This window comes from Ambystoma mexicanum, chromosome 10 (genome assembly GCF_040938575.1).
Source record: "Ambystoma mexicanum isolate Mex_15411 chromosome 10, UKY_AmexF1_1, whole genome shotgun sequence".
Lineage (NCBI taxonomy): Eukaryota > Metazoa > Chordata > Amphibia > Caudata > Ambystomatidae > Ambystoma > Ambystoma mexicanum.
In genome coordinates, this window is record NC_090932.1 from 189788516 (window position 1) to 189932694 (window position 144179).

The following is a 144179-nucleotide window of genomic DNA, read 5'->3' on the forward strand; positions in this document are numbered from 1 at the left end:
AATGTAATGTGCCCGCTATGATTCATTGCACTGATAGTGATATTGATGCTGCTATAACCAATACGAAGTTCAAGCTAAAAGACTTGAACAACAGTAATCAAACGGTCTTTCTACAAACAGATTCACTGCAATTTCATGATAATGGTATGTATAGTATCACCAACATATCTATAAAGATGACACAATTAATTGTTCAATGATGGGCCCCACAATTGAAGCCCAATTGGGCAAGCGTGTTCATCTCTCCCTTGGCCCATCAACGCCAGTCAATCAGCTTTTGGTCGGGCGAGAAGACGTATTCATGATGAGTAACCATGCCCTAAAAAAGATAAATACTGCATCCAAATCCAATTCTGGTGTCATAGGTGGTGAAAAGTCTAAACTGGTATGGGAAATGGATCTTGTTACCAATGATTCCCCCAGTAAACCTACGGTGAGTTCCCCAAATGTAAAAAGTGCCCAAACTGCACTTAACGTTAGAATGATCATAGACATACAGGAGTTCCAGTCTAGTCTCAATGACAGAGACAAGGAAGCTTCCAACATCAAAGTATGCTCTGAGAGTATTACTCTTGATGTTCCATCATTAAGTCCCGATTTTCCTGTATTGGCAAGAATTTTGGATTTATTAGACAAGGGTATGAGCGATCCCATTATGAGATCGGAATTATGAGGGCAGCGATAGGGGAACTCACAAATAAAACCAATAGAATCGAAGGTCTTTTGTTCACATGTGACGCTGTGGCCGCCCTTTCTGAAAGGCAAACTAAAAGGAAGGTTATGGTCGATAGTGCCATTCAATTTGATGGGATTTTTGGTGTCCCTACATTGAAAAAGCGATCCTTTGCTAGCATATTGACCCCAATTGTCCACAAAACGACTTATACACAGACTGATGAAAATGTCAATGAATTACTCAAAGTGCTATCCTCTGTTCAAAAAATTTAACGTCAATTGGACCTATTGAAAACAGACTCATGTTCAGCACAACTGCTGAGTCAGGTCCCTGCTCCCGTGGAGGAGATAAGTGGCAATTTAGAAGCACTGAATAGTCCCTTCCCACTGACTGACCTGATTGATCTCTCTGAAGAATGTTTGGACAGGGGTCAATCCAATCAATTGGACCTACATAAATATGAGCCATTATCTCAACCTAAGGTAGTCCTAACCCGGAAAGAAAAAAGGCTTGCTGGGAGGGCAATGAGAAGGAGGGCTCAAGCAATTGCCTTAGCAAAGAAAGAGGCAAGGGCAGTACCATCGGCCCACTCAAAAATAACGACTGCCACCTTCGAGAATGAGGCGGTCATTGACCTCTTCCAGTTGGATGATGAATCCAAGGTCTTATTGGATCTTAACCTACCTCTCAAAAATCAAGACCAAAAAAAAATACTTAACAAGGTATAAACAAAAAAGATTGGTAGTGCTATCCCTATTGAAAAAAGGGGGAAAAAAGAATGTAAAATTGTAACACCGACAAGCCCGGTCTTTCCAGGCATCACGACTGGGGGTTTACAGTTGTCTCTCTCCCAATTCTATCCCACGTCCCACAAGCAAACTACATTTAACAAAGTAAAAACTAAGGAAAAGGAACCAAAGGCTATTAAGTCAAAGGCACAAGGTGTGGGAAGTGCCGACAATCTGACCTCTGTTGAGCCATGGATGATGGGGGTGTTGGGTAGGGATCCGTTACAATCCAATATGAATATGCATGACATACACAATCTGCCTGCTAATAACGGTGTAAGTCTACCATTATTGAATGCTGTGATACCAAAAGAAAAAGCCACTGGGTCACCCATGAAAACGGTGGCCCCTCCTATAGCCGATGTGATAAATGGTTTAAGTACTAAGCAAAAAGATGCTACCCAAGTCTTTGACATTGATCAAGATCAGACCTTTATACTGGGATGGGAAAGTGATCCTAAAATGAATGCCAAACTCAATCTGAATCGCTCCTCTCTATTAAAAGCTTTTCATACAATTCCCTGTTTAAGAACAATAGGCTCGGAAGATATCGACTGGGTAAGACTGGCTATCATTCATAACAATAGGATGACATGGGTTTTTTATTCCAGGCTGATCATGAAATTGGTCTGGGAGCAAAAAGAGAACTTTGTATATGTTGGTTTGACACCATATCTTTTACACTCTGAAGTAGAGGCAAAATGTTTCTTGGAAAAACCCATTGCCCCCCCTATAATCGTAAGTCAACATATGGAGCATTCTCAACTCCCTCAAATCAATGAAGATTTTGTTAAACAGATTCTAGCGATGGCTGCTACACTTTCTGGACACAATAACTTATGTACAGTGGTGACTGCATCTACTTCGGCAGCACCACCATAGCCTTACGCAGCATGAAAAACCTTTTGAATGTCTTTCTTGGAATAGTTGTGGACTGGCTAATTTCAACCGATGGTAGGGTACTGTTAATGTAAATGCTTACCCTGCTATCATATTATTACAAGATACCATGCATGTAATACATTTTACTGTGGAAGGATTTGAATGTTATTCACAGCCTGCATCCAGAGGGGAAAAGGGTAGGCCCTCGGGGGGCAATGGGGCTAGCATTTCTCATAAACAACGCCTGCAAATTTACAACAAAATGTATTTATAAGGATGCATCTGAAATACCCATTGAACTAACCCCTGGTTTCTTATGTGAAAATCCCTTATTAATCGTTTGCATTTATTGGAATAGGAGTACAACTACGTTCAATGAAATGACTGATACACTTGACACAATTCTGGAAGGTGCATTTACCCAACATGCACGTGTGGGTGTCGTGGTTGGGGATGATTTTAATTCTTCTTGCTTGTACAATAATATGTGTATTGGGCGGCATTTTACTACTGCTACTAATACTATAAAGAATGGTAAAAAATGGGTGGACTTCTTCCTCAACTGGGATATCCAAGTATTCCCCACTAGCAATAAGGGCCTTGCTTATACATGGTCATGAGGAGGACGGTACTCGCATATTGACCACTTTTTTAAATCCACATTAAAAAACTGGGATTTGGCGACCACCATGCAATCTCTCTAAAATTGAAAGTAGATTGCTGGTCATTTGAATCCACTCAGGCTTTAACATTGGTGGAAAATGATCGGGTAGGGCTTTCGGTCAGATGGAACCCTTCAACCTGTCATCAGTTGACAAGACGAATCATAGCTGATTCAGAAATGAATACAATTGTGACAGACTCTTATCTTGATCCGAGCAGAATAGACACATTGGTATCGGAGAGGATCGATTATCACCTCACTGAGATGGTAAAGAAAAGAAAATTAACATTGTACCTCTAATATAGAAAATTCGAATAAAGAAGAGCAAGAACTACGAGATTCGACAACTTTTTAAATTAGATCTTGAACCACTCGATTATTACTTCCTAAAAAAGAACATCCTTCATAACTATAAAACTGAGGTGAATAACCTAAAATTTTAAATCTAAATGACAATCAGAATATGATGTACCACCTACTTAAAAGTGACACACGGGAAATCTGGTCAATCCTCAGAACGATAAATGGTCCTAATGAGGGTCTAAAGGAAAATGGCATATCAGCTGATGAGTGGACTAATTTCATCAAGTCCAAATATGATCTACCGGTCCAATTTTCAAACTATGGTATTGTTTCTAGTATAGCCATACCTACTCAATCTACTTGGTGCCAGGAAGATATATCAAGGGCAATTATGAAACTAAACCCCTCGAGGGCTACTGGCCCTGATGGTATTCCTGCATGTATATTTAGATCTGACATCCATATGTGGGCAATGATTCTAAAATATAAATTTGATGCTATATTTCTTTCACAAGTTATACCTAAATCATGGTGCTCTGCGGTCCTATCTACAAAAAAGGTCGTATTGACGTACCAGCGAATTTTAGACCCATCGCCTTAACAGATGCATCCTCGAAGGTCTTCTGTCAGTTAATTCTTGAAGAATTACAAGAATACATGAAAAAGAATACAATATTGTCTAAATTTCAGACAGGCTTTAGACGCCACATGGGATGCTCTCTCAACGCTACCTTAATATCACATATTCAACTGAACACTAAGCACTATCATATGGGAGCCGTCTATATGGCAGCTCTCGATTTAAGTTCAGCGTTTGACACGGTGTTGAGAGAAGTATTATGGGCTAAGATGCTAGCAATGGGTTTTCCGGACCATCTGGTAGCGCTCATTGCCTTGTTGCATTCTGACTCTAATTATAGAGTGAGACTTAACAAGGAAGGAGCGCTTACTGACCCTATTCCTTCCACAATTGGGCTTAAACAAGGCTGTTTGCTGGCAGCAGTGCTGTTTAACTTGTATATCTGCGATGTGGAGGAATGCTGGACAAAGGAAATTATCTATCCTATCAAATTTGGTTGTCTTAAGTTGAATTACATTGGTTTTGCCGATGAACTCCTTATCTTCGATAAAACCCCGTTTGGGCTGCAGAACAAGATTAATGCATTTAGTTGCTATGCTGCAGCCCACAATTTGAGAGTAAACCATTCCAAATCCTTGATTTTGATATTTACAGATGGGAAAACAAATCATGTTCCTACAATTGGACGATTGATGGTACACAAATTGAAATAGCGTCAGAAATCAAATGCTTGGGGTACCCCCTATCTGATACCTTTTCAAAGTCCTGGGGGAAAGAAAAAATCCAAGGGAGAATTAAACCTTTAGTTTCCCAAATGAGAATAATTATGGCAAAATATTGTGGATTCTCACTTCTGCCTGTTCTTCAGTTTTATCTCTTAAAAGTTGAACCAATTATCGTCTATACACCTGACATGTGTCTATATGAGGTGGATGACATATTGGACACCCTACAAGGAGGAGTATGGAAAAAAGTACTTGGTATAGCTCCCTCTGTTCCGAACGACATTGTTCGTCATGAACTAGGCCTTTTGCCACTTTCTGCTAAACGGAATTGGCGGCTTATAAACAATTATGCGAACATTCTCGAGCCACCTTGTAATTCCCTCTATGAAGATTTGAAAGAACAGCTTAATTTAGGGTATGTGCGATCACTAACAGTTTATGCTTGAAAAATGAATGATTTAATGGCATTGTTGGGGATCCCGAAGGAAGACTTGATATTGTGTTTACCTAGTTGCAGATTGAAATTGCAATTACATTATTGGAGCTGTCAGGCGGACAGAATTGGATCATATACTTCCTATCATGAGTATGCCCAGTGTTGATGAAAATGGGGTGACAGACCAAGATATATCATGCAATTTCCATCTGCTGCTGGCCGCAATGCATATCTTCGTCATAAACTTAATCTACTTCATACCAATCAAAAGCTGCTCCAATGGGGTAAATGTGATGTAACGTTTGCTTTGGGATCATGCCGCTTTTGTAACAATCCTACGGTTTTAGAGACCCTCAAACCTTTGGTCATATATTGTGCATATTTTGAGGATTTGCGTCAATCCAGGTACGGTCACTTTATGTATTCTGGTTCAACTTTGTCTCGTGAGGCTTTATGGCAAAGATGTATGTGGGGAGATAGTGTCAAGCTTATTATTAGACTAACTTTGATTTTGGCAAAAATTTAATCTAAGTTGAATGAATTGAACCATGAGGAATCTGATATTTATTAAGTTGTTTGAGACAATATTATCTTATATTTATTTTTATGCTTACTGTTTTGTATTTGACTTTAGGAAAATTATATTTGTGTATGAAATGAATTTGAATATGTATTTCTGATACAGTTTTATGTTAACTTGTAAAGGTTTTTGTACCATATACAATAAAAAAAAAATACATCCAGGAGGTGATCCGTGACATTCCGAGGGTCCTAAACATCAGCGATGACATTCTCATTCATGCAGAAACTAAGGAAGAACACGTAAGAAGGCTTCACATGCTACTCAGCAGGCTAGAGAGTGCTGGTTTGACAATTCACAAAGAAAAATGCGAGTTTCTAAAGGAAGAGATCTCTTTTTTTGGGTACACTTTCAACAGCGCTGGCATTTCGGCAGACCCCCAAAAAGTAGCGGACATCCAGACTGCATCACCGCCCACCACACCGACGGAAGTTCGCAGTTTCCTAGGAATGGCCACCTACTGCGGAAGTTTCAACCCAAACTTAGCCACGCTATCGGAACCCCTCCGAGAACTCACGAAGCCCAGCACGAAATGGGCTTGGGGGCCCTCCTGCCAAGAAGCATTCAAACACATCAAGGCATCACTCTCGGCAGACACAACCATGGCATATTACGACCCTGCACTGGCAACCGAACTATATGTTGACGCCAGCCCCGTTGGCTTGGGAGCCATCCTCATACAAGTGGCTAACACAGGGGAGTCGATGCCAATTGCCTATGCATCCCGCGCACTGACACCGACGGAGCAAAGGTACTCTCACATCGAAAAAGAAGCGGTTGCAGTACTGTGGGGCTGCCGCCATTTTCCTCTATATCTATACGGCTGAAAATTCAAGACCTATACCGACCATAAACCACTGCTCCCGATCTTCACAGGCACTTCATCACACCCCCATGCCAGGATTGCAAAGTGGCTGTTACATCTACAACAATATGACTTAGAGCTAGCGTACCAGCCAGGCAGTGGTAACCCAGCGGATTTCCTGTCGAGACACCCAAGAGCGGCCACCCCGGAGGAAATACATGTGGCGGAAGAGACGGAGGAACACATTTGCCAGGTGATACACACCATGAAGCCAGGAGCCATCGGAACAGAAGACATTTTAGAGGCCACGCAAAGTGATCCATGTTGTGATCTGGTGAAAGACATGATCATTTCGGGGGAATGGAAATCTTTCCTATGAAACATCCACAACAGAACAGCAGTAGCCAAAGAATTCCTCACGGGGATCTTCACGGTCAGACAGGACCTATCCATCACAGAAGAGGGGCTTATCCTACGAGGGACCAGCATCATCATCCCTGCAAGCCTACAGGACAGAGTAGGAGCGCTGGCGCACAAAGGCCACCAGGGGATGGTGAGGACCAAGGCCTGGATAAGGTACCACGTCTGGTTCCCCCACATAGATGGAAAAGTTGAGCAGCTAGTCAACACCTGCCTTCCATGCCAAATAACGGGGGCGCCACCCAGTCCGGAACCCATCCTATCAGCGGAAAGAGGGTCCACTAGATGGGACGCCATCAGCATAGACTTGCAAACTACAGGAAGGCACATACCTATTGGTGGCAATCGACGACCACTCCAGGTACCCCGAGGTCGAGATCGTCAACTCCACGCCAGCGGAGGCGGTCATACCCGCAATCGAGAAAATGTTCACAACGCACGGACTTCCGAGGACGATTAGGAGTGACAACGGCCCACCGTTCCAAGGAGAGGAATTCAAAAAATACGTCACGGAACTCAACATCCGCTACCACCACATAATGCCGAGATGGCCGCAGGCCAATGGCGATGTTGAACGGATCATGCGAACAATGAACAAAGTCTTGCACCTCTCACGTGTCAATGCAAGCCCCTGGAAAGTGGACTTATACCGATTCCTAAGGAACTACAGGGTAACACCCCACAGCACTACGGGAATACCGCCGGCAGACATGATGTATGGAACGATCATCAACTCATCCATCCCACACCATCCGAGCATGAGCCCAGACACGTCTGACCACGAACGCACAGAACGAAGGAGGACCGTGGCCAATGCGCACATGAGTAATAAAAAGAAATGCTAAGAGGTCACACCACTGAGTTGGTGATCAAGTGATCATGGGGAGGAACCCATCGAAATCGAAATTGGACACCCAATACGACGCCGCCCCATGGACTGTAAGCCAGAGGCACGGCACCATGATAACAGCCAAGAGGGGACAAAGAGAAGTAACGAGAAATGCGTCTTGGTTCAATGCAGTACCAAAATATCTATGGACGGACGGAGAGCCGCAACCGGAGGAAGAAAAGGACCCGCCCATGGGCGAGAGATATGACCACACGGAAGATGAAGCGACCATGAATGACGGAATGGAGGAGCCACCGAGTGAGCCAGAGCTGGGTGAGCCGAATGATGAAGGTGAGCAACCCGATGGGAGCCAGGGGTATGCACCCAGGGGTGGACAATATAGCTTAAGAACTGCGCCCCGGCCGCCGGCCAGACTCAGAGACTATGTGTGGTAGAAGGCCCGATCGAGAGACTACCTAACTCGATGTGTAAAGCAGGTTGCCCAAGTAATGTTTGTCAGTTAATGTTTTGTTTAAAATAAAGGATGAATGTTACATCCGCCTTGCGTCCCGCTACCCGGTGGCGCAAGGAGTTCTGAATAAAGGCCCCGCCCCCGCTCCGTGTGAGCAGTTCCGGGCAAGACACCAACGCACGTGTGTCTGTGTTTTCTTTGCTCCCGTGGAGCTGCGCAGCGGGGCCTTGCTGCCCAGGGCCTGCGTCTACATCATCCCGCCGAAGCCTCGGTCGGGAGTGGACAACACAACAACACCCTTGTTTCCAGATTGGCAAACTCTGAGTCTGCCTGCCATAGCCGCTCTGCCAGACAGGTGAACCTGCCGGGCGCAGCGACCACGGTAGGCAGACCGGTCATGGAAGCACCGGTACCGTTTAGCAACAGTGTCTGTGCTTCTGTGGGGCTTACAATTTACCAGCGCCTGACTTCCCAGGCTGCCGCACACGTAATGAGCCGGTGGCACCAGGAAGTCAGGTGCTGGTAAATTATTATGGGTCTGGCAGCAACCTCCCGGTAGCACTGGCAGGGTTACCACCGGACCCGTAACAAAGCCCATTGTCATGATTTTCATTTCAGCTTGAGTCTGTATGAGATTTTTGGTAAGTTCTCATACATTTTCCTGCTTGACCTTGTAGACTTCCATTCAGAATGGGGAAAAGAAAGATACAGTCATATGGGGTAATTTTCCATGTCCTGCGGAGTGCAAAAAGTAGTGATGAAAGCACATTTTCCACTACGCAGCACTTGGGAAATTACTCCCAATGATTGCAGCTTTATTGGTAAAAGCAGGCAGACTCCAAAGGAATTGCATCGAGATCGCTCCCCCAATCGTTAATTGGAGGGATTTACACTTATACAGACACATGGTGGACAAAGACATTTTTGCCGATTTTACTACTTACTTTTACAGTAGTTGGTGGAAACAATTAAAATTACCTGGAGGTGCCCTTTTGCAAAAAAGTGCAAACAAGAGAGTTCCCTTCCATGCAATTTAGGATAGGTAAGGATTACTGCCTTACTCTTTTTCGGTTCCATGTCATTTTACCGACACCCGTTTTTACGATGGGTGATTTGCCGTGGGAGTTTTTCCGAAAAGCTTCATTGACATTTTTGTTTTATTATTTTGGGGGTTCCCCCCCATACCCCATTCCTTTAACTATTTTTTTTATTTCCCACCCCCCAAAAAATGTCGATGGAGTTTTTCAGAAAAACTCCCACAGCAAAACACTTGTCGTAGTAACAGGTGTTGGTAAAAGGATGCAATACCCTCTTTTTCATCAACATGTTTCTACATTGATGTATACATTGACAGGTGGGTTTATCATATGACTTGTATTTAAAGTGATCTGTGTAGAATGGAGTGTTATGTTAGGTATTCAAACAATACTTCAACACATATTTGTGCCAATTTACATAGGAAAATGTGGGGTCAAGTAACCAAAGTGTGTGACCCTGGGAAAATCATTTAGCTTGCTGTGCCTTCCCTGTCAAAATTAGGTGTCCATAGAAGTCATTCAGTTTGCAGTATGAGCTATTCCAAAAAAGATTAATTCATGGTTTACTAGATGGGCAGCACAGGGTACAGGACCTCCCAAGAAGACACACACACACACATCTTTCTTTGGAAAACATAAGGCTACATTTGTTGTACGAAATTGTGATATTTAATAAAAAATCAAAGTAAAGTTGTCAAACAAGAAGTCATCATGGACAACTGCATATTATAAACAATATGTGAACGTTATGTGCCAAACAATGACGTATAGGCGGATGGCAGGGTAGAAGCAACCCTCCTCTCTGCCATACCCCACAGGGAGTGATACGAAGAGGCCGGAAACCCCTCAACCTGCACTATCTGCCTCATGATCCTGCTCCCCCACCCTAGCTCTCTCTCCAGTGTGGTAGCACTCCCTTGCACCCTTGATGTAAATGTGCTGCAAAATGTAAACAAAACATAAAATGGGCTTCAAAATGTTATTTAGTAAGAAACAAAATGTCCGATTCCTTGCTTCAGTATTCTGGAGGGGGTGTGGGAGGGTCTGTTAGTTACAAGGTGGCAGAACCACAAACACCTCAGCTGTGGTCTGCTGAGACTAGACACTGTGTTCAAGGAGATATTGTTGGGCCACACTATATTAGATGGGATAAGGGCTGGGGAACTTGTTGCTCAGCCCTGGCAGAGGAGGAGGAGGAGGCATCACATTTGATTCTCACAAGTCAAGAAGACATGGTGGGGTAGGTGGAAGTGGTGGTAAATGGGAATGGCGGGAACTGATGGAAGGTGACTTGGGGTGAAAGGTGAAGGAGTGGATAGAATGAAAAGGGGACAGAAGATGGGAAAGGAAGATAGGTAGTTTGATAATGCCATCCTATCTTTCCTGCTTCTCTTTTGCTCTGTACTGTTTTTTATAGCTCAGTTATAGCATTATGTTGGGAAAGGGTACACCATTTGTGTTCTTATGGCATGATTAATTGGGATTCACCTCTCAGGCTCTTGTTCATGTATTTGCAGTAAACAGTTTTTATTTTTCAGGCAATGACAACAGTGTTCCTTATGGATATTGAGGAGCAGATGGAAGCTGGAGTAGCCAATGGAGGGTCCAAAAAGTGAGGTATGGAAGAAAGCAAAGGAGCAGATCGGGGAAGAGAGCAGAAGGAGTACTGGAGAGGACGTGATTTTGGGAAGGATGAGATGGAAGTAGAGAGCAGATTTCCCACTTGAACAAATAGAGTGATCCTGGGCAGATCACTTTATATCTGCAACGCCTGGTGAGGTGACCAGGCTGTTTAGAGCCGGAGTCATAAGCCTAAAAACTGAACTCCAATAGTAGAAAAACTTAAAAGACAACTTAGAGGCAACTTAAAAAACATGTAATATGTGTTGCACTGGTGACAGCCATTACTCCTGCCATAAGCTCCACACCCATGCCTTCCTTAACCAGGGTTATCTGTCAGCCATGCCCAGGAATCCCTTTGCCTTAAATCTCACATGAAGTGCTATCCTAACAAGCATCTTTATCAGACATTCAAGTAGTCTTGAGGGTGAATGTGTCACCCCTGGTCCTAACAACCTCGGTTTGAATTCAGGCTTCTGCACCTTTTAAAGCAGCCTAACAGACTAAACCAATTGAAGGGTGCGATTGGATTTTTCCAGATTCTGGAAGATATTTTTGCTGGGTCATGGATCTGAGAAATCTGTTTCAACAGCACCACTTTGTTTGGGGTACTCCTATATGTTAATGTTAAAGGTATTTGTACTGTGCACTGTCACCACTATGGTCCCCAGGCGCTCTGGTGGATCTGAAAATGAGGGTGTCAAGGGGGTGGGGGGTTCGGGGGCTTAGTAGGGTGTAATGGGAATAGGAAAGTGAGAGTTGTGATGTTTAGTTTGCACCATTCACTGAGCTTAACTACGGTTTTGGATCAGTGCCAGAATTCCATTGTGCTGTTGTGGCGGGTTATGTGTTGTTAGTCTGTTGTTGCAATCGACATCCAATAGAAGTTGGGCCTCCCCGATCCCAACCATGGGCCACCGAGACGAAAATGACTGGAGTCGTGCCTTAGTTACATCGACAAAACATGGGCTTTAAAACTATTCCCTACATAAATGGAAAGTTCTTTTACAAAATCAAAACTGTGTTTGTTACCGTTTTTTTATATGCAGAATGGGTGGTGTGTGAAAACATTCAACAGCGACTGTAAACAATTCTGAGCACCTGAAAATCTGGGAGTATTAGAAAACAGCGATTGAAACGTGATTGGCTTGTAACCACATTCCGTAAAAAAAAAAACACACACACACACTGGAAACCACTGGGTTATCCCATAGGAAATATGGATATCATTCCATATTGCTAGACATAATAAATCTGAAGTATGGCACACAAGATGGTGGGACCACTTGGAGGAGTGTATGTGACTGTCAGACTCCGTTCAGAAGGCGCATTTACTTCAGAGTGCTCCCTAGGTACCAGCTGCGACTGTATATTCATAATCTGCAGGTGTACTTCCCAGGGTGAGGGAAAGGGGACTGTGTCCGTGCTCGCGGGGTACGTATCACGTCCTCTTGTTATCAGGCCGCAGCGCTCTTCGCCCAGCGTCACGCACGTTCGAGATCAGAGGCAGAGATCGTCCGTAGCCCCTCCCACTTCCGCCTCTAGCGCGCGCGCGCGCGCTCTGACACCACTAAGGCCTCACTTTCTAAATCTGGCGCAGGGAAGGAAACGCGTCAGGACCCGGGGGTGGCGGGATGTGGCGGGCACCCAGCCGCAGGGCCAGAAGTCCCAGGTGGAACAAGCGGACGCGAAATAGCGCAACCACGTCACCCTTTGGCACCCAAATTAGTTTTGTGGCTTTTTGTTTGTTTTCTTTTTATTTTTGGGCCTGGAAAGAGATTTGACTTGTGCCGTGGGACAGTTTGACAGATATTTTTAATTTCTGTGATGACAGGGGATTTACAGAATGTTTATTTTTGCACCCATCACATGACGTGATGATTAGACGTATATTGATTAGACGTAAGAATGCCATTAGTTTTGTTTGAACAGGTGGGTATTGATTTTCAGACACTTCCTGGGCCATTTCATCAGCGCACTTCCATTGCCGTGTGTATGATAAAGTTGTTCCTGGGCGGGTGAGCCCATTTAAGTATATGGCAGGTGCGAAGCTTTACGTAAGGGTGATCAGAGTCCAGGGAGGTGGACACCCTCCAAACGAGGGTGAGGTGAGAGGTACACATGTAGGCTTGCACATGTCGAACTACCACACCATCAATGCAAGTATCCACTCTTTAATTATAGTGCACATTGTCTTAGTAGCACAGGGCAATGTAATGTTATGTGTGTTTCATACTCTACCATTCTAAGAACACACACTATTCACCATGCAAGACAATGTGGCACACTGTAGGAAGTACACATTTGCACCCGGAAAAGGGCGCTTAGCCAATCAGGTTGCTGGAACAGCGGGTGAGAATACACAATCCCTACCTGCTGTCCTAGCCAACTGAGGCCCTTCTCCGGCGGTGCTTATTTTTTTTTCTTTTTTTTTTTTAATGATTGTGGGGAGGCAAGAGGGGGCCCTCCCTGTTGCCTCCCTAGCCCCTCCACTTTGCAGTACTGGAGCATTACACTCCGGTCCGGAGATCCTCCTGACTGGCTGCCGCCATAGACATAGAAAAGGTATGTAGTCACTTTTCCATATGGCTGCTATCTTCAGCGTGGGTCTCCAGATGAAAAAAGTTCAATGCCATTCACACCCCCGATGAACCCTGGGGTGTGAATGGCTTTCATGCCCTGCCAGGGGGGCGGGCATGGCCTTTAATGGCCCACAGCTCAGGCATACCTTAGCTTGGCCATTAAAGGTCATGTCCGCCCTCCTGGCAGGGCATGAAAGCCATATTATAGAACGAATATTCCACCACTATGCACACCCAATAACATTACTAAGTGTAGGCCAATGCCAGAGGCAGCTTTTGATGCCATGGGTAGTGGGAGGCACCCGAGCGGTTATTTTTATTATTATAAACAGCAGCATCTTATAGGACCCACCACTCCTCAGGCTGCAGGGGCCTCTGCTAAACTAGTGAAAACCACTCTGCAGAGTCCTTATGTTCAATAATTCCCTCTCTGAAAAGGCAATCGAGCTTCTGTTTCACCTGTGCTGTTTGGTACATGGTGATGTTCCTCAATGTGCGCACAACGTGTACAGCGCCTACTCTAAGCACAATGCATTAACCTGTGCCTAAGTTTTCTTTTAAACGCCACTGGAAATTCCTATTCCTCAGGGACTTCTGATGCATTGACTTGTGTTAGTTACTAAGACCTGCTCCGGGCTGTTGGGATCAGGCTTGATTTATTGATACTTAGTCCGTCCATCCTGACACTTGTCCTCAGTGTACATGGTGATTGCTGACAAATGATCCTTAAACTGAACTAGAATATACTTGTTTATAGAATAATAGTAGTTGGTGGCATATGTCTGGCTTGAACATCTTGGCACCTTCCCTGTTGTTAAATAATGAATGCCATCCCTACTCTGTTACTATCCTATATGGTGATCCAGAGCCAGCCAAGAATTCACTCTCCATGCCATCTATCTTAACTGAACATTTCAGGGAACATATGTTGGGCTTATTCACCCGAGCATTACATACAAAGTCTTAGATGTAATCATCATCACCCCCATCATGTATGTATTTGACTTTGCTTACTTCTCTGCCTCCTTTGCAAGTGGCAGCAAAGTATCATTTTTGGTCATACTTTATACATTTCGGACAAAAGGCTGGACATGTTCTTGAATTGGCATAGTGTAAATGTTTGCTGCATCTGAAGCATTTCACTCTGGCAAAATCCACTGAAATGGGTTTACTGGCATTGCTGTTCTCTCCCCTGTTTCTGTGGCTTTCGTCTGATTTATGCACTGCAGTGGCCTGTTCACTTCTTCCTATGCATAAAGTGTTTTTTTCCTTTCATGGTCTTCTCTCAGAGTTGTGTATACTATTCTTTTTTCGGCAAGCACCATGGTCTGCTATAATGTGGGATTGGCGCACACCCACAGCCCTTCTTGGACCAATCTATTATTAATGTTGATGATGATTTGATCCCTTATCTGCTTGCCAGGCTCTATGCCCATTCCAAATGTCAGTGGCATAGCCATCATCCACATGGTGGCAATGTTTGTTGATGCTCTTCTAGCTCTAGTTTCAGGGAGTCAAAGTTGTCGTGACATTTCACTGTTTTAGTCTTGAGGTCGTTGTACTTGCCATGTTGTTTAATGATGGTCTCATAAAGAGTGCCATCTCCTGCCTCAGCATCAAGGGATGTCAGTATATCTTCTCAGGCCCCAGTAAGTTGTTACGCTCACCTGATTCCCACGGGGGCGTCGATCTGGACTGGCCCGCTGTTGCTTCCACCAGAGTAACACATAGAGCCGAGATGACAGACTGGACAGACCCACTTAGCTTCGTTTGTTGGACTCGTATGAATATCTTTCTGCAATGGAGAAAGGGAATTAACCTCCCGTAATCTGAGCGTTAACCCGCCTTCCCACTCCCCTTGTCTGCCCACAGAACACTCCTGAAGTTCTCTCTTAAACTCACCTGAAGATTTGGAAAGATGAGCTCTCCATCCTGCGTCGAGAGCAGGGGCGTGTAGACGACCAGTTACTTCATTGGCGTGGAGGAATTGGTGAGTTCCAGTATTGACTCTAAGTCCAATTGTTCGTAAGAGTTCAAAAGTCTGATCTTCACTCTGCCAGATTCCTTGCAGGTTGCAGATTTAAACCACCAGAAGAGTTCCAAGTGGCAAGTGGTAAAATCCTGGTAAGTCTATTCTGGTTCTCCCCTTTGGGGCCGGGGTACAGCGATGATGCAGAATTAACTGCGCCGACCCGAAACGAGGTGAGTACCCCCCTGTGGTAAATCAGGTAAGTCTTTGGGGTTAGGTTGTATTGTCCTTGTTTTTTCCCCTTAGGGGCCGGGGTGCGGCGGTGATGCGGTATTGACTGCGCCGACCCGAGATGAGGTGAGTACCCCCCTGTGGTAAATCAGGTAAGTCTTTGGGGGTGATTTGTATTGCCCTTGCTCACCTATCTGTTCTTGTCTCCCCCAGGTGTTGAAGAATGGCCTGGAAATGCTGGATTCCCGATGGAGTAAAGGAATGCAGCCCCGGTTGGTGAGTTCAGCGCGGCTCTGCGAGGTGCGTGGGAATGCACCTGAGAAGGCTTCTCTCTTCCAGATCGACGATGTGCTGGATCAAGGATTCAGGTAAGGGTTTTGTTCTGACCTCTTCTCCTTCTCCTTTTCTTGTTCCAGGTGTTCCAGTGCTGAAGCGGGCGTGGCTGAAGACTGGAGCTGCTGAAGACACGGTGAGCGTTACGCTGCAGCAAGCAGAATAAAGCGAAGCACGTGTGGCTGTCTGGGTGTGGCTTAAATAGCCTTGGAAGAAGTCCCAGGTAAGTATTCTTCCACAGCCCCACCCGAGAGGAAAGGAGTCCCTGAGGTAAAGTAGTCCCTTTAAGCCTCATTTGGCTTGTGGCTTCGTGCAGCATGGTCTGCATCAGGTAGGTAAGCAGCATGGTCTGCAACAGGTAAGATTTCTGTAATGAGCCTGGCGCCCATGGCGCCAGGACTGACTTTATTCTTATGAGCCTGGCGCCATAGGCGCCAGGACAGTAGCCAAAGAGCCCCTAACTGGGGGTTTTGGGCATGCTTCAAGTGGCATGATGCCTGCTTCCGGGGTTGCTGGGCCTGGTCTGGCTTTCCGGGGGCAGGCATCGTGACAGCACTCCCCCTCAAGGCCCCTCCTAAAGCTGTTCTCCCTCTCGGCCTTGGTTTGTCTGGAAATTCTTGGTGGAACCTTTTCACTAATTGAGGTGCATGCACATGGTCACTAGGCTCCCAAAATCTTTCTTGTGGACCATAACCTTTCCAATCAATGAGATAGAAGAGTTTTGATCTCACCCTTTTAGAGCCCAAAATATTCTTGACGTTGAATTCGGGTTCCCCGTCTATGAGGATAGGTTCAGGTGGGGTGGTTAGTCTAGTTCCTGGTTGCACAGGCTTTAAAAGAGACACGTGAAAAACAGGATGAACACGCATATGACCAGGCAGGTCCAACTTGACGGCCACTGGGTTAATAATAGCCTTAATAGAATAAGGTCCCAAGTACCTGGGGTTAAAAGTCTGTGTTCCCTTGAGTGGTAAGTACTTGGTGGCTAACCATACTTGGTCCCCTACTTGGTATTGCGGTGCTTCACTCCTGTGTTGATCAGCATCCTTCTTGTATTTATCCTTAGCCTTTTGTAAATGTGCAGTCGCCTCTTTAAAGGCTTGTGTGATAACAGCGTGGAGATGGTCCACCGCAGGCATCTCTAAATGCTGGGGAGAATCTAAGTCTGAGGTTCGAGGATGGTGACCATATATGGTAAAAAAAGGGCTTTGTTTAGTTCCTGAGTGTACAGAATTATTGTATGCATACTCGGCGATCCAAAGAATGTCTTTCCAATCCTCCTCAGATTGATGTAGCATACAACGTAGGTATTGCTCAAGAGTCTGTTTGGTTCTCTCTGTTTGACCGTCGGTCTGGGGATGGTGGCTGGTTGAAAGCCTAACATCAATTTGTGCCAGCTGGCAGCACTTCCTCCAAAAATGTGAAATAAATTGACTTCCCCGGTCTGAAATTAACACGGAAGGAAAGCCATGTGGACGGACAACATTTTCAAGGAACTCCTTGACCAGGATTGAAGCTGAAGGTATTCCTTTTAAAGGAATGAAATGGGCCATTTTAGAAAAAAGATCTACAATAACTAGAATGGTGTTATAACCTTTGCACAGGGGTAAATCCGTGATAAAGTCTAATGACAAGGTATGCCAAGGAGTAGGTGGTATGTCTAACGGTTGTAATAATCCAGCGGGTTTTTTCTTTACCCCTTTATTTTGAGTGCAAATGCCACAAGACATGACAAACAACTTGACATCTTTTCGCCAGGTGGGCCACCAAAACTGTTTCTTGATTTTGGATTCAGTTTTAGCAATGCCATGATGTCCTTCCATCAAGGTGTCGTGGTAATGAGAAATGACAAGTTTCTGTAGTTCCTCTAGTGGCAAAAATAGCCGGCCTTGGTAATAAGGTAGATTGTTAGTGACAGAATACTCTGGGCCTTTCCTTGCCGAGCCCTGTAAGGCATCGGAATCAAAGAGTTGATGGACCTTTTCTTGAATGTTCTCCAGAGAGTGTATGGATGTCAGACCAAGGATCCTCTGTTCAGGAATTATGGGTACAAGTTCCAAAGCTCTTTCTGTTTCTCCCATTCCTATTTGGGACAGGGCGTCAGCTTTTCCATTTTTACAACCTGGTCAATAGGTTATTACAAAATCAAACTCGGCGAAGAACAATGCCCAACGGAGTTGGCGTGAAGATTGGGCCTTGGCTACCTTTAGGTATTGTAAGTTGCGGTGATCAGTGATGACCGTAATGGTATGCCTGGCGCCCAGCAGATAGTGCCGCCAAGCCTTGAAGGCGGACTTGATGGCCAACAGTTCCTTGTTGGTTATAGCATAATTTAATTCGGGAGCCGAAAACTTTCTTGACCAAAACGCCACTGGGTGCAGCTGGTTAGTTTCGGGTTCCTTTTGGGAGAGCACTGATCCCATAGCTGAACTGGAAGCATCTGTTTCCACTATGTAGGGAAGCTCTGGGCGCGGGTGTCGTAATACAGGAGCGGACGTGAATTTCTTTTTTAACTCTTGGAAGGCGTTCTCGGCTTCTTCTGTCCATGTAAAGCGTTTATTCTTTCGCAATAGTGTTGTAATGGGATGTACAATGTGTGAGAAGTCCGGGATAAACCTGCGGTAGAAATTGGCAAAGCCGAACATGCTTTGAACTCCTTTGACTGAGCTTGGCGAAGGCCAATTAAGAATTGCATCCACCTTCCGTGTATCCATCCGGATTCCTTTCGGGGTCAGAATAAATCCAAGAAACTCTACCTCCGTAGTGTGAAAGATGCACTTTTCCAGTTTAGCGTATAACTTATACTGACGTAACTTTTCTAGGACTGCTCGGACGTGCTTTACATGATCGGATTCTGATAGGGAGTATACTAAGATATCGTCGATGTAAACGACTACACAAAGATTGATGAGCTCTCGGAAGACATCGTTCATGAAGAACTGGAAGGCTGCTGGTGCATTACACAGTCTGAAAGGCATCACCTGGTACTCAAATAATCCGTACTTGGTGCGAAAAGCAGTCTTCCATTCGTCACCCTCTTTGACGCGTACCAGATGATATGCCCCCCGAAGGTCTAGTTTTGTGTATATACAAGCGTTCTTTACCTGGTCTAGTAGTTCAGGGATCAAAGGCAATGGGTACCGATTCTTGATAGTTATCTGATTCAGCGCGCGGTAGTCAATGCATGTTCTAAGGTCGCCTTCCTTTTTTGGCACGAAGAACAAAGCGGAAGATGCAGGGGACTTGGACGGGCGGATGAAGCCATTAGCAAGATACTGGTCTAGGTACTGGCGCAAGTGGAGATTTTCAGGTTCCGTGAGGGCATAGATTCTGCTGCAAGGTGGTTGTGCTCCTGGTATGAGATCTATTTGACAATCATGCGATCTGTGCAGTGGTAAGGTGTTTGCCTGCTCCTTTTGAAAGACATCCTGAAAGTCTTGGTATTCAGCAGGTAATTGTATGGCAGCTGGGATTATTGGGGCCAGTACTGAATTTAGAGTTTTCTTTGGGTAACATGTGTTAGCACATTCTGGGAAGGTTAGTCTCTTCTCTCCCCAATCAATACAGGGATTGTGTTTTTCCAACCAAGGGATTCCCAGTATCAGTTGAAACTGTGGAGCCTTGATTAAATCAAACACCATAACCTCTCGGTGTCCATCCTGACCCAGCAAAGTCATCTCTGCAGTGGAATGAGTTACGGGCCCAGAGGCAATTTCAGTTCCATCAACAGTGGTGACGACATCGGTAGTGGTCTTTTGGGTGAGAGGTAGATTCATCCTGGAAGCCAATCCGTAGTCCAAATAGTTTACTATGGCTCCACTATCTACGTATGCCTTTACCGCGTGCATGTGTGATGGCTGCTCTGGATCTATAAGGACCATGGGTATGGTGAAATGCGAGGTCAGAGTGTCCTTCTTTAAGCTCGGCAAGCTGACCTCTATGCTTGCCGGGCGTGATCGTTTCCCAAGTCAGGTTTCAAGTGGTTTTAGTCTGCTGCTCCTATAGTTTTCTTGGGTGGTTTTACAGGGCAGTTCCGAAGGAAATGACCAGTAGCTCTGCAATACAGACATAATTGCTGTTGCCGTCTTCTTTCGCTTTCCTTCTGGGTTAAGGGTCCTCTAACCCCCCCGATTTGCATGGGTTCTGAGGCATCTACCCCCTTCGAGGGTACGTAGGTTTTAACCAAGACCTTGTTTTCAAAATTGGTTCGATCAGCCTTTCTGGTTTGAAGTCTGTGATCTAACTGCACCACAAAATCTATATATTCAGCACAGTCTAAAGGCGGGTTCACGACTTGGGCTAAAACATCCTTGAGTTCTCCCCGAAGCCCTCGATGGAATAATGTAATTTGCTTGGCTTCAGGCCATTTGGTTTCCACAACTAATCTATTGAAAGTTGCAATGTAAGATAAAAGATCCTGATTACCTTGCCGTAAGGATAAAAGTTCGTTATCCAAAGCCTGTCCTTGGGAATGTCGAGCGAACAGTCTTTCCATGCTAGTTCGAAAACCTTGGAAATCTCGAAGAATCGGGTCATCCTGATTTACTAGCGGAATGGACCAGTCCGCTGCACTGCCGCTGAGATATGACAGTACAAAAGCTACCTTGGCTTGATCGTTTGGGAAAGCTCCAGGTCTACATAAAAAGTGTAAGCGACATTGATTCATGAATATAGCAAACCTTTTAGGGTCTCCGGCAAAGCGTTCAGGCGGAGCCAAGGGAACGGCTCCAGGAAGGTTTATCTGCACCGGGTTACTCAGTGGCACCGGAGCTGGGCTGGCCCCGAGTCCAGGTAGAGGTTTTTGTCCAGCCTGGCTTTGTAATAGCTGTCTGGCCAAATCATCAGTTCGTTCTTTTGATACTATCAATTCCCTCCTGGGGGCATTGGTTTCCTGGCGGGCAGAATGCACTTCGGCCCTTAGTTCCCCTAATAATTGGGCCAACTGATCGGTTTCCGAGGTCTCCATGACGCCCAGGTGGGTATTTGTGGGTAGGCTTCGCGTTCTGTTACACTCACCTGATTCCCACGGGGGCTTCGATCTGGACTGGCCCGCTGTTGCTTCCACCAGAGTAACACGTAGAGCCGAGATGACAGACTGGACAGACCCACTTAGCTTCGTTTGTTGGACTCGTACGAATATCTATCTGCAATGGAGAAAGGGAATTAACCTCCCGTAATCTGAGCGTTAACCCGCATTCCCACTCCCCTTGTCTGCCCACAGAACACTCCTGAAGTTCTCTCTTAATCTCACCTGAAGATTTGGAAAGATGAGCTCTCCATCCTGCGTTGAGCGCAGGGGCGCGTAGACGACCAGTTACTTCACTGGCGTGGAGGAATTGGTGAGTTCCATTATTGACTCTAAGTCTAATTGTTCGTAAGAGTTCAAAAGTCTGATCTTCACTCTGCCAGATTCCTTGCAGGTTGCGGATTTAAACCACCAGAAGAGTTCCAAGTGGCAATTGGTAAAATCCTGGTAAGTCTATTCTGGTTCTCCCCTTTGGGGCCGGGGTACAGCGATGATGCAGAATTAACTGCGCCGACCCGAAATGAGGTGAGTACCTCCCTGTGGTAAATCAGGTAAGTCTTTGGGGTTAGGTTGTATTGTCCTTGTTTTTTCCCCTTAGGGGCCGGGGTGCGGCGGTGATGCAGATTTGACTGCGCCGACCCGAGATGAGGTGAGTACCCCCTGTGGTAATCAGGTAAGTCTTTGGGGGTGATTTGTATTGTCCTTTTTTTCCCCTTAGGGGCCGGGTGCGGCAGTGATGCAGAATTGACTACGCCGACCCGAGATGAGGTGAGTACCCCCCTGTGGTAAATCAGGTAAGTCTTTGGGGGTGGTTTGTATTGCCCTTGCTCACCTATCTGTTCTTGTCTCCCCCAGGTGTTGAAGAATGGCCTGAAGATGCTGGATTCGCGATGGAGTAAAGGAATGCAGCCCCGGTTGGTGAGTTCAGCGCGGCTCTGCGAGGTGCGTGGGAATGCACCTGAGAAGGCTTCTCTCTTCCAGATCGACGATGTGCTGGATCAAGGATTCAGGTAAGGGTTTTGTTCTGACCTCTTCTCCTTCTCCTTTTCTTGTTCCAGGTGTTCCAGGGCTGAAGCGGGCGTGGCTGAAGACTGGAGCTGCTGAAGACACGGTGAGCGTTACGCTGCAGCAAGCAGAATAACGCAAAGCACGTGTGGCTGTCTGGGTGTGGCTTAAATAGCCTTGGAAGAAGTCCCAGGTAAGTATTCTTCCACAGCCCCACCCGAGAGGAAAGGAGTCCCTTTAAGCCTCATTTGGCTTGTGGCTTTGTGCAGCATGGTCTGCATCAGGTAGGTAAGCAGCATGGTCTGCAACAGGTAAGATTTCTGTAATGAGCCTGGCGCCCATGGCGCCAGGACTGACTTTATTCTTATGAGCCTGGTGCCATAGGCGCCAGGACTGTAGCCAAAGAGCCCCTAACTGGGGTTTTTGGGCATGCTTTAAGTGGCATGATGCCTGCCTCCGGGGTTGCTGGGCTTGGTCTGGCTTTCCGGGGGCAGGCATCGTGACATAAGTGCAGTAGTAGTGATATTTTCTTCTGCATTTTCAGGTACCTGAACAATACTGCATCGGTGCCTCTGGGTGGCACTGCCTACAGAACTGCTGGGTGTTGGCAACCTACACTAGACAAACTAGACTACCATTCCTACAATGCTCCTGCAAGATATCCTAAAAACCTGGCAACCTAATCCAGAAACAGTTAGGGAGATTTCTCACACAAGTGCTTAATTCCCTCTTCCTTAGAGCCCTCCAGCTCTTTTGCTATATTTTGGGGCTTTGAACTTTTCATTTTCGATGTGTTTTCATTTTGTTGTTCTTTGGTTATGGAGGTTTTAAAGCAACTCCAGTGGCATCATCTTTTTCTATGTGTCACACAGCACCTTCAGTGCAGTGGCACGCAGGTGTCTTTCAGACTCCCCGAGGTTTAAATACCTTCCCTGAGAATGACTACTGTCTCCCAGGGCATTTAAAGTTAAATTGACTTTACTAGTCTCTTTAAATGTACTGCCACAGCACATCCTATCTTACTATAGAGAGCTGGAGGGGTTGCTTAGCTTCCCTTGAGTCAAAACACTCATGTAACAGTACAATGTTACCTTTTCCTATTTTAAATGGCTGGTGGAAGTGGTTTAGATCAACTACCGTGATTTTTCGCGACCGCTAACAACGGTAACTAAAAATCAGGGGTAGCCATGTTTTTCAATATGGCGCCCCAGACCTATCTGTAAAAACAGACTCCAAACCAACGAGTATTCTGCTCCTAAAGAGTCAGAAAAATAGGAAAGTACCAAGGAGAACAAATGGAGCAAAAAAATTGACCATACATTTTTTAATGAAAAAAAGGGGGAAATTGGTTAAAATGTCCAATATACAACCAGAAAAAAGTGAAAAATAATAATTCTGGACAATGCAGTAGAGATTTTTTGCATAAGTTGTTCAGAAAACATAAACAATGAAAACAAGAAATAATTAGATAAATGATTAAAACATGTTCAAACAGAGATCAATTCAAAGTATAAACAAAAGAAATCACATTAAGCATATAAATTGTAAAATTAGACTTAGTATTTTATATTTGCACAGTATTATTCAAACTGTCTTTAGTCACAGGTTCTTATCCTTTGTGTGTATTCATGATCAAAGGATCATCATGTTTGGTAAAGCTGCCACATTTTTTAATGAAAAAAGGGGGAAATTGGTTAAAATGTCCAATATACAACCAGAAAAAAGTGAAAGATAATAATTCTGGACAATGCAGTAGAGATTTTCCGCATAAGTTGTTCAGAAAACATAAACAATGAAAACAGAAATAATTAGATAAACGATTAAAACATGTTCAAACAGAGATCAATTCAAAGTATAAACAAAAGAAATCACATTAAGCATATAAATTGCAAAATTAGACTTAGTATTTCATATTTGCACAGTATTAGTCAAAGGTTCTTATCCTTTGTGTGTATACATGATCAAAGTATGATCATGTTTGGTAAAGCTGCCTACGTGCCAGTCTTGAAACTGTGGGTAAATAGTAGTGCACACAAAGACCATCAGTTCTTGCAATTTTGATATATGTGCTGTATTAGAGGCATGTTTCGGCTATTGCCATTTTTCTTGGCATTGATTGAAGAGCCTTCCTCAGGGCAAATTGGATCTAAATGGGGTCCAAAAAGACAAAGAATTGGGAGGGGTAAGGCAGGTGTGTAAAGTTTGGGGCCAATAAGTGCAAAGAATGCTATCAGCCCAATTTGTCAACAGTATTTCCTATTTCGGTTAAAACATTGTTGGATAACAGTACTGCTAATTAAGATAAAGATGAAAAGTATATGACACAGGGAAGTGCAGATATTTCAGCCTTTAAGATTTGTTGGTGGCTGGGGTGGACAGGATGTGAGGGAGGTGCCCGAAACTCCCTGTGCTTAGTCTCCTAGGAAACCTGAATGCACTCTGATGTGATTGGCTGGCTGACTGTCCGGCAAGGACAGCCACCTTGCTGGGTGAGTAACAGCCAGGCTGAATGTATGGGGGGAAAAGTGTTTAAAAGCGGGTCTCTGGGACTTGGAAAACAGAGTCGACCACTGGAACGAAAGAACCGAAGAGGAGAGGAAGGAAGAGGACTGCTGCAACTCCTGGATGACCAGTGAAGCCCTGCTGCAGGTCCGAATTGCCTGAAACTCTGACAACAGAGAAGCCCTTCAAGGTTAATTTCTTCCATTGAGTTTGGTGGGAACAACCAACTCGCAAGCCACCTGGACACCGTCCTATTCTGGGCAAATTTTCTTCAGAGTGCTGTTGAAAACCGGATAGCCAGAGTGAAGGAAAGCACGGGGACTTTAAGGCACTCACTCCTTAAACCAACATCTTGCTACAACTGTTTGCCTCTTCCCTGGGCAGTGCAGGAACCTCCCGACGTCCTCCTTGTCCCCACGAATGAAGCACAGGAACAGCAAGATCTGCTTTAACTGCCAGGAATAACTGCCTCAGCTACAGCTCTCCTCATTTAAAAAGGTACTGTGCAAACGCGGTCCGGAAATCTTTTCGGCCATCGAGAAAGTGCGTGAAACTTTCCTCAAGTATGAAGGCTTGTCCTTCCCTAACATTCGTCAAACTTTTCGCCTAACCAAATTCTTAAAAAATCTGTGGCAAAGACTTAACCGTTATATACCAGAACTGTGCTATCCAGTAAAAAAGACTCTGAACCATTGACTTTGGCCCAGGCCTGTTGAGAAGAATTGCTGGTTGTATTTAACTGAAACCCTTTGCCCTGCCTATGAATGTATTTGGGCTGTCTATTCTTATAACCTTGTCTTTTCCTCCCTTTTCTAAGTATCTGAAGTGCCATTTTGCTCCTACTTCATTTTTGAGCTAAACTTGTTCAGTTACTTACCGGTTGGATTTTTGTGATGTATTAATGTGTGATATTGAGCTGCTTATGCTAGTTTAATGTTTTATAAATTATTGAGTAAATAAATGTATATTCTTGTACTAAGAAACCTTGTGTAAGTGTGTACTTGAATCACTGTATTGGTTGGTCCTTTGTGTAACTTGTTCTACTGCTCACTTAAACTCTTGAGATAATCCTGGCTGCTCAGCCATCACTACCACTTTACTGTGCAGCATGGGCTTGTACCAAAGGTGAAATTGTGCTTACACTTGTAGTCCTAATTGCCTGTAGTGTTCCCAAAGGTTACTGCAGGTGATTCTGCCTAACCAGAAACCTTCTCTGACTTTGATTTGCATGTACACATGCTTAACACAGAAGAATGAAAGCAGAGTTCGAAATTGCTGGGAGCTATTTATCTCCTGGCTATAGCATAGGAGAACCTGGGTAGCTTGACACCACAAGCTACTAGGAGTTACCTTTGGCTCCTGGTGACTGGTGCCCTGCAACCATACCTATGTGACATTGGGTCTCATTTCAAGGTTGCCGGTCCGGAAACAAGGGTACCGGTAAGCTCACCGGCACCCTTGTTTCCGGACTGGCAACCTCCGTGTTTGCCTGTCGTAGCCACTGTGCCCGACGGGTTTGACTTGCAGGGCACAGCAGCCACGTTAAGCAAACACTTCACGGAAGCGCCAACACCTTTAGCAACTGTGCCAGCGCCTCCGTGTCCCCACTCCCATAGAGTCCGTAGGCAAACACTTCACTGAAGTGCCAGCACCGTTAGCAATGGTGCTGGCGCTTCCGTGTCCTCACTCCCATAGAGTATGGGAATGGGGACTCACATTTTGCCGGCACCTGACTTCCCAGGCCGCTGGAGTTGTAATCTCCCAGTGGCACCGGGAAGTCAGGCGCTGGTAACATTTTACGAGACCGGCGGCAACCCCCTGTTAGCACCAGCAGGGTTACCGCCAAACTTGTAATGAGGCCCATTGACTTTGTGTCTGGGAATTTGTATACAAGGTGTATTGGGAAACCTCTAGAAGCCTTTCAGAGGGTAAGCGGTTACAGTTTGCATTTCATATGAGGGTTAGATTTGTGGCCCGCAATTTGTTACCTCCTTGTTCTGCAGGAGCAGCATGAGAAAAAGAAGAAGCAATGTGGTATCTGTTGGGAAGTGGGGGACGACCTTCCAACACCCACAAGTGGTTCAGAATAAGGCATAGACCATGCAATATAATATAAGAGAGATGGGGGGAGAGAGGTGCAATGAAAGTCCTTTACAAGATAATATTATTGCATACTTAGTAGATGTAGTGCACATGTGGGAACAAACGACATCTTAGATATTAGAAGCCATATTGCAACACAAGGCATAAATTCAGCGCAGTAGCAAGCATCATAGGTCTAGGCCGCAAGCATGAGAAAAGGAATAGGTTGAATCCCAGGCACTGATGAGAATGACCAGAGCTGCAGAGATCCATAAACCCTTCATTGTCTTCAAAGTTGCAAGTATTCATGGTCTGGGAAGAATGTGCCCTTCAAGGCCACAGGAGGAGGGCTGAGCATCTTTGAACGATACAATCCCACGAGTAGGAGGGCACAGGTCTCCAACCCCCACCGGTCCCAACTCGAGTTATAGCACCCAAATGCCCTAGCCTTAAGACCTCCGAATTCCAAGGTGCCAGCCAGCTCTGGACCACGGATCATAAACTTGTTAGACCCCCGCTCGATCAAGAGAGATCAGAATGCAGGACCTCCTGCCTTCACTACTGGGTCACATGATTTGTGCTGCCAGGTACATGGAGGGATACAATTATAGCCCAGAAGGAGGGTGGGAGACCTTGGAGAGATGCCTGCCTGTCTGGTACCAAGTGAAGACTGTGAGTTAGTATCACCCCGTCCTTTTCCTCAGGCCCCTGTCTGCCCATACCCAGTGCACTGCTACATAGATAGAGATGTATCATTTATTTTGTACTTAATTGCCAATTAGCCGTCACCTCATGACCGATGATGGCTGCAGCATCACCCACGTGGAAGAAGATGGACAGAAGAGGCTGGGACCAATGGCCTGGCATCCCCCATGGGGCAGGCAGCCTATGTATAGGGTCTCGCCAATCAACCACATAGGTTTCTATCGTATATAATGATGTCACTATGATGCGATGTATCTTCCTAAAGTATTGCTCTTGCAGATTTTGGCAGAATGTTCGGCGGCAGCAGAGCTCTGTGCTGATGGACTCCTATTTTGTAGGAATAAAATACTTGTTCTCCTTTCAAGAGGTGTCTTGGGCCTTTTTCCCTAGTGGGTTGTATTTTTTCTGGTGTGAGCGTTGTGACCCCCATGGTGATCGCAGGGACCAGTCCCAAGCGCACAACCCACAGAGGTGTGCAGGAGCCGTACAGAATTCCTGTCAAGCTCTTTGTAGCGGGGCATGGGTCCTGGGAGAGTGCAGGCTGTTTTTGTGACCCTGTGGCAGAGGAGCTTGGCTGAACACACAGACCTGAGCATACCCATTGGGAGGGATAACGAGGAGCAGGAGGTGTGGGGCAGTGTTCTGTGTATGAGCGAAGGAGGAGTGTGGTAAAGCCGAGTGTGACGAGATTTATTCTTATCGTTATTTTCTGGTAATTTAAGAGGATTTTACAGAGAAAAACAGGAGTATCAGATCCTTTCTGAGTGATGGGGAGATGATGGCGCCATTTGTTTTGTGATGAGGAGATACAAAATAGGAGCTCTGTATAATTAGTGGGCGCCGTAGAAGTAGTCGTTGTTGTTTTAGCTTGTTATTTTAGTGTATTACGATTTTGCGTGTAACAGGTGGAGGCCGGAGGTGGGCCGGTGTGGGTAGCTTGTTTTAGGAGTGTGTAGTGCAACGGTGTGTGTGTGTGCACATGTGGATAGGGGAGGCGGAAGTGTTGATGGGGGAGGCGGGAATGGTGGACTGGTAGTGACTTTGGGGATAAAAGTGTGTGCAGTGCATAATTGTAAAAATTAGGATTTTGAGTGCACAAATTGTGAAGGGGGATGCCATTGAAGTAAATGTATAGTACTTTACCATTGTACAAAGACAAGATAGAGAAGTACCATAAACAGTGGGTGGTAGATACACAGGGAGGGATTCCCCGCGCCTGGCCAGAGCAGGGCACCCACAACAGAGGGATATTAGAACACATGAGCATGTTTTTAGCTGCTAAATATAAGGGTAAACAACTTCAGAAGAGAAAGGAGATATTATACCTGTGGAAAATGACAGAGAATGCAGAGGACCCGGATGGAGGAGGGGCACAAATTCCTAAAGTGTTTGCCCTAGATGCAATGTCTGTGCACAGGAGAACAAAGTGCTGCTCTCACATAGCGGGCTTTATCCGCTCACCACTCGCCCAGCTATGGGATTTACAAACCCGACATATGTGCCCGCCCCGCAACTGCCCAAACCCCCTACAGATCAACACAGAGTGGTATCCTGCCCCAGGATTGTAAGGTCCAGAAGGAGTTGGAAGAGGCAATGGAGGCTACGTGGGTAGAATTGGCTCGAATGAGGGTGACACAGGAGAGGGGAGGAAAGAAGGGAATTCGGTTGGATGAATGGAGAGCAGGAGACATTTTGTTTAGGTTAGATAGTACAGCCATAAACGATGTGCACATTGAGAAGGAGGGAGTTGATGACGGGCTAGCGGGAAGTACAGGATATGGGACAGTGAGGTCCGACAGGGACACAGACCAAGAGCTGAGGGAAGATGAATGGAATACTGCGGATGAGATTGAGGACGATGAAGGGCATGCGCAGCAGGCACCGGAGGTTAGGCTGCGGGTGGATAACTTGTGGGGATCATGGTTAAGGAATAGCTTTGGTCGAGTGGCAGTGGCAAGGAAAAAGGCAAGTGCTGAACGGAAAGAATGGAGGAGTAGAGGTACCCAGATGCCATTGTTACATAAAGGCCTAGCCTGGACGCACTATGTGCCCTGGGTGCAAATTGATAAGAATAATTTGATTAATCTGCTCCACCCCTTAATGCCGGGGCTGGTAAGTGTATCTATGCCTTTGGCTGTGGGGGATATAAAAACCTGCTTGTTGTGATTGTGGGGGAATCAGGCTAGAGACATGTGGGTTAGAGCAGGGTATACAGGAGTAAAGTAAGATGATGAAGCGCACGATTGTGCGCCCTTCAACAACATCAGGATGCAGGTGAGGGACGTGCTGTGGCAAACATATCCCAACACACCAGACCTGCAGTACACCATGGGGGACGATGAAGACCCTGCACAATATATTATTATGGTTTAGGAGATGTGGCGTGTGGAGACGGGGGACCAGTGGGACCGGTCAGTTCCTCTATTTTATTTCATTATTAAAAGTGGTTTACTCAAGGAAGCTCAGAAGGCACTTGATAAAATAGTGGGCATTGAAGCGAAAGGGTGGGCCGAGATTCAGGCCATAATCATACATCATTGTAAGAGAATCTAGGAGCGAGAAAAGGAAATGGCTCAGTGGCAGCAGGCAGAGGAAGCAAAACTAGTACAGAAAACGGTAGCAAAAATAACAGTTGAAGTGGCGGTATCATCAAGTGCGCAAACTGAGGTGGCGGAGCATACCTCGGCACCTCCAGATGTGAGAATAGCAGCATTTTGGCCAGGAGGACAAGGACAGTGGGGAGGTGGACTTCAGTACCCCTACCCAGAGTGGCAGCAAGGAGGTCAGCAAAGTGGGAGGGGCAGGTTCAGAGGGGGAAGAGGAGGATTTGGAGGTGCGGGTCCTCGGGGAGTAGGTATGGGACCCTCGCAATGCTGGTGCTGTGGGAAGTGGGGCATTTTGCAAGAGAGTGTAGGAGAAGGCAGAGGCAGGATGCAACCCTTATATCAATTATTGCCCACAGTCCCAATCACACATGCAGCTCCCAAGGCCAGCCTCCATACCCTATGAGATACATCAGACCTACACTCAACTACCACCACAACCCCCAGGTGCACAAGGGCAGAACCCTCAGATGACACAACCACTAATGCCCCAACAGAACACCATGTACGAAAGTAAACTGCCAACGAACGATGCCGTGTGAAACAGCACTGTCCTACCCTACCGAGGAGTGAGTGGAGTGGGGAACAATCCTTTCATGTTCCCCTGCACCAGCACATACCCTGAATAGGACAGCCCACAGAGAACTCTTGCGTGCCCTGTCCTCTCCATGTAAGTCCACCCTGACGAGGAACCCTTGGTGGGTGATGAGATAGGTAACAAGCAATTCATCTTCATGGTTGACACAGGTGCATCAGTGAGGGAAACTTCCCACTATTAGGTGAAATTCTTGACATGCAGGGCTTCTCTGGGGTTGTTGCCACGGTTCTCTACACAAAAGAAGTGGATATCAAAATAGGAGTAAAGTAGATACGTGAACCCCTGTTATATTCGGAGAGCACCCCTATAAATTTTTTGGTGCGGGAACAGTTAAGCAAATTGAATACAACTATCTCCTTCATAGACTAAGGAATAGTGTGTGCCACCCCCGCCATGTGGGCTTTAAGAGCAATGATCATTATATACACCTGGGGAAGAGAGGCAGTAGTTTGTGGTATTCCTGTGGACCTGGTTATGTTTGCATATGGCATAACAGTGCTTCTCGAGGCAGTGCCCCAAATTTGTATTTGTATTTATTTATTTGTATAGCGCGCCTGGCCCAAAGGCATCTGGGCGCAAATTTTCAAGTCTTTTTGGCGTGTGCCATCTGACTTCATTTTCTGGCCTGTGGTAACCCCTAAATTGGTGGCAGGGACAATACTGCCCCTGGATTTACATGGCCTGGTGGTGTCAGCTAAGAAGATTGTTATAATTGGGACTGACTCAGCAGTGTTGTGTATTAACCTTACAGTGCCTTTCAGAGCAGTAACTGATACAGACTTGTTTGAGGATTGACCAGATGATGGCGAGATTGTGCATGTGATTTCTATCCCTTGTGACATTGTGTCATGGCCACAGGCCCCAGAACACAAAAACCACACCATCTAGTGATGGGGCAATGGGTCACTTGACTCACTTATGTCCCTTTGGGACCCATAAACACAGGGGCCCTGGCTGGACTCAGTCCTGGTGCCTTTCGCACCAGGCTCATATAGAAATGTGAGCAGGAACACTTTATTTCAGTGCAGGAGTGCTTTTACTTTATTTCAGTGCAGGAGTGCTTTTATTTTACAAGAACTTTCCAGGAGCTGAAAGCCTTTATTCCAGAGAACATCCTCATGTGCTGACTCATGGGGTGTGGCTCCCTAGGCCTGGTCTTCATGTGCTGACTCATCAGGTTTGACAGTGGGGCTGTGGGAAATTATATGGACCAAGAACTGGCTACCCGGATAGGCCTTCCTCTCAGACAGAAGCAGGTTTCGAAAAACGTCACAGCAGTTGATGGATCTCAGCTTTCATCAGGCCCAGTCACGCATTATACAGAGAAGGTCACGCTTCTGTGTCAGGACGGTCACCAAGAGGACATCACCTTCAATCTCATCGGCGCTCCTCAGTTCCAAATGATATTGGGAATGCCCTGGCTGGAGACCCACAATCCCAGGATTGACTGGGGTAAACGAGTTCTGACCTTTCCCCAAGAGTGTGCCGACACCTGTTATAGCAAGGGATTTTCATTAAAAGGTCTTACCAACCCAGGTTGGTCGAAGAAAGAAACCATACTGGGCCTCACCAGTTCACTACTACCTTAATATCTGGATTACCAAGATGTCTTTCAAAAAGAGCAAGCAAACACCCTACCTCCGCACAGACCGTATGACTGCCAAATTGATCTGGTACCTGGAGCTCAAGTTCCCTGCAGACGGATCTACGCCCTAACAGAACAGGACCACCAGAATCTAAAAACCTACCTCGATCAGTATCTGGCAAATGGCTTCATTCGTCTGTCCAATTCCCCTGCATCCTTGCCCCTCTTTTTTTGTGCCTAAAAAGGAGGGAGACCTGAGAACTTGCATTGACTACATAGCACTTTACCAGATCACGGTAAAAAAACGGTACCCGTTACCGCTTATCCCCGAGCTCTTGGATCAAGTCAAAAATGCTCAGATATATACAAAACTAGACTTACGAGGGGCCTACCATCTAGTAAGAGTAAAAAAAGGAGACGAGTGGAAGACGCCTTTCACATGAAATATGGCCTTTATGAATATTAGGTTATGCCCTTTGGACCATGTAATGCCCCGGCGGCGTTCCGATTTTTCATGAATGACGTGATCCACGAACTCTTGGACGTCTGCGCTCTTGTCTATATTGATGACATTCTTATCTATTCGACCACCAAGGAGGACCACGTCACCCATGTCCGGGCAGTTTTGGAGAAACCGCAGCAACACCGGCTATTTGCCAAATTGGAGAAATGCCTCTTTCATGTGACAGTGGTAGAATTTGTCAACTTTATTCTCATACCACGGGGTGTACGCATGGACACACACAAGGTAGACGCTATCCTTAACTGGCCCTCACCGACAATCAATACCAAGGGGAGTACAGAGTGTACTCGGGTTCGCCAACTTTTATCACCAGTTCATTCCTGGGTTCTCCTAGATCGTCCACCCAATCACCTCTTTACTATGGAAAAATAAACAATTTAATTGGTCCGCAGAGGCAGAGAAAGACTTTCAGGAGCTAAAACAATCATTTACCACAGCACCAATTCTACGGCATCCTCGACCATAACTACCATACGTGGTTGAAACTGATGCTTCCAACATAACAATGCGAGCAGTCCTGTCACAACGAGACCCCAAAACAGGTCAGTTGCATCCTGTGGCATTCTGGTCTTGCTAGTTTTCAGCCCCTGAACTGAATTATGCAATCACTGACAAAAAAACTGCTAGCAATTAAGGCAGTGTTCTAAGTCGGGAGACATTATCTTCTTGGAGCTAGACATACAGTCACCGTTGTCACGGATCATCGCAATCTACAATAAGTGAAGACCGCTAAAGCGCAATCATCACGCCAACTCCACTGTGCTCTCTTCTTTGCAGGATACGACTTCGTCATCACCTATAGACCCGGAGTACACAATGGAAAAGCGGACGCCCTGTCTCGCATGAGTGAGGGAGAAGAGGGATTCACTACACCAGACCCTTGGCCATCATCCCTGAAGGACGAATTCAAGGCATGATTGCCGCAAACACCACTCTAGACAACTTAAAAATCTGACTTGCAACACTTGATGAGTCCACCAGCGCAACAGGAATGGGTGGGGAAGGGAGACCAGTATACGATCGTGGACAACCTACCATACTACCAAGGACAAATGTACATCCCGGATAAGAAATTACAGAATCAAATCATTGCAAACTATCACAATTCATTAGTAGAAGGGCATCCTGGAATAGCCAAAGCCCAATCTAAAATAAAGATAAATTACTGGTGGCCAACTTGGCGAAAGGACATTGTCCAGTTCCTCGAAACCTGTGGCACCTGTGCACAACACAAGTCCCAGAAACAAAGTCCGGCAGGTCTGCTACGTCCTTTAGAAGTACCCCCAGCACCTTGGCATACGCTATCAATGGATTTTATTACAGACCTTCCCTCCTGTAACAGATACAATATCATCTTAGTCGTTGTAGATCTGTTTTCCAAAATGGCCCACTTTATTCCCCTGAAAGGTTTCCCAACTGCTTCTACTCTGGCTACCGTGTTTTTGGAACAGATCGTCCAGCTACACGGGTTCCCATCAATATTTATATCAGACCTTGGAACTCAGTTTGTCTCTGCATTCTGGAAAAGTTGTTGTAAAATTGCCAATATCGACCTCTTGTTATCTACAAGCCATCACCCCCAAACTGACGGCCAGACCGAATGGACTAACCAGACCCTTGAGCAATACATAAAGTCTACCCTGCAACAAACCTGAGGATACCTGGAAGGACATACTTTTGTTAGCAGAATATGCATATAACAACTCCATACACACCAGTACAGGACAAGGCCCATTCTACATAGTGTATGGTCGACTTCCACGGACATCCGTTTTTGACCCACTCGAATCATTAGAAATGCCCGCTGTAACGACCTTACACAAAACCATCACCCAGGTTTTTAAGCAAGCATCAGAGCATCTTGCCAGAGCCAAAGAGAAACAGAAGCAGTTTGCGGATCGACACCGAAGCGAAGCTCCCAATTACCAAGTCAGAGACAAGGTTTGGTTAGCATCCAAAAACATTCCCCTGAAAGGACCACGGGCGTTCCGTCCCAGATATCTGGGACCCTACACTATGAAGGCTGTGATCAAGCCTGCAGCAATGACATTAGAATTACCAGGCCACATGCGGATCCACCCGGTGTTTCATGTCTCCCTCCTAAAACCATTGAGACCAGGTACGTGGATCGATACTCCACCGGATCTCTAAATAGTTGAAGGAGAACCAGAATACGAAGTTAAAAAGATCTTAGACTCTAAGATGGTCCGGTCAAAGTTATACTACCTTATAGACTGGAAAGGTTATGGACCCCAAGATCAGACCTTAGAACCCAGTGAGCATGTCCACGCCCCACGATTAATCAGGCAGTTCCACCGCAATAACCCCACTAAACCAGGGCCAGGGGGGAAACCACCCATGAGAGGGGCCTTTAGGGGGAGTGCTGTCATGGCTGCAGGCCCCAGAACACGCAAACCACACCATCAAGTGATGGAGGCAATAGGTCACTTGACTCACTTATTGTCATGATCTCTGCTTCCAAAAGGTCAGGGTTTTCCCAACTCCCTTGGAAGCAGATCCATAACCCAGGTTCCGAGTGCCAACCAGTCCCAATTGGGACCTTTTGGACCCAGTCCTGGCGCCAGTGGCACCAGGCTCATAAATATGCCCAGTCCCAGCGCTGGAAGCGCCGGGCTCATAATGCTTGGGTGGACTTACCTGCAGCAGACCATGCTGCTTACTTGCCTGCCAGTTGAGCCTCTGATCCTCTTCTGTTTGGAACTACTTTTCCTGTTGGGTGGGGCTGGAGCCACTCCCTAGGTTTAGAACACTGGAACTCTTCTGGAAGGCAGGAACTCTTTTCTTACCAGGAACTCTTTTCTTACTTAGGCGTGGCTGTGGAAGGAGACACCTAAGCACTACAGGAGGCTATTTAAACCACACCCGGTGGATGAATCTTGCTTTGCGTTATTCTGCACCCTCTGCAGCAGGACACTCATCGTGTCTTCTGCATCCAGTCCTGGGCCTAAGGAAAAAGGCTTACCATCCTGAATCCAGTCTTCAGCAACACCTATAAAGACAAGAAAGAACAGGTTAGCATTCCGGCATCTGAAAGGCAAAAGCTTACCATCCTGAATCCAGTCTTCAGCAACACCTATAAAGACAAGAAAGAACAGGTTAGCATTCCGGCATCGGAAAGGCAAAGGCTTACCTACTCTTCGTGCGCTCCGGAGGTCTTCATACTGCATTCCGGCATCTGAAAGACAAAAGGTTACCAACTCTTCGCACGCTCCGGAGGCCTTCGGCGCTGCATCCGCATCTGAAAGACAAAACAAGGTGCGTTTAAAGACATTGGGGAACTTTAATACTCACGTGCCATTACTCCTTTCCACATCTAATCCAGTGGGTATTCCGGCACCCTGCAGCCGCTCCGAACTCGTACCTGCAAAATAAAAAGATAGTTAGAGCGCATCGTGAAGCAGGCAACAAGCGCTTACTCACGTGCTTCCAGGCGCTTCTATTCATCACACGGGCTCCATCTTCAACTCACTTCAGCCCGTCATCCGCCATCGCCGGAACCCTGCAAAACAAGAGACATCATTACTAAAGACTTTAAAAAGACATTTGAATGACTCGAAACTTACCGTTCGTGCAGTAAACGACGGACAGCAGTCCTCTGAAGTCAAGAGGCCTGCGCTACCTATCCAGTGAAGAAACTGGCTACAGCACCCTGCCCCGAGGGAGATGGAGAGCTCGGCATTCACTTACCTAAGGTGAGAGCGTTAACCTTTGGGGTCTACAGGAGAGGAGAAGAGGAAAGAGATAGGGACACCCCAATAACCCCAGTTCATTAACCCCATATTTTCTATCTGCAGACATCTTACTCTACACGTCAGGCATACAGTGCACAGAGGTCCAGCCCAAAGAGCCAAATGGGTGCTACACATCACCTTTGAAGATACGGTAGTCGCCCAGTCAAGACCGGCGCCTCTGCGAGAATCAGGTGAGCGTTACAGAACGCAAAGCCTACCGCAAAACTCTCGCCCAGGCGCTATGGAAACCTCGGATACTGACCCCCTAGCCCGGTTACTTGGGGAACTAAGGGCAGAAGTGCATGCAACTCGTCAGGAAACGAATGCTCTAAGAAGGGAACTAATTATTTCCAAGGAGAGAACAGACAATCTTGCTAGACAAGTGCTACAGTCACAAGCCGGACAGACCCCGTTACCCGCATCAGGGGCAAATCTTCCTTCAACATCCTCTATGAATCCAGTGCAGATCAACCTACCTGGGAATGTACCTCTGGCTCCGCCCGAGCGATTTTCTGGTGACCCAAAGAGGTTTGCAGTATTTATCAATCAGTGCCGGTTGCACTTCTTATGCCGGCCAGCATCCTTTCCAACTGATCAAGCTAAAGTAGCTTTTGTACTTTCGTACCTTAGTGGCAATGCGGCAGACTGGTCGATCCCTCTAGTTCATCAAGATGATCCGGTTCTCCATGATTTTCAAGCCTTTCAGCTTAGTATGGAAAAACTGTTCGCAAGACATTCACAGGGACAGGCCTTGGACAATGAGCTTCTTTCGTTGCGACAGGGTAATCAAGACCTTTTGGCTTATATTGCATCTTTCAATAGACTAATAGTGGAAACTCAATGGCCTGAGGACAAAAGGATTACGCTGTTTTCTAGAGGTCTACGTGGAGAGCTCAAAGACGTTTTAGCCCAAGTAGTGAATCCCCCACAAGACTGTTCGGATTACATAGACTTGGTCGTTCAAATAGATCACAGGCTGCAGAACAGGAAGGCCGATCATTCCAAGTTTGATGCTCGAGTATTTTCCAAACCGCCAACTCCTTCCAAAGGAGTAGACTCCGGGGAATCCATGCAAATAGGGGGTCTGAAAGGTCCTCTAACACAACGGGAGCGGGAAAGGAGGAAACAGTTGCAATTATGCCTATATTGCGGAAACTCAGGGCAATTTCTTCGAGACTGTCCGGTGAAACCTGCCAAGAAGGCAGTAGGAGCTGCAGTTACCAAAGTTACAAACTCTGAGCAGGGAAACGACCTCGCCCGACAAGAATAGAGGTCCTCTTGCCGAGCGTAAAAACCAGTTCCGTGACCTCGCATTTCGTGATACCTATGGTCCTCATTAGCCCTGATAATCCGGATCGATTACATGCAATTGAAGCTTACGTCGACAGCGGTGCCATCGGCAATTATGTGGATCATGAAATGGTTTTGAGGATGAATCTAACTCTTTGTCCCAAGGCTGTAAAGGACGTCATTACTACGGTGGATGGTACGGAGATAGCCTCCGGGCCAGTAACGCATACCACTCAAGAAGTGACGCTAGTAAGTCAAGATGGACACCATGAGAAGATCGTGTTCGATGTGATCAAGGCCCCTCAGTTTCAGATTATTCTAGGAATACCTTGGTTAGAGAAACACAATCCTCTGATCGATTGGCGAGCAAGAACGGTCCGGTTTCCAGGATGTGTCTCTACTTGTCACCCTCCACCTGGTGTTGCACTGGCCGCAATTTCTTCAGAGACTCCCCAGTTACCTCCCGAATACCTAGAATACCAAGATGTTTTCCGGAAGGATCAGCCTAACTCTCTACCTCCTCATAGGTCTTATGACTGCCAGATAGACCTGATACCTGGATCTACTCCTCCTTGTAGTAGAATTTATGCCCTCACCGAGCCTGAGAACCTTCACCTTCGACAATACCTGGATCAATACCTGGCAAATGGGTTTATTCGTCCTTCCAAGTCCCCTGCTTCTTCAGCTTTGTTCTTCGTTCCAAAAAAGGAAGGAGACCTTAGAACTCGTATCGATTATCGCTCCCTGAACCAGATCACCGTTAAGAATAGATATCCGTTACCTTTGATCCCTGAACTCCTGGACCAAGTCAGAAAAGCATGCATATATACAAAGCTGGATCTTAGAGGAGCTTACCACTTGGTACGAGTAAAGGAGGGCGATGAATGGAAGACGGCCTTCCGCACCAAGTATGGGCTATTTGAATATCAGGTCATGCCCTTCGGACTTTGCAATGCCCCGGCCGCCTTTCAATATTTTATGAACGATGTCCTCAGAGAGCTCATAGATGTATGTGTTGTTGTTTACATTGACGACATCCTCGTTTATTCTTCATCGGAATCTGAACATCGGAAACACGTGAAAATGGTCCTCGAAAGATTGCGTCAACACAAACTTTTCGCTAAGTTGGAAAAATGTGTTTTCAACGTGACTGAAGTTGAATTCTTGGGATTCATATTATCACCTGGCGGGGTGCGTATGGATTCAAAGAAGGTCGATGCAGTTCTCAAATGGCCATCACCATCCTCCGTAAAAGGTGTGCAAAGCATGTTAGGCTTCGCTAACTTTTACCGCAGGTTTATCCCCGAGTTCTCTCGAATAGTCCAGCCCATCACTGCCTTGTTAAAGAAAAACAAACGTTTTGAATGGTCTACCGAGGCGGAACAAGCTTTCCAGGATTTGAAGACTAAATTTATCTCTGCACCAATCTTAAAACACCCTCGCCCCGAACTCCCCTACATCGTGGAAACTGATGCTTCAAGCCTTGCCATGGGGGCAGTTCTATCACAAAAGGACCCGGTAACCAATCAGTTGCATCCCGTGGCATTTTGGTCCCGCAAATTCTCACCTCCTGAAGTCAATTACACGATTACTGACAAGGAACTTCTGGCTATCAAGTCTGCCTTTAAGGCTTGGCGGCATTATCTGCTGGGGGCCCGACACACCGTTACTGTGATTACGGATCACCGAAACCTGCAATATTTGAAAACCGCAAAAGCCCAATCCTCTAGACAACTCCGTTGGGCATTATTCTTTGCTGAGTTTGACTTCATAATTACCTATCGACCAGGTACAAAGAACGGTAAAGCCGATGCCCTTTCTCGGATGGGAGTGGAAGAACACTTGATCAACCCTAAACCTGTACCAATCATTCCCGAACAAAGAATTCTGGGTGTAATCGCCACAGAATCCATAGAGGAAGTTAAGGATAAAGCCAGGCAACTTGTAACTCCAGCAGATATACAGAATTGGCATCTGCAGGGAAAGGACTTTGCAGTAAAGGACAACTTATTGTATTTCCAAGAACGATTATACCTACCCAGCACAGATTTACAGAAAAAAGTAATCTCTTGTTATCACGACTCTTTAATGGAAGGTCATCCCGGTATAGCCAAGACCTCAGAAAAGATCAAGCGCTACTTCTGGTGGCCGTCTTGGAAAAAAGATATCAGAGACTTTATAATGTCCTGTGGAGTATGCGCCCAAAACAAGAGTCAAAAGGAAAGACCAGCAGTCCTCTTACGTCCTATTGACATCCCACCTCGCCCTTGGCATACGCTTTCTATGGACTTCATCACCGATCTACCTCCATGCTCCGGATACAATACGATTCTAGTAATCGTGGACTTATTCTCCAAGATGGCGCATTTCATTCCGCTCAAAGGCTTGCCAACAGCAGCAACTCTGGCCTGAGAATTTCTCGAAAACATCGTCCGACTGCACGGTTTTCCTTCGGTTCTAATTTCGGATCGAGGTAGTGAATTTATTTCTCATTTTTGGCGAAGTTGCTGTCGGTCGGCTCAAATTGATGTGAGACTATCGACCAGTCACCACCCTCAGACCGACGGACAAACCGAGAGGACCAATCAAACTCTGGAACAGTATTTACGCTGCATGCTGCAACAAACTGAAAAAACTTGGAAAGATATCCTTTGGATAGCCGAGTATGCCTACAATAACTCTGTCCACTCGGGAACTGGGAAAACCCCGTTTTTTCTTTTGTACGACAGTCACCCTCGAACCTCGGAGTTGGATCCCCTCCAAGATCTTGAAACACCAGCAGTAGACTACCTGCATTCTACAATCACCCAAGCCTTTAAGGAAGCTGTTTCTCACCTTCAAAGGGCTAAAGAACAATACAAGAAAGGAGCAGATCAACATCGGAAGGAAGCCCCTCACTATCAAGTAGGGGATCAAGTCTGGTTATCCACCAAATATCTATCTCTAAAAGGGCCACGCACATTCAACCCAAGATACCTTGGTCCCTATTCCATCACTACCATAGTAAACCCAGTAGCGGTCAAGTTGGACTTGCCCCCGCACATGAAGATACATCCGGTCTTCCACGTCTCTCTATTAAAACCCGTGCAACCTCAAACCCGACTAACCAAATCTCCAAAACCTATCCTAGTGGATGGAGAACTCGAGTTTGAAGTCAAAAGCATTCTGGACTCCAAGATCTCCAAATCTAAACTATTCTACCTAATTGACTGGAAAGGCTACGGCCCCCAAGAGAGATCCTGGGAACCTGCTGAATATGTCCACGCTCCTCGCCTAATCAAAAGATTTCACCGAACATTTCCTGACAAGCCAAAACCCCCGGAGAAGCCCGGTTTGGGAGGGGCCTTGAGGGGGGGTACTGTCATGATCTCTGCTTCCAAAAGGTCAGGGTTTTCCCCAACTCCCTTGGAAGCAGATCCATAACCCAGGTTCCAAGTGCCAACCAGTCCCAATTGGGACCTTTTGGACCCAGTCCTGGCGCCAGTGGCACCAGGCTCATAAATATGCCCAGTCCCAGCGCTGGAAGCGCCGGGCTCATAATGCTTGGGTGGATTTACCTGCAGCAGACCATGCTGCTTACTTGCCTGCCAGTTGAGCCTCTGATCCTCTTCTGTTTGGAACTACTTTTCCTGTTGGGTGGGGCTGGAGCCACTCCCTAGGTTTAGAACACTGGAACTCTTCTGGAAGGCAGGAACTCTTTTCTTACCAGGAACTCTTTTCTTACTTAGGCGTGGCTGTGGAAGGAGACACCTAAGCACTACAGGAGGCTATTTAAACCACACCCGGTGGATGAATCTTGCTTTGCGTTATTCTGCACCCTCTGCAGCAGGACGCTCATCGTGTCTTCTGCATCCAGTCCTGGGCCTAAGGAAAAAGGCTTACCATCCTGAATCCAGTCTTCAGCAACACCTATAAAGACAAGAAAGAACAGGTTAGCATTCCGGCATCTGAAAGGCAAAAGCTTACCATCCTGAATCCAGTCTTCAGCAACACCTATAAAGACAAGAAAGAACAGGTTAGCATTCCGGCATCGGAAAGGCAAAGGCTTACCTACTCTTCGTGCGCTCCGGAGGTCTTCATACTGCATTCCGGCATCTGAAAGACAAAAGGTTACCAACTCTTCGCACGCTCCGGAGGCCTTCGGCGCTGCATCCGCATCTGAAAGACAAAACAAGGTGCGTTTAAAGACATTGGGGAACTTTAATACTCACGTGCCATTACTCCTTTCCACATCTAATCCAGTGGGTATTCCGGCACCCTGCAGCCGCTCCGAACTCGTACCTGCAAAATAAAAAGACAGTTAGAGCGCATCGTGAAGCAGGCAACAAGCGCTTACTCACGTGCTTCCAGGCGCTTCTATTCATCACACGGGCTCCATCTTCAACTCACTTCAGCCCGTCATCCGCCATCGCCGGAACCCTGCAAAACAAGAGACATCATTACTAAAGACTTTAAAAAGACATTTGAATGACTCGAAACTTACCGTTCGTGCAGTAAACGACGGACAGCAGTCCTCTGAAGTCAAGAGGCCTGCGCTACCTATCCAGTGAAGAAACTGGCTACAGCACCCTGCCCCGAGGCTGATGGAGAGCTCGGCATTCACTTACCTAAGGTGAGAGCGTTAACCTTTGGGGTCTACAGGAGAGGAGAAGAGGAAAGAGATAGGGACACCCCAATAACCCCAGTTCATTAACCCCATATTTTCTATCTGCAGACATCTTACTCTACACGTCAGGCATACAGTGCACAGAGGTCCAGCCCAAAGAGCCAAATGGGTGCTACACATCACCTTTGAAGATACGGTAGTCGCCCAGTCAAGACCGGCGCCTCTGCGAGAATCAGGTGAGCGTTACACTTATGTCCCTTTGGGTCCCATAAACACAGGGGCCCTGGCTGGACTCAGTCCTGGTGCTTTTGGTGCCAGGCTCATATAGAGATGTGAGCAGGAACACTTTATTTCAGTGCAGGAGTGCTTTTATTTTACAAGACCTTTCCAGGAGATGAAAGCCTTTATTCCAGAGAACATCCTCATGTGCTTGCTCATCGGGTGTGGCAGGCAGGCTGAACCTGGTGGGCTTGGCTTCAGAAGCTCAGCTATATAAGCTGCTCCATCATTAAGGCTGGTGCTTCGTGTTACTGTGCACTCGGGTGCAACGTGACCCTCAACGCTGCCTGGACCAGTTTACTTACCTTTGAAACCAAGCTTTCTCCTGCATACTCACCTCCAGGAAACAGCTTCATCGCTTCATCGGCAGACTCATCTCCTGACATCCAGTGATCTTGATCCCGACGCCACAGCAGCGCACTCCGCATCCACGAACTCGGACCCTCTGAAGAAGAAGAAAAACAAGGTTAGAACATCCATCCTTGGGCCGCGTCGCATTTGAACCCTGCGCGCCTCCTAGTTAACAACTTACCAGCTACTGTACCGCTGCAGCTTCGTTCCTCATTCCCTCCGGCTGCAGCCTCGAGCTCCGCAGCTTCTGCCAGGCCGGCAACATCACCTGCAAGGGAAGAAAGCAAAAGAGCAAACATCAAAAGTGGAACAGACAGCAATACAAGACAACACAGTTTACAATGCAACAAAAACAGACGAGGAAAGACAAAGACAAACAGGAACACTTACCTGAAGTATAGTGGCTTAGTCGCAGCAGGACTGGACTGCCACGTGCAAGGGACCAGTGAAGGAACTTGGTCCAGATCATACAAGTGCCCCTGCCAGAAGCAGCAGGATGGAGTGCTCGCCAAAACTAATCAACAGGTGAGCTTTCCAGGGACAGCGCATACCACGGGTACCACGGTTTGGGAGAAGGGGTCTGGAAGCAGATCAGGCACACAATCTGGCATACTCACGCCCCCTATTCTCCATGCAGGAACAGTCCCAAGCAGCATCACCTATTACCACCTGTCACCACATAAGCGTAGAGGGCGAAGTCGGACCCGAGCAACCTCACCCCTGGGAGGGCTGCAACCGTGCCCCAACGCCTCCGCAGAAACCAGGTGAGTGTAACACATTGGTGCAGTATCGAAAAGTGTGATGCCCCTTGATGGCTCTCGTAGCCCTGCCCCCTTCACTGAGACAGAGTTTGAGCAGGTCCCTGAAAGGCTCTGGACAATAAATGCCCATGAGGAGAAACCCCAGTCCGAATAACACTGAAGCCAGGTGTTGTGCTGCCCTGGGTGAGGCAATATCCTTTATCGAGGAAGGCAGAGGAGGGGATATGGGACACTATTGCTGCCCTACTAAATCAGGGGATAATTGTACCATCCACCTGCCCATGCAACATAGCTTTATACCCGATAAAGAAGGCAAAGGGGGAGCTGGAGAATGATTTGAATTTGCGCCCCCTTAATGACATTGTAAAGGCAGAATTTCCAGTGGTCCCGAACCCTGCAACAATACTTTGTAAGATCCCTAAAGAGGTGACCCACTTTACTTTAGTGGATCTTAAGAGCGTCTTCTTTTCTGTCGCTTTGCACCCTGACTCACAATACCTTACTGCATTTAAGCATGGGGGGATGTGCTTTGAACACACAAGACTGCCTCTAGGGTATTGTGAATCCCCCTGCATTTTTAACAGGACATTTACTACTCGCTGATTTAGGCAATATTCAGGTGCATAGTACAATTATTCTATATGTTGATGATTTACCGTGTGCAGTGTCAGCGAGCACCAGTACAGGAAGGACTCCATTACGCTCCTACAGCTCTTGGTCCGCAAGGGATACAAGGTTCATAAGGCTAAATTACAGTACTGCCTTCAGGAGGTACTCTATTTGGGTCAATTGATCTCCTTAAATGGCAAAATAATAATTCCTGATTGCGCTGCCTCTGTGCGCGCCACCCCGCAACCCAAAACAGTGAAGGAGATGCAAACATTCTTGGGATTATGCAACTACTGTAGGGCATGGATACTTGACTATGCAGCATACACCAGGCCCCTTTTACCGGGCCTCAAGGAAGCTCAGAAAGATGACAACAAAATAGCATGGATTTAGGAAATGCTCACAAATTTGAATGACCTCAAGGAGGTCATATCCACAGCACCAGTGATAGCAAGCCCAGACTGCATGCAAGAGTTCTATTTATTTTCCAACTCCAACGGGCAACTGATGACTGCGGTGCTGACCCAGAAAAGCTGCATGGGCCACAAGCCATTGACCTATTACAGTAGCGTGTTAGACACAGTAAAGCACTGCCAATTTGCACTCCTAAGGAGTATGCCCAATCTGGCAAGAGTTTGCATCATGTATGTAAAGCATGGGTTCCACAGGAGGGATCACCATCTTAATTAGAAGCTGAAAGGTTGGAGGAGGAATGTTTGCAGAGGACAAATAACGGTGGAATTATTGGGTAGTTCATTGTAGTAGAATTAACAAAATGTGTGGAATGTTGGGAAGTGGTTCAGAATAAGGCAAAGGCCATGAAAATTAATATAAGAGACCAGGGGGGTGCTTTGAAAGTCCTTTACACGATCATATTATTGCATGCTTTGTAGATGTAGTGCACATATGGGAACAAATGGCATTTTAGGTTATTAGAAGCCATATTGGAACACAAGGCGTAAACACAGCATAGTAGCCAGCGTCATAGGCCTAGGCTGCAAGCATGAGGAAAGGAATAGGTTGTATTACGGGCACTGATGAGAAAGGTCAGAGCCGCAGAGATCGATAAACCTTTAATTGTCTTAAAAGTTACTAGTATTCGTGGTCTGGGAAGAATGTGCCCGGCAAGGCCACGGGTGGAGGGCTGAGCGCCTTTGAATGATAGAATTGCACGAGAAGGAGGGCATGGGCCTCCAAACCCCACCAGTCCCAACTCTTAAGTTATAGCACCCAAATGCCTTAGCCTTAAAACCTCTGTGTTCCAAGGTGCCAGCTAGCACCGGACCACTGACCATAAACCTGTTAGACCCCCGACTGATCAAGAGAGATCAGAACGCAGGACTTCCTGCCTTCACTTCTGGGTCACGTGGTTTGTGCTTCAAGGTGCATAGAGGGATACAAATATAGCCCAGAATAAGGGTGGGAGACCTTGGAGAGATGCCTGCCTATCTGGGACCAACGGAAGTTTGTTCGTTAGTATGACCTCGATTTTTTCACCATCCCCTCATCTGCTTGTACCAGTTGCACTGCTACATAGATAGAGATGTATTGTTTATTTTTTACATAATTGTCAATTAGCCACCACCTCATGACCAATGACGACTACAGCATCACCCACGTGGAAGAAGATGGACAGAAGGGGCGGAGACCAATGGCCTGGCATCCCCTATGGAGCAGGCAGCTTATGTATAGGGTCTCACCAACCAGCCACACAGGTTTCTACTGTATGTAATGATGTGACTGATGACACAATGTACCTTCTTAAAGTGTTGGTCATGAAGATTTTGGCAGAACATTCGGCGGCAGCAGAGCTCTTTGATGATGCCCTCCTATTTTGTAGGAATAAAATATGTGTTATCCTTGCAAGAGGTGTCTTCTGCCTTTTTCCCTAGTGGGTTGTATTTTTTCTAGTGTGAGCATTGAGGGGCTTTCCTACATATCAGAGGAAAGAGATGGCCACAGAGATAAAAATGGTGTGGCAATAAAGACACAGCGTTAGTTATTGATGCAGTAACAGAAATACATGTAGTGGCAGAGTTATGGATCTAACAGCAAAAATAGCTAAAGACTAAATGAGAGGTAGCAGCACAACAGAAAAACAGACAGCAAAGAAATGTAAAAGGGAATAAAAGTGAAAGGAATTCAACGAGGGGTGGCAAGAGACAGAAGAATCAACATGAACAGAAATGGAGTGAATGAAAGAGCAACATAGAAATAGTTGGATGGGTTTACAGTGTGTAAACTTGTGTGCATACCAAAATTGGGAAAGAAATTCAAATCCCACCCCCTTTCAGGCACTTCAGATTGGCTATTCTGGCATCTGCATCTCTCAATGTCAAATCGCTATACAAAATCGAATTTATTTCAATCATTGCATTTCTTTTAGTCTTCTTGCACACACAATTCTTTTAAAGTTATCCATTATTAAACATTCACCATCCTGAGAACTCATTCATGAGGCATTAATAGCTCCTACACCACAATGAGTAGCTCCTGCTTAGAGGGGAATCCTGACATTGTGGAGCTATGTACAGCTCCTGCTCTACAAAATCCAATTTCGACCCCTGGAAAGTAACATTAAAAAGACTGCAATACTCAGAATGCAATGGCAAGAAAACATATTGCACTGCCTGCTACATGCTTCCATTTCTATTCATCAACTCCTGGAGTTCATCTGGCTTCTCTCCCAAAGTCCTTCACAGAGATTGGAGATAACTACACCTGTGACTGGTTTTGTGCAGACCATTCAAATGATAGTGTTGGTGTCCTGCATCAGTGTTTGTGCCCTGCCTCATTCCTGAATCACTCAATTTTTCCAGCCTGGCCTTGGATGCTCAGCCTTTCTCCCTCTGCCCCGAGCCAGTCTGGATCTTTTCCCTCTCTCGTCAAGCACTCCTTTCTGCACCTCCTCCTTAAAAAGCCTTCTGCTGATCCTACCTGTCTGGCAAACTATCACACAATTTCTATCTCTCCTTTCCTAGGCAAACTTCTAAAAAAGCTACCCATCTTCCAGCTTACTGTCCACACTGAATCTGTTGGTTGTCTCCATGACCATCAGTCTGGCTTCAGAGCAGCCAGAGGCACAATAACTGCTCTCCTGAACACCCGTGAAGATCTGCTCTCTAATATGGATTCCTGCTCTCCCTCTGTCCTCATCCTCCTTGACCTTTCCTCTGCTTTTGACACGGTCAATCATGCCACCCTTATCAATCGACTATGTGAGAACCTGGGTATCACGGATCAGGCCCTAGCGCAGCTCACCCCCTTCCTCCTGCACCGACCCGCCCAGGTTCAACTTGGGTCCTTTGTCTCCACCACCTCTCTCTCTCCACATGTGGTGTCCCCTGGGGCTCTATCCTCTCACCCTGTCTCTTTGCTGTCTATCTGGCCCCTTCGGCCCTCTTGGTCTCCACCTTCTCATCTTTCAGTGTTACGCGAATGACACTCAGCTCTCTTTCAGACTTCCATCAGCCGCTTCATCTCCCTCGCTCATTCCTGACTGTCTATCCGCGATCCAGGGGTGGTGTGCCTCCAACAATCTCTGATTTAATGCAGTAAGATAGAGATCCTTCTCATTGGGACCCCTGCTCCCTCTGTCCCTCTCTCGCTCTGGTCGCCCTCCTTGGGCCCTCGACCCTTGCCTTTCTGTGGGGCAAAAAACCTTGGTGTCATCTTTGACTCCACTCTTTCCTTCTCTCCTCACATCTCGGACCTTTCCAAAAAGACCCACTCCCAGCTTCACCTACTCAGAGGTATTCTACCTTTTCTCATTTTCCCCCAGAAGACCCCTGTCTCCAGAGCCCTGGTGCTCTCCAGGCTAGACTACTGCAACAGCCTCTTTACCAATCTACCTGCCTCTACTCTCCGCCCTCTGTAACTAATCCAGAAAGGACTGCAAAACTTAACCTTGGCATTAATCCCAGGGACCGTATCTCTCCAGTCCTGAAATCTCTCCACTGGTTCCTGGTGGCTGCAAGGATCAAGTCCAAGACCCTCTGCATTGTCCACAAGGCTTTCTGGGGCCGGGGCCACACTACATCCAACTCTCTCTACCAAAATACCTTCCTTCTAGAGCTCTGCTTCCTCCAACTCTCTGAGGGCAGAAGCTTCTCTAGACAGAGAGTTTGTGGTAGATCTCTCTCCTCTGCAAGTGCCTTCCTCTGGAACAACCTCCTGCCCCTCTCGGACTTGAGCCGGATCACCTTAAGTTTCAGAAGCAGCTCAAGTCCTTCCTTTTCGCCTCTGCCTTCTCCCTCTCACTTCCCTGCTAACTTACCTGACTGCTGCCTGGTACCCTCAGAGTCTCACTGGGTATCAGGCACCTCCTAGCCCAGTCCTTATACTGCCCTCTGGCCTACCGTGCACTTAGGGGCTGTTAGCTGTAACCCCTAAGGCCCCCTGTTTCCTAGCAACCTAGAGCCGCGCTGTCTTGGCTTCACTTTCTCACAGTCAAGCTGCCCTGTTTGCACTTTCCCTTCCCCTCTCCCTTACATGTCCCCATCTCCCTTCCGCTTTCACTTCTCGTTGTCATACATGCACGATCCGAATGACAAAAGGCCTCGTATGATTGTTTGTTTTGTCTTCCCTTTGTCTTCCCTCCATTGTCTTGTGGCACCTAGAAACACTTGTGTACATGCGCAATATAAATGTCATATCATATCAGTCTCTTTACCCATTTTCCCTGTGCTGTGTACCTCCAGCTCCTGCTCCTTTTTTGTGTCTCTTTGGTCTCCAGCCCCTACTCTTTGTGCTATGTTCCTGCAGTCTCCAGTTCCTGTTCCTTTTATTGGGATATTGTGGTCTTCAGTCCTGCTCACTGGTCTGATCTTTTCTTGCTTAATCAACTCTATATAGTTTCAAGTTTTACCCTGTATAGTCGGCCTCTGTTTAACTTGTCTCTGTTTGCTTCTGTTCCCCATAGTTCTGAGTCCTATGCCCCTGCTTTCTATATATCAATTGTTTTAAGTCCAGTTCTACAGCTTGCTTCAGTTAACTAGATGTATTCCCTTGTTACAGTTTGCTAATTACCCAGTTTCAAGTCCCTTTCTACAGTTACCACGTTCTACTCCATTGCCAGTTACCTAGTCCTAGTAGGAAGCTAAAGGATTCATTATGTCTAGCACCTGTTCTGAATTAGTGTATCCTTTAACCTTACTTCTCACCTTTTATCCCTCTTGGGCTCATTGGGCCTCATTATGACTCTGGCGGTAGTCATGCCGATAAAAACAGCACGGCAGCCGCCAGAGTCATTTGTTTCCCGACGCCCGGCAATGGGGACATACCGGGGCATTACAGCCCTGGTGGTGCCTGTAATTCCCCATTGCCGGATGCCGTAAATATTACTTCCCATTCGAGTGCCATTGGACTCAATGGGAATGGGGAGGACGGAAGCACCGGCACTGTGTGCAACAGAGCCGGTGCTTCTGTCAGAGTCTACAGCCGGGTGCCGTTCCTCCTGCCAGGTCAGTCCTGGTGGGAGGAAAGGCACCTGGCCACAGTACTCAGGGTATGCCGGTCCAGCAGCAACGGTGCAGGTAGCTCACCGGTACCGTTGTTACCGGACCGGAATACTTGTAAGGACCCCCATTGTATCACAATGGTATGAAAGAGGCACACTAACTTGAGATAGTAGTAGAGTCCTTGAAGTTAGCAAAGTAATCCCGAAGACCGTCAGACCCCTGGATGATACAGGTGGTCGTGCGGAATTGGGGAAAAATCCCTAATGAGGGAAAAGAAAACTGTGATGTCTGCCATCTGGTGGAGGGAGGCGTTTCTTGCGTTAAGATTGGAAGAATGATCTAGTGGAGATGAATCATAGATCAGGTGAGGAGAAACAGTAAGCAAAATCCCATAACAAAAGTCCAGGAGGGAGAAGAGTAGGGTTTAGGGGAGATGAGTTTGAAGGTGAGTATGAGCGAGAAGGGTGTAGAAGGGAGGGCCAAGTGACTTCTGGTATAGGAAGTGTGCACACTGAAGTGGAGCAGGAAGGTATGGTCGCCTGGGACAAGAAGCGCTGTAGACAGAGGAGCCGTTTCAGTGGGGGACTCCAGGCAATGAAAAGCAGAAGCGAGGAGCGCGGGAAGCAGAGGTGCCACGGAAACGTGGTAGAGGCACCGCTCTTGGTAGATAGGAGGAAGCTTGCAAAATGGAAGCCTAATGGGAGTTGCAGGAGAATATCGTGGTGCAAGATTCCGGAAATAGGCAGGGAAGAAGAGAATAGAATGAGCAGAGGGGAGAAAAAGGAAGGCGCGAGATGCACCGAAGGAGAGGGTGCCACAGAAAGGAACAGCTATAGAGAGAGGGAAGGCAGGTAAGGTAATACCGGGTTTGGGTAGGCACAGCTGGGCTGAAGCTTTGAAAGGCAACAATCCGGGATCTGGTTCTCAGCTAACGGAAAGAGCATCCATCGAAAGTAGCAACCTGGGGAACAGAAGCTGCGTTGGGTTTAAATAGGACTGCCTCAATTCGTGTTGTTCCAAACTGGAACATTCTCTGGATTGGGGAGTGGCTGAAATTGGTGGCCATCTTGGTTGGACAGGGAACTTGTCTAACCTTCCATCTGTCCCAGAGTTTCCACTTTCTGGGGTCATATGCAGGTGCGGCCCCCACAACCAATCTACCGTCTGACAACTCGACTCTGCTTGCACACACAACATGGAGGCAACACAGGGCTTCGAAAAGACAATGGAATGTGAACCGGAAGGAAGAGAAAATATACAATGCAATCTGATCGGTGCTAGCTACATCTCCATACACAGAATTGAAATTCATGAAATTCTAAACAAAGGAGGAACCAACATACACTTTATAACAGATGTCTACAAGATGATAGCACCCGAATCCCTGCCAACTTCAAACGTATCGAAGTCAAACAGACCGGCAAAAGAGGAGAGGCTATTGCTGTGACACACAACAAACACCTCAACATATCAACTTCGATTGACATGGATTTTCAGGACTGTGAAGGCCTCCTGATCGACCTCACACTTAACTACCAAACAAAACTCTCCTTCCTACTTATTTAAAGACCACCATCACACAACCCCACCAACACAGAAACCTTTTCAGACATAATTGTAACCTAGCGATACAACACACTCCTCAGGGGCTTCACAATTTGGTTCCAGGAGAAAACAGTCAGAACCCAAAAGCTTGAGTTCTTACATGTCCAGCTTTTACCTCAAATGAATAGTCCAAAAAGCAACACACTGCTGGCCATACCCTTTATGCATTCTTTTTTTAAGCAGATCTAATAACCCCCATCCCCCATTTAGGTACGATGGAGCAATCATCTAATGATTTGTTTTACTATGAACACGCCCATGTGTCTTGACTCACAAAGGATAAACAGCCACCACTGGGAGAAGCTGAAAAACTATAAACCTGGAGCGACTTGGAAACCTCATGGAAGAGACCCAGACCAATCCCAACAAATCAGAACACTTGCTATTTGAAGGGGTTTTAATGACACTAGAAAACTGGATAACCAAAGCACTAGACCTCCTCATCCCACTAAAGTGCATCCCCCTTCTAAAAAAAAAGACTTCAGCACGATGGATCACATACCACCTATGAACACCACTGGAAAAAAGAAATTAAAAACTTGAATAAACATGGCGGAAACACTACAAACCACAATGAAAGGCTGCCTACCAAAGGCAGATCCACCACTACAAAGCAGAAAACCTTTAATAATGCACCTCATCCAGGGAAGAGAAAGAACTTTATCAAATCATTAATGAGATGTGAAACCCCACTTCTTGCAGCAATGTACCTTCACCTACACAGACATTACTTGACAATATCACCAACCATTTTAGAAACCATCAGCACTGCAATATGGAACTGAGTTGGAAGCAACATTCCATTCCTGGTCAATAATTTTAGGCCTACAACTCCATCGATGAACAGCTTTAATCCAATATCCGAACCAGACTTAAAACAAATCAGTGAAACCTAGCAACAAACAAGCTCTCTAATTGACCAATGGCCTCCATACATCTACAAGGGGATGCTTAAGAAGGAACTACCAGCTTTCTACTTTCACAAATTATTGTACTGCTCTCTCAATACAGGAATTGTTCCTAAAGCTTTCAAGACTGCCTACGTCAAAACACTTCTAAAACACTGTTGAGAACCAGAAGACCTCCATTTTTCATCCTATATCACATATACCTTACCCAGCCAACATGATTGAGAGCTACTTATACAGAGAAATATTTGGGCATGCAGTCTAATAACTTACTAGATCACTCACAAGTTTGTTTCCATTTGCGACAACCTCAAAATCTGTCAATAGACTTACCCGGTTGGCCCACCACGTCTCTTTTCTCTAGGGGGCACAATGGCAGCTTTGCGATCGCCTTCGCTGGCGTACCCAGCTCAGGTCTTCTCCTCTCCTGGGGTCCGCCATATTGGTTGAAGCATGCATGCCTCAAGGACCATTGTCCGCCTTCCACGCATGCACGGTTAGGACGGCTTGGTCCGTAGCCATGGAAACGTAGCAACAAGTGTGCGGCCTCCAGTTAAAGCCGCACAGTATATAAACATTGCCAACACCAATTCTGGTGCATCACAACCTTTTCTTTAAGGGGAAGTGCTGCTGAGCACTGCTCAGTTCTTTTGCTTACCTGGAACCTGCTGCTCTCTTGCTCGAATGCAGCCCCTGTTTCCTTCCTAGTGACTGGCCAGACTGGTATCTTTAGTTTCCTTCTTTCCAGCAGTTATTGCTTGGGTTCTGGATCTCTCGGTTCCTACCTACTACAACTATACGTTAACTTCTTTTTGTTGCTATTCAGACCTCCCAATGCCTGGTACAATGTTAATAGTGGGAAGTCTTATTTCATGGTGCTGAGGAACTTCTTGCTGTCCTTCATTAATAATCACTTTCTGGTATGTGGTCAGGAGGTGGATTTCCACATCACTCTGCCTACAGTACCGGACGGACACCACCTACAAGTATTATTCTAGAAAGCCATCAACGCCGACACACAGGTATTTGGGAATCACACGGGGTTCACCTTGATAAAATCACAGCAGATGACATCACCGCAGCACTAGTACTCCTCAACCTCTCATTGGCTTTTGACACTGTTAATCACAATAAACTAATTAGAAGGCTTGAAGAAACTGGACTCCATGACATATCTCTTCAATGGATGGATAAGATCTTTCTTAATGGACATAACAGAAATCACCTGGCTCCACCCTTTAAATTCAAATCCACAACCAATTACCTGTAGAGTACCCCAGGGATACAGTCTCTCGCTGCTCCTTTTCAACATTTTTATGATCTCTTTGATGAAGATCATAAAATATTATGGGCTCACCTGTAACAACAATGCGGATGAAACACAACTCATACAAAATGATTGACAACTGAAACTCCAGCCTCACCCTCAGCAATTGCCTTATGCAAATAAGCGAGTGGATGACTGTCAACTACCTCAAACTCTCAACCCACACAAAATGGAAATTATAGCATGCTGCACCTGAAACACCTCTGCCATGGCCTTTGGAAATGGATAACTGACTTAAACCATCTAAAGTTATTATGAACCTAAGCACAGTGGTCGAAGTGTACAAAAGGAAGTAGTGTAACTGTGTTCCCTGCTGGCCTGTCCGTGCTCTCCACAAACACCATTGCATGCCACCTTACACGTGCCATACACGCTCCTAAACATATGTGCCTGAATATTTCAGGGAACATTCAGTGCAGTGCACTGAAGTGCAAGTTTCAACTTCTTCCTACACTTTTATTTTAATAAAGTAGATGAGCACCACTCCCAACCGCTCCCGTCCTCTTCAACCACTGCCTAAGCATATTAATGGACAAAGGACTCACTCTGGAACGCCAGGTCAACGCAGTAGTCCACAAGTGGTTCTACCATTTATGCTCTGTCCAAGAGATTATGCTCTTCCTCTCCTTTGCACACAATCAACTACGCAAACAGCATTTACCCCGGTATGCCAGAGTCCCCCACAAAAAAAACTTTATTGAATCTAAAACACAGGAGCTAGACTACTACTCAGACTCTCTGGCCAGCAATCCAAAAAGGATACATTTCAAGGCCCTCTGCATTGACCAGAGAGCACTTGAAGGTAAAGGAGCAGAATTCCTGCGAAACAAAATCGCACTCTACCAAAACTGTATAAATCTAAAATCTTCATGCTTTACAGACAGAAAGTTTAACGTATGCCCATCAAGCAGCGAAAACAACTCCCCTCACTTTCACAAGCAGACACAACCTAACAGAACGCCATACCTTCTCCCGACAGTCTTCCTAGAACACAACCCACGACGCTCAGAAGCCTAGAACCACATCCAAACCTCACCAAAACCACAAGAGAACACCCTCCCTTTCTCCAAGAATATCTAAACCTCAACACCAGACATCTTCACACATCAAACACTAAGACCAAACAACTCTCGCTATAAAGAAACTGGCAGCAAGACCAGTCATTTGAAAGCATTACGGAAACCCCAAGAATACTTCCTACCTTTTGGTTAACCCTACATTTCTCTCCACCTTACCACACTCAAACGCAAACCAGCTACAAACCCACAGCTTAAAACAACCTCCTCCCAAAATGTAAATAGAACAAACTTACACCTTTAACCACAACCAATATACTCAGCCTCTGGCCAACACATGCCCAAACTATTAACACCAGGCGTCCCTCTGGACCTAAAGCCTTCAGTGCCTCCTACGCTTCTCATCTAGAGAGCCTACAAGCACGCAGCGCTCAAACCCATTTACACTCTTTCAGATCTGCCAGAATCCCTGCAGATCATGCACGTTGCAGTGGTAAACAGTACAAATCCTAGTAACATGACATATTTGTGTTCCTTTTTCTCTTGTTCCCCTGATCTCATTTGCTTTGCATATTCTTCTGTCCTGTTCTTCATTCTTGTTCTTTTTCCTGTTGTATGCACTTTGCCTGTCACTTTAGATGAGCTTCGGAGTTTCAAAACCTAGCCTTCTGACATGCTCCAGTAGTTTGCCGAATGCTCTTTCCGCTCTAGCCACAGTATAGCCGGCTCACCTGAATTGGGTACACATATTTTGGGGATGCACAATCGCATTCATCAGAGCATGTCCTGTAGGCACTAGGGCTTAGATCCCAGCACGTTCACAGTTCACACCTACAATGTTCAGTGAATACTTGACTGAGTACAGTGGCCAACAAGGCACAGTGCTGCATTTCCAATACCTATTGGATAATAAGGGCTCTTTGGAATCCTTGCGCAAAACCTCAGTGTTATTAACTGCTTTGCTGGTTCCAATATAATGTATCTGCGAGCGCTAACAATGCTTCAATGTCTGGCAGGGTGCTTTACAGTGCTAATTTATTCCTTAACGCCTGACCATTCATTTGCTGCAATGTATCATTGCTACTCGTCCACGTCATTGCACCGGCCTCTCCCATAGAGTTACCACAGTGCAGGGGAAATCAAGGGCTCTAGCGCATTCTAATGTCTGGACCGTGAGTGGTGAAAGGCATACCCCACCTGTGTAGTTGCACACCTGTGTTGAAGAGACACCAAAACATGGGCTGCGTCGTCCCTGGGCTGTGGGTGCTGGGTCCTGCCAGTAATAGATGCACCCACTTGGGAGGCCCCCACTGTAACAAGGGGAGCCTGCCAAGATGCCACTAAATCCACCACCGCCAGACTGTTTGCACTGTAGCTGCTCCACAATGGGTTTATAGCTGCTGTCTCTTTCCCGCTAGCCCTGGGCCAATACTTATTACTCAACGTTTGGGTTGTCCACCTCCTGGGCCTCGAGGGCCGGATCCATGCCAGGTTTTCAGGATACCCCTCAACAATATTCATGAGAGACATTTGCATACAATGATTGTAAATTTATGTACATTTTTCTTCAAGAATATTAATGAGGGATATCCTGAAAACCCATCAGGATTCGCGCTCTCGAGGCCCAGAGTTGGACAACCAATAGAGAAGGATGTAGGAAGGCACCAGACAGGGTCCCATCGGAGCTCTAAGAGTTGTGTAGAGCAATGGGGAGCTTAACAGAGGAACATGGGGTGAGCATCTACTCACGGCCTCCAGGTACGAGCAGTAGATGAGCCCACAAGTAACTTGCACACAGCACCAGCACTAGATGAGACCTCCAGGATGCCGAGGGAATGATGGTGGGAGTGCCGGGTCTGTCCACTTGTCGCTCATTGAAGTAAGTCAAGTAAAAAAGGCTGGCAGGTAAGTCTCTTTGTATTCAGCCCCTGTAATACCTTTACACTGCTCCTCATCAGACAGCGCATTCCACCGCTGACAGCAGTGAAATACCATTCTGGTTGTCCACAGCTTTGGACACACATCACCTACCATCTTAATTACATTTGGGTGCTATTCATCACATCCGATCAAAAATCCATTTTCCTTATAACCCACCTCAGGTATTCATTAATTATCCCCTTACAGTCGATTTGGCACTGTGAGCTAGCTAGTGGCATGGACAGGCTCCACTGACCACTATACTACCATAGAGGCATCAGGCCTATGACTTCCGGGGTGGGGGGGGTCTGACCCTGTGTTAAAGGCCAGCAGTGAGGGGGAGAAGGAGGAGACCCCTCCCTTCTAGCGATTAGATACCATGTACCTGGGATGAAGACATGATTACCCGTACCTTGCACACCTTTGAGTGGTGTGGCGGGACATCAATGATTGCAGTCTGAAAAACTACTTAGGACAGAGGGCAACGAAATAGACTGTCAATGGCTGACCCCCAATGCCTACATAGTTGTGGTGTACAGAGCCGGTCGCCATATTACAAGTGCAGGAGGTCCAACCTTCATCCAAGCCTATGCAAGAAGGGTGCTGGAAACCTTGGAAGTGCCAGGAACTGTGAACCACTTTTTTGTGCGACAAAAAGGGAGACACAAAACGACAAACTGTTGTGGATTAGGCAACCTGGTCTCACTCAGGACCACAGTTCTACGTAGACTAGGGTTTGGGATTTCTCAGTTACTTGATTGTTTTCTTTCAACCTCTGCATTCTATAAAAAAACAAATGTCCTTGTTTTGTTGCAGAGACATGCAGGTATGATCTATAAACCTTACTCCAGCCTCTGTGTTTTTCTACAACTAAAATGGAGTCATGCCCGATTGATTTGGGTGTCGAGTTTCCTGTTTATGATCTCTGTGCCTGTGACAAATGGCATTTCAGTGTAAATGCGAGCCACTCCATCTTCTGCTTGCATCTCCCAATGGATTGCATTGAAGCATTAACAATAACACACACACACACACACACACACACACACATGCATGCATGACAACGCTCTGGAATATCTCAAAGAGCGTCTGAAGTGGTACAAACCGACTCGAGAATTGCGATCAGGTTCTCAACATTTTATGTTCTGCTAACGAGCCAAACACACGCGTGTGATTGGTAAATCATTTCAGGTTTTGGCACCTGTATTGTGGAACTCCCTATTCCTATGGGGTCGGAATCCTCTCCCTTATCCTTTAGGAACAATTTGAAAACTTTTTTATTCTATACATTTTTTACATACATTAATTTTCTTGATTTAGATGCTGACCTCCATCCTTTGTTCTGAACTATTTCCATTGTTCTTTATTCTGGTTTTTGCCTATTGCCTTCCCCATGTCTGTTTTGATGTCATGCTATTGCGCTTTGACACCTGCGGGCTTAAGCAGATAATCAATAAATAAAAAAGAAATCTACATGGCTTCTTCTCTTTCCCTAGCGCATCCAGCATCTCTTTCTCTGGAAAGCAGAGACATTGCAGCACTAGCCCCTATCAATAGGGTGACCAGACGTCCCGGTTTTGCCGGGACTGCCCCAGTATTTGGTTCTCTGTCCCCATTTCTCAAGATTATGTTCCCATTGGGAACTGCAGTGGTCCCGGTTTTTTGTAGTAGGTCTTCACAGCTGGCAGGAAGGAATGCACAATCTCGCACAGAAGAAATGCGGTATTTTACAACTTAAGATAGTGTTAGTTTGTGATAAATTAAATTATAGTATGTGTTTCTTAAACCCCTTTCCCCTCCAAACGCTACTGAAGTGTAGTGCCTTGACAGTCACTTTCAAGAGTTAGTCCTACTTTTATGTTAGTTGCTGGGTCCCGGTTTTTAACTTTTTCAATCTGGTCTCTCTAACTATCAAGGCACCTTTATGGAAGGAGCAAAAATAACTCAAAACAAACCTGTATCGAGTAGAAACAAGGCACAATTATGCAGAGTCAATTTATAAGTGATCCTAGCAAATATGTGGCTCAAAATGAACCAGGCTCCTAACAATTCCTTCTGGGTGATCTCTTGTCCTTCCTGTGCTTTCGTAGCCAGGCATGCACAACCTTCTGGTCTTGATTATCTCTGAGGTGGCTTGCCAAACTGGTCATTCACAGCCAGGGATCTACATAATTTCTGGTCTTAATTACTTTTGGGTAATATTCATCACATCAGATCAAAAGTCCTTCCGGGTTAGCACCGCCTTGAGTAATTATTCCCACGGGAACCACCTGTTCACTTGCATACCCCATGCGGAGCACAGCCCAGGCCATTCTGTTAGACCAGAAAAGTCATCCCCTAGCCGAATGATACGTATAGTATGTTGGCCAGAAGCGAATCGCATCATGTGACAAACATCGCAATCCAAGAAACATGAATATAACCAAAGGTCGTCCATTTTGTGAAATGTCGGCCATTTTCTTTTCTCTTTTCTGTTAAACGCTTTGCAAATATATTCTATGCTTTAGATTCTCACACAGTGCGAGGCCGCAGCTTGAACGCTGAAATGCTAACGCAGACAGGAATGTCGAACTGTGCAGAAATACATTGTTTTTCTCTCTCATAAGTCCTTGAAGTCGAGCAGAAGCCGCATCTAATCAGTAGTCCAGGTGCCGGTTTGTCTTGCAAGCACTGTTGTAAAAGGCAGTTAAGCATGAATTATATTCTCCTAGCTGTGCTCCTTCACGGAGAATGGTATTCTCTGCTTCAGAACTATCTGACCCTTAGCTCATGAGCTGGAACACACAGATAACGTAGTATGGAATGTTTCTCTGCTAAGAACAAGATATCCTTACCGAGCCAGAGCTCCATGTTCCCCATAACAGAAAGCTGTCTTTGCTGCCTTTGCTAGTATAACTATGTTTAGACTGAATGAAGACTTGTCATAATGTGTCACAATTGTCAATCACTGAACCCTAGCCTGTATGACATGTATGAGGGCGGGTCGAATTGCTTTAACAAAAGATAATGTATGATGTATATATATTGCTGCTTGAGCGCTGTTCGCTCTCTCGCATCTCACAAGGTCTGGGAACACACGTCGTGAGGCGTTGAGACCCAGTCGGCCGACTGAGAAACTCTGAATAAAACCAGACCTGTTTGGAAAATGAACCTCGCGTCTGACGTGTCATTATAGTATATGGTTATTGTGCCTTAGTTTCCATATGCAGTCTTTATGGCCTAGCAATTCTGCAGTTGTTAAGGAGTACAACTGTCCTATTGGGTAAGACTGCACGTCACGTTCACACCTGCCTCTGTGGCTCTCAGGTAATCCTTATGATTGAAAGCTGTGGCAACATTCCCCCTGAGCTAAGATTTCCCAGTAACTCCTGTCTATGTGACAGGAGAAAAACAAAAGTAGTTAGATCCACTTACACTTCTTAACCTTCTACCCATCTCTAACCTATGCCAACCCTCACCGACCCTTTGCTTCAGCGTGGGTGGATAGGTTAACCTTCCTTGCCACCAAGTCGCAAAAGTGGCTTTCATTGTGGACACAGGGACTTATAAGGCCTTCTTGGATACAAATCCTCTACCCAGTATGACGCTGTTGGAGCCCCAACTTGCTCCCCATCCTGCCTCCACCCTTGGAGGTTTGGAGATGGCTGGTGGCCAGTGGGCCTACCCTCTATGGTTGCTGCACCTCTATCACCCTATTGAGGGAGAGTTCAACTGCTGCATCTGAGCTTAGGCTGAACTTGTTCTGTATCATTTGGAGCTGTGTGTCTCACCTTTCACTCTCCAACTGGCCCACAACACAAAATGAAAAGACCAATAGCCAAATGCAATGTATACATAATACACAATTGAACATAAGAAATGCCATTAGAAACAAAATAATATAAGTAATTATATGCTGTGAGCAGCAACAAAGAAGAGGGAGAATGTCTTAGGGAGAGTCTTGTTATACAAGCACATCTCATCTTTTGCACTGAAAAGCATTGAGAATCTGACCCATATAATTTTGCCCATTGCCTTTGACCCATTATACTTTAAATCCCTTCTAGAGAGTTTCCTCATATATACTATGTAAGGGTTCAGAAGTACAAGGGCAAAGACTTTTAGTTAAATAATAAAGAAAGGAAACACCTATCTTTCCCTAACTCTAAGAGGGGTTTCCCTGCCTCAACTAAAATACTAAGTAGCCAATCAGGATATCCATAAATCAATAGTCCACCATCCTGTGCCAAAATCCTATTTCCGTTCCCTACACTCGTAAACTAAGGATACAATTGGCCTTCTTGTTCCAGAAGAATGACTCCCTTCTTCTGGACTGAGGGTTAGTGTCCACCTCCTGGTGATGAAATGTATACTACAAAATGTGCAAAACAAAACATCCATTAGTTCTCTTGGGTGGTTTCTTTATAAACAATAACAACAGAAAAGAAAGTCTCTCAAAGTACATTTTCCTGCTCACAATACCAGGGGGGGACTCCCTCCCCTCTGATTCTTTGAGAGCTTAATTTGACAGTCATGGGGAATCTCTCCTTCCCTTGACTTCCTCTGGGATGGTCTTTCCCACTTCACAGTACCAGGGGGAATGGCTTCTTTCCCCTTGCTTTCGTTAGGCTTACAGTTCACAATATCAGGGGGATGACTCCCTCTACCTAACCTTCTTCAGGTTTACTTCTCATGGTTCGCACCACCAGTGGGAATGTCTTCCTTCCCCAAGTTTTTCTCAGACTCAATGCGGCAATTTGAAATGCCAAAGTGGAATTTCTCCCTTCCCCTAGCATTTCTCAGGCTTAAAAGGGCAGTTCACAATGTCTTTTGAAATAACTCTCTTCCACATGCTTTTATCAGGCTTCTCAAGGCAGTTTGCAATGCCAGGGGGAATGACTCCCTTCCCATGGCGTTTCTCAGTCTTATGTTTCAGCACACAATTCTTGGCCCAGGTCCTTCCCAGGTTTTCTTTACAGTTCACAGTATAGACTTTGTGTAGCAAACCTGGTTCACTAATCTGCCAGGTACTGTGATGTTGAAGAGGGTTAGTGATCTCCTTCTCCTTTGGTGGTGGGTCCCCAACCCTTCTTGATTCCTTACAGGTTGCCGCTGATGTACCTGGTTTACTACCCTGTCAGGTATTCTCTTGGCTCCATTTACTTAAGGCAGTCTCTGTATTTCTAAACTGGTTCCAGGACCCTGGTTCTTGGGCTTCCTGTGCCCTTCTGGCCTCCTCCAACAACCCTGGTACCTCCTGGTTTGTTGCTGGGTCTTCTCTGTCTGCACACAGAACTCCTGCTGCTCTGTTCGTTCTCCTGTGTTCTCTCTCTCTTGCAGGTTTTTCACTGGCTGTGGAAGCTCTGCAGCGATGCAGGCTTGGCGGCTGGAGCCTCTCTCCATGACTGCACGGTTCAATGGCTTAATTCCACCTGGTTTCCATTTCTCAAGCTCTCTGGCCTGTCTGCCAAATGCAGAACGAAAAGGGATGCCTCTTGAGTGTCTATCACATCCGGTTTACAGCCCCTTCTTGCAAGGCACAGCTTCCTTGCTCGATGCTCCTCGAGGGAGGACTTAACATATTTGTTAGTCTCTCTCTTCCCTTTTAATGACGAGTGGGCAGAAACAACGAGAATGTACATTCTATTTCTCATCTTGGCTCTTCATTGATCTCAGTACTTGTCATAGGCATCCTACTGCGGTAGTCTCTACTCTTCTTCATCTGTATCAGGTAATATTATCGCCATACATATAGTCGCTGGGAAACGGCATAGGTGACATTATTCATGGGGATAATTTATGGGAACGGGGGTTGCGGGGGTGTTCCCGCTCCCTTTAAAAAAATATGGGGATTGCGGGGGTGTCCCCCGTAGGATCCATGGGGTAATATCATTGCAAAAAAATGGTGCCATTCTTGTTTGGTGACATTTCTGTGGGGATATTATCACATGGAACCTCTTCATCTCAGTAGTTGTTAAGGGAGTCATGCGTATGTAGCCCCTACTCTTCCTCGTCTCAGTGAATCTTACTTTACTGGTCCTACCCAAGTACATAGGCAGGTTGGGCGTGGTATTGTGGTATACTCCAGCTGTAGGCGGAAGAGGGGTAATTAGGAGGGGGTCATAACTCATTCTCCCTAGATGCCTGTCCCTGCTCCCAGAGGAGTTGGCCCCCACGAGATCCACTCATGGTGTACCACCCCCACAGGGACTATCATGTAGCAGCCTCACTTCCCTGGCATCATGGGAAGGAGCTTCCCTTAGGGAGAAGTGACGACACCTACAGATTTGTCACAACTTGCATCGCATAAGTTGGCCAAGGGAGTAAGAGTAGCTCCTTGTAGCAGTTGGTGATAAGAGAAATAAGCATTTCCAGGCTTAGAAGCAGGAGCTAAATATGTCCCATCAATTTTGATTCCTGTGTAACACCCATTGTTAGTTTCATATAGTAATCGATGTGCTGCGCACTTAACATACTATATAAGTCAAGAGGGTTCTACCTTTGTTTTTAAATGGTGTTTTATTCTGCTTTCTTTGTCTCTTGCTCATTTTCTTGTGATGTATGTTATGTCAGACAGCCATGCTCTCTGAAAATGGGCCTGGGGCGTCACATAAGAGCCACAAAGGATTCCAGCGGCAACCAGGCTGATACCATTTTCCACTCCCTTAGTAACTCTAACACTTCCCTTTCGAGCCTGACTACTGAGATAGAAGGGGCTGTGTTGTGACAGAATGATAAAAAGAATCTGCAAAAGCCTACATTACTTAAATCAGTTCCCATTTTTTGTCCCTCCTATATCCCTTCTACCATTGATTATTATTACTTTTTTAAATTGTATTGTTTAAAGTGTGGACCTAACACAAGAGCAGCAGAGCACTGTATAGGGTGTGGGAAGCCATCATATGGGCTGACATCTTTTAACGGTAGCATACTACTGTGAGTTACAGTCTGTGTGTCGATCTGTACATTCATTGGGATTAGTCCTTGGTCAGGTGTTGAAAAAGCCACATTTGTAAAATTTGAGAATTGTGGGGGCATTCCAAGCCGATATAGGAATCATGTTCCAAAGGTTGGGAGCATGAAAAGAGAAGGATTGTTTGTGTATCCTCTCTTTGCGGGCAAGTTGTGATTCAAGCTGGTTTGCCGATTTGCTGCCTGAGGAGCATGGCCACCAGATATGTGGAGTGTAGCCACCAAGTACGCTGGTGTGCTACTCGTAACTGCTTTGTAGATGATACATGCAGTCTTGAACAGTATCCTGGCCTGGAGAGAAATCCTTACTAATAGCGGCTGATAAACATGGGGAGAGGCAATTGGCCTCATTAAAAGTCTGGCAGTCCGGAAAAAAGGGTGCCGGTCACGCCATACCGGCACCCTTCCTGGACCGCCACACTCCAACTCTGCCTTCCATGGCTGTTGCGCCAGGCAGGTCTGAACTTAGCAATGGTGCCGGTGCTTCCATGTCCCAATACCCATGGAGTCCTATCGCTTAGCCATAACTCATTGCAGTCAGCCATGCTTGGAAATACACACAAAGTGCAGGAAACCGAAGCCTTTATTCTTTACAGCCAGCTGGGAGCATTTCTCATGTCACAGATGTTCAGTTAGCATGGAAAGACCCAGAGTTATAGAATTAAGAAATTACACAACAGTTCTGTTCTAATATGAACCTTATAATATGATAGGCCAGAATAATATGTTAGGCCAGATGTTTGTAAGCAAAGTGTATTGACTTTTTTCATTGAACATAAAAACTTCCTGAAACACATGATTTCTTTTTTCTTGCAATGACCTTGTCTTATGCTAATTAGAATGACAGGTTGTTTTCCACATTCACTGAATCACAAGGCATATGTTGCAACTTTAAAACTCGCAAAAGCAGTTCTGGGATGACACACACTTGACCAAAACTCTAGCACACGCTGCCAATGACATGAGATTAGCTGCCGTGTTTTCATTGGTCACCTCGCTCTTATCTCCTTTTAGCCTTCTGGCAAATTTTTGTCTGAAACCCCCTTTGTGCAATGGTACCGCTAACATTGTATTTTTATTACCATTTAATAATGCCAAGTACCTGTACCTGACTTTCTGAACAGGCCCACCCTTGTTCCCAAATAACCTTGGCTTGAACTGTTATTTGTCTGAGCTTGCACACAGCCATATCATTTTGCTTGTTCAGCACCTTTAAATGTCCCTGGGAATTAAGGCCTTTAGCCATTTGTAATGCATACTGCGGTGTCCATTTTAAAAAGAAAGAGCATTTGTTGCTGTAATATTTCTTATGTCAGGGAGCTGTATTCTGTATGTATTTGACCACTATATTTTCTGATGTCTAGTGTCTATTGAGCATGGGTAATATCCTTCGTATCTAAACACAGTTTGGCCTAATGTCTGTGTAACTTTTTAATGAATACATTTTTGCCTTGACTCTTATGCAGCTAAATGTGTCATAGGTGAGATTACTTTACTTACTTCTGTCATCCTTTGCTCACACAGTGTTTATCCTCAGTGTTGCTGTTTGGTATGGATAATACAGTTGCTTGAGTGCATAAGTCTTCTCATATTTGCAATATTGAACCAGGGGGCTCGGACACAGGCCTTGAATTACATGTTCACCTGTCCGTCTCCAGAAGGAGAGAGGGCCTACTCCTCCTCAGAAGTTATTTTGAGACATTTTTATAACACCCTTCAGAAAAGCTCCATAGAAGTGCACAGTTTGTCTCTTAGTGAGCTGCTAAGCAATCTGAGTATCTACTAAATATAATGGCCTTTGAGGAGAACTCATAATAAAAGGAGGAGATTTCAATCTGAAATTGGGGAATAGCCCTCCTGAAAGTCTTTTTGATCCTGGACAGAATCTTGTTTGGTATCTGCCCATGGTCAATTTGAATGATTGTCTTTGTGATAATGAGGGATTGAGGTTTCACTCGTCATTGTTAGTACGGGTTCAAGGGCCATTAATGGATTAATGGTAGGGCTACTCGGGATAGGACAGGCAAGCCCATATTTAGGAACTCATGGTTCACTTTCTCCATGATCTGGGGTTCAATTGTCCCTTGTTGGGAGACTTTGTGTTTGCAAACAGACCTTGTTAGTGTGCAGTAGCACCTGGAGCATATCAAGTGCTAGACGGGATTACCACAATAACTGATTTCAAGCCCAAATGACCAGACAGACTCAAAGAATATGGAAAAACACTACTTTATTATCAGTTCAATAAAGTAGGGAAATCTGGTAAGCATAACAAATCGAAGCTCACACACTCTTGAATACATTAATGTTACACAAAGGCTTTATACCTCAATGTACATCAGCTATGATGTCATCGTATATGGCAAATAGTAAAACCCAATTGAGCGGACGGATAGGTTAAGGGAACCTATATACCTATACTTTATTTAGGGGTTAGTAACATCATTGGCTGCCCCTTATCAAGTAGGCATGCCTTTAGCTACCTCTAACTGCGTATAATACAGATAATAGTAGAATAATAGTAGCGGATTGACTTCTGCAACAATGCATAGTCAATCATTGCATAGACCATCCTAAATGGTTGGCACTCTCTTCCAACCTTGGACATTTGGCTTGTTAGCAGCACATAAGCAAAACAAAATCCAGGTGCAGGGAACAACATCAGACAGCTGCTCACTTGGCTAATTAGCCTACCATCTCTCATCAGTTAGGCCCTAAGCCAAAGCCTCTTCTTTGTAGTTGACCTTGCTTGCTGTTCTCTTCCTCAGAACTTTAAAGGGAGTGAAGGTACATTGCTATCTTCATCTGGAGCATTATGAATAGACCTTGTTTTCTGGTCTTGTACCCCATGATTTTGTCCATCTTATTCTCCTATTTAGTGCTATTTGATTCAATTATACTGGGTGCTATTACTCCCCTTGGCCTCTGGAGACTTGGTTGCTCCGTCCTGCATATGCTTTCTGCATCTTTAATTGTCCAATACTTGGCATTCGCAAATGTTTACTGCTTTACTTAATCTAAGAGAAATATGTCCTATGTACATGGCTTATCCACTTTGACTCCTTTTGTGCTTTGCAATTGCTTCGTGTTGCAGCATCCTTGATCCTGGGCCAAACAAATATTCCTTGTATTGTCACTGCCTGTCAGCTCTGCAGCCTTGGTCTCTCTCCTTGGGGTTTTTAGCTCATTATCATATGAAACCGAGGTCCATCTTCACAACATGGGTGCGCTACCCGTGTTATATTGCCTACGTTTAACAAGCTTCGCTATGTCTCATCACCATGTATTTTTGCATATATACATCTACTGCATCTCTTCTTACTTATCTTCTCAGTGTATATGATTTTTTCATATTTGCATGTGTTCACTTTGTTATTTCAGTCACATCTTCATTCTTTAAGTATTTGTATTTCGTTTCAGTGCATCCTCGTGTCTTCTCTTCTTGATGTCACTTTACACCTGTCAGACTTTGCTTATAGTTCTTCTATGTCCAGTGATGTCTGCAGACTTCCTTCTACCATATCAGTTCAAGAGTACATACAATACAGTTTCCTGAGCGCATAACATCTTTCACCTCTTCGGTGTGGTGTTGGGACAATACTGGGTGTCATGCACAGTGCTTTCTTGCTGTTCATCCAATATGACGGAGGTGATGGGGTGGGCTCCATGAGTGATGTGTACATCGGATTCTCTACATTAGTACCTACTGGGCCAACTAAGCCTCACCCTCCTATTTATGGGGTACCACAATTAGATCGAATTTCATGCACAGGAGAAATACTAGATGGTCATTCCTAATTGTTGATGAATTATTTTCCTCTGTGTTAAAATTGGGCTATAAGGATTTGATCTACGTCTTACTGAAAACAGTCATTTAGAAGATCTTGTTTCTATTTGTACAGCATTGGTATGCTGGATTCGACCTACCCTCTCCATTTACAAAAAAGTAGAACAAAATGCATATTTCGTACTTGTAGAACCCGACAATCCCATTATCTTCTTTAATAATGATTTTCTGGATGAATTCTCGTTAGCTGCAGTGGCAAAAACAGAACTAAAGCAAACTTCGAATCAAAAGCTCTGGTTCCAATTGCCGGCCAATGGATCTTTTTAAATATAGCATCGATTTCTGGGCCCTCTTATTCAAAGGACTTTTTATGCTGTGCCTGTAATATCTATTACATGCACAGCTTAACACTCATGACATCAAGCATCAATTGTTCCCATCTACAAGAAAGGGAATCGAAAAGTACCTACTTCCTATTGGCCCATTTTGCTCTTAGATGCCTCTTTGAGTATATTTGGTGGAGTAATCCAAAGGTTAGCTGAATGGGCCATTGAGAAGCATATGATGTCTGAGATGCAAGGTGGATTCCATTAGGGACTAGGTACAATGGAGGAAATCTTCAATGTATATATAATGTATGCTAAATATAATTAGTCTAGTATCTACCTTCCATTCATGGACAATAGTTAATCTTTTGACATGGTCAACCAAATCAAACTTTGGGGGATTTTAGAACAACTAACTACCCCCCTCTCACTGCTGTGTGTTGTTCAATCACTGCATCCAAGGAACTAGGTGAGGGTGCCATTTGACGAAGTGCACTGAATCTTTTCCTGGTATTGGAGGTGTTCATCAGGGCTCCTCCTCACTGATGGCTTAGCAGATGACTTGGAAAATGGTTCACTGGATGTAGCATCTTTGGCAGAGATGCATGTACCACTATTAAGCTATGCAGATGAAATGTATGCTAGCCAGGACACCGTCTATCCTACAAAGTTCGATCTATCATCGCTCTGATTTTATACATATCATAGATCTCCCCATTAACTCGAAAAAAGGAAAGACCTTTGTGGTAATTGCTAGGAAGCAGTGCAGTGCAGTTACTATTGTTATATATATATATATATATATATATATATATATATATATATATATATATATATATATATATATATATAATTGAGTTGTATCACTTTACATGCATATGCATCCCAAATATCAGTGCTATGTGAGTTTTCCTACAGAATTTGTAATATATTCCAAACGTACGTTTTTATCAAAACACAAACAGGCTTAATTACAAACTCAATTCCAAATCATCCTCCTCTCCCTACTCTGTCATTTTATCTGCTTTTCTTCCAATGTTATTGTGGGCTTAATTCAGTCACAGGTGGGCAAAATGCTTAATATTTAAATCTTTTTCGGTATACACAAGTTTGTTTCGTCTTTGCCTGCGTATTGCAACAGTGGGGCCCAGACCTTTTGGAATTCCTGTATGGTTTTCTTAAGCAGCGCTGTCATTCTTTCAACACTTAGCCTCTCCCAGATCTGCTGGTTCATTGTATAGCCAACTGAACCTCTTGTTTTTTCCAGTTTCTAGCGATGCGCCATTTAGCCGCTATTAGCAATTTCACACTTACGGTTAAGCTTCTCCCTTTTAATGCTCCTTCTCCCTTTTCTGGCCTTCCCAGTCGTACGAACAGATGAACGGATGGGACCGGTTTCTCTAATATCTTGATGATCATCTTTCTAACTTCCAGCCAAAGGTTTCTTAGTTTTGGCCACCCCACCATATGTGCAGTGTCATTCCACAATTGTCCCCCGTGCCCTCCCTTCACCCCTTCCCCCAGCAGCTACCGGGACATTTTGGATCCCTATTTTTTAGTACCTCCTGTGTGTATTGCCATCAACTGTATAGTATTTCTAACTGTAGATGCCTATTCAAGACCCCTTTCAGATAAATATGAACCCCTTGAACTATCTTATCCCATTCTTCTTCTGTGAATTCCTTCCCAATCTCTTTAACCCAACTTAGCATATATGATGCCAGTTTATGTTGCTTGTTTGCAATTCATATCTGGTAGATATTTGAAACGGGAATGGAAGTTTTTACCGAATCAGATTTGATTGCGGTAGAATTCATCAGGTTTTTGACCATGCATTTTGCTGCAAATATATGTGGGGGTGGGTTTAGGTGAATAATTAATGTTAGCGGTTAAGGGGGAGGGGCCTGGGGCGGTTGCCCCGCATATATTTGCTGCAAAATCGTTCAGTAGAAAAAAAAATGATTAATTCAACCACAATCAAATCAATTCGACCAAATCACCTAGAACCATTTGAAACAAATCCCTTGACAGATGCTGCCTGTGATATTACCACTTCAAACTGAGTTAATTTCTGCCTTTGTATCATTTCTTTTAAAGGGGTTGACACTCACCCAAGGTAAATATTTTCTCTACGTGGAAGCGTTTTCAATGAATCTTTGCATGGGTTTGACCACTTGAAGAGGCAAGCCACATTCATATCACAGACAAATTGAGCTATTGTACAGTTCATCAAGTGTGCGGCTAAACAATCCATTGAGGGTCTATAATGCGAAATCTTAATCCATTGTCTCATGTATCTGAATTGGCTGAGCCCACACATCAGGGCCAATCAAGGAGCCAGCAAGCAGACGCCGGCCCCCACCAAAGGCCCAATCCTGGTCAGCAACCTCCAACTTGCCATTACTAATACCCTTGACATTCTTGCCCCAGTCATGAGGATCCACCTAAAACAGGCCTCCAAGCATAACGCTTGGTACGACTCTGAACGTACAGTCCTGAAACGCAAGTGCAGAGCTGCAGAACGGAAGTGGCAGTCCTAAGACTCAAACTGGCCTGTCGCCTGCTCCAAAGACAATACAGACTCTCCATCTGCGCCAATCTCTGGTACATCCAACAACATGGCTGAACTCTTTAAAATCTGCAGGGAACTCGCCAACCCTTCCGCAGTCTCCTCCTCACCTCTTCCCTCCCAGGCCCTCTGCAACGCACTGACCACACACTTCACTGACATCCTGAGCACCCTAGTGATCCTCTCCCCATACCCCTCTCCCACTCCCTGCCTCCTATGACCTTACACCCTCCCTCTGCCTTTCTCTCCTATCACACAAAACCTTCTGCATACCCGTCTTGTCCAGCCAACTACCGCCCTATATCTATCACCCCCTTCCTTAGGAAACTCTTGGAGAAGCTGGTCTTCCCCCAACTGACCCAGCACCCTGAACTTTTTGGTTACCTCCACGACCAACAATTTTGATTCCGAGCATCCAGAGGCATGGAAACTGCTCTTCTGAACACACGTGAGGAACTGCTTGGATCTCTTAATTCCAACTCCCCAGCTGTCCTCATTCTACTTGATCTCTCCTTTGCATTTGATATGGTCAATCACTCCATCCTCATACAACGGCTCCACAATACCCTAGGTTTCTCGGATTGGGCACTGAACTGGCTGACCTCCTTCCTCAATGACCATCCATCCCAGGTCATACTGGGCTCTTTCTCCTCCCCACCTCTATCTCCACCTGCGGTCTCCCCCAGGGCTCCAACCTCTCTCCCTGGCTCTTTAACACTTATCTTTCTCGGCTTGCACACTTCATTCCCACCTTCACCCCTAGCTTTCAGTGTTATGCAGATGATACACAACTCTTCTTCAAACTTCCCTCTGACCCTCTTCTTACTTCTTCCATCATTCCTGACTTCCTATCTGCCATCCAGTCCTGGTGTACTTCCAACAATGTCTGCCTCAACGCCAGCAAGACTGAGATCCTTCCTATTGGAACTCCTGCTTCCTCTTTCTACCCTCACTCTGGCTATCCTCTATGGGCTTTTCTCCCTCTTACTTTTTCTGAAGCTAGAAACCTTGGAGTCATCTTCAGCTCCTCTCTTTCCTTCCTTCCTCACAGTCAGGAACTTGCCAAGAAGGCCCGCTTTCAAGTCTACCTCCTCAAAGGAATTCTTCCTTTCCCCACTTCCCCTAGAAGCTCAATGGGCCTCATTATGAGTCTGTCGGTAGCCGTGCTGGTAAATACCGGCACGGCTGCCGCTGGAGTCATTTTCTTTCCAGCGCTTGGCAATGGGGACCTACCTGGGCCTTACAGCCCCGGCGGTCCCGGTAATTCCCTATTGCGGGGCACCGGAAAAAAATTACTCCCCATCCCATTCGAATACCATTGGACTCAATAGGAATGGGAGGAGGAGGTAGGCACCGGCACCATTAATGAATGGTGCCGGTACATCCGGCAAGGTCTGCAAGCGGGTGCCGTTCCGCCCGCAGGTCCTGGCGGGCAGAAAGGCTCCTGCCCGCAGACCTCGTAGTTTGCCGGTCCGGTAACAACGGTACCGGCAAGCTTACCGGCACCGTTGTTACCAGACCGGTAAACCTGTAATGAGGCCCAATGTCTCTAGAGGTCTGGTTCTCTCTAGGCTAGATTATTTTCCTTAATCTACCCTCTTCCTCTCTACGACCCCTCCAGCTAATACAAAATTGGGCCGTGAGACTTATCCTTAACCTCAAACCCAGGGACCGCATCTCTCCAGCCCTAAAAACTCTCCACAGGCACCTGGTTGCTGCAAAGATCAAATTGAAATTCCCCTGCATCATCCATAAGGCTGTCTAGGGCTGGGGACCACGCTACCTACAGCTTGCCCTAACCAATTATTCACCCTCCAGATCTTTACGTTCTTCCGGCACCAACTCTTTGTGCGTCAATCGCTTTGCTAAACAGCAAGCTGGTGGCCGATCTCTTTCCACAGCAGGCTCCCTCCTATGGAACAACCTCCCCCTTCCCCTTCGTCTTGAGCTGGATCTCCTCAAACTCCAGAAGCTCCTCAAGACTTTCCTTTTCATCTCCTCCTTCCCTCCTCTGCTAAACCCACAGTTGCTGAGATTGGTGACCAGGGCCCTTATGTGTCCTCTTGGGTCCTGGCCCCCCACATCCAATCGCCTTCAGCCTCTGCCCGCTGCCAGCACTTGCCTTGGCACCCAGTCAACCACAAGCCTGCATTTACTTTAATGGCAGCTGACCACTCTCACCTAGGCACTTACAGCTGCTTGCTCCCTAGCACTTCCCTCCTGGTACACCTAGCACTTATCCCCTCCCCTACTCCCTACCAGCTTCTCTCTCTCAGCACTTGCACGTTCTGAATGCTCACAATGCCTATTAGGTCTGTCTCTATCTTTCATTGTTATATTTGATTTTCATTCCCATGTTCGCGTGCTGTTGCCCTGTGGGCGCTTTGAAACACTCTTTACTTGATGTATAAGCGCCTTACAAATGTACAATAAATAAAGAATAAAAAATGATGGGGCTGTGGTAATGTTAAATGTATCCAAGCAGTCGAAGACTCGTTTTTAAGTGTCTCTTAGTACTACCCCATGTTGCCCCAAACTTTGCAGTTCACAATGATTTAAATAAAAAGTTACACAATAGACGTATGCACAGTTAAGCCAGTGATATTCTAAGTGTCAATCTGCATGAACCCATTTGCCACTCTCTCGGATGCTCCCACAGTGGTTTTTGGACCCTGAAGTCATCACAAAAAGGACAAATCTACATCTGAAGATAGCTGTTGTTGGCCAAATACGGGCACCTACGAGAAGACACAGAGATGAATAAGGTGAGCAATGGGGCACCTACGAGAAGACACAGAGATGAATAAGGTGAGCAATGGGGCACCTACGAGAAGACACAGAGATGAATAAGGTGAGCAATGGGGCACCCACGAGAAGACACAGAAATGAATAAGGAGATAGGTGAGCAATTGGGGCACCTACGAGAAGACACAGAGATGAATAAGGTGAGCAATGGGGCACCTACGAGAAGACACAGAGATGAATAAGGTGATAGGTGAGCAATGGGGCACCTACGAGAAGACACAGAGATGAATAAGGTGAGCAATGGGGCACCTACGAGAAGACACAGAGATGAATAAGGTGATAGGTGAGCAATGGGGCACCTACGAGAAGACACAGAGATGAATAAGGTGAGCAATGGGGCACCTACGAGAAGACACAGAGATGAATAAGGTGAGCAATGGGGCACCTACGAGAAGACACAGAAATGATTAAGGAGATAGGTGAGCAATTGGGGCACCTACGAGAAGACACAGAGATGAATAAGGTGAGCAATGGGGCACCTACGAGAAGACACAGAGATGAATAAGGTGATAGGTGAGCAATGGGGCACCTACGAGAAGACACAGAGATGAATAAGGTGAGCAATGGGGCACCTACGAGAAGACACAGAGATGAATAAGGTGATAGGTGAGCAATGGGGCACCTACGAGAAGACACAGAGATGAATAAGGTGAGCAATGGGGCACCTACGAGAAGACACAGAGATGAATAAGGTGAGCAATGGGGCACCTACGAGAAGACACAGAGATGAATAAGGTGAGCAATGGGGCACCTATGAGAAGACACAGAGATGAATAAGGTGAGCAATGGGGCACCTACGAGAAGACACAGAGATGAATAAGGTGAGCAATGGGGCACCTACGAGAAGACACAGAGATGAATAAGGTGATAGGTGAGCAATGGGGCACCTACGAGAAGACACAGAGATGAATAAGGTGAGCAATGGGGCACCTACGAGAAGACACAGAGATGAATAAGGTGAGCAATGGGGCACCTACGAGAAGACACAGAGATGAATAAGGTGAGCAATGGGGCACCTACGAGAAGACACAGAGATGAATAAGGTGATAGGTGAGCAATGGGGCACCTACGAGAAGACACAGAGATGAATAAGGTGAGCAATGGGGCACCTATGAGAAGACACAGAGATGAATAAGGTGAGCAATGGGGCACCTACGAGAAGACACAGAGATGAATAAGGTGATAGGTGAGCAATGGGGCACCTACGAGAAGACACAGAGATGAATAAGGTGAGCAATGGGGCACCTATGAGAAGACACAGAGATGAATAAGGTGAGCAATGGGGTCCATCAGGGCATTAGATCGTATGGCCACACTGAGCAGTACTGGCTTTGCCGTTCTGACCTGTGTTGCAGGAAAGGGTTAACACTGTTTGGCTTTCATCTATTAACCATGATGGTGAGGACATTACCTTAGGTCCTTCTAACATCATTTAGATGAAGCAGTAATGCACTTTATATTAGAATCACTATTTTACCCCTTCTTACATCTAGGGGGACGGGCGACGGGGGGATTTAGCAAAGTCGACCTGCATTTTTGTACTAGTACATCATTCCAGATGCGGCAGTGGTGTGGCCACTTTGCATTTTTGTGCGCACAGCATTTGGGACAGGAAAGAAAGTAAATGAATTTTTCCAACCTTATAGTTTTGAATGTGCCCCAGTGTATTGTTTTGTGGCATATGCTGCATGGAGCTAATAATCGATGCAATTGCCGGCGCCCTAAACGTGTGTTGCGTGCTTTGTTCTGGTCCTACCTTGGATTGAACCAGCTGCAAAACGGATTTATTTGAATGAAATGAGGCTAAACCGTGTGATAGATTTCAGTCCCTACTTTAGATAGTGCAGTATTTGTAGTCATTACTGTAGGTGTGTAATTGAACGTTTTGTTTTTATTATGTATTGTGTTAGTACTTGTTTTTTGGGTGAATGCCTGCAATAAACATTTTATTGATTGTTTGATGATTGTTTGGTAGTAACAGTGCACGTGCGTAGCAATGGCACACGGGAGTTTGTGTTCCAACTGAAATAAAAGCAAATAGAGAGCAATAAACTAGATACTATGGCCCTCATTACATGTTTGGCGGTCTGGAAATAAGGCTGCCGGTAGCAACGTACTGGCACCCTTTCCGGACTGCCAAATTGCGGGTTTGCCAGTAGGGGCACAGGCCCCTACCGGCAGTGTTAGCAACGGTGCCAGTGCTTCAGTGACCCCATTCCCATGGAGTCCCATCGGCAGAGGTGTTGCTGGGGGGGGGGGGGCTAAGGGCGCTACAGCCCTGGGTCTATTGGTTTAAGCCCCGGATAGAAGCTCAGGTGCTAAACCAAAATGCTGACTAGCCAAGAGTTCCAACAGTCCCAACATTAGCTTAGCCCCTGATCTTTTCCAGACCTAGCAACACCCCTGCCTATGGGACTCCACAGGAATGGATATTTAACCTTTCCGCAGCCGGTCATGATATTTTCTCAGGCGGAGAAAACAGTGTTACAGGGTTGCCGGTAACCCACCGCCTACTGGCAGGTTTTACCATCAACCCCGTAACGAGGACCATTCTAGAGTGAGTATCCCTCTATTAACAGTGCACACGAGCAACCAGCATGTGTCGTGTGTGGAAACTAGTAATAACACACATAAATGAATTCACACAGAAACAGGAATGAGGTACTCAGGTATCTGTTCACACTAGTAACAACACGAACACGTAGTGGAAAGCTACACTATCCTGTGAGGTGTGCCATACTCCAATAACAGCCCACACAGAGTATTGACACAGTGTGCTGTGTTCTCATACCTCCATGCTTAAACTGTACCTCCTGCCACTGACCTCTTCCACGTTGGGTGGAGGGTGGGGTGTCACCCCCTGGTTCTTGGCCATTTCCCTTTGACGCTTGTGCAGCTCGGTGTGTTGCATGGTATGTTCCCTCTTTACAGCGTATATTAATTATGAATGTACCTTTCATATTCCCTTGGCTTACCCCCTCACGGTCAGTCTGACTGGTTGCCATTGTTCATGTCTCACTTTATGGAGCTGCTATAGAATTATCAAGGCTTATTTATGTATTTACATACAGGAGGAACAATGTTCTTTTGATCACAAAAGAACATACAAACGACTTGATGGGAAGCACTGAGCTTCTTACAATGGGGTGAGTTTGAAAGACTTTCTGACCAGGTTGTGGAGGGGAGTAAATTGTACTGTTACCAGGGACAATACATAAGTGGACATACATAGATTAAGGACAACCAACATTGGACATTTTTAAGTGCAGGTAGGCGGTACGGCCAGCTGTGCTTGGATGTGACCATGATGGGTGAAGTGCTAGAATGGAGGCATAGGAAGTGAGGGTCAGAGGCAAGTTATAGGCGAGGAAAAAATATTTGCTAGCAGGCAGATTAGAGGTATGTTAAGAGGGTAACTCAAAGCCAAGGAGGTAGGCTTTTAGTTTGGTTCTGAACAAATCAGTTTGAACTGTTTCTCGGTTGACCGGGGGAAGAGAGTTCCATGCAAGTGGAGCAAGAAGTGAGAAAGAGCGGAAGTGAGAGGAAGCACAGGGAGGGCGAGGAGCCACAAGGATAGGCGGGGAGGCAGAGCAGAGATTATGAGAAGGCTTATACAGTTGGATAGAGGAGGATAGATACAGTGGTGCCTTACCATGGAAAGATTTGTGAACCAGGAGAAATTTAAATCTGTGTTACGCTCACCTGGACCCCACAGGGGTGTTTATCGGACCCAGACAGCTGCGGTCTCCTTCAACGTGATGCGTAGTGCAGAGATGACTGTCTGGACTGGCCCGCCTAGTCTTGTCTGCTGGACCCGAAGAAGTATTTTCCTGCAAGTGGAGACAGGGATTAACCACCTGTGGGTTTTAGTGATGGCCTCCCAACTGTTCTTGATCTCCCCCACTAATTACCTCCGATATCCCCTTAGTAACCTCACCTTATGTTCGTAAAAGATGAGCTCTCCATCCTGCGTGTCTTGCAGGGGCGCGTAGATATCAGTTACTTTACTGGTTTGAAGGCATTGGGAGAGTTCCAGTAAGTATTGACTCTGAAGTCCCTGGCGGGATTGGTAAGTATCTAGTTCAAACGCTGTCCGATAACTATTGCATGCGTTAACGTGTTGTTTTTCTCCCTCTTTACAGATGCGGCATATGAAAATGTGGAGAGTTATGGAATAATACTGCCGGTGGTAAGTCTATGGTGGTAAGAAGTTCTATTTGTTGATTCCCTTGGCTCACCTTGTTTTTTCTTGTGTCCCCTAGGTGCCGGATTACGGCGAAGAAATGATGGAGACAGTGCCGGATCGAAAGATGCTGTGAGAACTGGTGAGTATGGCGCTGTGTTGGAGCTGGCGAAGCAACGCGTGCAGGACTGATGTACTTTCCAGGTCCAGAGATGAAATGCTTCCGGAATTAGGTGAGGAATTTGAAATAAGTTCGTTTTCTAACCTTGTCCTTTTCTTCTTCTTTATTCTAGGAGCTCCGGATTTGAGGCGGGCGTGGCAGAAGACTGGATGCTGGCTGCAGGCACGCGGGCGTGGCTGAAGACTGGATGCTGGCTGCAGGCACGGTGAGCGTCACGCTGCTGAATGCAGAATAACACGAAGCATGTGCTGCTGTTCGGGTGTGGTTTAAATAGCCTCCAAAGTAGTTCCAGGTAAGAAGTTCCCTAGAGCCACGCCCAAGTAAAAAATAGTCCCTGTAACAAAATAGTCCCATCCAGGCCTCATGTAGGCTTGGACTCTTTTGCAGCATGGTCTGCATCAGGTAAGTAAAGTCTATGAGCCTGGCGCGTATGGCGCCAGGACTGAACCCAGACAGCCCCTAGCCGGGGCTGCTGAGGTTTAAACAAATGTCTGGATGCCTGCTCCCGGAGCTGAGGGCCTTGGTCCTGATGCCCGGGGGTAGGCATCATGACAATCTGGCCCTGTTTTGCATCGTCAGCCATTCTGCCTGGTGACGGTACAAGGAAGTATGTGTGAAGTGAGGGAGTTCAAACAGTGTCCTGGTAGCTAAGTTAATGATCTTGTCGAGAGGACAGAAAGCATAGTTGGGGAGATCAAAGAGGATGCTGGCACAGTAGTCCAGTTTAGAGAAGACAAGAGTGGTTAAGAGATGCTTGGTGGTGTTGAAAGGAGGGGGTGCCTGATTTTCTCATATTTTGGAGGTTGAGGTGAGCTGCTGTTGCAGTTTTGGAAATGAAAGTAGAGAAGGTGTGAGAAGGCTCATAGATGAAGCAGAGGTTTCTAGCTGAAGAGAAGTAGGCAGAGTGTCTCATGGGAACTGGAAAAGCAGAGGGATAGATGAGAGAAAGCTTTTGGCAGGGATGAAGAGCTCCTGTGTGTTGGTAGAGTGTAACATCAGTGTGAAGCCATCCAATAGTTAATGGTAGACAGTTGGACATTTTGATAGAGGGATCAGAGGAGAGTTCAGGAAAAGAGAAGATTTGGGTGTCGCCCACAAAGAGTTGGTATGAGAACCCAAAGGAGGAGAATAGTGCAACTAGAGAAGAGGTGTAGAGTGTAAAAAGGAGCAGACCCAAGATAGAGCCTTGTGGAACAGCAACAGTTAGAGGAGTGAATTGAGAGGTGTTGTTGCTTGAGCAGACAGAGAATTGGTGAGGTGCAAGGCAGGATTAAATCCAGGCAAGTGCTCGATGACAAATCCCAAGAAAAAAGAGGGTATTAAGGAGATCAGAGTGATCAACACTGTCGCCAGGTCAAGGAGAATTAGGATAGAGGATAGGTTGGAGTGCTTAGCAGAAGCAATGAAGTTGGACACATTCATGAGAGCAGTTTCCATGGAGTGAGAGGAGCGGAAACCTGCTTGTATGGGGTCTCGAAGGTTGTGGATGCCTAACAAATTGGCAAGACGGTTCAACACAACCCTTTCAAGCACTTCAGAGTAGTGCAGAAGGAGAGACACAGTGCGAAAATGAGCTGGTAGTTTTGGGTCAGCCCCTTGCTTTTTTAGTTTTTAGCAGTGAGATGACCATGGCTGGCTTGAAAACATAGGGAAAGAAAGCAGAGTTGAAGGGCAGGTTGAAGAGTTCAGTGAGGTGAGAGGCCGGTAAACGGGCAATAGGCTTGACCAGCTGAGGAGCAAGAGGGTCTAGTGGGGCATAAGACGGGTTAGCCTTCATCAGCAGAGATAGCACTTTGTCAGCATTAGTGTGACTAAAATTGGAGATAGAGGCAGAGGAAGATGGTAGAGTAGGCAAAGTGTAAAATGTAGGAGAAGGGAGTGTGAGGAAGGTCAGGAGAGAGTCTCCAATGTTGGACATTTATGCAGCAAAGTATTCAGCTAGGTCATTAGCTGTGAGAGTGGAGTTTATATTCATAGACTTAGGAGGAGTGGGGAGTGAGTCTAGGGTGCCCTGTAACCGGCGAGGATGGTTGGAGTGGGAATCAATGCGGGTTAGGTAAAATTCCCTTTTCGCTCTATCAAGAGTGGACTTGACAGAGTTCAGGGCAGAGTGATAGAGTTGCAGGTCCTCATGCGAGGGGGTATGCCCCCATTTGCGCAGAAGCTGATGCACGTCTGTGCAGAGAGAGTGTGTGAATGGGGTGACCCATCATTGAGACTGCTGAGACCTAGGGGTGAAAGTAAGCAGTGGGAAGTGAGAGGAGAATGAGTCAAATAGTAGGGCTTGGAAGCTGGAGAAGGCAGTGTTGGTGGAAGAGGTATCAGGTGTGAAGGAGGAGAGTGAGAACTGTAAATTGGAGAAAAAGGGGGGGATGGCAGAAGGTTTACATTTCCTTTTAGTAATAGGTGAAGCAAGTGCCGAGGAAAGGTCTGAGGGTGAAAAGGAGATAGTGGTGGAAACAATTGAGTGATCAGATATGATGTTGTGACAGTAGTATTAATGGCTGAGACAGAGGTGGAGATGAATAAGAGATCCAAAGAGTTTCCTCTTGTGTGGCTAGGTTATGGATAGAGTGGAGAGCGTGGTCACTAAGAAAAGACTGAAGTGGTTGGAGAGGAAAGGTTACAGTCACCTAAGAGAATGAGGTGATGTTTAGTGGAAAGAGAATCAAGGCACTGGCCAAGATCATCAAAGAATGGTCCAGTGGAACCAGGAAGACAACAGATGGAGATGGGAACCGAGTGAGGTAGAGCAATAGTAGAGATGGTGAATTCAAAAAAGGTAGGTGAGGACGTGGTATTGGAGATTTATGAGCCATTGAGGCGAGAAGAGAGTAGGTGTCCAACGCCTCCACCTCTGCCAGTCAGTCGAGGAGAATGAATGAAGGATAGTTTGGAGGGGCAGATGGAGAAATCCAGGTTTCAGTGATAGCAAGAAGTTCTAGGGGGGGAGAGCTGGAGTGAAAGTAGCCAGTGATAAAGGAAGTTTTGTTGCATACAGACTGAGTATCCCAGAGTGCAATGTTCAGTTGATGGGATAAGGAAGAGTAGAGAAGTTGAGTCTCTGAGGAAGAGAGGCAAGGGATAGGTGTTAGAGGAGGTATGGTTAACACATCGACTTTGTTCGAAGGAGTTGGAGGAGAGATGAAGTAGTGGTAGTATCGAGATGTGAGTTTTATAATAGGGATAGGAAAGGAGGAGTTGTAGCATGACTGGTGAAAGCGTAGGGTGAAGTGAGTAGGAGGAGTAGCAGGAGGAAGAGGGGTGAATGCATTATAAGTGAATAGCACAGTGTAGAGTGACAGTACAGTGATTAGGAAGCTTGGGGTACTCACAGGTGCAACAGGGAGAAAGGCAAAAGCAAAGGCTCTTAAGCTCAGAGGCAAAGAAGCTGGTCAATGGCTTGTTTTCACCCTTCGCTGTTCCGCTCTTTGCTGGGGTGCCTCTGGCTGGACACCCCTAGGAAATTCAGAAGGGATGACACACGCTCTTGTCACCTGGGTCAAGGTGAATTACCATTCCTTGGAACTGGGTATATGGGACAAGTAACTATTGTTGAAAATGCAGGTGCTTGGTGGACATAATCGAATGACGACTACAATCAAGATTCGAGAAGGGGTGGTGTTCACGTCTTTGCTACTAGAAAATAAAGTGCAAATGGTGATCTTGTAAATGCAGCTCTGTGCAAAATGCAAAGGTTCGGTAAGCATGGACAAATGACAGCTACGATTGAGGTTCAGCTTAGGTCACACTAATCTGGTTGTCGTCCCTGAAGTAGTTCCGCCTAGACCCAATTTAAGGCTGATGCAGCGTTTGTCAGGGAAAATGGCCCATCTTTGTTACTGGAAGATAAAATGCAAATAGCAGGAACAATTGTACAAAATGAAAATGGTCAATAAACATATACAGGTAACAACCACGATTAGAAGCAGGAGGAGAGGGTTTTCCATACATTATTCCTGCCGTTAGTAAAAATAACTGTACCGAATGCAGATGTTCGAGAAGCATAAATAAAAAGCAACTGCAGTTGAGATTTAATTGAAAGCACTTCTAAAAAGATAAAATACAAAATGTCTGCTCCTTTTCTGCCAGGAATTATTCAGAAAGTACATTAATTGTGGATACATAAAATGGGTAGTTTCTGCTTGCTTCACTGCCCCTACACCTTATGACGCAGCACTTTCAAAGGTATTTCATGTATTGGTGGCTGGGGCATGAATCGAAATAAATAGCAGCAAGTAGATTTGAAACATATCACGAACAGAAGCCCGGTTTTGCAAGGAGCATGAGTAGCATGCTCAATGATACTCCTTCCAGACCCGAGTCAACTTTCTGACTGACACCACACACTAAGGAAAGTGTAATCTGTCCCTTGATTCCAACCCTGCAGAAAAGCATCTGTCACAACAGTGCACGGGCCTGGCCAACTGAATGTTCTGGGAAGTGATCTATTGGTACGCGAGGCCAAGAGGCCCATTTGGCATGGCCTCATCTCTCCATAAGTGAGCAAAACACTGATTTGTCGAGCTGCCAATTGACGGGGGTCTTGAAGTTATCACAAATCGCACTCTGCTGACAGAGATTCTGCTCTCATTAACCCGTTCCTTTTCAGATCATGTCACCAAAAATCATTGTCAATTTCGGCCAGAAGTCTTGATGTGGTAACTCTGAAGTGCTTGATATACCACACTGCAGATAGAGTGTCCAGTCTTAGCAGGATATGGCATTTTACTCTATCAGAAGTGTTTTAATGGCAAAGGAACATACTAGTATTTCCATGCAGTTTATCTGAAATACCAGTTCCCCATACAACCTGTCCTGGCTAGTGGACATATGCGCTCACTTGGCACCCCAGCCCAAATGCCTAGTGTCTGATTCTGTTTTCATAACTGGGTAAGAACCCGAAGCTCTCATACCTATTCCATGCGTCCATGTGCTCGAGCCACCATCACAGTTCCATGGAAGTCTCCCCTATCAGGAGAGCTACTTATTCTTGAATTTACAATAATCCTGTCTGGATGTTAGGAAATATTTCCATTTATGGGTAATTTTCCTTCCAGTTCTGAACCCGCCCCTACTTTTTACTGTTGTCTGACCATCCTAGCCTGACTTTTACCAGTGCAGCCCAGCCCCCTGCTGTACTCCGCTGGGCGTTTGCTCATTTTGTTATGGGAAAACTGACATGCCCTTAAGACTGTCAGTACTGGGAGACTTTGTTTCCCTTAGTCTTTCACTTTGTTGCTTTTCTTTAGTAACATGTTATCAATGCACAAAGTACCTTACAGTACAGTGCACTGGGGTCCCTTTTTCATTTTTAAAGCCCTAGACGCCCTTGAAGGACTTCTGGTGAATGTACAAGTGTGCCCTGAACAGAGCTGGTGGCAGCTTTTACTTTTTATGTATTTGACCCAGGAACTCCTTAATTGGTCATTCAGAACCCCACGCAAACCGAAGCTTTCTCAGGCTTCGGCATACCTTGTGTGTGTGCCTCCAGGATGTGAGCTGGAGCTGTCTAGTTCCAATATGCATCCTGGGTGCCAGGATGTCTGGTGTGCTGGGGTGACTGGGACCACCGTGGTATGTGATTGGTCCACGTCTGGGATGGCTGTATGTGAGCAGAGCTCTCATAGGTTTCTTTTCGTTTTGGTGTGAAGGAGATTTTGGATAAGAGAAGGCATTGTGCACCCATTCCAGGTTGATCTTCTGAGTTCACACTGAACTTAGTAAATGAGCCAAATATCCTGAAACGAAGAAGCAGCTCTGTGGAACCGCTGGTGACCCTTTGGAAGGTTTGGCACTGTGACCCTGCTATTGTCCCGTCAGACCCCCTGTTTCTGATTGAACCTAAAAGGCCTGCAAGGGTGCTTCGAGCCATTAGAATAGTGGGCCCAACTATTTTCGGCACCTGCTGCTTAACCTGTAAGCAAGCCTTTCCGGAAATGTACCTGGACCGCCCAGTGAACTGACAAGCTCGTACGGGACCTTTGCCCTGGAACCGCCGCCATCTTGAATACTGACGACCATTTGGAGCCTGTAAGCTCTGGGTATAAGGCACTTTCCCACCGAGTTTCGTACACCTAGCATTCCTAGATCTGGAATTAGGAGAGTATGCCTGAACCCGAGCATACGCGGTCACCGTGTTACCCAGCTGTGCTGACAAACTTTGTGGGTGCCTTGCTGCTGTGCCCACCTGTGCCCTCAGACTTGCTGCATTGGAACTGGCCTGATGCCTTCACCAGGAGAGGAGAAATCACCACTGTCCCGCCACGGAATCGATTCTGGTACGCAGCCCCTGAAAGCCGCAGATGTAATATATACACCTGACTAAGAGTAATTTGTGGTGTCATTTACTGTGTGTGCTCATTGTGGGCTTTCAAGCACCCTCAATCCTCCTGAGACCTAGTCTTGACCGCCACCAATGCTACCTTGATTGGTCTGGCTTGTCTAGTAGGTTACCCTGTACCAATAAACTAGGCTGGCCTTCTGACCCGCTGCCCACCGGGTCGGAGCTTACAAATCCATGTTAACACTGGAGATGTTGCACCGTGAACCTCCGTAATGCTCTGTATTGAAAAGGCCCTGGTCAAATGCTCTTAATAGAGGAGGTCAAAAGACCTACAATTGTGGCTTAGTCCCTGAGACAAACTCGCACCTTTTGAGAGACTGCATGAATTTCCCTCATGATTGATCGAAACGTCCGGCCCGGCAAAAACAACCAGGCCAAACGAATGTCTACTGTGAAACCTAGCAGCAAAGAAAGAAGAGGCGTCCATGGACAGGGACTATGAGGATTAGTTATTAGACTGGATGAATTGTCTTTCAAAACCTTTCAACTGCAGATTTCCTGGGTTGTATTTAAAATGCAGTGCATATTAGTTTTATATAGTTGCTGCTGATCAGTAAAGAAAGTGCAGAAGGTCTTGCCACGGATATCTGAGCATACTCCCAACTGTGTACTAGACAATGGGCCTCATTACGTGAATGGCGGTGCAGGTAAAACGGGTGGTAAAGTGACGGTAATTCAATTACTGCCACATTACTGCACAGGCATACCACGAGGCTTGGTGATGAAGTGGAGGAGTTACCTGCACTTTCTGTCCAAAACGTGTCTGTAGTACCATGGCAGAATTACCTACCGCTCATGCTAACGCTGAACAAATCCCAATAGAGTCCAATGGACTCCAAAAAATCTCAAAAATGGGAATTGACACCATCTTGCCACCACTCGTAATCCGGTGGTGATTTCCCGTGGCTGAGTGGTGGTAATTTTGACAGTCGTTTGATGGATTTATTGCCAAATGCTAGGCCCTATGGTATCAACTATAGTGTGGGAGACTCGAGAACATTGTTATGGTGAATATTTTTTTCTAGGTTGCAGCCAATTAATAGCCAGACCTTTGGATCAAGAAAGAACATTGATGATTTAATGGGGATGAAGCTACTGGGCATATTACAGGCGGCGATAGGCCCCTCACTTTGTTTGAAACTTACTTTGAATCAGAAATCCGTGCAAATAAAGAAATCACATTTTAAATCCAGGATATACCATGAGACCAAGTCACAGATACGTTTTCTTCACTTGCGCTTGCACAGGGCATCTGCAAGTGGAGATAACACTGTCATAAAAGTGACTTTGGGCACATTCATGTTCCCTGCTCTGAAGCAGGCGTCCACAGAAGGCTAGAAGCAGGAGGGTTGGGGTACAGGTGCCTGCGGACGGTGGGGCATTGCTGGGTTTCCTCTGGGATGCACTTCTGCCTGCGCCATTTCCTGTGCCTGGTCCTGCCTCCCGGAAATGAGACGCAGGGGAATGTACCATGCAGACGGGTGGACTTTCCTATCCTAAACAGAAACCTTCATACATAGCATGTGCGTTGCAATTGTTATTTTACGGCACCACCCAAAAGAAGTAGAAATGCAAAGCCTGCATTTGTAGTGATGGGCCTTGGAAGGCCAATGGCTGCCGATGTGCTCACCGCCCACACTTGAGAACACCCATAGGCGGGTTTTGAGATATGCACGAAGCGTCATCTTTCAAATCCGTATTGAGAATCAGGATCGTGAGAAGTGAGAACTGGGTCTGCAAAGATGAAAGGGACACGTTTTCATTGTAATCTGCACTGCACGTTTTTTGTGAATAGGCCTTGATATGTTCAATTATTCAAGAATAGCTGACCCAGATTTTAAACCAGAAATGGTGTAACGCACCATGGCTGTGCGGACCCCTTCCTGATGTCTTTCTTGGAATTTCTCATTTTTTGACCCAAATTAGTACTTCACGTCATAATGAGTGCTGATTCTCAATATGCAATTAGGCTCAATATAAAATCCTCTCGAGCTCATGTTGCATTTTGTCGTAACATGAATATAAAGTGTAAAAGCCTTGCGCCTTTTCAATCATTTGTATGGTGGAGAGGAGGGGCGGAACGCAACTTGTGTTTCTGCCACGTCCTTACTCCTCACCATACAAATGCTCCAGCATCTGCACCGGCATGGATTTTCATGCTGGCGCAAATGCTGGAGATGCGTATGGGGTACGTCTACTTTATGCACCAGCATAAAGCACACAGCCCTATAGGGATCTATTGTACATGCTGCCTGACATGCTTGCATGTCAGGCAGCGTTTAATTGTAATTGTGAACACTGTTTACCATGAGCACTAAAGTACTTTCCTAAACTTGGAACAATTTATTATACTTCTTTCTCATTCTTTTGATGAGCCTGGCACAAATGATCTAGCTATGCCATCATTCCCAACATGAATCAAGCTTTCTCTCCCAGTCCCTTTGTACTTGAGCTGGGATTTAAGGCCTCATCACGAGTTGGGATTCTGCCTTTAAATGCGGCAGTAATAATATTACTGCTGCGGTAATGCCATTAAGGTTTGGCCTAATCAAGAGTTGGGCAGTAAGTTGGAGTTTTACCTCCAGTTTTTTGCTGGAGGTAAAAATGTCCACTTACTGCTCGTTTTTGGCACTATTGCCGCCTGCATAATTACCATTGACGGTAATACCGCCCACCAACACCATTGGGTCCCATGGGCGCAATGGAGAATGGGATTTACCCCCTTGGCCCCGCAACTCGGGATCCAGCGGAAATTGTGCAGGGCCGAGTTGCGGTACCGCAAATTGTGTTTGATGGTATCCCAGCATCGGAGGACCTGAGAAACGAAACTCCGGAGTGATACGGCGTAGTCTGCTGAACTTTTCAGGGCTGAGTACCGGAGACAACCACTGAGACCCAGTGAAGCCACTGATTTCCACTTAATGGGTGCAACACTGGCCATTTGCTGATCAGACGTGTGCCACACAATCTATTGTGTTGGTAGAGACGAGTCCATGACCCACACTGCTGAGAAGGGCACTCTAACCTTCCCAAACCCGGAGTTGGAACGCTTCATTCACCTGACACTGGCAATACTCATGAGGACAATGAGCCGTGTGAACTAGAGACTCACTACTGCCGGACATGTAAAGTTTATGTTCATCTGACGGAAGAAACCTAGAGTTCTCCACCACGATGGGGAACTATCCGATGAAGCTCTCGTACTAGAATTCCTTGGAGTCACACATTGGAATTCCTGTGAAACCAACACACTGACCTCATTTTTTGTAATCTTTTTTACTCAACATTGTATGAATCAATGTCACAACGCTATGATTCCCACTTTGATTCTGCCCCTGAAGAATTTCCATGGAGTAAACCCTTGATAGGAAAGAAACATGTTGGGCTTGTTTTAAACTATTGCTGAAATGTATTTTTGTGTGAATGAATGAATAACATTTCATGAGTGTGTATGACTGGTATGAATGTCAAGAGTGGGTTAACAATCAATGAATAACTGATACTGTATACTCATTTTGTATAGGCCTTGAACCATCTAGACCTTTTTTGTGTGCGGGACCTAGTTGTGGAATTACGCTACCTCGGCCCTGTGCAGTGTGGTTTTTCTTTAATGTTCGTGTTTAAACTTTTTTATTACACTTCCCCTCTCTTTTGATTAAATCCATGAGAGGTTAATTGAATTGCTTGTGCATCAAACTGATAAAATGCATATGTGTTTGAAATAAATCTTTTTTTATGTAAAAAATACATTTTGGGACTTTTCTCAACCTTTGATGATGTTCTTGTGATTTGAGGATGAAGGTTGGTTTACTCCTACTCTGTTAAGGTAGCGGTCTAGTTTGGAGTCACAAGCCTTTTTTTTACTTGACAAGGGTTCAGCCCTTAAAGGTGTTGCTTGTGACTCACCTTTCTCCCTCAACCTCTTTGTGTCTGTATACGCTGGTATCCCAGCGCAGTTAGCACCGGGATACCACCCAATTTGTGATGAGGCCCTTGCACTTTGCTTCCCAGCATGTCACATGTGATTCTAGTCTTTCTCTTCTCTTGCAGCCGTTATTGGATTTGGGCTGAGCATTGGACTTAAGTTTCCCCTCATGCTACAAATTATTCACATTCTCTCCCTCAGTCTTTGTTGCGCTTGGGGTGGCCTTAGACTTCATTTCACAGTAAGTGACAAACAATACAAGTCTTTCTCTTCTCTCACGGTCTTTGCTAGATGTGTGCTTCATTTCCGAGTATACTTTAGGTTATCCAGTTTTGCTTTCGCAGTCTTTGTGAGCAGTGGTGGTTGGTGAATGTTTCCAGTGGAGGCATAACTATTTTAGCCGAATATTGCAAGTGTGTGCAGCGAGTGAGCCTGAACCATTTAAGGGTGATTGAAAGGCTTCCTTCCTCCTGACATCTTTAAAACAGCGGCTTGAAAAATGGTGAATTCTACAACATGAATTTCAAAAACAATGGCTAATAAAAGCCATACAGTTTACACTTGGTTTTGTGAGGGAACACATGAAAAACTCCAATAGTTGGCAGGTCAGCAACAGCACGCACAGTTTGTAAAGTATTTTATGCTGTCCGTGACCAATGAAAACTTTCAGGCCTGTCTCAACAGTAAATAACAGCATTGCCCTTTAAAACACAATTTTCATCATGCCAGTACAAAACAAATGCCAGTATTGCAACTGTAAAAACATGTTCATTCTGTCTACGTATGATAAATGGTATCATCCAACTGTAAAATCTCATTTTGTGCTGGCTTTGACCAATATATACCTCATCCCGGGGGAAAAACACACTTTAGTGTCTGCGAGACCCATTATGTGCAAATGTGCTACTGATAAAGCACGTTTGTTTTCATGATTGCTATGCCCTGTAGATGCCAATATTGACACTATAAAAACATTTTCACAGTATCTATGTCAGATGGTCCTTCATTGTGCACAATTAAATCTATGAGAATGTCTAAATCTGATCCCCTCATGGCTTTTGATGGGCCAGTGCTCCCCAATGACGTGTTTGGCCGGCAGGAATAGTGACTGCTGAGGCCTCTGCCTGGGACAGCACCCCACATAATGGCCAGCAGTTTCTCTGTCCCTGCAAGTACTATATAAGTTGAATTATCTGTTGTGCAGAGTGCTCCTGATGTGGAACACTGTACATGACAGAACATATGTGCTGGCCTGTGCATAGTGGGAGGGGCTGCTTCCCAATACCCATTAGGCACCGACCACCACTGTTTGTGAGGCTTGGACTGGGTGATGTTATCAGATCCCCTTGCATGAAACAAATGATTTGAGCTCTCTCTCTTCCTTCTGCATTATGGCTGTGCTGGGTACTCGAGACTTTGTTAGCCAGTTTTCAACTAATGACTCAACTCTTTCTCTTTCGTTCGTTGGGAAATGTGACTGGGTCCTGAATCTTGGTTCCCAGCATACAAAAACAAAATTCTCTCCTCTCTTTCAGGCTTCATTAGACCTGGGGTGGACATAGGTGTGTGTTTCCTCATTGTCTGCCAGTTGATTTAAGTCTTCTCTCTATTGTTCTGTGTTAGATTTGAGCTGGGTAATAGACTCTGTTATTTAGCATGCAGCAACCGAACCAAACGTCCCCCCCCACAGGCGTTGCTAGTGTTATACTGGGCTGTGTTGTCATTTCCTTCCATAGAGCTAAGAAATCAAAGCCATCGGAGCACTGTAGAAAGGGAATACCATGTTAGAGTTATATCACAGATAGGACTGTAGGGCTTTATATCTTCAGAGGTTGTTGAAAATGATTCATCTTCAGTTGTTTTCTGTAGGTTCTTATCTCATTTTAAGAGTGATATTATAGGTGTCTGCCCCCCAAACTGATAGAGCTTCTCCACCTGCTGATTTAAGGTTGCTGATTTTAAGGTTTAACCTAGGGTTGAACCCAGAGATTGCCGGCATATGTGCTGAAGAGAAGCCAAGTATTCTAGAAAGAAGATATGGTTTCAATCTCAACATCAGGTATTTACGGGCTTTGATGGATAGGCTCTTATCTGCCAATATGGTTGCCTTGGTAGAAAGATACTGGGAGCAAATGCACTTTTGATATAATAACAGAGGTTTGATGATGATAGTGAACTCTTATTCCCAAGAGCCCTTTAAGACGAGGTAGCAATGCTCGGAGGTGGATGGGGATGAGAAGTTACTCAGACATCAATGATCAAAACGACTCAGGAAGTTTGGCAAAGTGCTTTTCTGTTTTAATATCAATTATCTAAAACAGGGAGTACAACAGACATCATCCGACGCGGCACAGCTCAGTCGCAAAACATTTAACAAAAAACTGTCCTTTTCTAACAAAAATTCATCACTTTTGACATCATATTAGGTGGCAAACTACAAAATTTATGGGCACCCGTGATTGGCTTTGAACATCTAAGTATACATTCTATATAGCCACAGGTTATGATTGTCTACTCAAGTCAGGTGGGCATCAGAACCCACCCCCAATAACTGGTCACTATTGTCGTGACTAAATACATGACGATTCATTGGGTCTTCATACTATAGGACTCTTCATTATTCGGCCCACTATGATTGGTTTGGCACTCTTGTACCCTTCTGGAATACTCCTCACGCTAGCAGCACGCAGGCTACCATTGCAGGTGCATGGAAGCTCGGCGTGATCATGCCTCCCCTCCAATTAACCCACTATCTGTCAACACTCCTTCAGTTTGTTCAGGCAATTAGCTTTTGAACTTGGCCTTGTAGCCTTGGACTTTGTCTAGGAAATGAAGGGAGGATAGCTTCACTGTGTCTTTTGGTTTCGGTACAGCCTGACCTAAGCCATTCAGATTTTGCTCATGTGACTTGAAGACCACTGTTTTTGAGTCTTTTGCAGTATTTAATCCCTTTAAATGATGACCTGTAGAAACCTTCACTGTTTTTTCAGACTGCCTCAAACAAGAGTGTGTTCCTTTGTCACATTCGTTGTAGCTTTCTTGACAGAAATCAGTTACACTGTGGTCTTTTCCCTTGGTTCAGGGCCAGCCCCATGGTCTCTGTAACTTGCCATGCCATCAGTAATTTCCAGCTGCGCCACTCATTTTGAAAGTCTTTTTCTTGTTCATGAACTTTCAGGCCTGCTAAAAGTGCGTTGTGGAACATCCAGGTCATATACATTCCTTTGTACATACATTGGCGCATCGCCGCAATCTAATTCAATACGTAGCCAGCCTTTTGAATACCTTTCCCTACTTGCGTTTCCAGCAACTATACACCTGTAAACTGATACATATTCTTCAGCTTTTCTATAAACTGAGCATCTTCGTCTCAAGCCCGAAATGTTGCTAATCTGTGCTGTCTATTCTTGACATCTTTAGAGAATACTTGTTATGTTACTTCTCTCCGTCCAGCTTCTAGATACGTCAACTCCCTTTCATGTGATGTCATCAGGCTCCTTTCTGTGTTCAAATGCACATTTCCTCCGGTACTTCATCCAAAAGAGTGCTATGTCATCCAGTTAGATATGGATATATTGGGCCTCATTACGACCCAAGCGGTAAGGGGTTTACGGCAGCGTAAACAGCGCCGACCCTTACCGCCTGATTCGGAGGTCCCTTAGCGCCATGGAGGTTTTAACACCTGCTTTTAGCATGTGTTAAAATCCATGGCGCTAAGGGACCTTGTTGTTAATTACGGCACCGTAATCTACGGTGGCGTAATTAACGCCTTCCCCACTCCCATTATGCCCTATGGGGCAAAAATGGGAATGGGGAAGGGTAAATGGGGATTGGGGACTTACCGCCCCGCCAACCTCGGAATGGGGCGGTAAGTCCGCCAACCACCATGGCGTAAACATAGTTTACGCCATGGTGGTAAAGGTACGACCCAGGCGGTAACTTACCGCCTGGGTCGTAATGAGGCCCATTGTCTCAAAGGTTCTTTGCGGTATTGGTACCCTGACTGGAACTGCACATGTCGTCATCTCTGGTTCCCAACATATAGGCAACATAGGGGTGGAGCTTGGAGCAAGGATGTCTGACTGTACCACTACACTTTGGGGCATTGATGGGTATTGTGATGAATTGCAGGTATTTGTTCTATAAGGGAGGCATGGTGTTATAAGTGTGACACTGACACAAGAGGTACAAACTTCAAAACCTTTATTCAATTTTTGGGGATTTGGAAAAACTTCTGATTTGCCCTATAGCTATGATGGGAGTATTCTCTGTCATCAAATAATAAAGAAAACACAGTCCCAGTCAGTTTTTGTCAAATCAAAAAGGCCTATACTAACAAAACCTAATGCCTGCCATATCTCTTAATATAAAACGTGTGTAAAGGGGAATATGTATGCAAAGGAAAATCAGTGTTATAACATAAAGGATCAAAGTTACTGAGTCAGCTCTCCTGCCCACATTGGACAGCATGGAGTAAGGTGGCCCCAATGGACAGGAGGACGCACTCTGGCTCAGGTTCTCAAAACAAAGGCAGTTCAAAACGTGGATCGAGGCCCGCTGGCCCTTCCACGTTAAAGTAACTTTTTCCAATGTTCCAAAAGTGCTTTCACAGTTCAACAAAAAGTTCACATAGGTCTCCCTCAGTTGGGTTCGGACCTCTCAAAGCTTTAACAGTTCACATAGGCCTCCCTCTGCCAGGCTCGGACCTTTCTATCACAGTACTTGCAGGGGTTCACTTCCCCAAGCTTAATTCACATTCGTCAGAGGTTCCCTTCTCCTAACATATCACACTTCCAGTCTCCCTCAATCGGCTCAGACCTTTCATGGATGTTGAAGACTTTTGAATGTGCAAGGCTTTTACTATAGAACTCAGCAGGACCATTTTGACTTTCTCTTCAGTTCACACTCTCATGTTATTTGCCCCCGTGTCTCTTGGTCTTGGTAGATCAGTACTGTAAGCACAAACAATTCAAAGAAATCTTTCTCTTAAACATTCAACTTTTCACTTCTCCTTTTGCTGGGGTTAATCGTGACCAATACGCATTTCAGAGTTTGTTTACTTTGCCGCTTTATAACAAAACATTTCACATTTCGCAGAGACTTTCGAGTGGGCTACTTCCTTTTGCTGGACCATTCCGCTACTCTGTATTACTGGCTTCACACTTATCAGCCACTTCATCACTGTTAGCTTTCTTTTGCGTCTCATCAGCATGTGCGCAACCTTCACTTGTGAGATCCACTGTTGCGGCTTCAATCTTTCCATGACACAAACCAGCCTTTCATGTCTTTCGCTAACACACCAGTTGTGCATGTGCCTTTCTTGTCTCTGCAGCTTTGAGTCATGAGTCAAGGTTAATACCACAGGCTTGACCTCGCCTCCCGAACTCTGTCGTTCACCCAGGAGGGTTGCAGCCGTCCTTGAAACACAATGCAGGTTTCTTCTTGTCTATGATTTGGCTTTCTCCCCATCTCCTTCACAGCTTCCTGGAGACAACAACTTCCTGCAGGGAACTCCAGGGTTTCTCTACCTTTTGTTCTAGTCTCATCCTGCTTCAGTAGGTTTGCCTTCGCCCCGAAAGATCTGCTCCTTCTCGTGTTCCACCTTGCTCAGAGTGTGTCCCTATGTTCCACCTTTTATCCATGTGGGGAGAGCTAATGGGTATCAGATGTGTGTGATTAAAGTCAAGTGCCTGACTTTGCCTGACCGGATTAGCAGGACATGTCCAATGAGATATGTAAGGGATAGCCTCTTTACTCTCAGTCACCCTCTTCCTCCGCCCATTGTTTGTGCAAAAAAGGGGGGGTTGGGACATTGGAGAATCATATAAAATAGGATTTGGCATGGGTACGGGACAAGCGGGAATACCGTGTCTCACCATCGATGCATCACCCCCACTCCCCGAAGATCCCTCGCCCAGGTGATCCTCCCGCACTGGTCTACCCCCAGGGTCTGGATCCAAAAGTGATGGCCGTGCCCTAGCCACCTGAGAGAGATTCCCGGGACTAGTAGGTGAAACACGCTTTGGTTTCTCACAGTTCCTTATCCCCAAGGGGGACCCTCCCCCTTTGAGGCTAGGGAGGTAACCCTGCTCTGCAAGACCCTCCCTAGGGGTTGTGACAAGTGGGACCTCACTGGGAGAGACTCCCCCTTTGTGTAAAAGGACTCCAGCTCCTTTGAGGAACTCCCTAGACCACCTACCGCAGTCACATATGGGACTGTCTGATATAAGGAACAATGTGGCATCTTTACATTTAGCCGAAGGCAATACCACAAGAAACCAATATGAAAAAAGAGGTGTCTCTTTAAGGAGAGATGTGCATTTAACTGGGATGAGTCGGAGAAGGAGCGAGGGAAAGTATTATTTGCCGGGGAAGCCCTCCGACATCATCACGCCTCCTTGAGGCGGAGGCGAGACAGATCATAAAGCCTGCTACTTATGAGGAAACGAAGAACTCCAGTGCACAACGCTGGAAGCCCGGCATATGCAACAGCAACAAAATCATTGTGAAGAGGAAGAGAGGAACCACCTACCCGGTGGTGGCGTGACCACATCATCAGCATGGTGGGCAGGATACCTGAACAAGGACGCGGAGAACACTGTTGTGGCAGCTTTAACAGCTTCCTATCACCAGCGCCTGTGTATGACAGTAAACCCAACAAGAAGCTGGGAACGGGAATGCAGCAAGAGTGAGGAGCAAGAAGCCAGATACCGAAGAGCGTCGCCCGAGTGAGAGCTGAACTTTGCAACCTTCCCCTGCATGCAGAGAAGTACCGGGGGGACGGGGAGACATGGGAGTCTGCGGGGCATCATTATATGTATGGCGAAACCTGTCTCAGTCATAAGAACGAAACATGAAACCTAAGAATGTATAATTGGAATGGTGTGTAAAGATAGGGCCAAGTATACCAATGAAGAGAAAACACTCAATAAACAGAGTTACTTCAAGTGCATGAGAAAACCCAGCTTTATTCAGATAGGAATGGCCAGGAGAGCGTACAAAAGACGATCTCAAAATAGGGTTAGAAACAACAAGATTTTAAGTTAGAAAAAACATCACACCTGATGTCATGGTTAGTAATTATCATAAAAAGTCTATTAGCTTATTCAATTGGTTAGTGGAATATAGAACATATATGCCTATAAGTATATACAAGAAGAGTTCTCACTTCCAGACATGTTCGTGGCCTTGGTGTCTCCTCCCCCTCTCTAGATACACAATGAGCCTAGCAGGTGCACTATCTAATTGGGCATGGAATAAATGGTTACTGTTCCGACCATGTGATGAGGGACCGATGTGCTAAAACCATATCTGCCTATTTATTGGACTTTCTACTGCCATAATGTGTGTGTGCCTTACATCAATGGCCACTTGGGGCACTATATGTTTATTCGTTATGGGATCATTTCGCACAACAGCTACTTGCACCTGGCATTCAAAGATATGTCTGTTTTCTCGCTGCTACCAATAAAAACTAATTAATATAATAATTGCACGCTGTACCCTAGGAAACATTATCCTGTGCGGTTTTAACTCTTAGGCAGAACTCCCTTTCAGACACTGACATTGGTGCTTGAGCTTCTGTCTGAGCATTGTGAGGCCTGGAATTTTGTGTTAAGCTTCAATATTTCAGAACTGAGGCCTTGCAGGGTCCGGTCTGAATAATGGTGGTACTTCTGCCTATCCTCCGCCATGTTAGTGTTCTTTGTGTCTTGCACGCCGCCATTCATTATTCCCTGCACGTGTATCCTGCAACCTCTCCCAACCTGCTCATGTCTATGCTACTTGTGTAAGCCTGTCTAGGTATTCTGCAACCTTTCCCTGCTTCCATGAATGCACACTACTTCTCACCCTACTTGTGTTGCACAACCTATCCTACTCTTCACGGCGGCTGTGTGACCATTAGTGTTTTACTGACTCTTTACAGAATGTTTCTCAGCTTGTACTTTCGTTCATGCTTGGGAACCTGTGGGGGCATGGCCAGACCCGGTGCAACTCTTATCTGCACCAGTTCACACTCCCCCCCTCTGACGACAGCTCCATTCTCTTTTATCCCGTTGTATCCATATTTAGGTATCCATGCTTTACACCCCTCACCCCCTCAAGTTACCTCCTTGTTCTACGTACTCTTTTGGCCCCCATGTCATACAGCAGCAATCCTCGCCTTCTTCGCAATTGACCCAGTGTTGTGTGTAATTGTCAGGTTGAAAGGGGGCATGAACCTGGTGCCAGGGGGTTCAATAATTTGTTCGATGACGTGTATCAGGCTCCCAATCTTGCGGAGAGGTAGCACATACACCTACCTCCCCGTTGGGTCTTTGTTCGTGGCTTGATAGAAAACACAGGCCACCACGACCCGCCGGGGAAAAAGGGTTAGGGTCCGATGGGTTGGATAGGTAGGGGGAATTAGGGTAACCGGGTAAACGATAAGGGAGTGGTTATGGATAGGAAAGGGGGTTTTGGGAAAGGTCCATCTTGCTGTGCCCTGCTGGGGCTCCTGAGATCGCTGGTACTCCGCCCTTGCATACACCCTTACACTCATGCAGACAGTGGCTCCAAATCACTGTTAGACATAGTCAAGCCTCAATAATTAGCATTAGTTCATAACTCCTTATGCAACAGCGTTCCTGTCACGCTTTGGTTTCAAACATTTCCTTGGTTGTTTCTTAATCACAACCAACCCAAAATATAAACCCCGGCAATATTTCCAAGCACAATAATTGGAATAAACAAGTAGCACTTAGCTTTGTTTGATGCTGCTGAGTTGAGTGCTAGCCTGCTGCCCCAGTTCTTGCCATAACACTACGGCGACAAATCGAGTTCTTGCTGCAAATACAGCGGAGCGCCGCTACAAGGGAACCAAAAACAAGTATGAGTTCAGGCCAAGGACCGCGTTCCTTCAAACGGTAAAAACACAATCTATCTGTTCAGCGTATTGCAAGAGACGGTGTTTCTTCACACGGAATTAGTTACACCAGGTTAATGAGTGGCTTCTTGGCCCTTCCTGAGTTACAAAGTGACGCCAGGGCTTCCACCAGTCCGGCGCATACACCAAGCGCCGAATCCCAATGGCGCTTTCCGCAAAGGTGGGGCCACATACACTAGTCAAGCAATAATCATACGGCAAGTGTTTCTTTGATGATCGCTTGTTCGTAACAATGCACAGAGAAAAAGTAATACACTTATCTTGCCAGGGTGCGCGGGGCCTGCAGTATTCACAGGCGGGGTGTGGCCCCGCGGGTCGCTGCCTGCAGGAGCCCTCTGCCGATATGTCTGCTCCGGTCTATGTCCTCTAACGTAAGCGGGGATCCTTGCGTGCAACCACGCGCATCCATAGACCGTCGGGCGTTGGCCCAAATGTAGTTCCTTGGCTCGCGAGCATGCGAGTTTGCTGGGATTTGTAGTTTTTACTGGTCCTGATGCCGGATAGTGTTTTCTGCTGCCCTCAGCCTGCCTCCTGCAATAAGGGCATAACAATGTCCTGACATACGACAGTTTACACCACAACAAGCCTTTCAGTTGCCCAGAACCCATACTGGTTACTGTTGTGGCCCTGGCCGTACTCCCCCTCCCAACAGGCCCTGCTTTCGCGGGGTTATTTCTATGAAACATGCGCACTAGCCAGGGTGCATGAACATTGAATGCTGGTTCCCATGAGCGCTCTTCAGGCCCGTAGCCCAACCAATCCACTAGGTAGTACAACTGTCCCAGACGAAAGCGTGAATCTAAAATTGCTTTCACCTCGAACTCAGGAACCCCATCAACAGTTATCGGGGGAGGCCTTTTGGGGTGAATGGACACTGGGGCGGGTTTGAGCAGTGCCACATGAAACACAGGGTGGATTTTCATTTGCGTTGGTAAAGTAAGGCGGACTGCTACTGGATTTAGAACCTTTTCCACAGGGAATGGGCCCACAAACCTGGGCTGGAACTTATGTGGGCCTACCAGATGCAGATTATGCATGTTCAACCACACCTTATCCCCGACCCTATATGTTGGAGCCTGTCCCCTGTTAGCATCCGCATATTTTTTATAGGATGCCTTTGCAGTGTTCAGATTAGTCATGATGCTGTGCCAGACTTTTTCTAAATGTTTTTTGAGCAAGGCAACGGCTGGTACCTCAGTATTGGCTGCTTGTGGCACGGGCTGGAAACGTGGATGAAAGCCATAAGTACCATAAAAGGGGGACACTTTGGTGGAGGCATGTATGGCATTATTATATGCCAACTCTGCCAACCAGATGACATCTGCCCATGTAGATTTATTGTCATATGTCATACAGCGTATGTACTGCTCTAGGGTTTGGTTCACCCTTTCCGTTTGCCCATCTTTCTCGGGATGGTAACTGGTGGACAGTTTCAGTTGCATACCCACATTGGTACAAAAGGCTTGCCAGAAGCGAGAAGTAAACTGCGCTCCTCGATCCAATATAACATGTAGGGGTATACCGTGAAGGCGGACAATATTTTGGAGGAAAAGGTGAACTAAAGCTTGGGCCATGGGAACCCCTTTACAAGGTATGAAGTGTGCCAATTTAGTTAGAGAATCCACAACCACCAGTACAGTGTTAAAACCATGACTCAGTGGTAGATCTACTATAAAGTCTAGAGATATAGTATGCCAGGGCACTGGTGGAGTGGGTAAAGGACGTTACAATCCAGCTGGCTTTTGATGGTCTGCTTTGTTCCTCAAACAACATTCACACGTACGTAAGTATTGTTGAACATCTTGTTTCATTCTGGGCCACCAAAAATGACGTGTTAGCAGTTTGCAAGCTTTGGCAATTCCAGGATGCCCTACGAAAGAGGAATCATGACACCACTTGATGGCTTGTTGGCGAATGGCTGGCGTGGGTAGGTATAAAGCAGTTCCAAAAAAGGGTAGCCCATCTTTCACGGTCTTCTTTTTGTTTGGATCATTCCACTGAGCCACCTCTTGTGCTGTTAATGCCTTCCTGATTTCTGCGAACATGTCATCCACCACCACACTCCCAATGATGCGAGCTGGTGGTACTATAGGTTTTGGTTCTTCTACTTTGTCGCATTTAGGGTCTAGTTATGGGTAACGGGACAAGATGTCAGCTTTCCTATTTTCTACTCCAGGATGGTATGTGACTACAAAATCAAAGTCAGCAAAATACATGGCCCAACGGAGTTGGCGGGGGCTTAGCACCTTGGCGGATTTCAGGAATTGTAGATTTCTATGGTCGGTCAAAATCATTATAGTATGTTGAGCCTCCATCAGATAGTGACGCCACTCACTGAATGCTGCTTTAATGGCTAGCAGCTCTCTATCTGCTATTAGATAATTGCGTTCCGTGGGTAACAAGGTGCGAGAGTAGTACGCCACTGGGTGCAATTGACCAGTATTGTCTCGTTGAGATAATATGGCCCGAGAGTGTAAATTGAAGCGTCTGTTTCTATGATGTAGGGACGAGTTGGATCTGCATGCAATAAAACTGGAGCTGTTATGAACGCCTTTTTTAAGACTTGAAAACTTGCTTCCACTGCTCATCCCATTGGAACACTACTCCTTTCTTCAGAAGATGGGTAATTGGTTGCACCTTTTTTGCGAACCCATCAATAAACCGTTGATAGAAGTTAGCAAAACCCAGCACCGTCTGTACGTCCTTAACCGACACAGGAGACGGCCATTCAACAATGGCCCGTACCTTGTTTCAGTCCATGGTCACTCCTTTAGGTGAGAGGATAAACCCCAGAAATTCTACAGTAGTTTGGTGAAACACGCATTTCTCAATTTTGGCATATAATTGGTGTTCTATCAAATGCTGTAGGACAGCTTTTATGTGGCCCTGGTGTTCTTCTAAGTTTCGAGAATAAATGAGTATGTCGTCTATGTAGACGATGGCGAAAAGATCCAAATAACCCTGCAAAACCTCATCCAGGAAATGCTGAAAGGCAGCAGTGCATTGCAGAGGCTGAATGGCATGACTTGATATTCATAGAGCCTATACTTGGTTCTAACAGCAGTCTTCCACTCGTCCCCCTCACGCACCCTTACCAGATGGTAGGCACCTCGTAGGTCGAGTTTTGTGTAGATTTTAGCATTTCGTACCTCGTCCACAAAGGTGGGTATTAAAGGTAGTGGGTATTAATTCTTTATGGTTATTCGGATTATCGCTCTGTAGTCAATACAGGTTCCTAACTCTCTGGTCTTTTTCGGGATGAAGAATAATGGCGACGGCACTGGTGACATAGAATGACATATGAAGCCATTAGGCAAATTTGTCTCAATGTAATCCCGTAAATGCTCATTTTCAGCTTCCGTTAAAGCGTAGATGCGACTACACGGTAATGCTGCACCAGGCTCTAAATCGATCCTGCAGTCAAATGTTCGGTGAGGTGGCAAGGTTTCCACTGCGGCTTTGCTGAAAACATCCCTGTAGGCTTGGTAGACGGCTGGTAGAGTCTCTGTACTCCCGATCACGTGTTTTTGCCTTGGCATAGTTTGGACTTCTGGAACTTTGACTGGACTTTGGCGACAATGTTTAGAGCAGTGACTGGATGTAAAACGTAAGGAACCCAGAGCCCAATTCACTTCCGATTGTGAGTTCTTAACCAGGGTAACCCTAAGATCATTCCAAACTGAGGTGCTGCAATTACATCAAATCTAATATCCTCATGGTGCTCGGAGGTGCATTCCAAATGTACCCATCTGGTCTGTTTGGTTATGAGGCCCGAAGTGACTGATGACCCGTCCACTGATTTCACTTCCTCCGGGCATTCCTTGTCGTGGAGGGGTATCCTTAATTGGCATGCTAGATCTTGGTCGATGAAATTGCCTGTAGCTCCGGAGTCTACCATTAATGTTACTGGTATTCGCCGGGTAGCCCAACTAATATGACCTAAGACTGTCACATGGGCCACCTGCACGTGATGGGTATTTGCCAAAATTTTAGGGGTGTTTTCTGGTTGGCTCGCCTGGGCCACCCTCACTGGTGAGCTCTTTTGTTTCCCGGCAACTCCCCCTCGGGTTTTGCGGGACATTCCCTAACGAAGTGTCCCCCCTTACCGCAATATAAATAGAGCTTTCCTCTACGTCTTTTGTCCTTTTCCTCTTTGGTTAGCGGCCTGCGTACAGTTCCTATCTGCATAGGTTCATCTGCTGGTTTCTCAGACTTGGTACACTTTGGTTTTTGATCTAACCTGGCTATGGGTTTAGATTCCCATTTTCTTCTATCCTGCCTTCTTTCACTCTGTCTTTGGTCCAGTCGTAGTGCAAGGTCTATCATGGAGGAGCAGGTTTCTGGCTGTGGATACACTTGCACTATGAGATCTTTCATCTCATCACGTAGCCCTTGGTAGAATAAGGCCAAACGCTTCTCCTCTGGCCAATCTGTTTCCACAGCTAACCGATTAAATGTGGTTACATAAGTAACCAAGTCCTTTCCCCCCTGGCGTAGAGAGAGGAGCTCCCTATCCTTAATCAAGGTTGCTGCCTTACGATTAAAAATCTTACCAAACGCCTCAAGAAAAGTATCCCAACTATACAGTATGGCATCATCCTTGGTTACCCGGGGTGTGTCCCTCGATACAGCATCCCCACCCTGATATGAAATAACAAATGCAGTTCCGGACTGGCCACTACAAAATATGTTTGGCTTGGTGATAAAGTGCAGCTGACACTGCATAATGAACTGGTTGTAGCACTGCGGATCACTGGGGCTTACAAGGGCAAATGTGTCTCTGGGGCTGACAAAGGCAAAGGTGGTTCCGTAGACACTTGTACCTGAACTGGGGTGGGCGGACCATGATCCCTGGGCAAGGGGGTAGCCTGGGCAATGCTCTGTAGGGTAAGTGTATGCACTTGACCAGCTAGGTTTATGTAATCTTGGCGGGTGGCCTGTAATTCCCCTTTTAATTGTTGTAATGCTGCTAGAACCTCTTCCACAGTGTCGTGCTACCCAGGCGCTTAATGATACATGGGCTTGCGATACTGTCAGGCTCCCGATCTTGCGCGGAGGTAGCATGTACATCTACCTCCCCGTTGGGTCTTGGTGCCTGGCTTGGTAGAAAACACAGGCCACTGTGACCCACCGGGGAAAGAGGGTTAGGGTCCGATGGGTTGGATAGGTAGGGTGAATTAGGGTAACCGGGTTAAGGATAAGGAAGTGGTTATGGATAGGAAAGGGGGTTTTGGGAAAGGTCCATCTTGCTGTGCCCTGCTGGGGCTCCTGAGATCGCTGGTACTCCGCCCTTGCATACACCCTTATACTCATGCAGACTGTGGCTCCAAATCACTGTTAGACATATTCAACCCTCAATAATTAGCATTAGCACATAACTCCTTATGCAATAGCATTCCTGTCACGCTTTGTTTTCAAACATTTCCTTGCTTGTTTCTTAATCACAACCAACCCATAATATAACCCCCGGCAATATTTCCAAGCACAATAATTGGAATAACCAAGTAGCACGTAGCTTTGTTTGATGCTGCCGAGTTGAGTGCTAGGCTGCTACCCCAGTTCTTGCCATAACACTACGGCGACAAATCGAGTTCTTGCTGCAAATACAGAGGAGCGCCGCTACAAGGGAACCAAAAACAAGTATTAGTTCAGGCCAAGGACCGCGTTCCTTCACACGGTACAAACACACAATCTATCTGTTCAGCGTATTGCAAGAGACCGTGTTTCTTCACACGGAATTAGTTAAACCAGGTTAATGAGTGGGCTACTTGGCCCTTCCTGAGTTACAAAGTGACGCCGGGGCTTCCCCCAGTCCGGCGCATACACCAAGCGCCGAATCCCAATGGCGCTTTCCCCCAAGGTAGGGCTACATACACTAGTCAAGCAATAGTCATACAGCAAGCGTTTCTTTGATGATCGCTTGTTCGTAACAATGCACAGAGAAAAAGTAATGCACTTATCTTGCCAAGGTGCGCAGGGCCTGCAGTATTCAGAGGCGGGTGTGGCCCCGCGGGTCGCTGCCTGCAGGAGCCCTCTGCCGATACGTCTGCTCCGGCCCATGTCCTCTAGCGCAAGCGGGGATCCTTGCGCGCACCGCGCGCATGCGCAGATCATCGGGCGTTGTCCTAAATGTAGTTCTTTGGCTCGCGAGCACGCGAGTTTGCTGGGATTTGTAGTTTTTACCAGTCCTGATGCCGGATAGTGTTTTCTGCTGCCCTCAGCCTGCCTCCTGCAATAAGGGCATAACAATGGCCTGAAATACAGCAGTTTACACCATAACAAGCCTTTCTTAGACCCAGGTTGCTGCCTCTTATGCACCAAACTTACCAGTTGCCCAGAACCCATACTGGTTACTGTTGTGGCCCTGACAACGTGCATCTGAGTTATTTCGTCTGTGACGGTGGACTTATACCACATTATTTATGCCCAATATTACTGTCATCATGTGCTTCTCTACAACCTTTTTCCCTGTTTTTCTACACTGTGCTAATAATAGTTGCGAGACACAGAGATCAGTTAATACCAACACCAGAACTTCTATTATTATTTGAAACGTGTTACCTAACCAGGCAGACACCCATGAGAACCGTCCCTCAAACCAGTACTCATCTTCAGTTGCACTACTTTTCTGAACCCTCTTTGTGTGCATGTTTTACAGGGAAGTTATTGCTTCTATCAAGCCCCCATTCTACTCAGCGTGTGCTGGTTTGAATGCACAGCAACGTGAGCCTATTTTTGAGCATACTCCTCCTTCCATATCAGTGAGAAGGACACACCTGTTTTGTCATCAATCTAATAGCTCTCAGCTCCCCCTTAATCGCATTGAGCCCTTTCTCAGTGGCATTTATGGCTTGCAGTAACTCCCATCTAGTTATCTGCAGCCACTGGGCACTTACTGCAGTTTGCAAGCCAGGGGCAAGAAGAGATGCCTGTGTTCAGGTGGGATGACATCCAGTGCACTGTTCTTTGAGAAATAATTGTCTCTTTTTGTGCGTTGTAGTGTTTCGTATCTTTTCTCCTTCTGGTCACTTTTACCATAGGGTAGTTTCCTATTTGTGTCACATCACTTTGGGGTATCACTAGTGCCAGCGCATGTAACACTGCTAGTGAGCATGCACCACCCCAATTTGCCGGGAGCTGCATATGGGCCAGTTTACCACAGGCCCAATAGAGGTCCATAGGTACGGCTCTGCCTACTTTTATGCCTGGCATATCCATGATGCATTTGCATCCTTCATTGTCCCCTACTTTCAGTGTGCCATTGTTTCTGAAACACAGGGATGCATCACCATCCTTGTTATGTGCACTGGCACGTCTTCGTCCTCTACCTGTGTTAACAGTCTGGTATATTTTTTCCATTCTTTTAGACAAATCTTATTAGCATTTTCCACAGGTCCCCACAAGAATCCTATGAGTGCTTCTGCTCTACATCCATTCATCACTTCCACCCAACCTCAAGGGGTAAACACCTTTCCTATTATGTGTAACTGTGGTCTGTCCCAACATAGAGGCATCTAATTTCCGTGCTGGTCAGTACATTTTAAAAATGGATGTTCACTTATTGTTACGTCACCTATTTGTGGTCCTGACAATGTGTATTTCATCATCTTGCTCACCATTTTCTTTGATAAAATTATCTTCATGAAGGGACTCTGCTTTTGTCATCCATTTTAAGTAAGCCCAATTTCCCTGGAATTGCCCCCTTGTATTTCACATCACAAAATAAGTTAGGCAATGTGCCATGTTTACTGATATTTCCTTCCCACAAACAATTGGGAGACACTCAAAGCATACAGAAGGAGAGAGCATACAAAATAAATGTTCAGTCGATTTCTCCCTTCCCACCTTAGTCATGTGGCGATGGCATAGGTTGTTAATTTTTTGCTATAGCCTTCAAAGTTTTGTCTAGGAGGTGTTCGTCATCACTCACATCTCTGCTAACTTGTGTCATTCCTTCACTCATGATAGCAGCTAAGTGAGTATTATCATCACTAGAAAATGGTACTGCCATAGTATATGCGAACCAAAAAAACAAAAGAAAAATGCAGCAAACATTATACTTATAGAGTCCATTTTCTCCAAATATTTCTTCTTTTGCATGTTTTGGGATATTAAATAGAAAGTGTCCTTTGGTCTTGAAAAATACATTCTTCTGTCGTGTGACATCACGTGTCACATTGCTGGTCAGCTCTCGCTCCCGCCTGGGTCACGTTCCTTCTTCTTGTTCCTCTTACTCTGTTTCTTCTGACGGGGGAGCGTTCCATTGAATTTTTTAACATCAGTAATGTTCAGCCACGTTATCTGCCCTCTTAGTTTTACATACAAGGGTGTGACATATTCTACACTACGGGGGCCAGTGAATCATGGCTTGTGCCACTTTCGAATGTGATTGTGAATACACACAAGATCATTTGGAAACAGCTAACAGCTACAACTTACAACATTTGGATCTAATATTTCTTGTCCATTTTTGTTAGTTGTTGCTGGACCTCCCTCTCGCAACTGGACCTGTTTAAAAATAAATTTCAGTCATTTAGTCATAGCAGTCAAATAAGCATGGAATTCTTCACTAATCACGGTTGCTGAACTTTCTGCATCGGATCGAGCGCGTGTTAGAGGAGCAATATGAACATGCATTCTTCTACCCATCACCAATTCATGGGGCGTAAGATGGTGGTAAGAACCTGGCTGATTTTGTAAAGCAAAGAGTGCCAGGGGAAGGCAGAGCAGCCGATTTCTATTTAACGTACTTCGTAATTTTGATATTCCTTCCTTGAAAAGGCCATTGAGATGTTACACAACACCGTTGTCCTGGGATGATAGGCAGAACAAAGTTTGTTTTTATTGCCAAGCAGGGATGTTACTTCAGAAAACCACTGATTTAATTGTGTGGTCCATTATCTGATCGCAACACTTTGCACACTCCCCATCGGGGAAAAACTTTGCATACAAGGAACTTAGCAGCTGACTTGGCGTCTGCATGGGTGAATGGTCCAGCTTCTATCCACTCTGAAAGGGGGCATACTACCACAATTATGTATTGGTATCCATTACAACTTTGGAGCATATCAACATAATCTATGTGCAAATACCAAAAAGGCCTGTAGCGTGGGGTTTTGCTCCTCTCACCGTTCTCAAGGTATTGACAGCAGTATATTGTTGGCACGTGGTATAGTTAACAATAAAATGTACAACATGTTTGTGCAGATTGGGGATGAACCACACCTCTAAAATAATATTCCCTTGTGGTGTGTGCTGGGTAGTGCAGCTGTTCTAACGCTACTGTAAGTAACTCAAGGAGCATTACAGGCATCCCTGTGCTGTTCTGTCACTACACCAGGTCGGTGGGGCACAATGAACACCCCTGCTTTATCCACAGATCATGTTCCATCTGTGGTGTATGTCCCTGCAATTGCACTATCTGTGTCAGTGGTAAAACATCATAGCTCTCTTTTAACATCTTCTTGATCATCATTTTATGCGGAAGAATTGTTATCTCTGATATTTGTGGCAAATATTGTGCACTTTTTGCTCCTGCATCTGCTGCTTCATTACCATGAGAAATCAAATCTGTACCCTTAGTGTGAGCTGCAGACTTCACCATGGGAGTCGCCATGGGATATGCCAGTGCATCCAGTAATCTCACTCATAATGGGGCATGCAGTACTGGTGTGTTGTCTGCATGCTGAACACCCATCCTTCTCCACTGTGACAGTCCCAAATGTATTGTAGACTTCACGTAGGCAGACTCTGAATATATCAACACTGTCTGGTCCACATGCTGTTCAAGTGTTAGTATCATTGCCACTAACTCAACTGCCTATGTGGAAACATGTGCAGTCAATCTGCCATGTGTTACAACCTCAAAACCATCACCCTACTCCTTACCACCGCTGCTCCTGAATGCCTCAATCCCGTGCTCTGATCTATCGTTGATGAGCCATTAATGAAAAACCACCTCTTCCCCCTCTAACTTTGTTTCTCTTACTGAGGTTGAGGTCATGTATATCAATGTATGTACAACAGTCATGAACCCATTCTTCTCCCTGCGCTGGTTCAGCAATCGATCTCAAACGATTCACTGTGCGACATCTGACAAAGTTTATGGATGGATTGGACAGTATAACCTCATATCCAGATGCTTGCTATGTAATGAGCATTGACTTTGGTTTTTGGAGAATGGTAAACAGGGCATGCTCTACGTACACGGTTACTGCACAGCCTGTCTTGGACGATTACTCTATTGCAAAGGTTGCTACAGTAAGTGCTTGTTCACAAGGGAAATGCCTGGCATCACTGGATCTACGATCCCACTGTAGTACGCCAATGGTTTGTGCCGTATTTAATTTTTTTGCATGAGGACAGACGTCATCACATATCCATTTGAATATGAGAATAGATAGAATTCTTCCTAATAATCTGGTATCCCCAACACAGGGGCTTTAACTTTTGCTTGTTTCAGTTTCTCAAATGCAGCAATCATTTTGTCTGTACACAATATGGGGCTCTTTTGTTTGTGCTTCCATTAATCCTTCCAAAAGGGGTTGAACATAACATATATGCTGTAGTCAAAGACCCACACGCGACAATAGTTACGTAGCCCCAGAAATGGCTGTAATTCTTTCACTGTCACTGGGCGGGGCATATTTGCAATTGCCTCTGCTCTGTCAGGTTTCACCCTCCTCCATGCCTTTGATATTAGCAGACAATAGAGCAATTTCTCCTTGCACACCTTGTTTCCCTTCTCAGCCAGTAATGTTAATAACATCACAGAATCTGTTCTGCACTCGTCCTCTTTGGTACTAGACACTAGAAAATCATCAACATATTATATAATTGGGTTCTATGTGATTTTTTCAAAATTATTTTCAGAGAATGATTTTATAACTAATCATTTATAATGAAAACATAGATTATTTTATTTATTTATTTGTGGGGTCTGCCTGCCACCAAGACCCCCTTTGCCTATGCTTTTAACCCCACCTCAACTACCTCTCAACCTCTTTAACCCCTTAACCCATCCCCATATATATTCTTTTTTAAAAATCTATATTTTTTTGTTATTATTGTTTCTTTATAAAATCATTCTCTGAAACGTTTTAGTTAAAATCACTGGGTACCGTATAATTGCACTGGGTGCTTGTATATTTCCCAAGCCTTTCTGTAGCACCCTATTGGAGATAATGGGGGACTCACAGTACTCCTGTGGGAGCCTTGTGTGTTGGAGCCTGATCCCACGATATGTAACCGCTGTGAGATATTGGGAATCGGTGTGCAATGGTATGGAAAAGAAGGCATACTTTAGGTCAATGGCTGTGAAGTGTGTAGCATCATCACGCCTGCTTGAGGCGGAGGCGAGACAGATCATAAAGCCTGCTACTTATGAGGAAACGAAGAACGCCAGTGCACAACGCTGGAAGCCCGGCATATGCAACAGCAACAAAATCATTGTGAAGAGGAAGAGAGGAACCACCTACCCGGTGACCACATCATCAGCATGGTGGGCAGGATACCTGAACAAGGACGCTGAGAACACTGTTGCTGGCAGCTTTAACAGCTTCCTTTCACCAGCTCCTGTGTATGGCAGTAAACCCAACAAGAAGCTGGGAACGGGAATGCAGCAAGAGTGAGGAGCAAGAAGCCAGATACCGAAGAGCGTCGCCCGAGTGAGAGCTGAACTTTGCAACCTTCCCCTGCATGCAGAGAAGTACCGGGGGGACGGGGAGACATGGGAGTCTGCTGGGCATCATTATATGTATGGCGAAACCTGTCTCAGTCATAAGAACGAAACATGAAACCTAAGAATGTATAATTGGAATGGTGTGTAAAGATAGGGCCAAGTATACCAATGAAGAGAAAACACTCAATAAACAGAGTTACTTCAAGTGCATGAGAAAACCCAGCTTTATTCAGATAGGAATGGCCAGGAGAGCGTACAAAAGACGATCTCAAAATATGGTTAGAAACAACAAGATTTTAAGTTAGAAAAAACATCACACCTGATGTCATGGTTAGTAATTATCATAAAAAGTCTATTAGCTTATTCAATTGGTTAGTGGAATATAGAACATATATACCTATAAGTATATACAAGAAGAGTTCCCACTTCCAGACATGTTCGTGGCCTTGGTGTCTCCTCCCCCTCTCTAGATAGCCTATCTAATTGGGCATGGAATAAATGGTTACTGTTCCGACCATGTGATGAGGGACTGATGTGCTAAAACCATATCTGCCTATTTATTGGACTTTCTACTGCCATAATGTGTGTGTGCCTTACATCAATGGCCACTTGGGGCACTATATGTTTATTCGTTATGGGATCATTTCGCACAACAGCTACTTGCACCTGGCATTCAAAGATATGTCTGTTTTCTCGCTGCTACCAATAAAAACTAATTAATATAATAATTGCACGCTGTACCCTAGGAAACATTATCCTGTGCGGTTTTAACTCTTAGGCAGAACTCCCTTTCAGACACTGACCTTGGTGCTTGAGCTTCTATCTGAGCATTGTGAGGCCTGGAATTTTGTGTTAAGCTTCAATATTTCAGAATTGAGGCCTTGCAGGGTCCGGTCTGAGTAATGGTGGTACTTCTGCCTATCCTCCGCCATGTTAGTGTTCTTTGTGTGTGGCACGCCGCCATTCATTATTCCCTGCACGTGTATCCTGCAACCTCTCCCAACCTGCTCATGTCTATGCTACTTGTGTAACCCTGTCTAGGTTTTCTGCAACCTTTCCCTGCTTCCATGAATGCACACTACTTCTCACCCTACTTGTGTTGCACAACCTATCCTACTCCTCACGGCGGCTGCGTGACCATTAGTGTTTTACTGACTCTTTACAGAATGTTTCTCAGCTTGTACTTTCGTTCATGCTTGGGAACCTGTGGGGGCATGGCCAGACCCGGTGCAACTCTTATCTGCACCAGTTCACACTCCCCCCCTCTGATGACAGCTCCATTCTCCTTTATCCCCATATCCATATTTAGGTATCCATGCTTTACACCCCTCAACCCCTCAAGTTACCTCCTTGTTCTATGTACTCTTTTGGCCCCCATGTCATACAGCAGCAATCCTTGCCTTCTTCGCAATTGACCCAGTGTTGTGTGTAATTGTCAGGTTGAAAGGGGGCATGAACCTGGTGCCAGGGGGTTCAATAATTTGTTCGATGACGTGTGTCAGGCTCCCGATCTTGCGCTGAGGTAGCACGTACACCTACCTCCCCGTTGGGTCTTGGTGCGTGGCTTGGTAGAAAACACAGGCCACCGCGACCCGCCGGGGAAAGAGGGTTAGGGTCCGATGGGTTGGATAGGTAGGGGGAATTAGGGTAACCGGGTAAAGGATAAGGGAGTGGTTATGGATAGGAAAGCGGGTTTTGGGAAAGGTCCATCTTGCTGTGCCCTGCTGGGGCTCCTGAGATCGCTGGTACTCCGCCCTTGCATACACCCTTACACTCATGCAGACTGTGGCTCCAAATCACTGTTAGACATATTCAACCCTCAATAATTAGCATTAGCTCATAACTCCTTATGCAGCAGCGTTCCTGTCACGCTTTGGTTTCAAACATTTCCTTGGTTGTTTCTTAATAACAACCAACCCATAATATAACCCCCGGCAATATTTCCAATAATTGGAATAACCAAATAGCACTTAGCTTCGTTTGATGCTGCTGAGTTGAGTGCTAGGCTGCTGCCCCAGTTCTTGCCATAACACTACGGCGACAAATCGAGTTCTTGCTGCAAATACAGCGGAGCGCCGCTACAAGGGAAGCAAAAACAAGTATGAGTTCAGGCCAAGGACCATGTTCCTTCACACGTAAAAACGCAATCTATCTGTTCAGCGTATTGCAAGAGACCGTGTTTCTTCACACGGAATTAGTTACACCAGATTAATGAGTGGGCTTCTTGGCCCTTCCTGAGTTACGAAGTGACGCCGGGGCTTCCCCCAGTCCGGCGCATATACCAAGCGCCGAATCCCAATGGCGCTTTCCCCCAAGGTCGGGCTACATACACTAGTCAAGCAATAATCATACGGCAAGTGTTTCTTTGATGATCGCTTGTTCGTAACAATACACACAGAAAAAGTAATGCACTTATCTTGCCAGGGTGCGCGGGGCCTGCAGTATTCACAGGCGGGGTGTGGCCCCGTAGGTCGCTGCCTGCAGGAGCCCTCTGCCGATATGTCTGCTCCGGTCTATGTCCTCTAGCGCAAGCAGGGATCCTTGCGTGCAACCACGCGCATCCATAGACCGTCGGGCATTGTCCCAAATGTAGTTCCTTGGCTCGCGAGCATGCGAGTTTGCTGGGATTTGCAGTTTTTACTGGTCCTGATGCCGGATAGTGTTTTCTGCTCCCCTCAGCCTGCCTCCTGCAATAAGGGCATAACAATGTCCTGACATACGGCAGTTTACACCACAACAAGCCTTTCAGTTGCCCAGAACCCATACTGGTTACTGTTGTGGCCCTGACCGTACTCCCCCTCCCAACAGGCCCTGCTTTCGCTGGGTTATTTCTATGAAACATGCGCACTAGCCGGGGTGCATGAACATTGAATGCTGGTTCCCATGAGCGCTCTTCAGGCCCGTAGCCCAACCAATCCACTAGGTAGTACAACTGTCCCAGACGAAAGCGTGAATCTAAAATTGCTTTCATCTCGAACTCAGGAACCCCATCAACAGTTATCGGGGGAGGCCTTTTGGGGTGAATGGACGCTGGGGCGGGTTTGAGCGGTGCCACATGAAACACAGGGTGGATTTTCATTTGCGTTGGTAGGTAAAGTAAGGCGGACTGCTGCTGGATTTAGAACCTTTTCCACAGGGAATGGGCCCACAAACCTGGGCTGGAACTTACGTGGGCCTACCAGATGCAGATTATGCATGTTCAACCCCACCTTATCCCCGACCCTATATGTTGGAGCCTGTCCCCTGTTAGCATCCGCATATTAGTCATGATGCTGTGCCAGACTTTTTCTAAATGTTTTTTGAGCAAGGCAACGGCTGGTACCTCAGTATTGGCTGCGTGTGGCACGGGCTGGCAACGTGGATGAAAGCCATAAGTACCATAAAAAGGGGACATTTTGGTGGAGGAATGTATGGCATTATTATATGCCAACTCTGCCAACCAGATGACATCTGCCCACGTAGATTTATTGTCATATGTCATACAGCGTATGTACTGCTCTAGGGTTTGGTTCACCCTTTCCGTTTGCCCATCTTTCTAGGGATGGTAACTGGTGGACAGTTTCAGTTGCATACCCACATTAGTACAAAAGGCTTGCCAGAGGCGAGAAGTAAACTACGCTCCTCGATCCGATATAACATGTAGGGGTATACCGTGAAGGCGGACAATATTTTGGAGGAAATGGTGAACTAAAGCTTGGGCCGTGGGAACCCCTTTACAAGGTATGAAGTGTGCCAATTTAGTTAGAGAATCCACAACCACCAGTACAGTGTTAAAACCATGACTCAGTGGTAGATCTACTATAAAGTCTAGAGATATAGTATGCCAGGGCACTGGTGGAGTGGGTAAAGGACGTTACACTCCAGCTGGCTTTTGATGGTCTGCTTTGTTCCTCAAACAACATTCACACGTACGTAAGTATTGTTGAACATCTTGTTTCATTCTGGGCCACCAAAAATGACGTGTTAGCAGTTTGCAAGTTTTGGCAATTCCAGGATGCCCTACGAAAGGGGAATCATGACACCACTTGATGGCTTGTTGGCGAATGGCTGGCGTGGGTAGGTATAAAGCAGTTCCAAAAAAGGGTAGCCCATCTTTCACTGTCTTCTTTTTGTTTGGATCATTCCACTGAGCCACCTCTTGTGCTGTTAATGCCTTCCTGATTTCTGCGAACATGTCATCCACCACCACACTCCCAATGATGCGAGCTGGTGGTACTATAGGTTTTGGTTCTTCTACTTTGTCGCATTTAGGGTCTGGTTCTGGGTAACAGGAAAAGATGTCAGCTTTCCTATTTTCTACTCCAGGATGGTATGTGACTACAAAATCAAAGTCAGCAAAATACATGGCCCAATGGAGTTGGGGGGGGCTTAGCGCCTTGGCGGATTTCAGGAATTGTAGATTTCTATGGTCGGTCAAAATCATTATAGTATGTTGAGCCTCCATCAGATAGTGATGCCACTCACGGAATGCTGCTTTAATGGCTAGCAGCTCTCTATCTGCTATTACATAATTGCGTTCCGCGGGTAACAAGGTGCGAGAGTAGTACGCCATTGGGTGCAATTGACCAGTATTGTCTCGTTGAGATAATATGGCCCGAGAGCGTAACTTGAAGCATCTGTTTCTATGACGTAGGGACGAGTTGGATCTGCATGCAATAAAACTGGAGCTGTCACGAACGCCTTTTTTAAGACTTGAAAACTTGCTTCCGCTGCTGCATCCCATTGGAACACTACTACTTTCTTCAGAAGACGGGTAATTGGTTGCACCTTTTTTGCGAACCCATCAATAAACCGTTGATAGAAGTTAGCAAAACCCAGCACCGTCTGTACGTCCTTAACCGACGCGGGAGACGGCCATTCAACAATGGCCCGTACCTTGTTTTGGTCCATGGTCACTCCTTTAGGTGAGAGGATAAACCCCAGAAATTCTACAGTAGTTTGGTGAAACACGCATTTCTCAATTTTGGCATATAATTGGTGTTCTCTCAAATGCTGTAGGACAGCTTTTACATGGCCCTGGTGTTCTTCTAAGTTTCGAGAATAAATGAGTATGAGTCTATGTACACGATGGCGAAAAGATCCAAATAACCCTGCAAAATCTCATCCAGGAAATACTGAAAGGCAGCGGGTGCATTGCAGAGGCTGAATGGCATGACTTGATATTCATAGAGCCTATACTTGGTTCTAAAAGCAGTCTTCCACTCGTCCCCCTCACGCACCCTTACCAGATGGTAGGCACCTCGTACGTCGAGTTTTGTGTAGATTTTAGCATTTCGTACCTGGTCCACAAAGGTGGGTATTAAAGGTAGTGGGTATAGATTCTTTATGGTTATTCGTATTATCGCTCTGTAGTCAATACAGGTTCTTAACTCTCCGGTCTTTTTCGGGACGAAGAATAATGGCGACGACACTGGTGACATAGAATGACATACGAAGCCATTAGGCAAATTTTTCTCAATGTAATCCCGTAAATGCTCATTTTCAGCTTCCGTTAAAGCGTAGATGCGACTACACGATAATGCTGCACCAGGCTCTAAATCGATCCTGCAGTCAAATGTGAGGTGGCAAGGTTTCCACTGCGGCTTTGCTGAAAACATCCCTGTAGACTTGGTAGATGGCTGGTAGAGTCTCTGTACTCCCGATCACGTGTTTTTGCCTTGGCATAGTTTGGACTTCTGGAACTTTGACTGGACTTCAGCGAGAATGTTCAGAGCAGTGACTGGGTGTAAAACGTAAGGAACCCAGAGCCCAATTCACTTCCGATTGTGAGTTCTTAACCAGGGTAACCCTAAGATCATTCCAAACTGAGGTGCTGCAAATACATCAAATCTAATATCCTCATGGTGCTCGGAGGTGCATTCCAAATGTACCCATCTGGTCTGTTTGGTTATGAGGCCCGAAGTGACTGATGACCCGTCCACTGATTTCACTTCCTCCTGGCATTCCTTGTCGTGGAGGGGTATCCTTAATTCGCATGCTAGATCCTATTCAATGAAATTGCCTGTAGCTCTGGAGTCTACCATTAATGTTACTGGTATTCGCCAGGTAGCCCAACTAATATGACCTAAGACTGTCACATGGGCCACCTGCACGTGATGGGTATTTGCCAAAAGTTTAGGGGCGTTTTCTGGTTGGCTCGCCCGGGCCACCCTCACTGGCGAGCTCTTTTGTTTCCCGGCAACTCCCCCTCGGGTTTTGAGGGACATTCCCTAACGAAGTGTCCCCCCTTACCGCAATATAAACAGAGCTTTTCTCTATGTCTTTTGTCCTTTTCCTCCTTGGTTAGCAGCCCACGTACAGTTCCTATCTGCATAGGTTCATCTGCTGGTTTCTCAGACTTGGTAGACTTTGGTTGTTGATCTAACCTGGCTATGGGTTTAGATTCCCATTTTCTTCTATCCTGCCTTCTTTCACTCTTTCTTTGGTCCAGTCGTAGTGCAAGGTCTATCATGGAGGAGCAGGTTTCTGGCTGTGGATCCTCTTGCACTATGAGATCTTTCATCTCATCACGTAGTCCTTGGTAGAATAAGGCCAAACGCTTCTCCTCTGGCCAATCTGCTCCCACAGCTAACCGATTAAATGTGGTTACATAAGTAACCAAGTCCTTTCCCCCCTGGCATAGAGAGAGGAGCTCCCTATCCTTAATCAAGGTTTCTGCCTTACGATTAAAAATCTTACCAAACGCCTCAAGAAAAGTATCCCAACTATACAGTATGGCATCATCCTTGGACAAGGGTAAAGGTCGTTCCGTAGACACTTGTACCTGAACTGGGGTGGGCGGACCATGATCCCTGGGCAAGGGGGTAGCCTGGGCAGTGCTCTGTAGGGTAAGTGTATGTACTTGACCAGCTAGGTTTATGTAATCTTGGCGGGTGGCCTGTAATTCCCCTTTTAATTGTTGTAATGCTGCTAGAACCTCTTCCACGGTGTCGTGCTACCGAGGCGCTTAATGATACATGGGCTTCCGCTACTGTCAGGCTCCCGATCTTGCGCGGAGGTAGCATGTACACCTACCTCCCCGTTGGGTCTTGGAGCCTGGCTTGGTAGAAAACACAGACCACTGTGACCCACCGGGGAAAGAGGGTTAGGGACCGATGGGTTGGATAGGTAGGGGGAATTAGGGTAACCGGGTAAAGGATAAGGGAGTGGTTATGGATAGGAAAGGGGGTTTTGGGAAAGGTCCATCTTGCTGTGCCCTGCTGGGGCTCCTGAGATCGCTGGTACTCCGCCCTTGCATACACCCTTACACTCATGCAGACTGTGGTTCAAAATCACTGTTAGACATATTCAACCCTCAATAATTAGCATTAGCACATAACTCCTTATGCAATAGCATTCCTGTCATGCTTTGGTTTCAAACATTTCCTTGCTTGTTTCTTAATCACAACCAAACCATAATATAACCCCCGGCAATATTTCCAAGCACAATAATTGGAATAACCAAGTAGCACGTAGCTTCGTTTGATGCTGCCGAGTTGAGTGCTAGGCTGCTGCCCCAGTTCTTGCCATAACACTACAGCGACAAATCGAGTTCTTGCTGCAAATACAGCGGAGCGCCGCCACAAGGGAACCAAAAACAAGTATGAGTTCAGGCCAAGGACCGCGTTCCTTCACACAGTACAAACACACAATCTATCTGTTCAGCGTATTGCAAGAGACCGTGTTTCTTCACACGGAATTAGTTAAACCAGGTTAATGAGTGGGCTACTTGGCCCTTCCCGAGTTACGAAGTGACGCCGGGGCTTCCCCCAGTCCGGTGCATACACCAAGCGCCAAATCCCAATGGCGCTTTCCCCCAAGGTAGGGCTACATACACTAGTCAACCAATAGTCATACAGCAAGCGTTTCTTTGATGATCGCTTGTTCGTAACAATGCACAGAGAAAAAGTAATGCACTTATCTTGCCAAGGTGCGCAGGGCCTGCAGTATTCAGAGGCGGGGTGTGGCCCCGCGGTTCGCTGCCTGCAGGAGCCCTCTGCCGGTACATCTGCTCCGGTCCATGTCCTCTAGCGCAAGCGGGGATCCTTGCGCGCACCGCACGCATGCGCAGACCGTCGGGCATTGTCCCAAATGTAGTTCCTTGGCTCGCGAGCACGCAAGTTTGCTGGGATTTGTAGTTTTTACCAGTCCTGATGCCGGATAGTGTTTTCTGCTGCCCTCAGCCTGCCTCCTGCAATAAGGGCATAACAATGGCCTGAAATACAGCAGTTTACACCACAACAAGCCTTTCTTAGACCCAGGTTGCTGCCTCTTATGCACCAAACTTACTAGTTGCCCAGAACCCATACTGTTTACTGTTGTGGCCCTGACAACGTGCATCTGAGTTATTTCGTCTGTGACGGTGGACTTATACCACATTATTTATGCCCAATATTGCTGTCATCATGTGCTTCTCTACAACCTTTTTCCCTGTTTTTCTACACTGTGCTAATAATATTTGCAAGACACAGATCAGTTAATACCAATACCAGAACTTCTATTATTATTTGAAACGTGTTACCTAACCAGGCAGACACCCATGAGAACTGTCCCTCAAACCAGTACTCATCTTCAGTTGCACTACTTTTCTGAACCCTCTTTGTGTGCACGTTTTACAGGGAAGTTATTGCTTCTATCAAGCTCCCATTCTACTCAGCGTGTGCAGCAACGTGAGCCCATTTCTGTGCATACTCCTCCTTCCATATCAGTGAGAAGGACACACCTGTTTTGTCATCAATCTGATAGCTCTCAGCTCCCCCTTAATCGCATTGAGCCCTTTCTCAGGGGCATTTATGGCTTGCAGTAACTCCCATCTAGTTATCTGCAGTCACTGGTCACTTACTGCAGTTTGCAAGCCAGGGGCAAGAAGAGATGCCTGTGTTCAGGTGGGATGACATCCAGTGCGCTGTTAGATATCTTTGAGAAATAATTGTCTCTTTTTGTGCGTTGTAGTGTTTCGTATCTTTTCTCCTTCTGGTCACTTTTACCATAGGGTAGTTTCCTATTTGTATCACATCACTTTGGGGTATCACTAGTGCCAGCGCATGTAACACTGCTAGTGAGCATGCACCACCCCAATTTGCCGGGTTCTGCATATGGGCCAGTTTACCACAGGCCCAATAGAGGTCCGTTAGCATGGCTCTGCCTACTTTTATGCCTGTCATATCCATGATGCATTTGCATCCTTCATTGTCCCCTACTTTCAGTGTGCCATTGTTTCTGAAACACAGGGATGCATCACCATCCTTGTTATGTGCACTGGCACGTCTTTGTCCTCTACCTGTGTTACCAGTCTGGTATATTTTTTCCATTCTTTTAGACAAATCTTATTAGCATTTTCCACAGGTCCCCACGAGAATCCTATAAGTGCTTCTGCTCTACATCCATTCATCACTTCCACCCGACCTCAACGGGTAAACACCTTTCCTATTATGTGTATCTGTGGTCTGTCCCAACATAGAGGCATCTAATTTCCTTGCTGGTCAGTACATTTAAAAAATGGATCTTCACTTATTGTTACGTCACCTATTTGTGGCCCTGACAATTTGTATTTCATCATCTTGCTCACCATTTTCTTTGATAAAATTATCTTCATGAAGGGACTCTGCTTTTGTCATCCATTTTAAGTAATACCAGTTTCCCTGGAATTGCCCTCTTGTATTGCACATCACAAATAAGTTAGGCAATGTGCCATGTTTACTGATATTTCCTTCCCACAAACAATCGGGAGACACTCAAAGCATACAGAAGGTGAGAGCATACAAAATAAATGTTCAGTCGATTTCTCCCTTCCCACCTTAGTCATGTGGCGATACCATACGTTGTTAATTTTTTGCTATAGCCTTCAAAGTTTTGTCTAGGAGGTGTTCGTCATCACTCACATCTCTGCTAACTTGTGTCATTCCTTCACTCATGATAGCAGCTAAATGAGTACTATCATCACTAAAAAATGGTACTGCCATAGTATATGCGAACCAAAAAAAACAAAAGAAAAATGCGGCAAACATTATACTTATAAAGTCCATTTTCTCCAAATATTTCTTCTTTTGCATGTATTGGGATATTAAAGAGAAAGTGTCCTTTGGTCTTGAAAAATACATTCTTCTGTCGTGTGACATCACGTGTCACATTGCTGGTCAGCTCTCGCTCCTGCCTGGGTCCCGTCCCTTTTTCTTGTTCCTCTTACTCTGTTTCTTCTGACGGGGGGGCGTTCCATTGAATTTTTTAACATCAGTTATGTGCAGCCACGTTATCTGCCCTCTTAGTTTTACATACAAGGGTGTGACATATTCTACACTATGGGGGCCAGTGAATCATGGCTTGTGCGACTTTCGAATGTGATTGTGAATATACACAAGATCATTTGGAAACAGCTAACAGCTACAGCTTACAACATTTGGATCTAATATTTCTTGTCCATTTATGGTAGTTGTTGCTGGACCTCCCTCTCGCAACTGGACCTGTCTAAAAATAAAGTTCACTCATTTAGTCATAGCAGTCAAATAAGCATGGAATTCTTCACTAATCACGGTTGCTGAACTTTCTGCATCAGATCGAGCGCGTGTTAGAGGAGCAATATGAACATGCATTCTTCTACCCATCACCAATTCATGGGGCGTAAGATGGTGGTAAGAACCTGGCTGATTTTGTAAAGCAAAGAGTGCCAGGGGAAGGCAGAGCAGCTGATTTCTATTTAAGGTACTTTGTAATTTTGATATTCCTTCCTTGAAAAGGCCATTGAGATGTTCCACAACACCGTTGTCCTGGGATGATAGGCAGAACAAAGCTTGTTCTTAATGCCAAGCAGGGATGTTACTTCAGAAAACCACTGATTTAATTGTGTGGTCCATTATCTGATCGCAACACTTTGCACACTCCCCATCGGGGAAAAACTTTGCATACAAGGAATTTAGCAGCTGACTTGGCGTCTGCATGGGTGAATGGTTCAGCTTCTATCCACTCTGAAAGGGGGCATACTACCACAATTATGTATTACATGTATGCATTACAACTTTGGAGCATATCAACATAATCTATGTGCAAATACCAAAATGGCCTGTAGCGTGGGGTTTTGCTCCTCTCACCGTTCTCAAGGTATTGACAGCAGTATACTGTTGGCACGTGGTATAGTTAACAATAAAATGTACAACATGTTTGTGCAGATTGGGGATGAACCACTCCTCTAAAATAATATTCCCTTGTGGTGTGTGCTGGGTAGTGCAGCTGTTCTAATGCTACTGTAAGTAACTCAAGGAGCATTACAGGCATCCCTCTGCTATTCTGTCACTACACCAGGTCAGTGGGGCACAATGAACACCCCTGCTTTATCCACAGATCCTGTTCCATCTGTGGTGTATGTCCCTGCAATTGCACTATCTGTGTCAGTGGTAAAACATCATAGCTCTCTTTTAACATCTTCTTGATCATCATTTTATGTGTAAGAATTGTTATCTCTGATATTTGTGGCAAATATGCTGCCCTTTTTGCTTCTGCATCTGCTGCTTCATTACCATGAGAAATCAAATCTGTACCATCTGTACCCTTAGTGTGAACTGCAGACTTCACCATGGGAGTCGCCATGGGATATGCCAGTGCATCCAGTAATCTCACTCATAATGGGGCATGCAGTACTGGTGTGTTGTCTGCATGCTGAAAACCCCTCCTTCTCCACTGTGACAGTCCCAAATGTACTGTAGACTTCACGTAGGCAGACTCTGAATATATCAACACTGTCTGGTCCACGTGCTGTTCAAGTTTAGTATCATTGCCACTAACTCAACTGCCTATGTGGAAACATGTGCAGTCAATCTGCCACGTGTTACAACCTCAAAACCATCACCCTACTCCTTACCACCGCTGCTCCTGAATGCCTCAATCCCGTGGCCTGATCTATCGTTGATGAGCCATTAATGAAAAACCACCTCTTCCCCCTCTAACTTTGTTTCTCTTACTGAGGTTGAGGTCATGTATGTCAATGTATGTACAACAGTCATGAACCCATTCTTCTCCCTGCGCTGGTTCAGCAATCGATCTCAAAGGATTCACTGTGCGACATCTGACAATGTTTATGAATGGATTGGACAGTATAACCTCATATCCAGATGCTTGCTATGTAATGAGCATTGACTTTGGTTTTTGGAGAATGGTAAACAGGGCAGCTCTACGCACACGATTACTGCACAGCCTGTCATGGACGATTACTCTATTACAAAGGTTGCTACAGTAAGTGCTTGTTCACAGGGGAAATGCCTGGCATCACTGGATCTACGATCCCGCTGTAATACACCAATGGTTTGTGCCGTATTTAATTTTTTTGCACGAGGACAGACGTCATCACATATCCATTTGAATATGAGAATAGATAGAAGTCTTCCTAATAATCTGGTATCCCCAACACAGGGGATTTACCTTTTGCTTGTTTCAGTTTCTCAAATGCAGCAACCATTTTGTCTGTACACAATATGGGGCTCTTTTGTTTGTGCTTCCATTAATCCTTCCAAAAGTGGTTGAACATAACATACATGCTGTAGTCAAAGACCCACACGCGACAATAGTTACGTAGCCCCAGAAATTGCTGTAATTCTTTCACTGTCACTGGGCGGGGCATATTTGCAATTGCCTCTGCTCTGTCAGGTTTCACCCTTCTCCATGCCTTTGATATTAGCAAACAATAGAGCAATTTCTCCTTGCACACCTTGTTTCCCTTCTCAGCCAGTAATATTAATAACATCACTGAATCTGTTCTGCACTTGTCCCCTTTGGTACTAGACACTAGAAAATCATCAGCATATTATATAATTGGGTTCTATGTGATTTTTTCAAAATTATTTTCAGAGAATGATTTTATAACTAATCATTTATAATGAAAACATAGGTTATTTTATTTATTTATTTGTGGGGTCTGCCTGCCACCAAGACCCCCTTTGCCTATGCTTTTAACCCCACCTCAACTACCTCTCGACCTCTTTAATCCCTTAACCCACCCCATATATATTCTTTATTTAAAATCTATATTTTCTTGTTATTATTGTTTCTTTATAAAATCATTCTCTGAAACGTTTTAGTTAAAATCACTGGGTACCGTATAATTGCACTGGGTGCTTGTATATTTCCCAAGCCTTTCTGTAGCACCCTATTGGAGATAATGGGGGACTCACAGTACTCCTGTGGGAGCCTTGTGTGTTGGAGCCTGATCCCACGATATGTAACCGCTGTGAGATATTGGGAATCTGTGTGCAATGGTATGGAAAAGAAGGCATACTTTAGGTCAATGGCTGTGAAGTGTGTAGCACGACTGTAAATTCTGCCTCCACAATGTTGTTTTTAGAGGGTAAATCCTGTATAAATCTCCAAAACCCTCCTTTTGCTTTTGTCATAGGATACACTGCTGTGTTGCATTGGGATTCAGATTGCACAAGTAAGTGCTTTGCCTGGCTCTTTTGACATACCATACTGTTTCACTCGGGGTAAGATTGCTCCCTCCTTACATTTTATTTGTACCGCTCCAATCACTTTCAGCAAACTTACATCATAAGGGCCACTATTCCATAATTTACCTTTGCCAAATCTTCTTGTATAAAAAATGGTACCTTTTTAACCAACAATATTATCTGAGGTGTTTCCTGGTACTGTATTTGCAACTGGTATGGAATTCAAATTTCAAAACCGACCTAATTATCTGTATCGTTGTCTTCAAATAGATCATCATCTGTCATTTTGCTCAACAGCTGTGTTGGGTCGAGACCTATTCTAACACTACTCAGCCCTCTTGTACCGCCTCTGCTTCTAAATGTATTGTGTGAGGGGTCAGAAATGTGGCATGGACACACAGGTATAGTTTTCTTACAAGTTGCCATTTTTATTAAATAAAAAGGGGTGAGACAAATGCCTATCTTTACCTAACCTAACAATGATGTCCCTGCCTAACAAACTAAGGCAAAAGTAAAATTACCTGGTGTCAAAATGTATCTGACCCTCACCCTTAACATACACAACAACATCATACAAGGTTTGTTTGGCTGTCTTAAATCCCACCAACTAACATATCAATTCAAACTCAAAAGTTGTGACCAGTAATCCTTGTGACCAAGGGTGGATTATCTTCCCCTAGATGAATTCAGAAATAATTGGAACAAAGCTCATTTTCAATGTAGCATTCAGAGCCTGTTTCATCCAATATCCTCTCACTTGGCAAAGTGATTATCTCTCTTCCAAAGGCTTCTCTCAATTCAAAGCAATTGTTAATGTTTCCACAACCTCCTGCTTGATAAAACAAAAGTCATCTCCAAACATAAATTCACAAATCAAATGCAAGTATTATTTTTTCTAAAGGCCAAGCACTTGTTTGTACATCCTACTTCTTCTTCAAAAGAAAAACTGTAGTCAGGATGGTTCAACACACTTTCTGAAATGCAACAGTTTAACAAGACAAGGTGATGGAGTCAACACTTCTTTTCCACCACAACCTCCTACCAAAACCACAGTATTTTAAATCAGTTTCTTCTTCCTGGTGTACTCGCCTACCACAACCAACTACAATGTCTCCTTTCTGGGTGTTCTCGCCTGCCAGGATAAAAAACCTACCTCTACAATTTGTACTCTGTGGTAATGCTTCTTCCAAACTCTCCCCACTAGAGAGACTTTGTAACAGAGTGTTTGAGAAATTAAGATGTTTGATCCAACAACTGCTTCTCTTGATAGTCGTTTGATTCTTAACAGAATGTGTTACATTTCTTCCCAATTTGATATTCCACAAAAGGAGTCCTTTTTTACTGTTTCTGGTAGCTAAGACTAAGGAAGTGGACAAGGAAGGACTTCAGTACCCTTAAACCCCCTCCACCGGTATGGCAGTTGCGGCAGGTGAGACTGTCGAGTAGTACTCCTAGTGGTGTTTTGTTTGGGCATAAATGCTGCCATAGCAGCGGAACGTTATTTGACTATGAAAAACTATGCGGAGCCCATTTGCAGCCAAGACTGAGGAAGTGGAGAAGGAAGGGCTTCAGTACCCTTAAAAATCCTCCCATGGCATGTGGAAGGGAAGTTTCGGCTGCTTCGGCCATTTAGGCGAGTGAGGCAAAGGTGACTAAAACTATTTATTCAATTAAGCGTTGAAGATTGTCCTTAAATACTGAGGCACGCTCGTCATAACATACATTTCTTCCATAACATACATTTCTTGCTGGCACGTGAATGTGAAGATCGCTTATTGACATTAAAAGTGAGTCAAGTTTAGTGACTAATAACATTTATTTGATCTAGTGCTGGGGGCTGTGCTTTAATCCTGAGAAGTGCTTATCATAACATACTTCCCTTGCCGGGATGTGAAAGTGAAGACTGTTCCTTCACATTAAAGTGAGACAAGTTTAGTGACTAATAACATTTACCCGTTTGAGCTTTGGTGACAGTGCTTAAATCCTGAGGAGTGCTCATCATAACATACTTCCCTTGCCAGCACGTTAAAGTGAAGATTGCTCTTTCGTATTAATAGCCAGTCAAGTGTAGGGACAGTGACTGACGTGTTTTATGTGGGTCTTCTGTATTTCTTTGTCATTTTTCTTGTTGTTGATAGGTCCAGAGTCTGGAACATCCTTTGCAAGGTTGGGGTTTATCAGTGACAGGGGTGGAGGGCTTTATTGTCTGTTTCGAGACGGTTTAGTGTGGCAAAAGGGGTTTCTCTAATTTCTTTGGTTTCTTGGGGCACTGGAGACTGAAGGTCTCGCGTGTGTAACGAAACCTTAAGTGGTAAACATCCTAACATGTTCTGTACAGCAAATTCTGTGTTGTTCTTAAATCATGACCAAGACACGAGAAAATAAATGTTATAATTTAAGGAGTGGTAATAATACCCCACTTGATAATGAGGTGATTCAAAACATTCAAAAGGAGAAAGAGAATTTTGATAATAGGGTTCAAGGTAAAATAACATTGTTTTTTTCTGCCGGTCCAAACAAAATCATATAGTCAAGCTGTTGCATCTATCCAATCTATTCCTGATTCAGTGATGGTTGAGATTAGGAATGATTACTGTGAAGGTTTAGCTGTATCTGGGCCGGTGTTGAGGGAAATAGAAAGAAAGAATGGCAAGTATTTCTTTAACGGACGTTTGCATAAGTCTGGAGATGGTGATATCAGCGCTAGAAATTCCATCTACCAGACTGAGTGTTTCTCCAAGATTGTTTGATTCTCTGTATGATAGAGTAGTTAAAATTGTATCTAATATAACATGTGATATTAACCAAACACAGGATAGGGCTGAAATTTTAGGCATGATGAAATGATCACGCCAGTGCAAACAAAGGTTGGTGATAGGTTGATGGTACCTTTTTGTGGCCAGGATTCCGACAATAACAACTTACCAGAAATAGGTAATAGTCGATTGATTGCATTACATTTAGTTTTGCAGTCATTCATAAGATTGTATGACACATAGTAAGATCAAATTCCAGGACTCTTAATGAATTAAAAACATTACTGTTAATGAATATGTTTGCAGGGAATACTATGGTGAATGCTGTAGTGAATGAAGGTGGACATGTTGAAAATGTAAGTATGACATCCAACATGAATGTTGAAATGAATGAGAGTGGACCTGTGGAAAATGTAAGGGATAGCTCAAGGAATGGTAACTCACAGTGGATATCTGAGCCTAACAGTAGTGCTGAAAGCAGAGATGAAGGTAAGGGATTGGAGAAGCAGATGAATGGGAAGATTGTAAAATACATATATATATATATATATCTATATATATATATATATATAGATATATATATATGAAGGGGACTTTCCAACATAACAACAAAGGATCTAGAAAGTTCTTAAGAAATATTTTGAAGTAATCAAAAATGAAACAACTTGACTCTGAACAGATGTCTCTCCATTTAATGCCTGCAGTGATTGTGTTAATGACACAACTAAACATGTAGTTAGTAGTGGTAGGAATGTGGTTGATATTAACAGGCTGATTCATGGAAGTTGTGCGCCAAAAAACAGGGATTTGTGCAGCATTTCTGCCCGCAAATCCCCATTTGTTAAACAGGGATTTGCGGGCAGAACGGCGCACAAATCTCAGTTTTTTGGCGCACAACTTCCATGAATCAGCCCCTTAGTGTCTAACAACTGAGGATGTGATTGAAACGGAGTCCGTTTACAACAATATTGAAAGTCATGATATTGATTGTAGTAAGAAAACTTTTAAGAATGTCAGAGGAAAAGAAAGTAAGAAGGAGAAGCGAGATGAAACAGATAGGCCTAAGAAGATGGCTGTACTCAGGGTGAGTGTGGATGAGGATAAGGTAATAGAAGAAGTGGTTAATTGTATAGTCAAAGAAGATGAGATTGAAGTAGTGGGTTTGAGCTCACTAAATAACAGGACTCCGACATTGAACAATGAAGTAGAAAGTGGATATGGTTGTACACAATCTTCTAAGGCTAGTAATGACATGAGGTGTATTGAAAGTGAAATAACTTTGAATGAGTTGGGAAATTAGGTGAAAATCACAGTCAGAAATGGTGCAAACCAATTCTGATATGAAAAGGAGTACGAGTATAGGGGTTGTGAATTCGTCCAAACTTATATCACTAATTTTTGAGTCTGACATTCATAACGTTAACAATGTGCCATTGAATATGACTACAATGTTCTCACTGTTCTCAATCGGACCAGGCTTATCTGCCATTTCTTGGAAGGACCTGAAGTTTGTTGACTCCCACTGTGTGAAAACATAGTGTTAAGAAGCCAGACAAAGCTGATGAAAAGGGCTTCGATTGCTATGAAAGTAGTCTGGTAAAAGATGAAGTGGGAAAGAAGAAAGTGATGTCAGAGGTGTTGACAAAGAAGTTAAATATAAAATGCACTGGGAGTGACAGAGGTGGGAGTCAAGTCACTATGGACTTTGAACCAGCGAGCTAGCCTTTTTTCTCAAACTTATTCAAACACAGATTAAAAATATCAACGGAAAATATGAATACGATATTATATCTTGGAATACACATGGTCATAAGAGATTTCTTGATGAGGAGATGACTGCTGTTTTTTTTCAAGATATGATTGTGTGTGTTTGCAAGAAACATGGTTATGCAGCATGCCATTTATAGATGTTTTCATGATATGTGATGTTGGTGTGAAAAGAGGGCCTCGAGGTAGACCCTATATAGGGATTCTAACTACTGTTAAAAGCAGTCAAGGCAGCTCTAGTAAGGAACTACTTCCCTTATCAGATTCAGTGTTATCAACTATTATTGTGGACAAACAGACTAGGAGTTATAGTTTGCTTTTGCTGATAAATGTTGATTTTAAACCACTTAAGGGTGATTTAGATACAGTTATTAGCAAAATTGAAAACAGACTAATTGATTGGTCACTGAATGGAGACAAACAACCAATTGTTATTGTGGGTGATTTTAATAGTATATTTCCGAATACTAATCCTGAAACAATATACTTAGAAGAAGACCTGATCATGCTACTTGATCTACTCAAGATCAGTTGTGGCAAAAAGGTTTGGAATGGTGTGACTTGGTCCCTCTTCCTTGCAAAGTGGGGTTTTCATCAAGTTAATTCTCTTTTCAGGAGGGAATGCATTACCCACTTGGTTTGGAATAGCTTCAAAATCCACACTTGACCACATTTACATGGCAAATATTGATGTGTCCAACATACCCCAGCAACACCAGAGAGTGAGGTATCAGCCTACCCCTGCAGCACTCCACACTACAGAGGGAGGCTGATGCCGAAATACTGTCACCTGCTTTCAACCTCGGATCACTTGCTCCTTTCAAAATGGCCACCTGTGTGGATCTGAATCATCGAGTTGTCAGGGCTGCTGCCCGCAATGTTCTCCCGTCCGCAACACCATCTATTACAGCCTACTCCTGCTGTGATTGGAGGTTGTGGGAATAACCCCCTCATGTGACTGAAGCTGGCAGCCCCCCAAGCTCCCCGTAAGGCCAGCATCTGTTTAGGTATGTCCGGGGCTTTCCGGCAGCACAGCGCATCTCTCATCTCCTCACTTCCCTTATATGCTAATCCAACCGCTTGCCCATTTCGTGGCACCTCAATGACTGCTCTCTCCTTTCTCCTTGAAGGTAAGGATGACTCCTCAACTGCTATTACAGTTCTTTGGATGTGGGTCATCCCTCCACTTACTTTGACACAGCGTTTTACTTCCCTGCTTCACTGCTGGAGAGGTGATCTACATCCTCATTGACATCCCTATTTTTAACATCTCATCACTTACTTAGTTCCATATTATTTCGCATCTTATCTATTTGTACCTGTACATTTGATGTAGCCCCCCGCACCATGAGGTAACGCTTTCCCGATCTGTGTATCCTTACTATGTTGCATCTTACCTATTTGTACCTGTACATTTGATGTAGCCCCATGCCATGAGGTGAGGCTTTCCCAATCTGTGAATCCTCACTATGTCGCATTTTACCTATTTGTACTTGTACATTTGATGTAGCCTCCCGTACGAAGAGGCGAGGCTTTCCCAATCTGTGCTTCCATATTATGTCGCATCTTACCTATTTGTACCTGTACATTTGATGTAGCCCCCTTTCCCAATCTGTGTATCCTCACTATGTTGCATCTTATCTATTTTTACCTGTACATTTGATGTAGCCTCCCGTACCAAGAGGTGAGGCTTTCCCAGTCTGTGCATCCTTATTATGTTGCATCTTACCTATTTGCACCCGTACATTTGATGTAGCTCGCCCTTCTATTAGGTGAGGCTTTCCCAAGCTGTGCATCCGTACTATGTCGCATCTTACCTATTTGTACTTATTCATTTGGTGTAGCCACCTGTACCATGAGGTGAGGCTTCGTTAATTTGTATACACTCACCTACACTGTCCATAACCATTACAAGTACTCTTGCAATTCTCTAATGTACTATGCACTTACTGTAACTAGCGCCTAGATGCCTCCGGCTTTTGTGCGCTGAAATAAATGTAAATAAATAAAATAAACATGAAGTCATTTAATGTGATTAGTACGAGTAGAAGTGATTATGCAATGTTAACAACTTCATTGGCTACTTCAAATAAGATTGTGAGCTCCTCAGCATCTAAATGTGAAGGTTTAATTATTAATGCTTCAGGTGATAGAGCTTCCCAGTTAGCCAAGAATAACGACAAGGTAAATAATATGCTGGTAAAATGGTGGGATAAAAATGATGATGCGCTTAAAAATGTGGTATGTTCACCAACTGAGTTCTCAAATAAACTAACAATGCTAAAAGGTCAAATACAAATGACATCTGGTTGGAAGAAACAGAATTTTGTAGAGGAAAATATCTATGTTTTTGATAAAGAGATCAGTCTAAAGAAAAGATGACTTAGAAAGGAAGTGAAATTAGTTATTAAATCTTCTGAAAATTGGCAGCTGAAGAATAAGTGTATATGTTCTCTCAACAATACGTTTAAGTCATGGCGCAAAAATCATAGATTGTTCCATTATATAGAACTACTGAAAAATGTAATTGAGAGTAACACCAAGTCGCTGTGGTGGAAGCTTAATCTAAAACAAGAAAGTCAAATTAACAAGTAGTTCGATTGCAAAATTAGATTGTATTGGGTGGTATCGATGTGTATCCTAGTGAAGCATTAAGTTGGAGATACTAGTCTGATAGAGACGAAATTGATAATATTATTAAGAAATTTAAAAATTTGAGAGCTTTTGGACCAGACGGTCTGAAGAATATTCTTTTGAAAAAGAATCAATTTCTGTGGTCAGATATTTTATGTCGCTTCTACACTCAAGTGGTAAGTAATGGTGTATGTCCCTCCTCCTGGAATCAAGCAATTATTGTTCCTTTTTTTTTAAAAAAAGTTGTTTGATTCTCTCTAATTGATGTTTCCTCTAAAATTCTGGCAAATATAACTCTAACGGAAGTGATTAAGTAGGCTGACACAATTGGGAAATACAGCGTGTTACAGAAAGGAAGTCAGCACCACGCTTGGTGGGTTCACTCTTATCTTGTATTACGCAGGTAGGCATTAAAACAGATAGAACCCTATATGTTGCAGTTTTAGATCTAGCCTCCGCTTTGGACAATGTGGACTGGTCAATTTAATGGGGTAAATTGTCAAAATGGGGGATGCAGCAAGGTCTGTTAAAAATGCTTCAACTTTTCTATGACAAAAACATGGTGAGTGTGAGACTGAATTATGAAGGTGACCTGTCTAGAAAGATCTCAGTAAACCAAGGGGTAATGCAGGGTTGTGTATTAGCCCCTACACTTTTTTAATTATTTATTTATTAACGTTCATAAAGCACGCAACAGCCCTAATGCATTATGGCGCTGTTACAAGACAACATGCTTAGTTTTTAGCACTTTCCTAAAGGCTGGGAGGGAGGTCTCGGCTCTGAGTGTGTTGGGTAGGACATCCCATAGTGTGGGTGCTATATGTAGGAAACCAATCCCACCCGCTTTGGCCCTTTTGATGGGAGGGATATGCAATTGGTCGGCTTGGCAGGTTCTTTTAGGACGTGAGGAGGTATCTCTGATGATAGTCTCTGATATGTAGGGCAGGCTGTAAGTGTTAAGCACTTGTGCATTAGGGTGAGGGTCTTGAAGGTGATCCGTTCCTTCACCAGAGCCAGTGAGCAGCTTGCCTGGCTTGCGCAATGTGGTATCTTTTTGGAATGTTTAGTGCTGCCCTGAAGGCATTATTTTGTATGACTTGGAGTCTGGAAGTGCCTGCTAAAAGGACATGGCAATAATCTAGTTTAGCCCCAATGGTGGCTCTAGCTATTGAAAGGCGGTTCTGTTTGGAGAGGAAGGGTTTTACTGCATTTATATGCTTAGTGGAGTGGGCAAAGGCGGAAGCAATGGCGCTTACCTGTCGTGCCATTGACAGAGTGGAGTCTAGGTAAACCCCTAGTGTCTCAACTGAAGAGGAGACAGGAATGATGGAGTTATCGATGGTGAAATTACTGTATTGTTTACCCAGTTTGGATAGCGTTTCTTTGGGGCCAATAAGGATAATCTCGGTTTTGTCTCCCTTGAGACATAGCCCATTTGCTGCCAGCCAGGCTTGGATGGTGGTGTAAATCATATGGAGGGCTGCAGCATTTTGGTCATAAGCGCCCGAGAGTGGCAGGAGTACCTGCGTATCATTGGCATAGTTAGTGTAAACTATGCTGAGGGATTCCAGTTTGTCAAAGAGTGGCTTTGTGAGCAGGTTGTAGAGAGTAGGAGCTGGGCATGAGCCCTGAGTGACTCCGCAGTGGACGGTAGTTGGAGCTTCACTCGCCTGGTTAGAGAAAACCTTCATTACTCTTCCTTCTAGAAAGGATGTGATCCACGAGGAAGCCTCTTTGGAGAATTGTGCTGCATGAGTGAGATGTGAGGTAAGAATCTTGTGATCCACAAGATCAAAGGAATCTGAGAGGTCCAGGAGTAGGAGGAGAGCTGGCTTGCCTCTATCCATAATTTCTGTTATTTGATTTTTAAGGTCTAGAAGGGCGGTTTCTGTACCATGGCTTTTGCGGAATCCTGATTGTCTTTTACCGAGGATGGAGTTAGATTCGAGGAAGTGTTGAATCTGGTTGTAAGCGGCTTTATCGAGGATTTTTAGGAGTAACGGGACAGTGATGATTGGTTGGTAGTTATTAGGGGAGGTGGGTCTAAGGAGTTCTTTTTTAGTAGAGGGCGTACCCAAGCTTCTTTGAGGCTGGAAGGGACGGTACCTGTAGTAAATGAGGCATTAATGTACGTTGTTAGGAGAGGTGCAAGTGAGTTAGCGCATTCTTTAACTATGTGAGGAGGACAAATGTCTCCTTTGCACATGGAAGGTTTAAGATGCTGGAGGAGGTCGAGGACTACCGATTCAGTGACGTCTCGGAAAGAAAAGAGCAGGTCGGTGGTGTTATGGGACGAGTGGCATGGCAATGGAGGCTGATCGTGGTTAGGTAGGACTTTGGATTGCACCTAAATTTTCCTGTTCTATTTTGCTGAGCAGGGCTGCTTGTATGCAAGAGCACCAAGCTTCATCTTTGATGATTTTGTTGGGGCTGGTGGAGGGGGTGATTAGGTCTCTAAAAATGCTGACCATTTCCTTGGGTTGGGAATTGGCCTTAGAGATCTGTGAGTTGAAATCGTTAGAGTTGGCTTTAATGATCGCTTTTTTATACTGTGCAGATAGCCTTTTGAAGTCTTCCTTGGTAGAAACCGATATATTTTGGATCTCTGGGAATGCTGTTAAGATTGGAAGGGCTATTCTCCCAAATTGGCTCTACTAACAACCAGCTGTATAGCATATGCCAACGGCCTGATTGTGCTCGACTTTACACCAGCTGGTCATCAGCGATCTTTAGAGGGTGTCTCAATTTATTTGAACATGAATAAACTAATTTGAAATGCTCTGAAATCAAAGATCTTAACTACTACCAATAAACGGAGTAAGAAAAGTTATACCTGGTCTATCAATAACACTAGAGTGCAGGAGGTGAACGCTTTTTGTTACCTGGGCTTCCTATTTTCGAACAGTAGAACACAGTAATGTCAGAAAATGAGACTGAATGAAAAGGTAGAGCCTGCACTTCAATGATTAAGATGGTATGGAGTACATTCTGTGAATAATCACTAATTCCGTTTATTGAATTTTACAATATGATGGTGTCTCAAATTGTATTACATGGGATCAAATTACTAACTTTTACAGATAGGAGGTTTTTAGACAAATTCGAGGGGTTAATTCTTAGAGAAGTGTTGTGTTTACCTACATTTGTCTCAACCAGTGTGATTAGACTTGAATTGGGACTCTAGTCCTGGTGATCCCAATATCAGTATAAACGCCTTGGACAATTTGTGTTGGCGAAGATAGTGGTATTTTATATCATCTGAATCAAACAATGTTAATGAACTCAAATACCTTATTAAAGGATTTTTTAAAGAAATGTGTGGATTTTATGAGACTAATGGATCTTGATCAAATGGTCTCTCAAGAGATTTTAAAGCAATGAAAAGAGACTATTTTGAAGAATTTTCCATCTTCCCGTGCACGACTATGGTATTTGAAATTCAGTCTGAATTGTCTTCCAACTCTGCAAATACTAGGTCCCCAATTTTGTGTTCCAAAAGAGTTAAGGACACGTAAACTCTGTGTGATGCAATGTATAGAGGCACTATACCACTTAATTGATTGTACAGCTCCGACGAAGGACAGAAAAAAGTTCTTTGAACCCTTTATTAATTCAACTGCAGAGGTGATTGGAATTATTCTTTGGACCAGACTAATGGCAGGAACACAGATTTCTCTTCTTTTAGCCTTAGTAAAGTTTTCAATTCTAATCTTTGATGAGTTATTAATTGCGCTTGAGCAAGGTGAAGATTTATTGAGTATTGTTGTATACTGTGTACATTCTTTACTATGTCGATCTTATTTGTTTTAAGAGGTGTTAAATTAATATTTGTAAAGTGTGAATGAATTAACTTAATAATTGTTAAATTTGATCTTTGTATATGTTTTATTTGATGTGTAAGGTATTATGTGTACCAGAAATGCAACAATACAACATGGATAATAGTTATTTTGTTTATCTTTTAGCTATAGACAATGCAGGTTACAGTTATCTCCCCCTTTGGTCTCTCATACAAGGAGGGCTTTGCTCATGCAGCCTTTATTCTCTGGCTGTGCAACCTTGGCTGCTGGCAATGCTGGTTACAATTGTCTCTCGCTTGACATCTCTTTCTGGGAGAGTTGTACCCAATTTGTCTTTATATCTTTCTTCTGCTGACTTGGCAATGAGGGTTACAATAATCTCCTAATTAGTATCCCTGGTTGGGAAAGCTGCACTCAATTTGTCTGTATATCAGTGTTCTCTGGCTTTGCCAATATGGGTTACAATGTTCCCCTATCTGGAATACCTCTTTCAGAGAGATGCGCCCAATATGTCTTTGTTTCAGTCTTTATTGGCTTTGGCAATGTGGGTTATCATGTTCCCCTATGTGGAATCCCTCATTAGAAGAACTGCACCCAATTTGTCTTATTATCACTTTTCATTGGCTTTGGCAATTCGGGTTACAATGTTCCCCTATTTGGAATCCCTCAATAGGAGAGGTGCACCCAGTTCACCTTAATTCAATGGTTTGGTATTCAAAATAATTATTTTCACCTAGCAATCTACCACGGAGCCCCCCGGTGTCACCTGCTTTAGACCAACTCACTGGTATGCCTTGGCATCTCCTTCATCTCCTTCTGACTCACTAGTGGTGCTGCAGGTCTCTTTGAGGTCTCTTCTGCTTTTGACCACTCCTGTTGGTCTGCCACCATATGTGCTGACCTTCAATGAAGCCCTTGCAGCTCTGCACACTTTCCGGTGTGAATTCGATGCTGGAGCATTTCAATGCATGTTGTGAGCTTCTTTCCCCACACAGTGTGACTTGCTTCAGCATTGCTTCCCAATGCACGTCCTCTGCATTGCTACCTTTTCCCGACCTCTGCCACATATACACAGCGTCCTGCTGCCGCCACACTGCTGACATCAGCTTCGGCATCTCCCTGCTGCTCTCGCACCTGAAACTCCTCTATGGTTTTAAAGGTCCAGCTCGGGTGTTTCCCAATTAAACAACTAGACCGCGCATAACACTTCGTGGACTCTAAGCCACTCTACCTCATCTCCGTACTATGGGCATTATGGAACTTGGGTCCATAATGTTCTTGTTTGCTTGTTTATTAGTTAACCCAATCTGAGTGTTCAATCTTAGGGGATGTTATTAAAGGAGTTGATGTTTCTCCTTTGGGTTTAAGACCTTGATATATAGCAGAATATTAACATCTAGAAGTTGAAAAATTAACTTCCTGAACCCCTGGTGTACCATTTTCATGCTTAGTAAAAAGGTTTTCATGTTTGGTACTCTGGTTGATTCTGGAAGAGGGAACCGTACAATGACAGCATGCCATTAGATATTTAGGTATTAGGGGAATCTCATCCTCAGAAGAGGATGAATACCGGGTCCCTCCTAACAGAGTCACCACTTCCCCTTGACAGCCATCTCCTATCATGTGATCCTTCCTCATGGTACCACCCCCAGAGTTAGGATCTGGTAGTGACTGCCTTCCCCTGGCCACATAGGAAGAGACTGTAGGCTGGAGGTTTAGGGATGACTGCTAGATTCATCACAATTGTTATCATCTCCCCTTCTGCCACATCTGAAGATATTTCTACTCTGAACAGCAGGTATGTGGGTTATCGTAGTAATGTATCCTGTATTCACAGGAGCCATCCTAACAATACTTGTACTCCTTAAAGGAAACATTCTGAATTTAATGGCATTCCTCATAACGCTTTCTGACCATAGAATGCTCGTACAAATGCGCATTTGCATAATTAATGCCTGGTGTTGAAAATATCCCTTCGGCCGTGAATGAAATTGTCATATTTAATTTACTTATCAAATCTCTTCCCAAAATGTTAACCAGTGTCTTTTGGGCATGCAGCCATGGCGCAGCCATCGTATTTCCTCCCACTGTTATAGGTAACTCTTCTGTGGAAGGAACCTTTGTCATAGCCCCAGAGAATCCTTGTTTGTCCATCATTATTCCTGATAGTGGAAACCCTCCCTCTGTGACACAAGATCTTGTTGCTCCAGTGTCAACTAAAAACGAAAATGTCCTACCTCCTGTTGTCACATGCGCCTGGGGTTCCTCTTCCATGCGGGAGATACTGATAGCACTGGACACATCAAGCTTCTCTGTGGGCTGTTCAATTGATCTACTCATCCCTGTTTCAGTAAAGGAGTTCCCTCCTGCCACTTTTGCACCCTCTGTCGTGGGTACTAGTGTTTGTGGCAATATATTCCTGTCCCACTATCTTGACAGTTGTGTTTGCATTTGTTGTGGATTTAGTGATTGTTATTGTAAGTGTGGTTGTTGTAACTGGGGGGTTCTGTTACGCAATCTAGTGTTGCTGCTGAAGTTTCTGGTACATCTGAGGCTGCACGTTATATTGTGGAAATGGTTGCGGTTGCATGTATTGAAATGTGCCCTGGTTTTGCTGTGACTGTGTATATTGTGGAAGGGGAAATAAAGCCCCCCCTGTTGTGCCATATTGTTGCCATCCTTCACTCATTGCCCCTCTTCTCCTACATGCTTGTGCATAATACCATGTCTTCACACACATCTAACATTGTCCTCCAAACCCTCCAAATTGTGGTCTCATTCCATCAACACCTCCTCCATATCCACCTCCAAACCTAGACCCTCTTCCCCCGAGTACATACCCTCTCCCTCTGAGGTAATAATTACTTTCTCCTCTCCCTCCCATATATCCATTTGCACCCTCCTGTTTATATTCGTGCTCATAAGTTTCTCCCTAACGTTTTTTATCATTGCTTCCTCTAGCGTTATCTTCGACAATTTCTTTTGGACCAATTTAGCTTCCTCTCCCTGCCTTCTACTTTGTTCCTTTCCTTTTCTTGTTTCATTCAGCAATGATGAACAATATTCAATTGTATTTCGGGCCATTGTTGAAGCTCAATCCCTATAACTTTCTTAAGCAGTTTCTGCAGTTCTTTGGAAAGAACCTTGCATAAAATGTGATAAAACACAGGTATATTTTTGAGCCAATATTCCCTTGTTTCCAAACACCACCTCCTCCTCAAACAACTTTCATAATTTGGGTAAGCTAAATCTGCTCTGTAATTTCCTTCCCTTGTGTGTGGCATGTAGATACATATACATATGTCACAGCAGATCTTTCAAATGCATCCCTTCTTGAGGCCATGGCTGAAACATCTTGTCAGCTATGTCTTTGAGCCATTGTACATGGTATTTAGGGATCTTTTCTTCATATTGGGGGAGCGCCTTACACAAATGAACAATGGGTGTGTCTGCCATTATAATAATATAAAACTCAGCTTATCATAAAATTCAACAATCACCGTTTCAACACACTCTCCATCTCATCTCCCGTTCCTTTTCTCACCTCCTCCTCACAGTTCTTTACAATGTCAACACAGTGTCCTTCCTAAGTCTCAACAACCATACACAATCTCAATCTATTCCATACTTACCTCCAGCCAATCCTAACTGCTACTCTACCAACACACAAAACACCTCTACCGTTCATTATATACCAAAACAATACATACAAATAATCAACATCAAATAAAATCTATTCTACACAGCCGTCTTCCCTTTATACAGGGTATCTCCTCTTTTATCTCTTGTACTGCCCACCACCCCTGAAAGAGGCTGGGCTTTACGTGCTACCATGTACTCTTCCCCAACTACTGTTGTAAGTATCTCTTTTCTCTCTTCAACACTCTTTAGTTAAGCTTAAAGCAACAATCAACAATTCCCTGCCCCGATATTTGCTCCACAGATTCTTTCGCGCGCAAGTATACTCACGCTATAGGACCTCAGGGCCATCAGTGTTCTGCCTCCTCTATCTTCCTGCTCCGCCCTCTGTGCCCAACATGCCGCCTGCGAGACCGGGAAGGACGTGGGGAAACTTGGCCCCTTCCAACTTCTTCTAGGTGCGCACATAGACTGCTCCCAGCAGGCAAAAACCACTTTGCAAGGGGGACGTGGAGAGGGGTCCTGGACCCTCCGCCAGACTCTGGGTATCTCAGCAGTGCCTCCAAGTTTAAAGATAGGCCCAAGTATACCAATAAAGAGAACACACTCAAAAAACTGAGTTACTTCAAGTGCACGAGAAAACCCAGCTTTATTCAGATACGAACGGCAGGCAGAGTGTACAAAAGGCAATCTCAAAATGGCATTAGAAACAACAAGGTTTTAAGTTAGAAAAAAGTCACTGCTAATGTCATGATTAGTAATTATTGTAAAAAACATATATTTGCATTTTCAATTGTTTAGTGGACTATAGAACATATAGTTACCTATAAGTATATTGCTTCTTTCTCAACTTGAACTCCTCCTAGGTTCATCCATCTAAAAAGTATACGTTTCAATCTAACTTGCTATTGGTTGCCATTCTACTACACTAGTCAACATGGTGAAGAATGTTCTGATTGGTTAATTATTTGTTCATCTAGCCTTGGGCTATGTCATGCGGTGCCAAGGTACGTGGTGGGGAAGGAGAGATGGGCGAACCGCTGTGAGCTGGCCTTGATGGTTACTCCCATCTCGTTCCCATGGCGAGGTTCTCTCTTCTAGACATGTTCATGGCCTTGGCATTTTGTCCCCCTCTCTAGATACCCAATCAGCCCAGCTGGTGCGCTATCCAATTGGCGATGGAATAAATGGTTACTGTTCCGACCATGTGATGAGGGACCGCTATGCTAAAGCCATTTCCACCCATTTATTGGATTTTCTACTGTCATAACGTGTGTGTGCCTTTTGCCAATGGCCACTTGATGCGCTATATGTTTATTCGGTATGGGAACATTTGGCATGGCAGCTACTTTCACCTGGCATTCCAAGCAATGTTTGTTTTCTCACTGCACTAATTAGCTTAATAAGTGCACGCTGTGCCCTGCGAAGCGTTATCTGGTGCGGTTTCTACTCTTAGGCAGAACTCCCTTTTGCAAACTGACCTTGGTTTTTGGGCCACTGTCTAAGCATCGTGAGGCCTGGAATTCTGTGTTAAGCAGCAATATTTCAGAATTGAGGCCTTGCAGGGTTTGGTCTCAATAATGGCGGCACTTGTGCTCATGCTCCGCAATGTGAGTGTTCTTCATGTCTTGCACGCCGCCATTCATTATTCCCTGAGTGTGTATGCTGCAACCTCTCCCTACCTGCCCATGTCTATACTACTTGTGTCACCCTATCTGGGTATTTTGCAACTTTTCCCTGCTTTTGTGAACGCACACTACTTCTCGCCCTACTTGTGTAGCACAACCCAGTCTACTCTTCGGGGTGGCTGCATGACCGTTAGTGTTTTACTGACTGTTTACAGAACGTTTTGCAGCTTGTACTTTCGTTCATGCTTGGGAACCGGTGGGGGCATGGCCAGGCCCAGTGCAACTCGCATTTGCATCATCACAGGGCAAAATTCGAGAAAGCCAGTAACGAATAACCCGTTTGAGGAAGACTAATTTTATATGAAGAGAAACACTCATCCCCGTCATGAGGACGAGTTGCCACTAGAAAGATCAGCTAACAAGAGGCATGACAAACTTATACAAGAGGGGTTTAACCATCCCGGCTGGGGAAAAACAGAGAATGGAAACAAGTCCCCTGGGAAGATGGGAAGATACCCTATGCCTTCAGAGTAGGAGCCTGGAGAAAGCCCAACATAGAGTCATGTAATGAGAGAAAGGAAATAAGATTGTCAAGTGAACAAGAGAAAAGAGGAGACAACCTCAGAAAGAGAATCCATGACAGGGAAGGCCTAAAAAGGGATCAAGACAACCCCAAATTAGGAAAGCTTGAATTAAAAGACTGGGAAGAGTCTGCGAGTTTAGACAAGAGTGTGAGAACATATCTGAAAGAAGGGTATTCTAAGTATAATACCACAGGAAGCACAAAACCTTAGAGTATTTTGGAAGGGCTACAAAAATGAAACTATCCAAGAAGATTGTGTCTACAAATATCAGTTACCAAGGAGAAGCTTGTATATAAAGAGACTATCAGACAAGAAGAAAAGACCACGGTAAGAAAGACATTATCTTGGCCTATTTAATTTAGTTATATATTGTAGAGTTAGTTTGGATGGAGGACCTTTTTACTTTAGACTTCCTGCCAACTGACAAGCACCTTTAGTTTCTTTAGATAGGTAGGGTATTACCTCTAGCAATAGGGAAAGATAGGTTTTATTTCTATAATTTAATTAAAGATAATTCAGAATATCCTCAATGTGTCTGACTCCTTCTTCCAGCCCACCACAGTATGCATGTTATATTGATCTAGGGTACCAAGAAATGGTGGTCTTTGAAGCACCCAAGTATAAAGAGTTAAACAAGTCCAGTGTAATCCTGTTATGGATCTGGTCATAGTCAGAGGTGCCACTGCGTCTGTAGTTTTTAGGAATTTTTGTTATAGGCCTGGACTTGTTTGATGACATCTTAGGAAAGAGGTAACATTCCAAAAAAGCATACACGGCATGACATTTACAAATTTAAAAGAACTAGTAGGTCGAACCTTCTTGAGGAATTGTGAGGAATAGATACTATTAATAATGCTACTGTATAATTGATGTCTGGTGGTCGGTCTAGTGTAAAGGGGTCTGTTATAAATGTATAATGGGAATTTTCCTTCCCAAAGGCCAATCCAGAGTGCGACCTCTGTTAAGTGTAAGGCCTTCCCTAAGGTTGTGGAAGTCTAAAGTTTCCTTTGATTCTAATAGTTTGTGATAGACAATGTCTCATTGGACACTGGGTTTCAAGGAAGATGTCAAGGCCGATGTTGTTGGTTCACTAATATTATTCTGGGAACTATGTACAAGTGTGGGCCAATGGAAATATGAAAACCTGCTCCCCCACCCCCCTGCCCACAAGAAATGATAAACATATAAAATCAAGGAGATCTTCTCAAAAATAATAGCCTGTCATGCAGACCTCTGTTGCCAATGTCGCAGTCTGTAGAGTTCATAGTAGGTTGCCCCACACCCTTCTCTTCTGTAGTTGCGGGTTTGTGGAGTTCCTGAACCCTGCACTGACTATCAAAGCTGATCTTGTGGCCAAACAGGTCATTGGTTGTAGCCAGTAGTGAAAGCTAGACAGCAGCCCATGGTGTGGGAAGGGTTGTACTCTGGGGACTTCCGTCACCTATGCCACTCTGAACTGCCTATAATCTCAGACTTCTGCACCACATTCTCACCCTGGGAATCTACCCCCACCTCCTTCTGAACCCCCAACTCCAGCACCTAGAGCTGTTCTCCTTCTGGTCTCGTTGCCTTATCTCTCAACTTGTCCTTTTCTCAGTTTTTCCCACCTCCTCGCTCAGCTTCTTTATTGTTGTCCCTTTCTCTTGCCAACATTTGGCTCCACCTGTTACCACATCCTTCGCTACTACTACCTCTTTCTGTCTGCTCTTGCCTCCCAATGTTACCCCTTTCTTTGCTACCACCACCTTCATTTGTTTTCTATCCTCTCCTGATGTTTCCCTCTCTTTTACTACCACCACCTCCGTTTGTCCATGCACCACTCCTAGTGTCACAATCTTTTTTACTGCCACCACCTCTTTCTGTTAACTCTCCCCTAATGATGTTACTTCCTTCTTTGCTATCACAACCAATGTATTTTCCCTCTCCACCCTTCTGCTCTTACTTACCTACTTTAGTACTCATACTACCTCCTTCTCCCTTTTATTCCTCACCACCTCTCCAGTCTCCTCTGCCACTCTATCCTCTTCTTCTTCCACCGATTTTTAGCCTCCAGCCTTCTCCACAAGCCTTCTCTGAGAGCCTTCTCCACAAGCCTTCTCTGCAAGACTTCTCTGCGAGACTTCTCCACAAGCCTACTGCTCCTGCAACTCACACTTTCAAACTGGACTGCCTGATTTATATAAAGCTTTCCTTCCTTCCCCGGGTGGGACTTCCACTGCAGGTCTGCACCTCTGAATGGCAATTGGGTGAGAGCTGGGACTTGTTATCTTCACTGTGTACACCTGGGTCTGCTTAGCGCTTATGGGGGTGGACTCAAGTTTATAAATAGCTTTGTGCTGTCCTGATAGCCAGTACTCATCTGTGTCCCTTCCTTGTGTTGCCTGTTCGGTGCTGAGAGCTTCTTCTTTCACAGCATGTGATTTTGACATTCAAATCGGAAGTGTAAGATTGTTACACTCCTCTGTTTAGTGCATAGACTTTGTTCTTGGGAAAATTGCAACATTCTATTTTCAGCAGAGAAAATTTCTGTCGAGGGACAGTGCGTCTGTAACTGTGTTTGTCCTAGGAGACAATCTCCCAGGACACTGCAGGTTTGTAATATTGTTTTCTCAGGATTTCCTGAATTATCCAATGCTCTTTTTAAAATGTGAAATTATTTCCCTGATATTAAGGATGAAATTTTAACAATGTGACAAGACATGCTATAAGTACCCAGGTAATGGAAATGTGTTCCCTTAAAGGGAAAGGTAGCTTTTTCTACACTGCAGCTGGATGTTTGTTCACTGGGAGAAGCACGTTCACTCAAGGTGGGTTGGGTTGCTTTTTCAGTACCCTGCAGGTTATTCCAAGGGGTTGTATTAGGGATGAACCCTTAAGGGCTGATCTGCTTTGATGGGTTAGCCAGGCGAGCAGGGAAAAGATCAGTGGGATAAGCCTGACTCAGGCAACCTTCTTGGTCCCACAAAAGTAACAGGTTCTGCAGGACAACGACCCAGGGTGCCTCACCGTTCTTCCCCCAGACCAATCATCCATTGGCTCAGGGAGGTAACCAGCCTCCTGATTTGCCCTCCCTTGCGGTCTTCAATGCCAGTCGAGGCACTTCATCACAGTGGATACTTAGGGTCATCAGCCCATAAGGTTATCTTGCCTATAATCAGGCAATGCTCAAATGAAATGGCTGTTGACAGTGACATCTCGATGCATTCCTGGACAAAGTGGAATTTCCCAGCATGCAACAAATTATTCAGATTCTTTCTCACCCTCTTCGTTAGACTTCTGCAGGGTACTGGACTTGTTTCCCAGCTTGCGCCAAATGATTCAGATTTGCTCCATGGATTGTGGGTTACATTTCTCTGGTCCTTCTCGGTCTTCCTTCTCTTCGTGTCTCCCTCTTCCTAGCCCCAGGCATCAGCCTTTTCTCTGTGTTGTCAGCACTTTGCTTGCTGTGTTGATATACAGGTTTCCTTTCTCTGTATCAGGTTCTCTCCCGGAGACTTAGTATTCTTCCAGCATTTCCACTCATCTCCTATCAGTCACACACAGTGATCTACAAAGGCCTTTGAAGTGGAATTGTTTTACTCTCTAGTTTTCAAATCTGGGAGTGAGTACAATTATTTTTCAGCAGTAAAAAGGTTATTCCTTTTCCCAATAGTGATATTTTTTTTAGGCACATGCAAATATAATTTAACCCTAGGACCAATATATTTTTGTATCCAGAATTCTTTGCGCTCAGTGATTCATCCAAGTAAAAGGTGGATTTGTGCCTTGAGGTTCCTCTTTGAATGGAACAGTCATAATATTAGAGCAGCTTCCAGCGGCACTACATTTCTGGAACCACCGATTGAAAAATATACACATAGCTGCTTTGGTGAAAAATATACACATAGCTGCTTTGGTGAAAGCAGGGACAGACTCTTTGTGTGTCCCTTATTTCCTATTTTTTGTTGGAAGCATTATATTCCCTATTTTCTTTTTCTGGGAGTAAATGATTGATTAGGGTGTGAACAAAGAATTCCCATTCCCACTTGGGGTACTTTTTGTGTGAGTACGAATATAAATAAATATATATATTTTTGTAATCCATACTTCTTTGAATCTTGTAATTCATGAAAAGATACAATTTCATTTTCAAGTTCCCCTTGAGAGCAGTCCTCCATAAAATGAGTTTTGATTCCTTGTGCCTTACTCCTCTATTGCCACTGATCCCCTCATATTGGTGAAGCTTTGTGGTTAGGCAGATTCTCTCTGTACATGTTTGTTTCCTTTTTTTGGGAGTACTTTTAGTCTCGTTTTGTTTTGTTTGGACAATTCAACCAATTTTCTGGAGTAAAAGTGACTGATATGCTGTTTCTGTGTAGGTCTGGTCACATGTTACATCTATGCTTGTGAGCTTTGGCAACCTTTCACCATCACAGCGACTGTTCTTTTCACCAGAGTCTCGATCTTGGTCTGAGAGCTATGCTTCGTTAGCCTTCCCTCTGGCCTCTATGGTATCACTGCTGACGGTCCCCAAATCGGAAGTTGCCCTCCTCCTGGCAATCAACCTTTTGCATCTACCCCTAGATACTTGTCTCTTCTCTTGTCTTCCACCGGTTTGAAAGGCTTGCAGACCCACAGGCTTAATCACATGTTGACTGCAATGAAAGACAGACCATGGCACTCCTCCATACAATTTCCCTCAATGAGCTTCCCTCGCTCTCTGCCTTCGACCCCCAAGGTCATAATACGATTGACACATTGTCCCAAGGATCCCTGAACAAAGGGGAATAATCTTTTGCTTCCAAACCTTTTTTTGGCACTTAAGGCTCAGCATTCACCTCAACTACTGCCAGCCTCCCGTCAAACTAGCAAAAGCCCCACGCCTCAAAACACTAGAGGGAGAAAGCAGTTGAAGGAGAATTCACTTAGGGCCCTGAGTTGGTGACCATCTGCCGCAAGGAAACACTTGATTCATGTGGTTTCTGATAGAGGTATTCTCTGCATTGATTCGACCAGAGGGAAAATATAGCACTTAAAGGATTGTAGTTTGTTGGCATTCGAAGCCAACAAGCTCTTCCCAGTGTGTTTTGAGCTGGTACAGACATAAAGATTTGCTGAAGGAATTAATCCCAAAACCCTGTTTCAACGTGAATGTGCAGGGTACAAAACAAAATTCCCCATTTATCCCCTTTGTTTTAAATCAGAAGCCTGAAGCCTGGTAGTGCCTTTGCATGTGCAGGGTGCAAAACAAAATTGTCTGCTTGTTCCCAATGTGCTCTGACCAAAACCTCAAAGCTCAGCCTGTTCTTTCTACATGTGGCAAAACTAATTTTCCCATTGCTTTTCTTTTCCTCACATTGCCCCTGGGGTAAGAAGTACAAGAAAAACTTTTTATTCCCTTTGAATCCCTTTTTCCAAAGAGTGCATTTTATTAGAATCCTAAAACAATTTTCCCATTGCGTTCCCACTATCTGCCACTGGCCTTCAATTCAGCGGGGTCAAGTCTAATTGATGTTAGGAGGGTGGGGGTTGCTGGGAGAAAAGTATCATAACCAAATCAGCAATCACTGTGTGTCTTGAATTGTTCTTTTTCTGTATTGGTTGTATTGGTGGGTGATTTAAAATGAAATAATTGTAAATGCATATCTCAGCGTTATCTCTGTGTTGGTGTCTTTACGGAAGTCATTTTTGTTCTTGTGTTGCCACAACATTGGTGGCTGATGCTAGTCTGTCAAATTTGGTTTAAATAAATTAACAAATCTATCTTCTTAATACACACCGGCCAGGTTCCTAGTCCATTGTGACACCAGGTATTTGTTGAGATTGGGTGCAAGATGGGTTGGTGGCCATACCAAACGGA